Raw genomic sequence first — 144,179 nt, forward strand, 5'->3', positions numbered from 1 at the left:
CCATGTGTATGCACGCCGTGGATCTCCATCATTCTTATTTGCTGTACCCCAATAATTTCCTCAGCTACTGGAGTGCTAACTGATTTTCCAACCCCGTTTCTAATTGGTTGTTTTCCTGGCCTTTCCCAGACAGAATAAAAGTCTGTTTTGGACCTTGGTTGTCCACCTAAAATTAATTACAGGGCCCCTCCGTGACAGTAGGACAGAAAAAATAATCCCCTTCTTTTGCCTTCTTTTGCCTCTCAGTTTTCTTCTTCTTTTTTTTTTTTTTCTTTTTTTTTTTTTTTGGTTTTGTTTTTAATAATTTCCTGCTAATTTCCTGCTATGAGTATCCATAATGGTCCCTACCACATGCATCAGTCTGCCAGCCTTGGTTCTACAGCAGTAACCAGAAAATCCATTCTTTTGTTCTTTGTTTAATAACACAAATCTCTCTGAAGCTGCTTTCCATTTCCAAGCTGAAGAAAATAATACCTTCCTACCTCAGAGGAAGGAGGGAAAAATATATTAATTTTTAGGAAGTACTTAACTTCTGGAAGGGACTAAGAATATAAAAAGAACATAAAAGAAGTGAAACTGTGCTACTTGTCAGTGGACGTATACTTTTCAAATCTATTTTTCTTTAGTTTTTTCCTTTCTTTAGTTTTTTTCTAACCAGCAACCCCTACTTTTTGTTGTGAGTTATAGATTCAATTCTGCAAACATAAAGAAATTGAACTGAAAATAAGTCTTGTCCAGTTGCAGAGGAACACCACAGTTTTTCAAATTGTTAGGAATTATTTAATTACAAATGTAATAACTCTTGGAAAATGTTTCAGATTCCAGAAACTGTTCATCAGCAGGTCTTCACATCTACAATATGCTTGAGGAGAAATTTTTAAGGTATATGTGTAAGGTAAGTAGTTCCTAAACTGAGTTTGAGGATTATTTGTTAGTTTAAGGTGTAGGCTTTGCCAAGTCTTGGGAAACGGGGGAGGTGCCTGAGGACTGGAGGAAAGCAAATGTCACTCCAGTCTTCAAAAGGGACAAGAAGGAGCAACTATAGACAGGTCAGCCTCACCTCCATCCCTGGGAAACTGATGGAACAACTTATCCTTGGTGCCATCTCAAGGCATATCAGGGATAAGAGGGTCATTAGGGGCAGTCAGCATGGCTTCACCAAGGGGAAATCATGCTTGACCAACCTCATTGACTTTTATGAGGACATAACAAGATGTCTGGATGATGGCAGAGTGGTGGATGTGGTCTACCTTGACTTGAGTAAGGCATTTGAAAAAGTCTGTCACAGCATCCTTACAGGATGAGAGAGTGCAGTCTGGATGACCTGGTAGTGAGGTGCACTGGGAACTAGCTGAAGGAGAGAAGCCAGAGAGTCGTGGTCAATGGGGTGGAGTCTCGTTGGAGGCCTGTATCTAGTGGAGTGCCTCAGGGGTCAGTACTAGGGCCTATATTATTCAATATATTCATCAACGATTTGGATGAGGGAACACAGTGTACTATCAGCAAGTTTGCTGATGACACCAAACTGGGACGAGTGGCTGACACACCAGAAGGCTGTGCTGCCATCCAGTGAGACCTGCACAGGCTGGAGAGTTGGGAGGGGAAAATTTAATGAAATTTAACAAGGGCACGTGTAATGTCTTGCATCTCGGTAGGAACAACCCCAGGTTCCAGTATAAGTTGGGGAATGACCTTTTAGAGAGCAGTGTAGGGGAAAGAGACCTGGGGTCCTGGTGGACAGCAGTATGACTGAGAGCCAGCACTGTGCCCTTGTGGCCAGGAAGGCCAATGGCATCCTGGGGTGTATTAGAAGGGGGGTGGTTAATAGGTCGAGAGAGGTTCTCCTTCCCCTCTACTCTGCCCTGGGGAGACCCCATCTGGAATATTGTGTCCAGTTCTGGGCCCCCCATTTCAAGAAGGACAGGGAACTGCTGGAGAGAGTCCAGTGCAGGGCACCAAAAATGATGAAGGGAGTGGAGCATCTCCCTTATGAGGAAAGGCTGAGGGAGCTGGGTCTCTTTAGCCTGGAGAAGAGGAGACTAAGGGGTGACCTTATTAATGTTCACAAATATACAAAAGGTGTCACAAGGACGGAGACAGGCTCTTCTCGTTGACAACCAATGGTAAGACAAGGGGTAATGGGTTCAAACTGGAACACAAGAGGTTCCACTTAAATTTGAGAAGAAACTTCTTCTCAGTGAGGGTAACAGAACACTGGAATAGGCTGCCCAGGGAGGTTGTGGAGTCTCTTACTCTGGAGACATTCAAAATCCACCTGGATGCCTTCCTGTGTAACTTCACCTAGGTGTTCCTGCTCCAGCAGGGGGATTGGACTAGATGATCTTTTGAAGTCCCTTCCAATCCCTAGCATTCTGTGATTCTCTGTGATTCTGTGGAAATTCCCTGTATATTTTAGATATAAATCTGTTTTTTTCAGGAAGGGGTGAAGACTGGACTATGCACATTTTATATTACAGTTTCATTTAGGTACTTCTGTTTCATTTAGGTACTTCTGTTTCTGCACAGCAAATGCTGATGAGTCTACCTTAGAGGAGTCACACATACTGACATCTGCGACAAGTATTTGTGCAGTTCTAATAATGTGGGACCACTGAGTTGAAGAAGCAAATGCTTAACACTCAAATAAATAAAATAATCTTTAGGCATTACTCACATGGACCACTCAGCTACCTAACCCATGGATTTATATACAGCTTTCTTCAATGACTTGAACACATACCCACTACTCAGGGAATGTACTTTCCCAAGTTGTTAGATAAAGCGTAACAAAGTAATGAATACCTTTACAAGAAATTCTCTGCACCAAACTTAAGAGTCCAGAGTTTCTACATCGCCAGAACTATATTCCACAAACATAACCTGCCTGACAAAGGCTTTCCTTGTATTCTGACTACTATGTCACTTCATCTTTTTACCTATCAGACTACTTAAGTCCCATGCCTCTCCTTTTTATTCTTCCCTTTCCCCTTACATGTTTGCTCTTCATTTCAAGACCTAGCACATTCTACTTTTTTTTGTCTTCAGTGCAGTGACAATTTATCCATTCTATTTTCTAACTGCTATCCCATCTCTCTTACTCAACACCAATAGATTTATTAACCAAACCAGTAAAAGGCATTGCTACTTTTTTTTTTATTTTTTTTTTTTCCCTTCTTTAGTTCTGGTTCCCTCTAGCTTTGTGAAAAATAGCTCCAGTGAAAACAGCATATGTCAAATCACCTTTCAGGATCAGTAAGAATTTCTTCCATTTTGACAAAAACAACTCAATAGCTTTAAAAAAATTATATAACCAGCAGCAGGGGGTTGGGATGTGGTTGTGAGGTGATACACAAAACAAACTACAATAACACTGTCTGCTTGTGGCTGAAAAAAGTTGGATGGAAGTTTACTTATATTTTTCCCTTTCCTTCCAGAATTGTTTCTTAGTTAATAACATACATCCACTGGAAAATAATCAGCCACTGAGAAAAAGTAGTCAGTCCCTCATCTTGGGTATCTTCATCACTTATGCTTTCATGATACTCTTCTCACATATCTTTCTTTATACCTCTCATCTCTTTCAGTCTTCCTTCTCCATTCTGTCACTATTATACTGCAGTATAATATTGGTATTATATCATCTTACTATTATACTGGTATTTATAAAAGGGATGAGTGTAAAATACCATACCTCATTTCTTCTATACCTCTTCTTTAGGTGGCTTGGTCTAGTCTCAATGCTGAGTCTCACTATAATATTCAGCTCCCATACACTCATTATTTCTTTGTCTCCACTCTCCACACCTATACTGTCATGTTTTGACTGTTTTGTTATGGTTTATTTTATCAGTTTTAGGATACCTAAAGATGTAGTACTTTTTTATTTAGTGGTTTATGTTCAATATTAATAGAAATTTACCAAGCAACTAGCACACACTTTGAAAGAAGCATTATGTCTCAACTTTCATTATCTAGCTTTGTACGTGAAAACATGCATATATGAGAAATAGTATTTATGGGTGTAGTTGGTCTGATCAAGTCCCATGGTATAGCACAACTTCAGATGAATCCAACCACCACTCTGAATATTAAAATGAAAATCTGTGCTTAAGTTGTTATAAACAGTTCAGTAAATATAAACTTTTTTTTTTTTCCTTGAACTGATTTCCCATTTAGCAAATCTAACTCCAGCAGTCTTCGGAAGGTCCCATGTTTTGTGGAAATGGACCTAAATCACGACACTGGTTTCTTTCAGACATGAAAAGAACAATCAGAGAGAAGTATTCATTAAAAATGTGCAGAGGTGCATCAGCACCTATCACCACAAAGACTATTTGTTTTTTTTTAAGTTAGAGGAAGCTATCACATCTAAAATTGTGAGGCATATTCTGTTCTCATACATGCATATGAAGTATCTTCATTTAAAGAATGGTTTCACATGATTTTAAATCCATACATCTGTTAACATTAACATTCAGAACATTAGAATTACATCAAATTTTGAAGAGTTATTTCCTTTTCATTGGTTTTAGAGAATAATTTCCTTTTCTGTTTTTTTCTAGTGGAAAAATAATGGATCAGTTTCAGGCACTGTTAATTGTATTAGTTCCTACAAACTGGAGTAATAATCTAAGATGTAATACTGCTTCCAAACCTTGCTAATCATGCAGGCTGCAGTTAGGTAGGCATTAAGAATCAACTTTTCATAAAATGTTAGTATTGCCACTTTAGATTGCTAAACTCTTCTATGGTGATTCTAAATCCTGTCCTGTTTAATTCAAGAAACTCCATCAATATACCTACCAGCTTATTAAACAGGTATATATTTATTAGTCTTCTGCTTCCCCAGTTAGCATTACTGTTACATGCATGTTACAGATACAGATGTTACTGTTACATGCATAACACAGTCTTCAGAGTGTAAAACCTCTCTACCCACAGTATGATAAGATTTCACTGTCTTTTTTGGTGGAGGGCAGGGAGTTATTTATTTTGTGTTATGTGGTGCTTTCCTGAAAGACAAACTGAAGAATTTGGCTTGACAGCATGCCCCAGAGGAGACTCTCTATTACAACCCTGTATTAAAACTTTTCTCAGTATTAGATCTCCATGAGGATTCTGACATGGCTCGTGAGCTCAACACAGATAATTGCCTATATGCAGATGCATGCATGAAGTAATTCTGTGGGTGATTTTGTTCTGCTTTAAATAATTCCTCTGTTACATCCATTTACTCACGGACATTAATCATTATGAAATACTTATTTGGAAATCACAATACTTAACACTTGTGCTGAAAATTAACTTGATATATTTCTACCAAATAGCAGGCTGATAGTTACAGTTCAGCAAGATGCTAGGTGAAAACATGACCACATCCTTAGGTAGCGCATTGCTATGAAACATCAGAAGGGGCCAAATTAATTTCTCCAGCATGTATCTATGTATGTCATGTAAACAACACTAGCAATATTAACTTTGTGGATGTCGTGGAATAACCATCAAAATCAAAATAATAACAAAATCAGCAAGCCTGAAATCCTTGGGTTTAGAAGAGTCTAGAGGTTTGCTTACTCTATCCCTCAGCAGCTTGGAAAAAAAATTTCAAGATCTTAAAGTAGTTCTATTGCTGGACATTTTTTTTTTTAAAGGTCACAGAAGAAAGTGATAAGTAATATGGATTTGAAGTGTTCTTACCATGATTAACATATGCTTTATCATTTGATGATTTGAGAATTACAAACAAACAAATTAGGCCAACACAATTTTAAACATATCACTTTCTAGTATCATTCTTCATGCCAACTTTCCTTTTGAGCCAGCTTCCAGCCTAGACTCACAGCAATTTTTTTTAAGATCTCCTATTCTTAATGACATTCTTGGTGAGTTTTGCAAAGCATTACCCTATATTTCCCCAGCGTGTTTGGAGACTATAGTTAAAGAATATGTAGGTAGGTCTCTCCCACATTTCAGCAATTTATTTGAAGAGCCTGGAGAGATATCTAGCAACTGATAAAGCTTGCCTTTGGGGATGTTCTAACTTGTAATAGGAACTGCGCCACTTGAAGGTAAGCCTGAATAATGACAGGCATTTTTTTCTCCCTTGTCCTCAAAATTCTATTACCATTTTTCAAAGATACCATTGAAGGCAGCATGATATAATACAAGGGTACAAAGTCCCAAGTGAATATAGTATACTGCTTCTAATAAAGCAATATGAGAGGTGATAGTTCCAAGTAAACTATCATGTTATTTCAAATAATTGACCTTTAAGCAAGAACTGGAGTTATTTGATGAAGCAGAAGATAAAAATATTGCTATTTGCCTTGTGTAGGTGGAAGCTGATAACCACAAAAAAAGTTTTCATTCAGTTCTAGTTGACATTTAAAGCAATCATTACTCATTTTACTATTAACATTTTAGATTAACATAATTAGATGTTTGCTTGACTAATATCCCAGGGCCACATGCTTAAGCTGAAGAATGTAGCACTCAATTATTCTTGGTAGAAGAAGTAGGATTCATTTAACTCTGCCAGAATGAATATGTTTTCAAAGAGAAAGATGCTGAGAAATGAGCATCTTAGAGGTGTGAAGATCTACAGCCCCATAACAGAAGACCTAATCCCATTTGCCAGCTAAGCTTCAGTCTGCAGTTATTGATTTCACTGCTGTGATGCACTGTGTTGTTGCTTCAGGAATTAATCAGTCTTGTTCCAGCAATAACCTCAACTCCACCTGAGAAGGTGCTGAATAATGAAGAAGATCACAGCAAGACATTCAGCAAACCTGGAGAGAGGAAAAGGTAAACTCAATATGACTTTCTCATTTACAGGATGTTAATCTAAACAAACAATCCATTTAAAGAGGGAAGAATTTCATTACAAGGTAGTTATGTTAACATTTACTATTCAGTTATATTTTCATAGTTTCACATTATTTATTCCAAAGATAGAACTTAGCAGTGATGTTTAATGGAGTGTAAAAATGAGGAAAGAAAATTTCCTCATTCTGTGACAATTGTGAAAATTATTCTCATCTTACATTTGTGGAAGAAGTTCAAAATTTTTCCAAGTTCTCCTTGACATCAACAATAATTAATTTAGGAAAGAAACCTAAAAAGTTTCCTATGCTTTGTTTATGCTACTGAAATTAGTTTCAACAAGAAATTGCAGATAAACTACATTTTCTAAACAAGAAGTTGTTTTTATTTTTTTTTTTATGTCAAAGGGCAACATCTGCAATCATATGAAAATGCTGTTTTCCAATAAAAATATTAATTGTCAATTTTGCTCAACCCTTTGGTTTCAGCAAATGTATTTCCAAGAAAACAAAACCATATACAGGCAAGGTTTTGGTGGAGGGCAGAGAGACCTTCTGCACAATGTCTCAAATAAATCCAACTGGGAGATAATGGACAGATAAATGTTCTAAAGTTATCTAAATCATTGTGGAATAGAAACTTAGCTGCATAGCAAATTGGTTCTTCAAGACACCACGGGAATTGTGGAGGAGAACAAGTATCCTGATGGGAGTCCAATGGTGAGCAGTGCAGCTTGCACCAGCTACTGTGGAAAATAACACCCTGCATGAGTTTCCTTTTGCAAATCAGGGAAATGAAAAAGACTCTGTGATCACTGGATGGAATGGCACAATCTGTTTTCTACTCTCCTTTACAAAGTAACTTGTGAACTGTAATATAACATTCACAAGGAACCTCCTGATAACTATACCTATTTCAATGCCATTAAAAACCACCAAACAAAACCTCAGCTTTTACAATACTTCAGCACAGCATGCATTACTGTAATCATTCTGTTACAATGACACGGTGTCTGAAAGGAGTATTTTAGACCAGAAAAGTGCAAGAAAGAAACCTGGTTCTTGCCTATTCTCCCAGGACACAACAGCAAGTACAGGAGAAAGGGAAGGGCTGGGTCACTGCCTCTTTCCCTTTGGGGCATTATTCTTATTGCTGGAGAGAGCAGTTATGGGGACACAGCAGTAGGCAGGCTGACTCTGGATCCCTGGAGAGGTCCAGAGTCAGCTGCTTTGGGAAAAACAGAGCCAGTTCTCACTACTGCTAATTTGGCACTAGACTGGACTCCTAGCAATGGTTCAGCCAATGAGCTATGCGGTCATGACAATTATCAAGTGTATAAGCTGCCTTCTAGATTCCCTCCGTGTTTTTTTTTTTTTTAAATCCACATCAAAAAACATTAAAGCAGTAGGAGCTAGCATGATGAGGTGACTCTATGCAGAATTTGTCTTAAGGCAACTATCTTCAATAGCACTTCTCAGGCGGGTAAAACTGTCAGCTTGAAATTCCTAGGGTTTATGTTTACATGAATTTATGTAGTTTCATAGAAATTTATAGTTTCAACAATTACAGTGATGACAGCCTGAAGCCAAACAATGCTTTCCCTTGTGCCTCACACATCAAGTTGAATATTTCACTTATGTAGACAAAACCTGCTATGAAAACTACTGATCTGGCACTAGAAAAAACACTCCTTTACCCTCCCCCCAAAAAACAAAACAAAACAAAACAAAACATAAAAAAAATGCAAAAAAAACCCAAAGAAAAACAACAACAAACCACCTTTAATATTGTTTTATAGATAATTTATCAGGAAAGAGTTTATGGCACACCCTCATTCTGAATTATTTTTTTCTCCAGAGCAATGATAAATAGCTAGCTGGCTAGCTTCGTGGTTTGCATCATAACCAAACCAACCAAGCTAAATTCCAGATGTTACCTCTTGTTTTTAATATTGCTACCCAGGTCAATTTTTGTGTCCTATAGTCTTATTAAGGATAATGCAATAAAATGCTGTTTCTGACCAAAAACTAGGACCTTTGCACCTCAGACTCTCAGTATCTTATCTGAAGGCCGCAGCACTCAAGACAGTTTAACGAGATGATACCTTTAATTGCAAGACTAAGCAATGTAGTTACATTATTTTATGTCTACAGTAAATTGTACAGTTTACTGAGAAAAAACTAAACTGTACTATTTAGGGAAGAAAAAAGTTGTTAGCATTAGGATTACAAAATTAATTTGCAGGTAGAGCTGTGCAAATAACTGATGGTGTTGTTCTGTTTGCTGTACAAGAAACAAACAAACAAACAAACCCTCCCAAAACAATGAAAAAATATTAGTATTTAGGGCAGATGATACAAAAATAAAGAATTTCTGTTTACTTACAGAAATAGCATTCTCCCTATCTCCTCCAAACATAATTCTCAGTCAAAGTAGATATTCTTCACCAGAGCTAAAAAAGTAAAGACATTTTTTATTTATTTTCTTGTTGTTGGCTGGTTTTTGTTTTTCAATTTGACCAAATTTTGGGTTGAGACTTCATTTTGAAACAGCAAGTTGAAATCTCAAAATGAAGCATTTTGGATTTTCTCCTCAACATACACGCCTCTTGTTTTCTGCCACCTTCCCACCCCTCTTCTCCCACGCCTCACCACAGACTGTTCAATGAATGTGGTCAGCACTCAAGGAGTGACCTTTGTCTCAGACTGAGTTCTCAGGCTGTAAAGGCAAATAGAACAAATCAAGTCCACAGTCTTCATCCTTTTTTAGGCTGAGCACTGGTATGTTACTCCATAATTATTCCCATGAAAATTACCACACAAATTTGTACCACAGGTATGCAGTCAAAATAGCTCACCCTTCCTTAGTCATCCTATTGAAAGAAGTTTTCTGAAAAGTTATTAATGCATGAAATCTGCAGCCAGAAAGAGAATGAAGAAGGATGTCTATATACAGTATATATATGACAATGCAAAGCCCAAAAGACAAAGCATTCTGGAATAGAGACTGGGAAAAAAAAAAAAAAAAACAAACAAAAAACCAAAACAAAAACAGAAACAAAAACAAACAAACAAACAAAAAAAACACACACACACACAAAAAACCACAAAAACAACAACAACAAAAAAACACAACCAAAAACCAGAAAGCTAATTTGCTCATAAAATAAGAGAAGGGAAGCAACATTCTAGATGAACATTACTTTGTGAAATTGTGCCGTATGGATTCTGTCTCAAACTCAGCCAGTTTATGACCGTCTCTGTTTTCTTCCACCAGCTCTCAAACCTTTTCTTTCCCCAAGCCACATCTGAGTGTGTAACAATTTGAGTGCTCTGAATACAAGATTTTAATATAGCCATTAATGTTTGTGGAACACTAGAAATGCAACATTAAGAACTGTTGTATCATTAAAGTTTCCCTATAAAGTATATAGAGCAAAAGTAAAACATGGCTCGGAAATACGTAAACGTATTCTTATAATAGGACTAAACCAAGTATTGAGAACTGAAGGAGTGATAAGCATTATCCAGGATATTTCCTATCAAGTTATCAAAAATTGTACTTTAAAAAGTCCCTAATGTGTTTCTACTCTAGTTACAGGCCTGTGCTGAATCCTGAATCCTGTTCGCATAGTTGGCTATGACACCGAGGTTAAACGTAGATGACTACTGTTGTCTGTGCTGCAATGGAATACTCATCTTGCTGTGTCTAAGTTTAAAGCATAAGCTAAAGGGCAGTGGATAAAGCACACTCCAGCAAGAAACATACCAAAGATCTTAGCACTCCGTCTTGTAACACTTCCATCAATATTTGCAGGGATTTCATTTTCAGTGCTGACCTCTAAAGTTTCATGTAAGACTTTATATCCAGAAAGCAAGAAAGCTCAGGCTCTTCTTGTGTTTTGCGTATCACATCCACTTGGCCCTTTCAGGAAGCAGCAAAAAGTAACACCTCTGGCTCTCTGCACATCTTGTCCTTCTTTCAAACTATAGCAGATCAGTGTGAGGAAACTATGTACTTCTCTCTGCACAATAAGCAAGACAGAAATTCAGCCACAACTCTAAGTCAGGTCAAACAATACAGAGGACAAAGGAAAAGAGGTTTTTATTTCCCAACATGCCCATCTGGATTTGTTCTATTGTTCTACAGCTGTGACATTAAAGCCGCTGCTGCTTTGAATCATTAAAGGTTGTGGGGTTATTTTCTTTTTATTTATTTATTTTTCTATAAGTGTTCTCTGTCTCAAGCCTTCTGGGCACACAACATATTTGTTTTCTCTATTTAGGTTAACCAAATATACCTTCAACCATCTTTCTTTGTCCTCATCACTGCACATTACAGTGAGAGCTTATTGCCTTGTGAATCTTTTCCATAAATAAGTGAGAAGAAAATTTCCTGTCAGGATATTTATAAGTTCTTTGCAAATTTCATTTCTAAATTTTAATCAGAAACAAAAGAACTTGTTTAATTCTGCTAATAACTTTTCCAATTCTATTGGCTTTTCACAAAGCACACCTGATAAGGATCAAACTACTTCAGAAGGACAAACACTAAAACAAATCTCCGTCTTAAATCATTGGAAACTCATCTAGGAAGAAGTGAAGGAATATTGTGAGTGGAAAAAAGTGAAAAGTCCATTTAGGTGAAGTTAATCTCGTATACTTTAAGGTTAATTCTACGTTTAAGATTGTCACTGAGTTATTCAATACTGCATACTATCATCCAGTGTTACTTATGTTTGTCATCCTTTATCTCTTAGTAAAGGAGTTTTGGCATTGCCTGATAGCACAGTGCTTGGTTTGATACATCTCATGAAAACTGCAGACAGCTTTTTCTCAGAAATAGAGGTTTTGCACCTTCACATTATTCTCCATCTCACAGTATGAAAGCAGTCTAAACAGGCTGCCAGATCCAAACCATGAAAAACTTCCGTGCATTTCTAGGTACACTGTTTTGAAAAACAATGATACTCTTTGATCTTGAGAATAGGTATAATGAGTTTCATAAAGAATCTTATATTAATACTTTTGTCACTAATTCAATGCATCTTAGAAAAACAATCAAACCACAGGTGGCCACCAAAATAAACACAGCTCTCCTTTTAAGCTAAAGATATTCTTAATTCCTCATACAAATGCTTTAAAGACATTTGACTTTTTCTCTTTAGTTTTCACTTCTATACTGAGAGTTGAGAAATCTAGTTTCAGCATCTCCCATTGGATCAAGATTTGAGAATCTGATTTAAATGGATAGGCAACATCCTCAGCTTGGCCCTTCCAAACATCATGTGGATGACACGCAAGGCTAGATAGGAACTTAGAGAACACTTTAATATTGACCTGACCACCAGGTGAAATTCTCTGCTCAGATTCATTGTTTCTTTCTTCAGGTCACCAAAACCCCTTCTTTAAACTAAATTGTGTTATCTCCCAAATTGGCCTGAAAATAAGCTCTCCCAGCCTTATTTTCAATAGATGACACGATTGCACAAATAGTCCTTTCTCAGGTTGCCCAGTAATTCCAATAATATGTACCAGCAGGATACTGGGACCAGGCTCTACCTCCTCTCTGAGAAGTAACTAATGACTCTGGTGAGGCACTAAACTAATCCCTGCAGTGTAGTAGATGCTTGCAGCCATAAAGTCTTTTCTGCTCCATAAGGGGTGATGTGATTCCACACATCCCTCAGTGTACACTGTCCTGAAGTGACACTGCTTAGCCATTTGTGCACAGTGAGAAGTTTGAATCTATCTAAATGACTGTTATTAAAAGTACAATGTTGTTTCATGATGACAGTAGTTTCACTCCACATGAAAACAGCTCTCAACAACAGAAATAAAAGGAATGGGGACAAATGGGCTGAAAAATAGTCAAATCCTTTTCCTCTTAGCTATGTAAAGCAAAATTATCCTATCTTAATAAAAACATGATGATGTTTACAGGAAGCATGCAACTTTGAAATTACATCTGTAGACTAGTTTAACATCACAATTAAGACTACACAGTTTCTCCCTTCCTTTTTCCACATAATGTTAGTTTTTACTAAAAAAAAAAAAAAAAAGTCTCTTGTCTTTACAAATGACAGTTATAAATCTTTACTTTTGTTTTCACATACAAGATGCAATTTTTGATTTTACTATGCTACATAATAAATTCTCTAGTTTAGTCTTGCCAAGAGGACAATTGTTTTGCCTGGCACTGTACAGGATTTGTGTAGGCAGGAATTCACTTCTACACATCTTTCAAGTTCTGATATTTAAAAATGAACTATTAAATGTTTGCAACCTGCATTTGCTTCTTGCCAGGAACTAAATTCCCGTCTTTCTATTGTCAGTCATCACATAAACATAACCCTGCCAGCAACCAGGACTCCAAAATCTGTTGTTCTAAAATGAAGCTTCCATAAATTAACTTTATAGAACTGCACCTGGAATTTACTCTTTACCAGAAATGTATTGTCTATATTTGCTCACAAGTAAATGCAAGCAATATAGAAGGAAGATTATCTTAGCAGTGTTCTGCTGGTGGAACTAGAGACTTTGTAAGATTTATCTTGATAAAAATATATTTGTAATATGAAAAATCTTACTACTTTCAAAACTATAATACAACAAAACTAAAGTATCAAACATATATGTTCTTGTTTCTGCAGTGTACACTGTACATGTGATTCAGTGTATTTTCTGTGGCATTGGAGTCAGAATGCAGTGAGAAATATCTATAGCTTAATATTTCCCAGATTCCATTTCCCTTTACTTGTCCTTGCAGGAAAATCAATACTGTAAAAGAAAAAAATAATTGTATGACATTCCAAGGGTAGAGTTTTCAATATAGTTTCTTACTAAATAATATGGATAGTGTGTTCAAGCTTGCCACAGAAAGCAAGACTTCTGGCAGAAAACTAGAGATATTTTTGTAGTGAGATGACTTCATTTCTCTAGACAGCAGCAAATGCCCAGATATACAGTGAGCATACAAATATGCAACTATGAAGAGAAAAAAAGGTTAACATTACCAAATCTGAATAACACCAGAGGACATGACTCTACAGGAAAAAAATATAAGCAGAATTGATGATGGGAAATACCAAAGTCTGATCGATCATGTATGACTGTGGCCAAAGACTCTTTGCTAACATTGAAAAAGGTTTTACTCCACAGAATAGACTGAAGCAGACTTAGCAAATGACAGTGAAAGATTATATAGTTACAAATCTCTAATAACAAAAATCGAGTAGCACACTGTTAGAGATGGAAAAATCATCATTTTGGAATACTTTTTCTGCAGGTAGTTGTGTTAAATATTCCTGGTAGGGATTTTTTTTTTTGTCTATTTTTTGAACAACTGTGTACAGTTTTGACAGTACACATCAATGGTGTATTTTATATCATACATTCATGAAATTAATGAATACATATTTGTATGCTGTATTTACTTACACAAAATCACAGAACCATTTAGAGTGGAAGGGACTTCTCAAGACAGAATCAGAGAATGGGTTGGGTCAGAAGGGACCTTAGACCTTAAAGATCATTTAGTTCCCACCCCCCTGCCATGGGCATGGGCACTTTCCACTAGACAGGTCACTCAAAAGCCCCTCCAACATGGCCTTGAACACTCCAGAGATGAGGCATCCCCTACTTCTCTGAGAAACCTGTTGCAGTGTCTCACCACTCTCATGGTGAAGCATTTCTTCCTTATATCCAATATAAATCCACCCTCTTTCAGTTTAAAGCCATTACCACTTGTCGTATCACCACATACCCTTGTAAAAAGTCCCTCTCTAGTTTTCTTGTAGAACCTCTTTAGGTAGTTGAAAGCTGCTATAAGGTTTCCCCAGAGCCTTCTCTTCTCAGCTGAATAACCACAAATCGCTCAGCCTGTCTTCATAGGGGAGGTGCTCTAACCCTCTAATCAACTTCATAACTCACCTCTGGGCTCATTTTCCAACAGGTCTATGCCCTTCTCATGCTGAGGGCTCCAGAGCTTGATAAAGTACTCCAGGCTGGGTCACACCAGAGTGGAGTAACAAGGAGAGAATCACCTCCCTCGACCTACTGACCACACTTGTTTTGATGTAGTCCAGAATACAGTTGGCTTTCTGGGCTGCAAGTGCACATTGCGAGGTCATGTTGAACTTCTCCTCAATAAGCACCCACAGGTCTTTCTCCTCGGTGTTGCTCTCAATCAGTTCTCCACTCAGCCTGTGACTGTGTTTAGGTTTGCCCTGACACATGTGTAGGACCTTGCACTTGACCTTGTTGATCTTCATGAGGTTCATATGGGTCCCTTCTCAAACCTGTCAAGGTTCCTATGGATGGTACCTTTTCCCTCCATTGTGTTGATTGCACCACACACGTTGTTGTCAGCAAACTTGCTGAGGGTACGCTTGGTCCCACTGCTGATGTTGCTGACTAAGATATTAAACGTCAGTCCCAATACTGACCCTTGAGAAAACAATGTCATGTGGGACACTGTCAAATGTGTTGCACAAGTCCAGGTAGATGACACCAGTTCCTCTTGCCTTCTCCACCAATGCTGTAACCCCGTTGCAGAAGGCCACTGAATTTGTGAGGTGTGATTTGCCCTTAGTGAAGACATGTTGACTGTCACAAATCACCTCCATATTTTCTGTGTCCTAGTGTAGTTCCCAGGAGGATCTCTTCCTGGTAATGTAATCAAATCCTACTGCTCAAGCAGCGTCAGCTACCATAGGTTGTCTAGGTTTGTGTCTAGTCAGGTTTTGAATATCCACAGATGGAGACTCCACAATCACTCTGGGCAGAATTATTCAATGATATCTGGCACTTAGACAGATACCCAGCTATGTACATCTTGTTTTCTTGCTGCTTTTCCCAACTTGACATACCTAAAAATCTTTATTTAACTTTGTTCCACTAGCATTATACACAAAAACATAATGATTGTACCATCAATGAATTTCACTAACAGGTTGGTAGTCTACATTTTTTATATATGGTGGAAAAAATTCTCACATGGTTTGAAAGAATCTAGCTGTATCATGAACAAATTGGGACTGAAGTAAGTAAGTGCATTTTGTACAGTGTTTTCTACTGCATTATTTGTAAAAATGCACAGAAAATGTGGGATAAGGGTCGGGGTTGGGAAACCATTGCAGCTTGAATTGCACTCATACTAATTTTATATTTTTCTTAGATGTCAGGAAAAGCTTTATCCCTCACTGAAACTCTCCACATACAAACTTCCTGAAGAGAAGTTGCTTCCAAGAGCATGCAGCTTGTGAAAGCTACCCCTGAGTAGTAATTCTCTCTTTATTTAATTATCTGTATTTTTTTCTCTTCCAACCCTCTGTTTCTTCCATTAAACAGAACACTTTTTTTTTTTTTTTTTTTTTTTTTTACTTACTATGATTTATTATTGTTCATTTTTATTATTGCTGGAGATTCTGTGGAAGAACAGAACAATGATATCAAAAGAGAATTATGTACAAGTATAGTGCAGGCAGCTGTATAATTGTTATCTTTAAACAATTATAACGATTTCAAATGTCTGAGCTAGTCATTCTGAATTCTATGGTTGTTGTTCTGTCAAGTAATTGTTACAGCATTGTATAAAGGCACTCAGTGCTTTCTCATCAAGGTATTATATGTGATTTTCCATTTAGTCTGTGATTCATTTTGTTTCAATTTGAATTCTTGCCTACCGAAGACACAAGAGTAAACAGAAACAATACTGCAGAGCTTTGCCAACCTTCTGTAAATAAGAAAGGGGATAATACGCTGACTTGCAACCTAAGTCTCATGATTCCCTTCTGCCTTCTGATGAACACAAAAACAAGATTAAGAGCCAATGCTTCCAGTATTAAGAAAAGCCATTACAAACTTACCCATTCTTTGTAAGGCACAGAAGGAGGAAATTATTCAAGCAAATTTTTCAGTAATTTCATATTAAATGGATGCCTTCCAGTGCATTTATGGTCAGTGACATTCTTTTTCATTAGGTTGTCTTTTCAGAGAATGTACTTATCTTGTGCAGTGTAGGGTTATCAAATAAAGGTTTAAACCAGTGTAATGGCTATAACATTTGATGAGCTACTTTGAAAGAAAGTGCTGATGTTTCAGAGCCTTACATTAACAACTGAATTCGCCAGGTGTTCCATCCAGCCATTTTTCACACTATTTTCTCATAGCTGATGCAGCAAGGATCCTTGAATGCTCACACTTCTGCTTTCATCCATTGGCCTCTGTTTGTTTCTGAGTTTATGATTTCTCTCTCCCATCCCTTGTTCTACAAAGATGACTGGAAAGAAGGATGCTTTATGGGCTAAAGCAGGAAGACAGCTTTTATAGATTTTACTAGGTTGTCTAGGTTTTACTCAGGTTGCAAACATTGTTGATATAATAAAAAGTGTTTAAAAAGAACAAATTTTTTTTAGTTTCTCATGAATGAGTTGTGGATCGCAACAAAGGGATGTGACTCTCTAATGGGATTATTGGATGTTTCAGGAGATATTTCTGTTGGATCCTACTTGGAAATATTGATAAACCACCAGTGGAAAAAATTTTAACTAGTTAAAGCTCATTCTACCATTTAAGTACAAGGATTATGAAAATGTTGACTATTTAAAAAATAATTTACATTTATATATACTATAAATGTTAATCCACTACAGAATTCAGGTCTCTACAGCTATACCCCAACTGTGATTTCTTATTTTTCATTTTTGCCAGAATGTTGCCATGTGAAATTCACCAGAGAAATGGACATCATAGTACTCAACTGAGAAGACTCAATTTTTTGAGATGCAATTATAGGTTCCTTAAATGTGCACAGTACATTCTGAGCCAAAGGCTCTTATCAGAGCATTTTAGAAAATCTTGTCACCAAGAACACATAATAATGAAGGAATCCAGAGTCAGATACTGCTGACAGTACTGACAGAATAAATTTTAAATTTATCTGTTTAAGTAGCTGCAGCTGTTTGACATTTATACCTTCTTATTCCACAGCAGAATCTGACACTATAATATACCATAAAGCTGTCTTCTGTTTGTTTTATAATTCATTGTACTTTTCTACCAATGTTATTCATCCTGCATTTAAATCTGAACCAGCCTCGAATTCTCAGACTTACATAGAATATTTCCCTAACTTTGATGAAGCCACCATTTTCTCAGTCTGTGAAATTACTGAGTAGAAATCATTGTTGGTGCTGATTTCCTTGTAAAGATAACGAATCATAATGGAAGGCACAATTTAGAAAAATTGTTAAAAGTAATTAATTTTTTCATGCTCAATAACATGAAATAAAGTGTAAATAGTTGCAATGGATGAGGAATATAAAATACAGATATTGTTTTGTGGATGAAGAAGTCCTTGTCTGTCTCAGTCATTGTATATGGAAGCACATTGTGTGCTGCTAATTAGCTACTTCAGATTTCAAAAGCACATGAGGACAATCTGGCTATAAAACTGAATTTGTTTCCACCCTTTAACTGGTGCCATAAGGAGTTTCCTGATGAAAGAAGTATGGTATTGTCAATACAGGATTTTTTTTTTTTTTCATTATTTAGAGGAGTATAATTTCAATATATTTACAAATTCAAAGTTGAGTTCATATTCTTTTGCAAAATCACATTTTAAAGTCTTTTCAAAGTTCAGGAAAGCTTCCACTAGAAATCCTTTCTTTGGACTTTCCAAAAACTACTGTGTCTCTTCGTCCTCTCGTGCCCCCCATTTTTTTTTGACTTAAACATGGCAATTTTTAGCAACTAAGCACAGCAAATTAAGAAAGACATAACATCTTGTTTCTCAGCATAAGATTTTACTGTGCAGTTACAAAAATAATTTATTCCTACTTGTCTCAGAATTTAGGCACTAAGAGTGAAAGAAAGAAGTATCTTGGATGTGATAGATTAGTGTCCCTCTCTGGTACCACAAAGCTTCCCTCCATGAGAGACACAGGGCACAGTACAGAACTGCTTCTGCAAATCTGCAAATGCAAGTGGTAGAATTTTCCTAGCCAGAAATTCAACACAAAAAGGAAAACATTTCTCCTGTACAGACATGTGCACATACATATTAACATGCACACTACCCTTCACAAAAAAATGGATAGCAAATTGTGTTCACCACTGTTAATTACTTCACATGGCTATAAAGCTACAATATTCCTCTGTAAATATTTTATATTGCCATTGTGCTTTTCATATAGCTAAAATTCTCAAATAGAGAATTTTAGTTCCTCTGCTTCCTTAAATCATTACACTGTTCTGTTCATACCATATACATGATTCTATTTTCTTCCATAGTTTTGCAGCATCTGATAAAAGATTCTCTGATAATTCTCCAGTGTCTTCCACAACTACTTCTTCATCTTGTATTAGAAAAGAGTAAAATGAAAAGCTGACAGATGTCTAAACCTTCAGTTCTCCATTTCCACTGGTGTTCCCCAGGGCTCAGTATTGGCGCCAGTTCTGTTTAATCTCTTGATCAATGATCTGGATGAGGGGATTGAATGCACCCTTAGTAAGTTTGCAGATGACACCAAGTTGGGTGGGAGTGTTGATCTACTGGAGGTTAGGAAGGCCATACAGGGGAATCTGGACTGGCTGGATTATTGGGCTGAGTTCAATTGTATGAGGTTTAACAAGGCCAAGTGCTGGGTCCTGCACTTGGGTCACAACAACCCCAGACAGCACTACAGGCTCGGGAAGGAGTGGCTGGAAAGCTGCATGGCAGAGAGGCATCTGGGGATGCTGGTTGACAGCTGGCTGAATATGAGCCAGCAGTGTGCACAGGTGGCCAAAAAGGTCAACAGCATCCTGGCTTGTATCAGGAATACTGTGGCCAGCAGGATTAAAGAAGTGATTGTGCCACTGTACTCAGCACTGGTGAAGCCCCACCTTAAATCCTGTGTTCAGTTTTGGTCCCCTCATCATAAGAAAGACGTTGAAGTACTAGAGAGAGAGTGCAGAGGAGGGCATAGAAGCTGGTGAGGGGCCTCGAGCCCACTCTTATGAGGAGTGGTTGAGGGAGCTGGGACTGTTTAGCCTGGAGAAAAGGAGGTTGAGGGGAGACCTTATCGCTGTCTACAACTACCTGAAAGGAGGTTGTAGCATGGGGGTGTTGGTCTCTTCTCCCAAACAACAAATTATAAGACAAGAGGAAATGGCCTCAAGTTGCTCCAGGGGACGTTTAGGTTGGATATTAGGAAAAAAATCTTCACAGAAAGGGTTGTCAGGCATTGGAACAGGCTGCCCAGGGAAGTGGTGGAGTCTCCATCACTGAAGGTGTTTAAAAGGTGTTTAGACAGGGTTCTTAGGGACATGGTTTAGTCCTAGAATTAGGTGAGGTTATGGTTGGACTCAATGATCCTGAGGGTCTCTTCCAACTGAAATGATTCTATGATTCATGATTTTTGTCATTAGAACTTTCTTCTGTCATTTCCCATGAAAAAAAGCACTACAAGGACAAATAACAGAGGACTCAGGGGAAATTGTTGCTGTACTAGGAACCAACTGGTGATGTATTTGTTTTCCTTACCAGGATGGCTAAACAGCTTCCTCTAATATTTGTTAATAAACATAATTGTTGTAATTTGCACTATTCTGTTGTTTATTAGTAAGTTGATTTGTAATGATAAGATGACAAATAAGGTACGGTGATCCACAGTGGACATTAAAACTCACCAAACTCACCCCTTTTGACTTTAAGGCAAGAGGTAACTGCACTACCACTCCAAAGTGGTCTGTCAGATGATGACTGTGGCCACGGGGTGGACTGTGTGGCAGTTGCACTTTCCTGCTCTGAGAACTGCTGTGGCAGATGCACACCCCTCTCTCCTTCAATGTGGCAGTTAATGGCTCTTTTGTGGGACCTGGAGTCAGTTGACAGGGTCATTAGCAGAGGAGGGGTCCAGAGAAGCTGAGAAGCTTCTGAATGCCCACAGTCAGATCTGATCAGACTATAAAATGGAGTTCCTACCAAAGATTCCCTTTGTGTGGTCTTCTCAGAGCAGCGGGTCTGTGCCAGGGCCCTCCCCTTAGACTGAGATGCCGTCTAAAGAAACTTCCTGGGATTGAAAGTGTCTCACCTCCTCGTTTGGGTGAGTGATAATCTACTAGATATATATACTTGAATAAGTCCTTGCCAATCAGGCAAGGGTGAGTCTTTGCCGATCAGGCAAATGTAGTCCTTGCCGAACCAGGCTAGTATTTGGGTACGCAGGGCAGAGGGCTCTGGTTTTGGCATGCATGCACGCTGTAGATCCTCATTATTCTTGTTCTGCTGCACCCTAATAATCTCCTCAACTGATATCTGAACCTTTATCTTATGTTATCGGAGTGCTAACTAATTGTATAAACCCTGCTTTGGTTGGTTCATTGGCTGTACTTTTCTGGCCAGAATAAAGTCTGTTTTGGAACTTCTTGTCCACATAAAACTGACTTTGAGGTCCCTCCATGACACCCTAGATAATGATAGTGAAACAGGAAATGAAGGTAAGATTATTTTTTTAATGACCAAAAGTCCTGATGTGTCAATGTTCGTCATTTTTGGGGCTTTTTTTGTCTTAAAAAATACAAGGGAGGGTTCTGAGGCTATATCTTATAGATATAACCAAAGGTAAGGAACGCCCCGCATAAGCTTAAGGTATTCCAAGTAATCTCTTTCTTCTTATGTCTTGTTGGAGCTAACTAGGGAAGGACTGCTCTACTGCCAGAAGTACAGTACAAGATCATGGACTAATGCATTCCCTGAAGGTTCAGGCTTCTGACTTACGGAGACTGACAACTCTGTGGAATCTTAATGCTATCTCTAGTATGCTACCTATGTTCACAAAATTAGGGGAGTAGCTCCCATCAGAACCTGGTTCTTTCCAGTGACAGACAACAATACACATCCCAGAAGTGATATTTGAGGAGACCTCTGAGAGAAATCATCACAAGTGATACTTGATTCTCTGACAGAAAGAAAAGGAGGGGATAGCAAGCAAACATGAATTTCAGCTTCGTGCTGGAAAAGCAAATGTACTCCAAACAAGGTATGTGTATGCTCATCAACTGACAGACACTGTGAGGAAAAGGGATATGACACAGTAACAGCAAATCGGCCCCAAATGGCTGTGCTAGGGGCCAGCAAGAGCAGGGCTGCTCTACAAGGGAGGATAAGCAAGGCCACCACTGTCGGGGTGCAGCCCTGCAGCACTCAAGCAGGGCTGGGACAGTGACAGGAGCGGTGACAGTCCCAGGTAGAGGAAGAGGATAAATCAGAGCCAGGGCCCATCCAGGAGGAAAGAGGTCTGCAGAGAGAATTACCTACAGCATACGTTCAAGGCCTACGCAGAAGGTAGGGCTGACTCTGCTGATACTGAACTTGCTGATGCTGAACTGTACCTAGAAGAGGCTGCTGTGATCCATCTGGCACCATCCTTCATATAGGCTCCACAGCTACCAAGCCAGATCCATAATTTTGTCTGACACTGATTGGTTTTAGAGCACAAACACAAAAACATAAAAATGCACCAGAAGATAGCTTTTATGGGATGTAACTTTTTTCCAGTCTTGACAAGAAAAACGTAAATTCAGAACTGACTACTAATTTTTTTTTTTAATATCTTCACACATTTGATTTACAAGATGATGCAAAGTTCTCCCGTTGTTAAGTGTATGGCTACATAATAAGACCCTGCTATTCTTGTTGTATCCTGTTATTCTGGCTGTGGGCTTTTCAGGGCAGAGACTGGCTCACTTCATATTACTTATGCGGTAACCAGCAAAACCAAAATTTTCATTAGTCTAGCCAAGCATAACAGTTCTCTAAAAAGTAATACATGATAATAATGGATGCCAGTATAGTTAATCTCATGCGTATATGATACTTCCTCATCACATGGGGGGATGTACATAAACATGAGTTTTTAAGCTCTGCATGACATAAAATACACTGCATTTGAAATGACATCACTATATTGTCACAAAATACATACTGCCATTTCACAACTGAGAACTTTTACATTTGTGTGAATAGCTGTAAGGATAAAGTCTGTAAGAAAATGAACAAAGAATGGAGATAAATCATTATTTGATGTAACTATGTTTCAGAAAATGAGATTTTCCTCTTGTAAAAAGAAATTCTGGCTAAATATCAGATGAAATGCATGCCAAAGCCCATCTTTATTTCTATGGATGTCTGATGGAAATTAGTTTTCAAGTACCCTGTAATATTTTTTTAAAAAATAAATTTACAGAAATATATAGTATTAAATTAAAAGTAAATTTCTCAAAGGCATACAGCAGTGTTCAACCAAGCATAAAATATAAGAGTCATTTTTTTTTCCTGCTTCCTTCATGTATAATCTTGAGCAACTTGTGGAAGTCAATGGAATGCCTCCTAATTCAGAAGATATAACTACAAAACTGAATTTTCCTACAAACCATTTCAAATTCTTTAAGCTTTTTGGAGAGTAAGATGGCTTTATACTACTGCAATAACTATGGTACGTAATCTAAGTCATCATCCCTGGGGGTATTTAAAAGATGTGTAGACATGGTGCTTAGGGACATGGTTTAGCGGTGGACTTGGCAGAATTAGGTTAATGATTGAACTCAATGATCATAAAGGTCTTTCTCCAACCTAAATGATTCTATAATTCTGCAATTTGGTGTTTTCCTGAATATTTATTTTTGTATTCCGTTTTAACTTGTAGGAATGCAGTTCCTCTGAATAAAGCTATAGTAGTTCACTCTGGCTAGAAATGTGATTAATGATTAACTTTCAGAAGAAACATTTTCTGTAACAATCGACCACAAGATCTTTCTTAGTAGTAGCAACACTAAGGATATGCCAACAAAACTAACTTCTTATGAAAATCAGGGGATCCAAACCTTTTCTAATCAGTAAAGCTTCATTAACTGCTTTATATAAATTCACAGGAACACTAAGGAAGCGGAAGTATCCTCCACTATATGGCTTGCTACTGATCACAAACTGGGTATCGTCCACCTCATCATAGCATACCCATACCACATTTTAGAAAGCAAATCAATCTAGTTTGCAGTTAACCTTGCTCTGGGACTCAAAGCAGTAGTGCCATACATTTTTCAGTTTTGTGACAGGTCCAGTGAAGTAAGGGGGCACTATTAGACTTTCGGTCTTCTGGAACTCTGGAACCCAGAGCAGTAGATCCGTGCAGAACAGCATTGCACTGTTTTGTGCAGACATAACAGCCTGTCTGAAGCTAGGCTGAGCATCACAGGACCATGCAATTATGTCTTAGAACTCTGCCCATATCAGTTTATCAGTTCTCCAGCATACACTTACTGAGATATCACAAGTATATTCAGCTGCTTAGAGAAAAGCGAGTAGTTTTCACACAACAATGTATTTTTGAGCTGTTTAATTAATATCTATTTTTTAATCTTCATAACTTGGATACAATCATCTAGAAAGCAATATGAACTAATAGAATAAATTTACACACATGCCTTTGCTGAGTATTTCTAGCTCTGCAATGAAGAGTTACTAATTTGGGGGTCTCGAAATTTATCTGGCAATGTATTCTTTTCTAACTGCTAATAAGTTGAGACTGTAATTGACTTTTCCCTGCCCCACAAACCTGTAGGACTACTTCACAGTGCTTCAGCTAGATGATAAAGCTCAAAAATGAGAAAGCTGTGCCCATCTAATAACTTCTGAAAGGCTCATAAACTTTATCTAAAGGTTCCTAGAAAATATAAGTTCAATTTCTGTGGAAATGATTTTCACTTGCATTCTCCAAGGTCAGTAAATCTCTCCTCTCAGAATGCAATTGCAGAGTACGAATGTAGTACTTTGAGAAACTTTCCATCATGCTGATTTGTATTTCAAAATTTGCATTCCACCTCCCCAGAAAAAGTGACAGAAAATACCAGAGGTTAAGCATGATGTTAACTGCAAAATGTCAATTATGGCATGAATCTGATTTTTAAGGACCAAGTCGCAATTATTGTGGGCATTTCAAGTGGCAGCTAAGGCTCTAAAGTTCTTCCATGGGAACAAACCCTGTCACACCATTCTTAGAGCCTCTGATAAGTCTGTAACCTAATGTGGATGTCTTTTATACATTTAAAACTACTGCCTCTGATTTAATTTTAAAGAATATTAATATTTACAAAATTATTTAAAAAATCTTCAGAGAAAATGTCAGTATTAATGAACCTTCTTCAAATGCTGAGTGGAGTAATTCCCTTAAAAATTATAAGGATCACAAAATTCAATGAGAACATGCCTTAATTTTCCAAGTTATCGCCTTACAAGCAGAGTTCATCATTACACACATTTGGCTTTCATTCTTAAATTCATACAAATTGTAATTGAGTTGACAGATGGTGCAATACCAGAATGTGTTAAAACTCCAAACTAGATTAATCAAATTCCTCCCACTTGAAGGAAGAGAATTCCTCAGTTTCCAAGAGAAGGTGCAAGTGACTATCAGGTAAATTGGTTTCGAATTCATTAATGTAATATGAATAGGTCAGTATTTTGATATATGTGTATTTTAAAAAGTGATGAATAGTCACCAAGGATATTGGGAAGCATTTAAATCTAATTTCCCTGACTACACTTGCTTTGGCTATTCTATAAGAGGGTTCTGCTACTTGTCAGCCACGAAGTGTTGCTGCGTATGCAATAATATTGAGAGGAATGGTGCAATTTATACAGAAAATCTGTACGTCATAGAAGATACTGATGTCATGCTAATCAATACCCACCAAATAAAGACACAAGACAGAAAATGCAAACCCAAATCTAGCAGTTAACCAAGTAGTTCAGAATCCTGGACAATGAAGCATGGGATTTTCCTTTTGTACCTTAGTTGCTTTCCTTTATTCTCTCCACTACTCCATGAACTTTTTCTAACCACGTCATCATTATGAGTTTGAGGATTTATTTTCCTGTCAGGCTGTAGCCTTCCATGGATGCATTACCAAACTTAATAATTTAAATAGTACACTAGGGAAATGAACATAATATTTTTTGTAATTAAAATCAGAAAAAAAATACACTGGTGTAAAACTACAGTACAGCTCAGCACCACACTGATTATACCTTTGAAAATTCCCGTTCTCTAAGTAAGGTTAATCTAAACCTTAAAATCCTAACCATAAAATCTTCAAAAAGTAACTGACTAAAAATTGCCACTTTAGTGTCATCATGTGTTGATGTGGTTTCCCTAAGGAGAGGAAATGAATTGCTAAATAGTTACTGTCAAGCCTATGAATTATGTAAATTTTAACACTTCATCAAGTTACAATGATTTGCCCACTGAACAGAAAGTAAAAAGATATCAACAATGGGACTGCAACAGTGAGACTAGAAGTGACTTTGAAAGTTGAACAGTTGCATATCAAATTAAAGGATTAAAGGTGTTAGAGGAACTTAAATATATTTATTGTTGTGTCCAAAATTATCACCCTAGGGGTGCCCGTAAGAATCAGTTTAGCTTAAATTCCAGTGTTTTATCAACAGATGTAAAATATGACCTTTTAAAACCACTGAAACAGTTTATTTTTTTTAACTACCCAAATCAAAGGAAGCATTAGGCCTTTCCCACTTTCTATTTTCCTTCTAGCACCTCTTAACAAGGTTTTACAAAGACCAAAGTATAATGGAGTCTTAGCAGGATATTGGACTCTGTTTCTTTTTAAGAGCAATGCAATTATCCATATGTCCTTGTCTTCTGATTTCCTTTCAAAGTAAAAATATTTCAATTAGAAGAACAGTTCCTTTTTCATTTTTTTCTGTTAAGAAATTGATTAAGTGGGAAATGTATATTTAAAAATTATGGAATGAGCAGACAGATGTTGTGGTTTATTTTTGATTTATGTATGTTTTTTATATATGGAAGAACAGGCAATTGTCAACGTGTCATTACCTCTTTGAATAATGCTCAGTTTGCATTAAAATCTGTAAGCCTCTTAGATTCTAAGACACAAGAACAGACTACCAAGTCTCATACAAAGGTCTTTACAAGCGCCTCCTGAGAAAGTTGAATGCTAAAATATCTCATGTAGATTTAGTTCTTTCTCTTCAAAATACACCCCAACAGTACTACAAATAGTGGAAAAAAAAAAAAGGGACAACAGATTGCTGGCATGTTTGTTTAATGAACATTGACTTTATTAATCTAATACAAAATGGACCAACATTCCATTTCATTTCTAATTATCGGCTTTAGTTAAATAATATTTACTTATTTGACATTTCAGAGTATATCTGATATAATTTCCTTTGTGCAGTACATTTGATTTCTGACAATACATGAAGAAGGAACACAGCCAACTGTGATGCTCTATATGGTTTTATCTGTATTCTGAGAGAACAAAAAAAGGTTAGAGCATTCTCAGATCTGTTTTTTTGTTTGTTTGTTTGTTATTTTGTTTGTTTTGTCATTTTTAATTTGTTCTTTCTTTTTTCCTGAAGTGGCTTGGACACTTGAGGAAAACATCTTGGTTATAGGAAAAAAAAAATTCATGCAAAAACTCTCTGGTCAGCTAAATTCTAACAAGAGAAAGAATTTTGCAAGCTAAAAAAAATAATAATTCACAATGCCTTGATTTAGGCAAAGGATGCCTATAATTTCATTTCCATAAACACGTGCTTACATTTCTGGGTAAGTATGATTAGAAATATGCTACTTTAAGTTGGAAAATGTGGAGAGTTTTTGGAAGAAAGAGGACACGGGCAGTGTGCTGTGAACAAGTCAGAGCTTGATGTGGCTGAGGTGTAGGCCAGGACCTGCACGGTGGGTTGTCTGGAGACACCAAAGACAAAATGGAAGTAAACAGAAGCTGGTCTGTCCTCTACCCAGGCTGCAGGAGGGGCGCTGTCGTCACTGCTCATGAACAGCTCGTGGACAGTGCCCTGCAGCTAATCACCATGTGGGGGGACGACGACGCGTGACTGCAGAGAGTAACCAATTGTTGCCTGTGTTTGTTGTGTGAACATGAAGTAAAGAGTATATAAGGGCTGTTACAACATGTATTGGGGGACATTGATATTCAATGTGTTGTTAAAACATTCATTAAAGGGCATTGATGTCAAACTCATATTGAGCCAGATTCTCTGTCCTTGCTGGTCCACCCCTCGCACTCAAAGAGACTTATTGTGCCCAAGTTTTTCATTCTCCACAGGAAAACTGTGCTATTTAATTTAGAAACTTTAAAAGAAAACAAACAAACAAACAAAAAGAAACAACAACCAAAAAAAACAACTTGTGTGGGCCAGTATCTTACTGACATCGAAACAGCTGTTTCTATTATAAGAAAACGTGGACAACCTGATATCGATGACATGAAAACTCATGCTGTAAAAGACTGACAAAAAAGTAGAAGGTTCTAGCATAAACTGATGGAGACTTCATGCTCCTAGAGAGAAAAATGACCTGACAACCTCTCAAAAGTGTTAATTTTACCACTGTGCTGTCTTTGCTCCTCCTGAGTTTAATCTCCAACTGTTCACAGGTCTACTGCTCCTAGAAATGCAAGCAACACTGGTGTCAGGAAGTGGCTTCATTTACCTTATGATACTTAACATATAATACATATTTTAGGACTGTTCAATAACCAGAATTATTTCTATATTTATTTCCAAATCATGCCTCCTCAAGAGTCCTCATGACTATGAACCCATGTCTAAAAGGGCCACTGAATCATACCCAAGATGCCTGAAGTTACATCCCAGGGAACTAGTATATTCACCTAGCACAAAAGCACACAATACTGCTTTGAACCCAGAATGCAGAACATGCACATTAGCCTGGAGCAGGGCCTGAGCTAGTAATTCTATCCCAAGAGTAATCAGCTCAGGCTCAGCATCATGTAGACATGGCATCTTTGTAATGCTTTGTAAACTTTATATTTTCTCCTTTCAGCTCAGAGAAAGTAACTGTGATACCAGAAAGACTAAAGAGAACCAATTGTTCATATACCAACACCTGTATTGACCTGTTAATGCAGTGGGTTTACAAGAAAAAAGGTCTTACTAATGAAAGACCAAATATCCTGATAACTGAACAGGACCCCATAAAGTTGTGAAGTATGAGTAATGCAGAATAGGACTAGAACTCTGAAAAACACTGGTAGACTGGTATGTCTCAGAAATGAGATATTTAATAGGAGAAATACATTAAGGACTGATGTGAATCCTGACGCTTCACTGAGAACTTGAGTAGTCAGAAATACTGAGGGAAAAAACACTAAGTGACAGACAGTTGCCACTGAAATGGACCTGTGAAAAAAGGTAACTTGATCTTTAAGATATATGAATTGACACATTCACAATTCAGAAAGACGGGTGATACCATTATTTTTAAAAGATACTTGTGACACCTCATCTAAATTGCTCAGGCACTCATGGTCAGAATAAGGGTTCTAACCAGAGTAGTGGAGTGGAGAGACATTTAGATAATCTAAGTGCAGAGCCTTTACTGAGACAAGGGCACAGAAAAGCAAAATGAAGGCCAACCTAGGATATGATGTTCATGATGGAGATGGAAAGAAATATTGAAGGGCCCAGGACCAATACCAGCTATTTCTTCCACTATACCTCTGTGCTGGGTCAGGGTGAAATGGAGTTAGCTTTCTTCTTAACAGCCTGTAATGTGTCTGGGTTTGGATTTGTGACTAAATTGATGATGATAACACACCAGTGTTCTGGCTGTTGCTAAGCAGAGCTTGCAGAGCCAAGGCTTTCCCTTTTTCTAACTCTGCCCCCTAGTAAGTAGACTTGGGGTGGGAAGGAGTTTAGGAGGGGATACAACCTGGCCATACAAAGTCATGCTTAGCAATAAAAACAGAGAGAAGACATTTTTTTGGAAGGTTGCCATTGCTCAGAGACTGGCTGGATATCGGTCTACTTGTGGGAGATGGCTTGTTTTGTGGGTTTTGGTGGTGGAGGGTGTTTTTTTCTTCCCCTTTCCTTTGTTTACTCAACTGCCTTTATACTGATGCACAAGTTGTCTTGCTTTTGCTTTTCCTGTTCTCTTCCCTGTCCCAGTGAAGGGTAGGAGAAGGAGTGAGCAAGCAGCTGTGTGGTACTTAGCTGTCAACTGGGCTTAACAAAAACAACGACCATCACTTGTCTGCACCCTGACTCAACCTGCAAATAATACGTTTGCATATACCACTCTGTCTCTCTATCTTCTCTGGTTTTCAGAGGAAAGAAAAAAGTACATGGCCAAAAGAATGTCTCAATGTATCTCAGCCGTGTTCTGGATATGGATGCCTAAGGATATGGAACTGACAGATACCTGTATACTGAGTAAATATAATCCTCTGAAAACGTGAAGAGTGAACGTATACATACAATTTTCCTAATCTTTATATCGATACTTAAAATAGTCTAGCAAAAGCCATTCCTTCTTTATGGAAACCTTGCTCATTTCTTGTGTGTACATAAATGATGGGGCAAAGAGATTTAGAGGTGGCACAGGCACAAGGTGTACAAAACTTGCAGTATTCACATTTAGTTCAGAAACCCAAAGCAAGAGATTCCAAAATATTCTCCCTGTGGAATTATGGGGTGAGTACTGGGAGGGAATTTGACAGATGCAGACTGACAAATTTGTGAATTGGCATATGACTGCTTTCTGCAAGAGCAACAGACTGCATTTTACAGCTCAAAACTGGAAGGCATCTCCTATACAACACAGTGCCAAACCAGCATCTTTTCCTGTATTAAACTCAAGGGTAAACATGCATACTTTAGATAGGTCACTCAACTCACACACTTCCATCTTTGAGGAAAAGGTGTTGAATCTAAATTTCCATGAAAGCCTTTCAATACAAAGGATGGAGGAAAACCAACTTGTCACCATTTTTTTTCATAGACAACAATCAGCAAAAAGAAATAGCTGTAAAGCAATTTGAACCAATTATAGAGAAATACTTTTACTTCTCCCAAGCAAAGGAAACTCGAACTTTTTATGTTGTAATCACTACAGGTAGATAACCTCCTTTCATGAATTCACAGGATTTCATTCTTTTTACTGGATTTTAGACAAAGATCTTCACACTTCAATTACATCTGCTTCAAAAAGGAGAATGCAAAGTGTATTTTGTTCTAAATTATTGCCTGCTGTGAGCCACATACTGCTCACCAGAAGACTCTAGTCCAGTCTGGCCTCAGTTCATTTTACTTCTACTAGCCTAGAAGAGGCAGAGTGAACCTAGTAAGTTGTTAAAACTGTAATATTGATCTATTAATACTGACTGTAAGAATTTTTCTTTCTATTATAAAATCAATAACAACAATGTATTTTATCATTGCAGATATCACACATAACTTGGCTGCATTGCATCACATGGCCAAAGGCTATGCCTTATATGCTGAAGAAATAAAGGAATTTGTGCAATTTTTTTTTTTTTTTTTTTGAGCGTTAATACTTTTGGAGGTGTCTAATCACTTCAGATATTTTCTGTTCCTCATGAAACACTACATCAGTCAGATTCTACCTTTTATTAAAAAGAACTGTATTTACTGGAAGACTGTTTTACATGCACAAAATACTGAATCAACATCCTTCTCAACTAAGATACAAGGCCAGATTTTAGCCCAGTGGTAGTGTTACTATTGAACGACAATTGTAGAAAAACCCTGTAAAGATGTCTCAGCTGACACTAGGAGAATACTAGGTAGGAAAAAATAAAAAGTGAAAACACACTAGTGAAGAAAATCGTGGTACAGCCATCCATCTCCACACTGATGAAAGATACCTGCATACTACTTACTCCACAATTGTTAAAGATATTTCTGGTATAAATGAAATATGTTTGCACTGTTTGAAAGGAGAAGTACTGAGCAAATAACAGAATTCCCTTTGTACCTTACAAAAGGAGGGTAAAATTTATTACCAAATACAGGCCTGGGATTTTAGAGGTGATGTTCCTCACTCAGGAATTACAAAAATCAACATCAGAACTTCCACAGGCCTGGGATTTTAGAGGTGATGTTCCTCACTCAGGAATTACAAAAATCAACATCAGAACTTCCACAGGTTTGTAGAACCATGCACACAGAGCATGCAGAGATGTAAGCTTCATTTCCAGCTCTGCCATGGGTTTGCTTATATTATTCTTGGTAAATTATGTCTTTACCATCTCCCTGATAAAATTTATTATGTGGGAAATAATGCATTGCTGTTCACATCTCTCTTACACTTGCATGAAAAGGACAGAATAATATTGATGTTAAATAATGTATTGGTTTCTAGGATTTTGAAGCAGACAATAGGTCTAAGCATGCTCTTTATTATAAAGTTATTTTTTAATGGCAGCTTTAGAAAGTTCAAAAGGAAAAGACTTGATTTTTTTCTATGATCCTGTGATTTTTTCTATGATCATGAAAAATATTTCAATATCTGAGTACCTAAAGTTACAGTTACTGTACTTTTTCACAAAAAAGGTCAATAATATATGACAATATAATTTGCAGTATGCCATGGTTTACTGAGTTTACTAAAGCTGAGTAAAATATTGCATATTCCTGTGTATGATGGGTACTTTCTTTCATCTATGGAAGACCTTATAGTTTAATTTTGCTCTGATCAGAAATGGTGAAGCAGATCATTGATCTTTGCCCCCCCCACTTCAGATTATGTAATAGTTCATCAATTCTTATACTATCCCTGTACAGTAGCTGTAATTATGAATGTGAATATGATATGAAGATTGACTGGAATAACAGAAAGTAGAAACTTCAAGTTAGGTAACACAATGAGTAAATTAAAACTATTATTACCCTGAAAGTCATAAGGAATATTTTTACTTCAGCTCAGTCATCCAAAGTAGTTCAGCACCCTTCATAAGTCATAGATACAATAATTATTTCACGGAGTTGTCATACAGCTGATACAATCTTCTAATAAAAAATTAAACATAATAAAAACTAAAACGTAAAAAAAAATACCCAACTGAAATAATAGCAATCTAAAAGAGACCTCCTGTAATCTCTGAGAGGTTCTTTCATGTAAAGTAAAAGTATGTTATAACCCAGTAACTAACTATGTTGCACGGCAGGTATAACCAGAAGAACCTGAAGTCAACTCGAAGTATGTGTATTTAAGAACTGGTATAGCTAAAAGCTAAATTTCAAAATTACCAAAGGAGAAAACTCCCAGATATGGCTACAACTCAGATCTAATAAGCCAAAGAACACTTAATAGATTATTACTTCAGTCAGAAAATGGGTCAAATTTACTGGATAACAAACACACCCGTATATATGTAGGTATATATAAGTATATATAAAACCAGAAAGGTTATCTTTTGCCAGCTTCTTAAGTGTGTAACTGAAGAAGTCACTTAATTTGTTCACTTTTCCTCATCACTCAAAGCAGAAAAAAAGCAGAAGACAAGCAAACAAGAATACGTGTTTGACAAATGGTTAACCTGAAATCAAACTCATTATATAAGCAGAGAGTATTTTCAGTTTAAGAGTCATAATTTCAGTCATAAGAGATTTCCCATGATGTCGTAAGTTAGTAAATGTAATTACTGTTTATGAGTTAGTGAGCTAATATATCACAAATAATAACAAATATAAAGATGGGATCTGAATCTTCATTCACAACAGACATTTCTCATATGTCACCTAACTCTTTCCAGAGAATACTGTGGTATGTTGAATACATATGGTGAAACTCATCTGGAATTAAGCTGGGTTTGTGACTGAATACAATACTTTCCAGCCTTTTATTTGAATTATTATTTTTATCTAGGCTTTAATCCTGTATATAAATTAGATTTTTTTTGTATATACAGCAAAATAATTTTTAAAAAATTGAGCCCTAAATAGCTGATAACACATTTCTTCAGACTTTAAAATTTTCCCAAGAAAACAGTGAGTAAAATGTATGAAGTAGAGATATAGAGTACTGATTCCTTTACAGAACTGGTACAAAAGTGATTCACAATCTAGCTGACACTACATTCAGAGAGCTAAGCAACTCAGTCAGTGATGCTTAAGAAAAGAGCTAATAGTAGTACCTAACCAAGGATCAGCCTTCAGAAAGATAATATGTATTTTAAAGACAGACAGACTAAGTATGCGACCCACGCCAAAAATTGAAATTAGTTCATTTCCAGACTAAAAATGGAGGCAAAATATCAATTAAATATTTTCATAATGTCTGTATCACTTTAAATTATTACCAAAATAAAACAATGCTTTTTGGAACTCAACAGATGTGATGCAAAATTACATTTTTTATTGAGAACCATCTCCTATGGTTTATCAAAGTAGACATATGCAAGCTCAACCCAGCAATCAAATAACCTGACACAGACCAAAGGTTACCTTAGTTTTCATTGTTATTTGATCCAGACTTTTTTTTTTTTTTTTTTTTTTTTAATTTGAAGGAGGAAACCTACATTGAAAAATTAAAGGTTGTTCAGATTCAAAATAGTTAAAATATCAAATAATTACTATGTATGTTGTATAACATTTGTTGTTTAAACTCACCAGTCTGGCAGTTAGAAACAGCATTTATTCAGTTGAAATCTTGCAGGTCTTGGTAAGATTTTAGAATGATTTACAATAAACTGAACAGAATGAATAAATAAACAGCTGTCATTATTTCCTTTATGCAAGATATTAACTGTGGTCAAAGATCATTAGGAGCATGGTTACGAGACTATGAATGTATTAAACAGAAAGAATAGAAGTATGTGCTTTGACAGGATAATAGATATGTAATAGATGTAAAGACATATATGTGAGAAACTTAAATGATTCCTGCAAAAGCTTTTTGAAATAGATCATGTTATCCATGAGTCACACAGAGCCAGCATGTTCAGCCAGGGCTTCATTCATTCTACTATCTGCTGAAAATACATTAGGGTTGGGTACATACATCCAGGAAATATATGGAGTGTCCTGAAGATGTTTTCTTGACATATGTGATCTATAAACCAAGCACAAGAGATGCTGTTCTGGACTGGATAATCCCAAAAGAAGACCTAGTCAAACATGTGAAAGCCAGTAGCAAATTTCAACAGCAATAATGAAGAACTTGAAGCCCTGAAGGAAGTGATCAAGAAAAATATTAGAATCACATCTCTCAGAATGATCCAGCTGCAGAACTGAAGCTTTTCAGAAAATTATACTCTCAACAGTAGTTTGGGTGTTTTGGAATTTCAGGGTTTTCCTTTCCTCATCCACCCCGCATCCTCCCCCGCACCCCTCCCACTCCACATTTTCTTATTTATGTTTTAAGGACAGATATGAAATAGCTTACACCTCCTCTAAATAATGGAGATGTCAACTTACACTTGGACAAAGGTTTTTCAACTTCATGGAGAAGTATTTGTACACATTATTATACTCCGAAACTTGAACAATCTAGTAGTTAGACTGCTCATCTAAGTTATGAAAGGCACATTAATTTACATAATTGCTCTGTCACACAAAAAGCCAGGCTTTGAAATGCAAGCTCTCATGCCTACTTGAGTGTCCAACTGAAATTTCTAGTTTGCTAGCTTAGTGTCTCTCAGATGTGGTTCTACTTTGCATTAAAACCATTCACTGAATCCAACAGAGATGACAGAGGTGGCTAAAGGACCTAACGGCAAGGTAATGACACAGTACCAAAACAAGGACCAAAACAAGGACTTAAATTTGAATATTGAGTATCTGAAGTATAAGCTTCAGTACTTAACTATCACTTGACTGTTCTACGAAAGGGTTTTTTGTCTTTTGTGGTATTGCAGATGCACTCTCATCCCCCCAACCCCAGAAGCAACAGAAACTTTTAGGCTGATAGACCACTATGGTCATGCACACAGCCCTTGGTCAACAGACAGGGCCTTTGACCAGTGACATGACTCAGTTGAGAGAAGTTTCTGGACAACTACCATAAACAACCACAGCTTAGATCCAACTAGGGTATAAATGGAGCCTCCCAGAAACCCTCTTTGAGATGGTCTTCCTTGGAGCAGTGGGTATGCGGTCAAAGACTCTCCTCCTTGGACTGGCCATCTGAGGAACACCCCGTGGCTACCGAGACACCTTACTGACCTGGTAAGTGATCTGGGTACTCTTGAGAGTCCTCACTTTGACATAGAGTGGGAAGATGTGCATTTTGAATCATCACTCTAGAGTTTTGGTATCTGATCCAAATGAGTTTGAGTCAGTTGTGTAGTAATTGAACTCTTAAGGGGTATGTGAGCCTGTGCTGTATAATGTTAGCAGAGTGCTGAATAATTTTGGATACACACTGTTTGTAGCTGGTTTGTATTAAACAGTTCTGGTTAGAACAAAGTCTCTTTGGAGTTTGTTGCCTGTCTAGATTAACTTTTGGGGTTCTGATTAAATACTCTCCACTAAATCCCAGGAATCCAAACTAAATTCTGTTCGAAGCAGTACAACCATGTGAAAAGCTTTCTTTAGCCCAGTTAACTGAATTGGGTATCTAACTTCACTAGAGACTGGAGTTCACATAACTGTAAAAAAGATTCTAGGGTTTGGGATGACATTTTTTTCTGGCTGTTTCTTTTTAATTAACATGTTTAGAAAGCACCAATTTAATCCTACAAGGTGATCTCTCTATTCTTGACCCAGAATACCATTTAAAATACCAGCTTTGCTTCAGGGTTAAGGATGTTTCATGATAGTATCTATATACTTAATAAGATGCTTTTTGGTTGATCAAAATCAAAGTAGCTAAATTTCATGCTTTCAAAAGGGTGTAGAGTGGCAGCTATAAGTACTAACTGCCATGATGTGAATGTGACATTGGAGCTCTTGGTGAAATTAAGTTTTTTTCAGAGCATAGAGTAAAATTAGCATGAAGTGCCAAATGACACAGGGAAGACAAAAGATTAAGGAAAGATTGATTAAACAAAAAATACTACTATTTTAATTGAAATCATAGCCTATGTACAGCTTCAGCATAATAGCTAACTGTTTTCAGAACTTTTTAATGAATATCAGAGCAGTTTTCAGCTCATAATTTCTATTCACAGCTTAGTTAAGACAAACATATGCTTGGGTTTGGAAATAGATGTCAAGGGGAAATCTACCACCAAAAGAATGTCTCATTTCAACACGACAAAACCTCACAGTATATACATCAGCTTCCTTAGGCATTATAACAACTCAGGCTTTTACAGCACAAAGATTTCAAGGAAGTGTGGCGTTTCACATTTAACACGTTATTGTGCACAGCTATAAACTTGGCCCAACGTGAAGTACTTCTAAAGAAAGGTTTTACTTGCAAAGATACATTAGACTTTAAAATTTCCCATAAAAGAGACATATGGGCTGTTTTTTTAATGACCTATTGAGGCTTTAAAATTTTGCAATGTCTTACAATGATTTCGCCAAAACTATAAATCAGTATTTATCTTACATATATTTAAAGCCCAATAGTGTTTTGGCAAGACTCCTCTAGTTCAGTGGCTTGAATTTCAATTTCTCTGGGGAGTTAAAAATAAAGAAAATAAAATAGATGACCAACATCCTCTGAAATAAATTATACTGTGGAAAATAAGAGAAGAAATAATTTTGTAAAACATTCTTTCCCTTTTTAGTAGTCCTACCTGGAATCATTCTGCTTACCTAAAAACATTTGTTTTCTCAGGAACATTAATAGGTTCCCCATCACCAAAATCATTTAAGATAATATACTTTAACTGCTATTAAAACGAAATGGTCTTCACATTGAGAAATTCATATGCTGCTTCATGTTTTGATATGGAAAATGGATCATTCCAATTGTTTCCAAAGGACGTCAGTGTTATAGGCATTAAGGTATCACTATCTATGCTTTTACTGACTAAATAAATGTTAATTATTTATCTGGAGCTTTCATTATCTTTTAAGTATTTAATAATGAATCCCCCAAGTTGTTGTTAGAATGGATGGTTCAAATGATGTATAATATTTTCCTTTTCTAGAACACAAGATTATTAAAATAAAAAGCAGACCATATTACCAGTGTAAACTGAGTTCTTGTGGACTTACAACTTCTTATAAGTTAATAAAATAGAAGCTGTACTTAACAAAGGTGCTGTTTTAGTACTTAGATAATTTATACTTGGACAACAATGAAAAACATATTAACCAGCTATTAAAAAATAACCTAGACATTATGTTGATGTTTATTTTGTATATTGTTTATTATGGAATTCATTCTTCTAAGAGAAAGCAAATGGGGTTTCTGCATTCCAGAAGAAATATATTTGTTTAACAATACATTCTAAAATATAGAATAATTAAAATAGAAAAAAAACCCTACATTTAGATATATAAAAACATTCATTTTATGTTTCCCACTTTATTTTAAAATGGGAAAAAAACTTTCTCTTTTTTTTTATTACTTCAACTATGACATAAATGTAACTAAGGACACATTGAATTTGTTTTCAGATAGGCCACCAATAAATGATGATACCAGTTTCAGCATAGATTTAATTTGATTCATTTTGTATGGTCCTTGAACCTTAATCTAAAATGATTATAGGAAGATTCTGTCTTCCACAACACTTATTTATGCACAATGTAGAGTCAGCTAACTAACAAAATGAGTGATTTTAGGAGCTCACAGTATAGCTATGAACAAATACTCCTGTTTTGATTCTCTAAAAGACTGCACTGTATAAGACAGAACAGGATAGTTTGATTTAGAGAAAGTAAAATTAAGCCTTCTTATTGTATGAATCAGTGGTCTGCAGGAAACCATATTTCTTTTTATAAATGTCGAACAACATTTTATTTGAGCTTTAATTAGAGAGAATATGACCAAACAAGTTCTTTCTCTTTCAAGTTCATGACATGTTTGAAAAGAATGAATAGGAAGCCTTTAAAATCCTAATAATGGCAAAATATTTCAAAACAATAGTATTGATAAGGATGTCACTGAGAGAAATTATTTACCTGCATTGTACATACTGCTTAGGTTAGATACCACTAAATGTACAACTTTTGTACCTTTTCATCAATTCTGGGTTCCTTATGTCTATTCTTTAAATAATATTATGTTAACCGAGATGGTAAATGCGGGAGCATGACTTCACATTATTACTGACAGCATGGCATTTTATTTCTGCACTCTATTTCTAATATTCCAAATGCTGTGGCAAACTCTTCTACTACCACTTCTTTGAATGATAAATGGTTCATAGCCCTCAAAAGTAAGTGGAAAAAAAAAAAAAATTGTATGCCTTTTTTCCCCTAGTTTCTCCACGCCTCCCTTCTAGGAAATAAAATCAAGTGGATTTTTGTTAAAGTCTTAAGTGAGGTGGTTGTTTGTGTCACTGAATTGTACAGTACAGATATATCTGCTAAATACAAGACCAGAATTATCATTACCAGTAATATTATTGCATTATTTTGATCCACTTCTGGCTGTAAGAGACTTATAAAAGATGTCAGAATTTATGTTTTAGTAGTTTATTATGGTTTAGAAAGGAAAATGCAAGTAGATAGCAATGTTATTATTTTTTTTGTTGACTGTCCAAACTTCATCAAAAATCACTTTACTTCAAATGGGAATGTACTTGTCTCAAAATTATAAGACCACATTTGTCATAAGGGAAATATTAACAATTTTAAGATTATGAACTTAGATGAGTAGGAGCATAATTTGGGCTTACGTCTTTGTGAAAGTTGAGGAAGCAGAGCAGGGAAATAAAGTGGAATAGAGACTTGTTAATCAACAAAATATAAGGTAAAAGTAAATATCCCAAATTTCAGAATGGACTTCTCATTTGCTCAGCATCTACTTTTCCTTCTACAATGAAAAACGGTTAGGAAAAAATCCAACAACATTAAAAAAATTCTCAAAGTGACCTTTCCTATAAATATTAGTCTGTTTGTAAGCACTTTTCAAATCAATGCATTTTAAGAACCTCTTCCTCTTATCCCAGTTGTTCACGAAGCTCAGAGTAATTATTTTACATTTTCTCTCAGCTGAGCTGAGACATGCAACACAAATTCAGTTTTGCTCACCTCCCAGATATTTCCTTTCAGTATTATTAATTCAGATAAGAACAATTGAATCTATGAATACATCACAGTTGGGCCAAATGCACCATTTCAATCTCTTTAAGCTTCCTACAAACTGAGATCACATTCAGTCTGACTTTTGTGTTCAACTTTCCTGCAATAAAACTTCGTGGATGTTAAGAACTATGTTCTGATGCAACCACTGCAGCTGTTGAGTTGAGTTCAACCCCTCTCTGGCAAAGAAGGAAATTTTTTGTGAGTGATCAAACTACTGAATGATTAAAGTAAATGGGAAAGGCCCACCTGTTTTGCTTCACATTTTCATTTCAAGGAAATAACAAATGACAGATGGATAAAATATACCTTCAGCTTGAACATTTGCTTTAGATAGTTTAACTGTTCCCTATTTATGCAAATTCTAACACTAGATGCCTAAACAGATAGGCAGTACCAAATCTCAAACCAAACATGCATCATATCCCATGTCAATGAGAAAATTTCAGTGTCATGGCCCTGTCCTGCAAATCACAATCTGGATAACTGCAATACCTGGCCTTTAAAATTAGCTGTAGACCACAAGTGTCAGACTAATACAGATGAGACGCAAAACACAAAGTACAAGCTTGACAGAAAAGCCACTGGAAAATATGACAACAAAAGAAAGATGATGAGGTGAAAGTTTTCTTCTAACAGGGGACATGAACTAAAAGCTTACAAAATGCAAAATAAGCCATATAGATAGATAATACATTTAAGTAAAATGCAAATTGAAAATTGATACTAGATTTATACGTGTAAGTAAACCTTCAGTTGTTGGATTTTTTTTCAAAAAATTAGTAGTGTCTATATACCTCATTCACAGTGACTCAACAGCTATTGACAAGCAGTGATTTCAACGCCATTGTATGCATGATATTGACTCTACAACAAAAAGCTAAGTTAGCTGTTTCCGAATATATCTTACAAAACATTAATCTCTCTGTTGAACAATTTCTAAATTAAGCTAATGCTACCAACACCAAATTCTTCTAATTCATCACTAAATCTACAGGTTTGCATTGCAACACTGCATAATATGATATGGAAATACATGCAGAAATTACATCAGATATAAACAAGTAAGCTACAAGCAAAATAATGTGATTAAAAAAAAAAAAAGAGCTAAACTGTGCATATTATAATTTTGTGTATGCTTATTCAGAGCTGCTGGCACATTAAAAAAAAATAAAATTCAGTGTTTTGGAACTGCAAAGACTTTCATTACAGTGCCCTAGGTTACAGAATTTCTAGCTGTACATTTCCGTTGAACAGACTCAATTGCAAAAATAAGCTCATTTATGTCATGCAGCATCAAATTCAGATCATGCAAGGAACAGCAACAGTTCTGGACTTCATTAGGCACTATTCAGCTATTCCTAGAATAAATACACAAATCCATAGTTTAGCCTCATTAACAATCTATTACATTTAAAAGAATCATTATATCCACAAAGCTTAGTGGTAACATTTTTTAGTTGAAGGTCATCATTATGCTACACAGTATAACGTCCCTGCTAGCACACAATAAATTAGAACACATTACCAGAGACAACATAACAGAAATGCTGCACCAGACTAATTTATGTGGTCATAGAAAGAGAAAATTCATGTCACTTTTTGCTGGTCTTGTGAAGCCAGAAAGAAGGCAAGAACAGGAAATCAATAACATGTTCATAAGGTACAAAAAAAGCTAAATACTTCAGCTCTGAACCTAGGGTGAGTGATGCAAGGATGGAGTATTTAGAAAACAAAACAACCACTCCAGCATAGTATTTGTCTTTAAGACACAAACAACTGATGGAGTTTCAGGTGGCTAATGCTAGGACTCACAAACACTATCCTGAAAGCTTCATGTATAAAATAGATTAAGTACAGTATGATGGAAGTGCATTATCAGTTCCACAGCTGCAGCTGCAGTGAGGTTTTTTTTCCCAGCTACCATAGGTATTTAATCAAATAAAGTAACTTCTCAGGAGTGTTTGCTAAGAGGCAAGAATGCTTTTGGAATGTGGCTATGATAAAAAGTTAATAACTGCTAGGACAAACTATAGATCAAGAACAAGGATCACTTACTAAGAAAGTGAATTAAAGATGGAATAAGAGGTTTCATGTTCTAAATATTTCAGCAAGTAACATAGCTGTCCTTTATCCCTGCTAAAACACAACCTTCTGTATTTAATTATAAGGCCTGAAACACTTTTTTTTTTTTTATTCCTCCTTACATCTCACCAAACCCTTAAATTTATTGAATCAATCTGAGAAACAATGAGCTCTCCAATGCACGGGCTATACACTTCAAACCAATTTCAACCCTCACACAAATATCTACAAACTATGTAGAGTTTTGAATTACTGTTTCATGAGCTCTTTGCTTTTTTGAAAAAGCAGCGAGTCAATTGTGAGATATAGGTAAGCTTTAGGTGAACTAGTTTTAGGGACTGTCATCTTATGAATCTCACTGCCATCTGTCAAAGTGATTTAATATACATATCTGAAATCAAATTTTATTAATTTGATCTTGTGTGTTAGAAGACTGCTACTTACTACCTCTCCCTAAAACACAACTGCAAAAAATTAGTAGACCTATACAGGCAACCAGCCCCACTTATCCATATCAGAATATGCAGTTAACTGAACACAATATATCTGAAGAAACTACCAAGTCTAATTAAAATATACAACTAAATAGCCGTCTCACTCTGTTGCCATTCCTAACATATGGCACAGACTCAAACTTACACTGGAAAAGATCAAGTTCCACACCATGCAGATAAAACTCTAAAGCTGCCCAGTCATGCTTTTCTCCACAAAATTTTAATAGATGGGAATATTGGTGCAGAATGCCTCAGTTTTAAGAGCAAGTTTGCTCAATGCTAACTGTGCAAATTTTATCACTGCCAGAACTTGCACTGAAGAAAAAATGTTTAGAGTACAGAAAAATAAAAGTTGAAAGAAAAAGGAAAAAAAACCCACGTTTCCAACACAGATGAAAATTTCTAAAAAAAAAAAAAAAAGTAGTCAAAACAATATTTTGGTTTGAATGTTGGCAAAGAAAATTGATCAACTCTAATACAGAATCTATGTTTCATATAGATTTTTAATGTAATCACAGCAAAACACCTTTTCTGCACTAGGTTGAATTAGCAAGATGATGAAAACAAATGTCTACAGTAGATCTTGATGTAAGTTTAAAAGAACAGATATATTTAAAAGTTCAGACTCTCCATGTTGCAAGATTGCAATTATCTTCTCCCTTGTTCACAAAGCTGATAAACTTTGTTGCATCCAAAATGCAGCTTTTTGTAGCCCCAAGAAGCCAAGGTAAACAAAAATGAAGATTTCACCCCACTTAAAATATTAAGAGTTCAAATTAGACAGAAAATTAGAAGAAAAAAAAAAAGAAAAAAAGAAAAACAACAAGTACACACACATGGGCTTACCAGTCTTCGTTTGAATATTTACTCCCTGGTGGAGGATAACTGCAGCTGTTTACTAAAACCGGGTTGTTATTTAGGGCTAACATTTCAGCTTATGAGAAGGACAGCTTCAATATAGGCAGGTTCAAAGGAATTTTACTCTGAGCATGTCTGTACTCGCACGTTGACATTGATTTCTTCCACAGAACTCCTGCAACTGAGATACATCAGAATAAAAAAAAAAAACAGGCCTTGTTCATTATGAGTTTAGGAACATACTGAACATTAACTAACAATTCTACTGTTTAGAGTTTAACTGTGTGTTTAGCTTTAAATCAAATCCTTAAAGGTTATACAATACAGTTATGCAGCAGCACAGTAACAAACAACAATATAAAGATTTAGCCAGCCATCCCAGCAAAGACCCAAGAAAACGAAAAATGCTGGGGAGAAATGCTAACACCCTTTCTCCAGTCAATTGCCTATTCCCAGAGTCACTATCCATGCTATTATATTCAGTCTTTATGTAACAAAGTGTGATTTATTAAGTTAAGAAAAAGAGATTGCACTAAGTATTTATTTCCAAGTTTGTCTTCAGATTGCTCTAATTGTTATGAGAATCTTGAAGACAATAAAGTGTTAATTAATGTATACAATGAAAGTGGTAATGAAAGAACTTTAGCTGGGAATGTGAAACACTCAGCTACAGCTAAATCATTCAGCCTTTCAAAGCCTAAATAAAATTGATTAGGAAATGCAGTTTGAAACTGCAAAAAAGGATTAAAAAAATAATTTCTCTTTAAATCTTCATTAGTCATACATCTGATTACTGGAACCTGACTCACCCAGACTGCGGGTGAATTCTAAATAAATAAATTGTTTTTCCCCAAGTCAAGTCTGTTTTTGCTTGTGATGGCAATTAATTGGTGAGTGATCTCCCTGTCCTTAACCCATGAGCCTTTTGTTGTATTTTCTCTCCCCTACCCAGCTGAGGAAGGGAGTGTCAGAGCAGCTGAATGGGCACCTGCTGTCCAGTCAGGGTCAACACACCACATAAAAATGCAGAAGATAGAAAAGCTTCAATAAGCACAGATATTCCATGTCACTTTATTTCAACATATTTAAAGGATAATTAACATAATATGCTGCCTTAGAAGATACATGTGAGCTGGTTTAAGAGCTGATATCACAGGAGTCAGAAAAATTAGATATATTTTGATTGTATTTTTACATGCACTGAGTTGGTGGGGAGCTCACCTAGGGCCTTGGGAAGTACTAAAGTTCCATATCAGTGAATGATAGCAAATGTTCCTCTAGCAATATTACATCAATGATCCTCACTCTAATAATAATTTAGAAAATACAGTCACTAATTGTATTTCTTCCTCTGAGAAATTATTGTTTTTATTAACATAGACACTCTCCTAGTAATCACTTCTGTCATGGCCCAAAGCCCTTCTGCCCATATCTAAACATTGCCAATAAATTTACTAGTTAAGGGTGCTTGCCTTGCTTTTCTTCATCTTCCAATATGTCCAAAAATGAAAAGCGAAAATATCTTGAAATATGGGAGTCATTGGAATCATTAACATGTTTACTACTGTTATGAGTTCAGAAGCCCTAAAAAACGTTACATTTTTGCTTTTTCCAAGGACATATTACAATATGTAGGGTTTTTTGAGTCACTCAAGGATACTTTAAGGAATTAGTACAAAGACTTAAATAGGCACACTTTAAGCACGCGGATGTTGAAAAAAAAAACTTAATGATTGACCAACTCAGTTGTAAGTCATGGAAATAGAATTATAGCAATACTTCATTATTTATAATGATATATATTTATTTACTTACACCCCAGAAAACAGAACATTTAATTATATTCTGTAAAAGCACTAGCAGTCACTAATAAAACCTAGGCCTCTTGAAACCTAGCATAATATGTTATCGATAGGCACATACTGATTCTCATTATGTGTTGAAATGGTGCATAGCAGTTTAAGATTCTGAAAATGAAAGGAAATAAGTACTTTTCTAATGTAATGTCGATTATGACAGTCACATAGTGACATCAACCACGCTGTTATAAAGAAAAAATCATCCAAAGTAATTAAATGGCAGACAGATTCTCACTGTGTTATTTTATCACCCTTCAGACCAAGCTATGTCTCTAACAATGTTGTTGCCGAGTGCATGTTCCATTTTTATGCATAACTACAAACAGTTCAGGAGAGGAGAGGAATAGAATCTGCTATGTCCGAAATTATACCTTATTGAAGAATTAATATGTTCTTATATTTATAAGTACTCATCCCCCACATTGAAACTTGAAATATCTTTATAAATTCAGTTAAACCTAATGGTGATTTTCATCAGCTGAAATCTTAGACATCTGTATGATTTTCTAGTTACTTCCGCATGGATTCTGTGAACTCCATAGACATTAAATGATTTTTATTAGCAGTCTACTAGTCAGTAATTGTCCTGTTTACCTTTCAGATGGTAAACTAAGCACTGATTAGTTCTGAAACAGAACTAGTGGTAGTATGATTGATTTTGTGTGTGTGTGTGTATCTCACCCTTTTGATCAACATGTCAGAGACAGGACTACTGTGCATGCAGCTTTAAATTGCATATTTAAATAAATTTTGTGTAAATTATTTGCCACGTCACTTCATTGCCACTTGACATAATTTCAATTTTCTCCATATAGTCTATCTGAAGCCTTCCTTTTTGCCTTTGGTAATTCAAAGCTAACTCATTACATTAAAATCAATATTATGTTGAAATTGAATATATATAAACTATTTGCATTTCTAGGAAATCTAGTAGCTTTTTGTCTACGGTCAGATAATGGGGTTATTCAACTCAACACTACTCAGACATGAAAGATTAGCATGCAAGGTAAAAAAATGACACCTGAAATGTCTATTGAGGTGTAAAGAATATGCCTGCCTCTATGAAATGTGTGGTCATGCTCTCCTCTTTCACTTCTTGGAGGTCAGGAATGAGAGACTAAAAGGAAACTGTATGGAGAGCAAAAGCAATGCACTTGCTCTTGATTTAAGATGGAAGATAGAGTTTCATTCTTTTTCGCTTGCATATCCATCAAAAGGCTAACCATAATTTGCCCTTTGTTCACCTCTGTTCATACATAACTTCACAAACTGCAAGAATATGAAAGTTAGCTGATGTCAGAAAGAAATCCAAACTGAGTAAAGGGTTATGTTGCCAAGATGAATTTATCTTAAAATTGTGTTAAAAATGAAATCTATAAATAATTTCTACTTCTTCCCTGTCTTCTACTCTATACAGAACAGAATCACATGTTCAGCTAAGCTCTTGCACAAGTCCTTCTACTGAAAATAAAATTGTGTGACTTCTGTATGGGAATTTACAGGGCTTATATTCTGATAGCAATTGTTTTTAAACAAAAATAACTAACAATTTGGTACCTGTATAACTCAGTTTTTACCTATAGTAATATGTTCTTATCTTTCCTTCTCTTGAGCTGGCAGAAAGGTCTTGGCTCAGTCAGTTTTCCTGTTAAGCCACAGACTGACGACTCTTTCTTAATCCAAATAGTACCCTACAGTATCAGGTTCTAGTAACACTTCCTAACTGGCTTCGGGTAAAAGACATCAGTTTTAGCTTAGTGGGGTTTTTTTTGTTTTTGTTTTGTTTTGTTTTTGTTTGTTGTTGTTGGTTTTTGTTTGTTTTTGTGTTGTGTTGTGTGTGTGTGTGTTTGTTTGTTTGTTTGTTTGTTTTTGTTTTGTTTTTTTTGTTAGTATAGACCTACTGTACTACACAAACCAGAGACTACAGTTAAGGAGCTTAAGCAGAGATCTCAAACAACAGAGGAAAACCTGTAATTTGAAACTCTGTTTCAGTTTTCACTTCAACTGACCCATTCGGACTAGAGAAAAACTAGAACAGCATTGTATGAAAAGATTCTCAAGAAAGGACTGTGCCTTGGAGAGACAAAGGTTTAGGCTATATTATTGATCACTGCATCCTGTTTTCAATATTAGACAAGCATAAAATGAAACAGTTTTATTAGCTAAGTCAATCGAGCCCAACTAAATTTTGTTGCATGCAAGATTCCCATTTGCTGATTTCTAGGATGACTCACTTAGAAATATTTTACCATCTCAAAACAATAGAGAATATTTTTAGTTTAAGAAGCAAAATTTTTAAAATATATTTTACCCTACTTAAATTAAAATTATGTATGAAAGTGACAGCTGTCACCAAATAAAATATTGAAATTAAAGCAGTGTGCTGAACAGTGACAAGAACTTCTTTTGCATTAGTAAGGTATTATTAATTAATGACTGAATGGTATAAAAGGTACAGGGCAGCACCTTTGAAATGGTGAACGCTTGGAATTGGGACAAGGAGAAGTAAGCACTTGACAACTTCTTTACCTTATAACAGGAGACAGTTACAAAAGAGGGAACTGAAAATCAAAGAGGTGTTTAAAATAATCCTGACAGAATGAAACAAGATTTCTGTCATGATGTAGATGGAGCCTGGGAATGGAGTGTCAAATCAAGACTTCCAAAAAACCTCAAACATTTCTAAATACAAGAAAGGCCTGCAACTACAAACTGATACTAGAAACTCTAAATCTTCCACACTTTCCTCGTAAAATCTGATAAAGCATCACATTAGGTAAGATTTCGTAATCCGGAATCAAGAGGAGAAGATAAGCAACCAAACAGAGTTTGAGAGGTCTCACCACCACATATAAGAGGCCTGAATCAGATGGATTTAGGCAGTTAACTTTCCTCATAGCAGAAACTATGTGGTGTTGCGCTCTGCATTTGCAGCTAAAACCACACTGATAACACACCAGTGTTCAGGCTACTGCTGAGATGAGCTTTCAGAGTGTCAAGGCTTTCTCTCACTCTCCCTTACCTGCTCAAAGTGAGTAGCCTGGGGGCATACTGTAGGTTGGGAGGAACTGCTTCAGGTGCCCCTGCACAGATTCCCCTGCAGCCCCAGGAGAGACCCCGCTGGGGCAAGTGTTTCCCTGCAGCCCCTGGGAAACACCCAGGCTGGAGCAGAGAAAAGTGTGAGGAGGAAGGAGCAGTGGAGAGGGGCTGTTACGGGCTGACCACAGCCCTCCCAGTTGCCATCTATTGTGGAGGAAGCAGATAGATGACTTGGGGTGAAGGTGAGTCTGGGAAGAAGGGTGGAGAGAAGGTGTTTCAGGTTTTTTGTCTTTGTTTCTCACCACCCTGCTCTATTTTTAATGGACAATAAATCAAATTAAGTTTGCCAAAATCAAGACCGTTTTGCCTGTGAGAGTAACTGGTCAGTAATCTGTCTTTGACTTGATTCATGAATTTTTCCATCCTATTTCTTTCCCTGTTCTGTTGAGGAGGGAGAGTGAGGGAACAGTTGGATGGGCATCTGGCACCCAGTCATAGTCAACCCACCGCAAACACAAATAGCTGCAGAGTATGAAATTTGAAGAAAAAAAATAGACCTGCATATCCTGTTACATGTTCTGCTGATATATATCAAGACAGTCATGTGTGACCAGCACTTTGAGGAGAATAAAACACAGGAAAAGTGAGAATTGTGATGCTACTCCCCTGTCAAAGATAAAAGAAGCCCAATACAGAAAAAAAAAAATATTAAACATTTGAAGGTCCAGTTTATTTCTTGTGTCCTGATGGTCTTCCTTTCATTTGCACTAATGCAATTTCACTAGTTCATGTCCTATTGCACTAGTGTGACTTGCATTCTGATCTGTGCACAGTATGCTCTGAATAATATATTTGTTGATATCCTCCTTAAATCAATTCCACAAAGTATGTTATTTAGTTGCATGTATCCCTCTAATCAACTGACTTGCTTTTATGGATAACAGGAGCACATTGTTCATATACAGGATGGTATAAAGGCATCTATCCTGTATATATATGTTTTTCTTCATTCCAGTAGTAAAGACAGGAAGATAGGTACCTTAAATCAGGCTTTGTTCAAACACCATTTCCATTCAAGAAATTTCACTACAGCTGACTTACAGAATACAATATTGCTACAATAAACTACCCAAAATTCTCAAAAGTGTAATCTTCAGAGGTTGCTAATTGATCTTAAGCAGAATAAATTCATTATCTTAAGCATGCATGACTCAAATATCTATGTAAAATAGTGGTGCAGTTTTTTTTTTTTTAAAAAAAAGGGTTTTATTGTTAACATTTTCCTCATTTGTTTTAACTGAAATATCTTCTTCCTTACTATGGACTTTCTCTTATGTCATGATTCTTACAGTAATCTAACCCTAATGCAAACATATTAGCTGTAAATGTCATCACCGAAATCAACACTTTTTTACCATTAGCATGTTTACAGCATTTGATCTTAGCTTTCCTTGTAAACACAAAATCCGAGGAGATGACCCATCTCTTAATGGCTCTTCAACAGCAGGGGGAGCTTTCAGCACGTCTAGAACTCTACTGTGTTTTTAATTTGTCATTCAGGAAAGTGTAACTGAGCTATATTACATTACAGAATAGATTTTAGAAAGATTAAACGATTACTGCTTTTATTCCCAGGGCCAAAACTATACTTGAACTATAACTAAATAATAAAAAACAAAACAACAACAAAAAACACAAACAAAACACATACACAAATGACAATAATACACACACAAAAAGCCAACCTGCTTACTAACATCTTTTATCAATGGTAATTCAGTCTTCTATGAAAGAAGCAAGATTTTATGTCCTTTGACTGGCAATTCATTATGGCACCTGTCTTGCAGTTGGATGCATTCTCCGTGTCACAAAGACATTTCACCGGTCACAAAGCATTCTAACATGAACCTGAAACATGTAATACTCATTAAAATTGGGTGCATATCAGCCTGACATAGAAAGGGTCATAACTACATTAATAAGTCTGAAAAACTGGTACAAATTTATTTTTTCTAAAATAGCTGTTTCTGATTCTAAGTATAGTAATGAAGATTTTTCAGGCAGTTTCCATGGGAATCCACAAATGGAAATATACATTTGTTTTCTTTGCAAAAAGGGTATTTCTATATTTATTAATTATTCTCAACAGGCTTCTTCCAGCATCATTGCATAACAATGCACTTTTTACTACCACACATTTTTAAAATTGTTTCATTAGCTTGAAGACACAATACTGCATACACAAAAGAATAGAAAAATCTGGACACTCAACATGCATTGATTGTTTGTAATTTGCACATACAGTTGCAGTACACCATCCATGACACAAGTTAGTCAACTCACACCCAGAGAAGTTGCATTTACCTATGTTTATTCTTTTGTATCTTGGCTTGCAAGTAAAGTTGGGTATGTACAGCCGCAGTACTAGAAACTTTTGGCAAGATACAATTTTTTAAAATTCTTTACCTTTCTATTTAATTTTGTATTTAAATTACTTCTTCTAGGTAATTTCCACTTATTTCACGCAGACTTCAAGATAAAATCTTGGCTCTATCAGCTTTCAATTTACTTGTATTTAATTTTGTTTTTCAACAGCAATATTTTCATCCAGCTGTAGCCAGAATTTTTGCGGTATCTTATAATTTTAGGTTCTCGTATTTATTAATTTTTAGTACGTTGATCAATAAAATCTGAGTACATTCTTAAGAATTTCAGGAACTACATTTAAAATTAGTCAATTCAGAAAGGTCAGTTTGTTTCATTACATCCTCTGTTGATGCAACTACTCATAAACTCATGACTACAAAACAGCTAAATTAAATCTCTATGGAACAAACCTCAAAAGACTGTCCTTCCATCAGAAAAACAAAGACAGAAATTATATGTTCCTAAATTTCTCCAATTTTAGTTCCTATTGCATTTTCATACCTTGCTTATATAACCACAGCACAAAAATGCCATCCAGCATTCAAGGTCCTCTGCACAGTTAACTCAAGTTCTTTCCATACATGCATGGATTTACACCTGCTCCTGGGACCTTAAACTTCTTACCTCCTGCAACCATTATCTTCCAGATACATGTCTCAGATACGCTAAAGTATATCACAGAAACACAGAATGTTAGGGGTTGGAAGGGACCTTGAAAGATCATCTAGTCCAATCCCCCTGTCAAAGCAGGAACACCTAAATGAGGCTACACAGGAACGTGTCCAGGTGGGTTTTGAATGTCTCCAGAGAAGGAGACTCCACAACCTCCCTGGGCAGCTTGTATCACCTCTCTTTGTGTGTTGTACTTCATAACATCTATTAAAATACTTCTGCCTTGCATGTGCTTCGATCTCCACTTCATTTGTTACTAAATTCCATTTCTCCTTCAACTACGGCTTTCAATTTCGACATTTCTTCTTCTTCATCTAGCCTTTCTTCCACTTTTATTTCCAATTGTAAGTTTTAATTAAGCATATATCAGCAGTTCCCACAGAGGAAAGACTGATTTTTGCAACATATACATCTATCTTTATTATTATTGTGCTGGAATATATCACTGTTCATTAATAGCTCATGTATTACTTCAAAGATGGACAAAGTGACCCTGACAAAAAGCTGTGATCTAAACATTAGGTATTTTTTACACACTTCATGGTATTAACTTCCATGGTCACTATCACATGAAGAATTTTAGACCCTCGCTACATCGCTGATGATGTATTAAAGTAGCTGGCATAGGATGATCAGGCAGCTGGAAATACACAGTCAGGACTACCTTTGCTAACAGTTAACAGATCTTAAAATCGGTTTGCTCTGACTTAATTTTAAGTTATGTCACAATGCATATCCCAAAACTCCCTTGCCCTGCCTTTTTTAGTCTTTCACATCATCTATTCTGCCTGTAGGCTTTTCTGACGTGATTAATACTATTGTTAAAAATGTATTAAGCCAAGACCTTTGATTTCCACTGGAAGTCCTCACAGTGATTAGAGAATGTAAGTCAAGTAAGTCAAGGAAGTACTCAAAATAAGTCTTCATTACACTTTGTAGTTATAAGCAAAGTATTCAAATTCTTTGACATCCTAGACAATCGTCTCTAATAAATGAAGTTTTTTCCTCCTAAAGACTTGCAGTTGTACAAATCATAAAATATATAGGAGAAGAAAAATATACAGATGAAGATTATTAAACATAATGTGGGGCAAAGATATTCAGTACATGCAAATCAGTAATTTCACTGGATAAAATGAATTGTAATAATTTGTGAAATTATAATTATCCGTGCCTTACACTTCCTGACTTTTGCCAGGTCTTCTGAAGTGACTCACTATTGTGGTATAACCCCAGCCAGCAACTAAACCCCAAAGACCTGCTTGCTTGCCCTCCCCCAAAATAAGATGGTGGAGAGAACTGGAAAAACAGAAGTAAGAAAAGTCATGGGTTGAGACAAAGACAGTTTAGCAAGTAAAGCAAAAGGCTCACAAGCAAGCAAAGCAAAACAAGGGATTCATCCACTACTTCCCATCAACAGGCAGTTCAGCCCTCTCCTGGAAAACTGGGCTCCATCACATGTTAACAGTTACCTGGGAAGACAAATGTCATCACTACAAACATCTGCCCCTTCCTTCTTCTTCTCCCAGCTTTATATTGCTGTACATTATATCATATGGTATGGAATATCCCTTTGGCCAGATGGAGTCAGCTGCTGTAGCTGTGTTCCCTCCAGCTTCTTGTGCACCCCCAGCCTAAACACTGGTGGGGCAGTGTGTGAAGCAGAAAAGGCCTTGACTCTGTGTAAGCACTGCTCAGCAGTAACTAAAACATCCTTGTGTTATCAACACTGTTTCCAGCACCAGTTCAAAACATAGCCCCACACTAGATACTAGAAAGAAAATTAACTCTATTCCAGACAAAACCAGCACATTCACCAGAATAAAGATTTTTATTAAACTCATTCATTAAATCAGTTTGCTGACATACTTTTTCCAAGACCAGAAAAAGCACAGAGTGAGCAAATACTTGCCATTTTGAAAAAAAAAAAACAACAAAAACGCAAAACACTTTTGTTGTTGTTGTCATTGTTCTATATGAATGTCTCATCCCTTTACAAAAAGAAAGCAATAGCTTTTGCACTTACAGAAAAGTGTTTGTTCTAGGACTTTAAGCAGAACAGATTACTGCCTTTAGAGGGGAGTTAAGTACTTAACAACAAGAACAAAATAATAGGGAGAACAATGTGCAGTTGGACTTAAGCCATTTCCTGAATTAATTAATCTCTTCCTCTTGAAAGGGATAGACAGAAAATGCAGAGTATGACAAAGCTATCCCTGACATGAACACAGAGCACAGATGTGTATTAAAACCTAGTGAATGAGAAAGGTTCATTGCCCAACTGCACATTGGTCCACCTATCCTTGTAATACTGAAAGCATGGGCAGGGAAGCTAAGTTGCCTTTTCTTCTTACAGGAAGAAGAAAAAATATAAACACTTTTTTTTTTTTTTTTTTATTATATTCATAAATCCTTTGTAGACACTGCTGTAGCAAGGACCAGATAGGCAGAACATGCTTTGTGTTTTTGTGACCAGAACTTCCATGGTTAAAGCTCCAAATTGCCTTCTTATAGTCAAAATGAACAGATGTAATTTTGAATTAATAAAGAAATTGCAATAAAAAAGCAGCTAAAGCACAAGTAAGAGCAAGCAAATAGGTTGTTGACATTAAAAAAAAAATCTATTTTTTTTCTGAACAAGTTTTAGATAGCTCGTACACCTCAAGTGGCCCAACAGAAGCAGGCACCTCTCCAGGTTTCTAGCGAGTTTCCAAATGCCCTCACTTTGGAGGTACTCCACATTTTTTAAGCAGTCTGGCTTAGCACTGGTCTAGAATAAAAAGAAAGTGTCTTACAACTGCATAATCCATTTGATCCCTTGGGTTTCTCTCAATGTAAAATGTAGTTCAGTATAGCCCCATAGAAGGTTATATTCCAGCCTGACACACAGCTGATAAAAAACACTGCTTATCTTTATTGTAGCGACTGCCAGGATTTTACTCAAGGGCATATATTATTTAACAAAATCTTACTTCAGAGTGCCAGACACTTCTGCATTAAGAATGACATTATTTATTCTACTCAGAAATTAAGGCAAGGCACAGCATTTTGTAACAGGTAATGGTTACAGACTAATTTGGGAAGAGGAAGTAGTGAGGTATAGATTTTATTTATCAAAAAGCTCTGGTGAAAAAGGTATTTTCTTGATTAGTATTTAGTACCTCGTCACTTGCATAAATGGTAATCTGAAATTTGATGAATAGGCTACTAGTCTAGCTTCTTCATGGTTTTGGAAAAAAATCCTTCTTTTTTGTCATTTGAAATTCCTGAAGCAGTATTTTCAACAGATTTCGAGAGAGTCTGAATTAAAAGGAAGGAAATGTTTCAATGTACAAAACCTGAAATTATTCTTTCTAGGTCCATACATACACTAGGTAACATTATCACACACACACAAAAAAAAAAAAAAAAAAAAAAAAAAAAAAAAAAAAAAAAAGAGAAAACATCTGATTACAGCTACGGAACCCAATACTCAAGCATTCTCCCTAAGGCAAAAAACCTAATCACAAGGAAATGTTAACATGTTACAGAGTTTCAAAAGTATTGTATAACCCCAACTTGTTTCCTAGATGAGAACAAAATCTAACAGCTTAACAATTTCTGTAGGTTCTACCCCATTCTAGCACATAGATAAAAAACAAAATTTCTCAGTTTTTGAACAGCCAATATAATTAAATATAATACATTCATTCTTGGCATTTGAGTGTTATTATTCTCATATCAAATGTTAAATAAACATTTCCATTTCAAACTATATTTTAGATTAGCAATGTATGAGTAGACAACATGTAACCAAAACCTACAGGCTTTTGAAGTGTTTTCAGTGGGAACATGATTCTTTTGTCAGAATGCCACTATGACAGTACAGTATTCAATTCTCAAATTTAAATACTTGACCTTGGGGAACTTAAATGGATTTTCAAAATTAATTTATCCTTTCTCATCTCATTCTCCTGGAAAAAAACGGCTGGTCATATCTTGGCCGGGTGTGCACTTCATTAGGTAGAAAACTGGCTGGATAGCAGGGCCGAAAGAGTTGTGGTGAATGGGGTCAAATCCAGTCGGCAGCTGGTCACAAGTGGTGTTCCCCAAGGCTCAGTGTTGGGGCCAGTTCTCTCTAATATCTTGATCAACAATCTGCATAAGGGGATCAAGTGCACCCTCAGTAAGTTCGCAAACGACACCAAGCTGGGTGGGAGTGTTGATCTGCCGAAGGGTAGGAAGGCCATACAGAGGGATCTCGACCAGATGGATCATTGGGCTCAAGCCAATTGTATGAGGTTCAACAAGGCCAAGTGCCTGGTCCTGCACTTGGATCACAACAACCCCAGGCAGCGCTACAGGTTCATGGAAGAGTGGCTGGAAAGCTGCCTGGCAGAAAAGGATCTGGGAGTGCTGGTTGACAGCCAGCTGAACATGAGCCAGCAGTGTGCCCAGGTGGCCAAGAAGGCCAACAGTATCCTGGCTCGTGTCAGGAAGAGTGTGGCCATCAGGACTAGGGACGTGATTATCCCCCTGTACTGGGCACTGGTGAGGCCATACCTTGAATGTTGTGTTCAGTTTTGGGTCCCTTGTTATAAGAAAGTCATTGAAGTGCTAGAACATGCCCAAAGAAGTACAATGAAGCTGGTGAAGGGTCTGGAGCAGAAGTTTTATGAGGAGCATCTGAGAGAACAGGGGCTGTTTAGCCTGGAGAAAAGGAGGCTGAGGGGAGACCTTACTACTGTCTATGACTACCTGCAAGGAGGTTGTAGCATGGAGGGTGTTGGTCTCCCAAGTAGCAAGTGACAGGATAAAAGGAGATGGCTTCAAGTTGCACCCCAGGAGGTTTAGACTGGATATTAGGAAAATATCCTCAGCAACATAGAACACATGAAACTTTGCTTCAGCCAAAGAGCACATAGATAGGGCTAGGATCTTATGTTTGACAAGGTCAAGCTATTCAGAAGTATTTGAAAGGAATATGGCAAAATATTATACACTGTCACAGAGACACAGCAAAAATCAGGTCAGACAGTTAATGAACTCAGAGCGAGTTTATTCTAACCGAAATCATGGAGCAGAAAAACAACTAGAAACAGGGGTTTATCCAACATAATTAAACACTCTAATAACACTGTAAACCACAGGTTCGATATACCAAGGGGAATCCAATTACTACACAGCTGACTAGGGTCAGGGGGTACTCAAAATTTGGAAGGATGACTAAAAATTATTCAAAATGCAGAATGTTTTCTATAGTAACTGTGCTACAAATATTTTACTGGACATCTCTCTACCTTCTTGATTTGCCTTATAAATGCCACACATTTGCAAAGCATTTAGCCTACAGTCAACGAGATATCTAAGTGCCAGGATTTGTCACTGGCTGAGGGCCTCTATGAGGTGACAGGTCAAAGCTGCTGTTAGAGCAGTTTCCACTGGAGAAAAAATAAATAAATAAATAAATAAATAAAGGGTGAAGAGCAGTGTGGGAAGACTGGGATTGGACTGTACTGAACAGAGATCTGGTTTAATGGTTAAAACAAATAAAAAATATGGAAGATACGTGTTATAGGTAAACTAATATTAATTATATGGCAGGCTGCTTCTGTCACCCTTGAGGATAACTCTAAGCATGATTAAAAATTCCATTCAAAGGAGAGTCATAATATATATTAGACTCAGTCTGCCAGATCTTAAAACTCACCACACCAGTAAAAAAAAAATTTAATGGAACACAAAAGAAGCAAATTCCTCCCACCTATTCTAGAACTTTCATGCAGAAACATTTAAAAACAAATGTAATAATTCATCCATGCAGGCTGTACTGCTTTTCTAAATGTGAGGCTTTTGCCAGGCGTGGCATAAATTTACACAGAACAGAACTTTCATAACTTATTATACAACAAAACACTAATCTAAAACTGTGCAATAAATTACAAAAGCCACAGCCACCAGGCTAGTTATAGTACTGTTTTTTCCCTGAAGTTCTCATCAAATGAACACCTCACATCTCAATTGTCATATTCAGATCTTGCATTCTTATAAAGCGTCCCCATCCTCAGGCCAGCACCAGGGTAGGACCTTAAGCAAATCAGACCCAACTCAGTAGCTCCAACAATAACCTTAAGGGACAGTAGTTGTCCACAGTGAGATCTTGAAAAGCTACTGATATGTGGTGTTTTCCAAATAGACACAAGAAGCATGTGAGACAAGATAGAAGATAGACAGAACTTATAAGAATAGGTTGAGAGTCTTGTGTGTATATTTCCTAAGTGTGCATTCTTTACCTTTACTTCAGACACATCTGATTTATGCCCTGCCTCTGAGATGGGGAGAAACAGACTAAAGTATTTGAAATATATTTCTTGTAAGTGTAATTACCTAGTCTGTCAACATTTTTTCCAGTGATAGTGTTGCCTTACTCAACCATACCTCTTCCCTTTAGTAGACTTCTGACACATTAAATCTTTTCTGATACTCAGTTAAAGAGAGATAACTCCTCTAACCAATTCCTGACCTATTTCTATTTGAAGTTCTTAAGCTTTCCAGTCTCCTTTAATTTAATTCTGTGCATTGCTGACAACTTTAATAGAAAATTGAAGGCAGAAACAATTACTTCCCTCAAATTAATCCCAGATATTTTCCAACCTTGTCTCCAACAGCTTTTTATACTTGTCAAAGATGAACTGTTTTGTCTTGTTAGGCATAGGTAGCATTTAATAAAGTAAAAAGGAAATTAAAGTTAAATTAGGTGGTATTATGGTAGGTGGAGGAGCTACCAAAAAAATCCTAAAGTCTCAATGGTATAATAGCAAGCATTGAATTAAATTTAGAGTGAATATTGTTTCATTAGAACAGGAATAAGGAGAGACAAGTGAAAACCCCAAAGTGCCTTATATCTTTTTGAATAGAAGAAGTTACTCTCTGGTCCAAAAAAAAAAAAATATTATAAGGAGTTTTAAACTTGAATATGTTGAATGAAAAATACCAGAAGCTCAAGAGAAAGATTTTCCTGGGCCATACCTGGGGTACAATAATCTGCATCACAAATACTAAGTGGAGAAAAATACATCTGAACGGGATAGTGAGAAGGATATGTATTTTCATGTGTGTTCACTTAGATGGCCAAATACACACACTAATATATATCTCACACAGATATAAACATCCTTTAAAAAAAAAAAAAAAAGCAAAATAGTTGTTTCCTCTTCTGCCTCTCTCCCGTCCAAGGTCTCAGAAGTAAAAATAACAGTTTGATAGGAAAATGTAGATGTGGTTCCTTGCCAGGTTTGTATAAGAAGCGCTGTATAAAAACAACAACAAAAGGTGTAATCAGCTTTTTTTATAATATCAAAACACAATGTAAGGGCATGACTCCTGCAGGTTGTATACCCTGAAAAACAGTACGAATGGCAGAAGCAGAATTCTAGCAACAGTAAAGTCTCCAGTATTCCAGGCTTGAGTGGCAAATGACAGTAATTAATGTTGTAGCTGAAAGACCAAGCAGTGGGATTTCAACAGTAGCAGAAAAACAACCACAGTTTTGTGTCATGACTCTGCAGATGGTCAAAGAAACTCTAAATCAATAACCTAAAATTAATACAAAAATACGTGAAGAGAAGTTACTGACTCTGCTTTTATCGAAATACTATTATTAGTGAACATAAAGGTGGAGGACAGAGGAAAAGTGACCCAAGGCATTAATCATAGTAATTATGGATAATGAAACAGCTCAGAATTACTCTTAATTTGAATGTTGTATAGAAAATGGAACTTCTAACTACAGCCTAGTAAATCTGTGGAAAGAGACACTAGCAGTGTCAAAGGAACACTCTGAAGGTGAGAAAGAAGGAACAAACCTGGGTACTTTCAGGGACCTACTAAATTATAGAATAGGATTCTGAAAATGTTGTGTTAATGAGTATAATTATCCTACTTTTATAAACATTGTTGGAAAAATTCTAAGCAAGGAACCATGGGACAGGAGTAGCCGTGACATGAGTTGGAACTCAGCTACAAGGCAACATACATGCATACAATGACATAATATGGAAACAAGATAATGATTTTCCATGAAGATACTCTTTGTTATTTCTTGTTATTATTAAATAAGGCAGGCTCACTGGAAGAACAGAGCTTCTTCAAAGGAGAAAATAAGTGCTTGAATCTAAATACTGCAAAACAGAGCTGTTGGGAAGAACCAGAAATCAGACTGCAGAAATCAAGAAATCCGAGCAGAACCAATAAAAGACAGTGTCCTGGAAAACTACAAAACAGACAGAGGTCTATCAGCACATACATTGTTTGTTTTTTGTTTTTTTTAGTGAGAGATTTTGTATGGTTAATAAGACCACACAAATAATCACTATAAATAAAAGAGTTGAATCAGAAAAAGAAGTTGCTTCTCTATTCCTCAGAAACAACGAACGTGAATAGTGCTTTGAACATTCATGTTTTTTTTTAACATCGGAAGAAGAGGCAACACCCTTTGAAAGGTCTGGAAAGCTTAGCATATAGACATAAGCATGAGGAAGTCTCAGAAAATTATGCAGTGGGGCCTTTCCTGAGAAGTCTCACCTTTTGTGTTTTCTGGTCATGGATACCTCAATGTTCTTAAACTCCTGGCTTTTGTTGCTCCAAGAATAAAGGTTTCCCTATAGACAATTTTATAATTTCTATTTCTAGAACTTCTGTAGAGTATGAGCAAGGTACTTAGATTTACCAAGTTTCATCACACCCAAGTAAAAAGCCTGTGAGCACATGCATGAGGATCCCCTGACAGAGAAAACCTGATGTTTTTCTAGTTCCTCTCCAATTCTGTGATGATAAAGAGGGTTCTGATGCAACAAATGGGTGGGAAAAGTCATTGTCACTATGACTTCCTAATGATGAACTCACACAACTAGTCCTCCAGTTGTCCAGCTAGTGTTGAGATATGAATTGTGGGACTGATTTGCATCAGTTAGCTGTACAACTCAACAGGTAACACCTCACAAGGCTTGGCCTATTTCTTTATCAGAATGCCTGAATGTCTAGTTCCTAAATTTTACAAATTAGGGACAATTAAAAATTCCTCCAAAATTTTGGAAGATCACTAGTTCAGTGATTCAATGATTTCCTGAACTAAAACAACTTCTTTCAGAAAATGAAAAAAGTACGGGGTAGGTACCCAATGTAAGTTTATAAAGCTAGTGGCAACTTGTCACACCCTTGACTACCAGAGCTAGAACTGAAGCTGAGGCAGATGCTTCCGAAATGTTATGTTTGGTATCTTAAATTTCTTTCAATAATGCAAAGTAATTCTTCCTTCACTGATCATTTTCACATATGGGAATTTATCCTTGTCATGACTAAAAAGATTTTAGTACTTAATGCACGAGCTCGCAGCACTATTGATATAGTTTTTGCAATGAATTGTCCAAAGCCACTCATCATAAGGTGCTCTTGGATAACTATTAATATTGCACATCCTACATTGCTTATTTTCTCCAGACACATTCTGTTTGTTTCCCCCAAATAGTCCACATATACAGCCATGCACAAAAACTTCACAGAAAATTTTATCAGATCTTTAAAATATTTTATACTTTATATTTTCTCACTAAATCTTTTAAATGATTGATTTGTCTCTTGTAGATGTCACTTAAAAGTGTTAATTTTGTATTTTTTCAGGGAAATTTACTGAATAAAATTTACATCAATATCCCACGTAAGGAGTGACCTATGCAGTCCGCAAGATATCGTAGCACCATGAACAGGAAAACAGGAAAGGAAGGGATACCTCTTACTTGACTGGGAAGAAAAAAAAAAGAAAAAAAAAAAACCCAACTTATTTAATCTAGACAGTACATAGCATAACATTAGTACCCTCATTTCTTTTAAAAAAGATTATTGAGTTTACCTGCATAGGTACAACAGGTATCAGCTTTTTCTTCTAAATGCCTTATCACATGCCTATGAACATTTCTATTTACAGACAAGCCGTCTAACATCCCAAATCCTTGTGTATCACAGGAATAGACATAAATCAGACTTGTTTAGTAGACACTCATTTCTAGTAGTGGTAGAGAGTGGCTGCTGAACCCAGAGCAGTGCAGCCTGTTACTCCACCAATATTGGGACGGGCTGTAAGGGGTGATGCATTCAGCATAACGTTACAACTCTGCTGGAGTCAACTGCAACTGACCAATCAGTTGTCACACAAGGTTGAGATCAAAACCAAAGTCCCAAACATGTAGAGACTCTATGAACTATATAACCTGGATGCAGATTTCTTTTTAAATGTTTGTTGTGGAAATGTTCACTGATTTCCAGGCTTTTTGCAATTCTCCTAAATTGCAAGTAGCTTACTCTCTCAAGTACCATCCTGCACCTGAGAAATATTCCCAAGACATTGAGACAACAAAGATTTAATTTTAAAAGCATTTCTGTTTCTAAAAAAGTTACATTCAGCTCCACATGATAGTCCCGTAATGCAGAAATTTTTTAAAATCTTCGCTTTCTATAATCAGCAGTCTAAGCATTAAGCATTTTAATTATTATAAATCTCAAGAGATACATGAAAAAATGAAATCCAAATTCTTTGAACATATAATATAACCAACAGTTATCATAGGAGTAAATTTGTATATACATGTCAATATTTTAAAATGTTATTAACATCTTATAGGAACAAATACATTATGTATAGCTCCCAATAAATATGAAAGAGTATTCCACAGTAAACACTTATTAATGCTATTACAAAACTTGAAAACATACAAATATACTAAAAAATAATTCAAAAGAAGTATTGCGTTCCCAACCACTAATTCCCCAATTTTTAGAGGGGGTAAAAAATGTGGATGGGGAAGAGATACTAAGAAAATTAGTGTAAACTTTATTCCATCTTGAGGAAAATAACATTTTACTGCTGAGAAAATACTAAGGCCTAAGTCTCTCTCTCAATATTTAATTTTCAAATTACTTATTCTCTCAAGTTTATAAAACACAACACCTTCTCTATGAGATATTTACAATTTGTCATAATATTGTGCAATATTGGTTTGGAATATTTCATCTTTAAATATTGGAATTTGTTCATGAATGCTGCTTGGATTTTTAAACATAGTTGTTCATCTTTTACATTGTTGTGAAAGTATGTATATCTAACACTGTATTTAAAATACATTCATTAAAGCAAAAGCTGAACTGATGAAGGCACAAAAAATACTGAAATCATTAAACAGAATTTCATCCACAAAAATTCAGTATGAAAATACCATGTTCATCCACATACTACATAAACATGACTATGGATACTGGTCTGATCTTCTGGGAGTTAAATGATTTCTTGGTATTTATTCAATAACTAAAGGGATGTACCTATTAATTACAGATACAATAATAACATGGATTCACATTAGGAGGCATACTCAGTGTTGTTTCATTCATGCATTGAAATTGGATGAGAATCCATGTGTGTTAACTAAACAGCAAATAGCAATGAAATTAGGAAATAAAGTATACAGACTCATCACAAGGATTATACATTAAAAAAAAAAAAACAAACACGAAACAAAACAAAACAAAACAAAACAAAACAAACAACAACAACAAAAAAACAGTATATCATGTGAATGAATTCCCTGCAGGTTTACCCACCATGTGTTGTCAGTATTAACCCTTAATTTGTCTAAGAGAAATAAATGACAAACAAGACCATAGCATGGCAGGAAGGAAATACAATCATTTTAGGGGCCTGGGGGAAAAAAAATCCCCTTCTCCCCTGCAACACCAGGGGTGGTGGGGACAGTGACTGTCAATCTCACTTGCATACAACCACAGCAAACAGCACACAATTAATTACTTATATATTCCCCTGACCATTTTCAACATCCAGTTTTATACAAACACAATAAGCGTATAAGTCTGTCAGAATACTTCAGGGTGCATAATAAAGCATTTGATTATGGGACCATCTTAATACTATCAGAAGCCTTACCCCTGGGCAATAATTCTACTTCTCAGAATCCCACAGACCCTTCCCTAAAAGATTGCATTCTTTGCCATGTTTCTTCAGTTTTCTGAAAGTAAGCTTGTATAACCTTTTGTTGACGTGCCTCTAAGTTATTCTAATGTGGTGTAAAACTTAATTAACGTACACTTCTCCTCTGCTCTTCAAAACAAATGGGGAATATTCACACACAGACCTTCACAATACCGCTAGGAAGGCATTTGAATCACCTGAGGTATTTCAGACTCCATTAACTCTTTAAAGTTCAGGGTTAATTCTGTGAAAGTGATAGAATCTGTATAGAAAATTATGTTTAAATAAGTACTTTAGATTCCAAGCAGTACAAATCAAAACATTTACAAATGTAATAAAAAAAAGTGATGCTTTGTTATTGAAACTTGTTTGATTTTACCAAACTACTTTTTGTGATAGCAGTGGATAACATGTCTCCTTTAACCGTAGATCATGACAGCAATTAGAATAGCACTGTGAAAATCTGTACTATCTACTTCAGGTGCTATTAAATTCTAGTGTTTCAAGTAGGCCAAATTTTCTGTAGAAATAAAACTTGAAAAAACAACAGTGTTTTTCCCTTCCCTTATGAGATCTTTCTAGTCAGTCTTCATACTCAATATGAATACTCTGTGCTGCCAGGATATCTAAAAAAACAACACTAATATTCTAGAGTAAGAACTCAGGCTTTTTAACTTGGCTTCTGTAGTACAATACAACATCCTATTTTATATGCAAAGCTCAACCGCTGTTACTGATTTGATGCATCCAAACAACTTACAGGTTGGCTTGAATTCTCATCAGTTTCTAACACTCAAAGTGTTTTCAAGGGCAAGGCCTGCTGCAGCAAGAGTATAATGTTGATGGTTTCTCCTTTATCACTTTAACATCTGTAATTTTTAATGTTTGCTAATGTGCTTCACATTACACCCTCCCCCATCCCCCACTGGTTTGCAACTCAACATTGCACACAGATTTACTGAGGTGTGTGTTGCTTAGGTTGGATATTCCACTTTGTTCTCTTTCTTATTCCTGAAACTGATTTTGTCCAGCTTCCAAAGAAACATTCCCCTTCTGAACACCAGCTGGACAATGGCAAGTGGTTTCTAGCCCTGGGGCTATCACCCTTACCTCTATATTATACATTATAGGCCTCTGTTGTCACCCCATAGCTGTATCCCTCTGTCCCACATTCTCTTATAAGACAACATGTGGCTCATTTTACACAGAATAACAACTACTTATTATTGTCTATTAACTACAAACATATAATAGCAATTACAAGCAAGTACAAAGCTAAACAAAACCAAGAAAGTTAATAGTTACCCGGTCATTACACAGTTGCTGTTACAGCTAAGGAAGCTAAAACAAATCTCCCAGCAGGATGAGCCCAGACAAAACCTGACAGGTCCTCAGGCCTGTCCAACTAGCCTAACTGGTGCAAAACCTGTGGCTTGTTGCAAGCAATGGCAACAACATAATTCTGAGGCTGGAAGAGACTCTATGACTACACTGTGAATAAACTTGGGAAGAGGGAGAATGTCATGAAGCAGTGATTTAGGATCCTGCTTGCCACAGAACAATGGTTAGATTACTTAAAGAAAAGTGCAACTTCACAGAGTTTACAAATTACACTCCATCACTTACTGCATAGAAAAAATATGCCAAGGGGAATTGGTGAGAGTTTTTAGAGTGATTTATATGGGGACAGGAGGTGTGAGAGGGTAGAGGAAGGCCCTCCCATTGAATCATAAGGTTCAGAATAGACCCCCTTGCTTTCTAAATTCCTTCTCCTGTGCTCATACTTGTACATAAATATGCCAGTGCAACAATTCCTGAAGAAAGAGAGGGAGGGAAATAAAGAATGAGAGGGTCTGTGTGACTTTGTGCATTTCTCAGACAGACCAGTGTTTTGATAAGGCACAGAATGCTCTATGCTGATGGCCTGACATGCACATTAGTAGGATACCTTTTTCAATTAATTTATTCAGTGTATTTATCTGCTTGACTAATCTCCCCTGGAATCCTCTGTGAAAAACAGCATCACTTTTTCTACCATTCAGTCTTCTGGAACTGAAGTAGTTTCAAGGGAGAAGTTACATATATCACAGATACCAGTTCAACTATTTAATTTTCTTTCTTTTCCTTTATTTTTTTACTACTTTGTTCAAAGTGAGCACACAATCATACAAAGCTAAAATAATACAAAATCACATTAAATAAATTAAGAGTCGCTTGTTTTATTAAAAAAATGCTATTACAGATAAACAAGATAAAACATCAAGATGAGGGAAGTTCAGACAAAGCAAGCCTGTCAAGTGCTCATGCTGAAGCTCTGCAGAATTAACACAGTGACATGGATCTGTTACTACCACAGGTAATACTGTATTTATTTGGCTATAATGTTACATACATCTACTGATTTCTTATATTTCATTTTATGACTTTGTTTCATAACTTCCCCTACCAACAATTAATGTAATATAAATCTCATTAATCCCTAATAAGAATAAAAATGTGAGATGTGGACATGTTCCTCAGACTTCTTAAGTACATATGAAAGCAACAAAAGGTGCATTTAGTTTTATGCTATATCTTTACTTTCATATGCTTTTATATCCATTTGCCCTACAGATCATCTGACAAGCCTACTACTAATAAGGTATTTCAAAAAGACATAGTATTTGTTTTGTTGTCTTTCTGGTTTTGCCCTCAAAGCCACTTTTGGGCTTTTTTAATATAAAGTTTACAAATGCTTATGGTTGTTGGTACTGAATGATACACTATTAGTAATTAAACTCACCTGTTGTCAGGGAGCTATAAGAGCCAGGCTGCCCAGTAAGGGATGATGGGCATGAAACAAGGATGACCCCAGGCAAGGCAAGGCAGGGCAGGGCAGCAGTGCTCTTAATGACCAGGGGGTATCCCTCACTACTCAAGCAATGGGCTGATAGCAAGCTCCATTGATGGTCCCAGACAGTCAAGATGATAACATAGGTCCAGAACGCATCCAGGGAGTCCAGACAGAGCTGTAGAAGAAAGGGCTAGCAACAGAACTGAAAGCAAGACTACAATGCAGGTGTAAGAACCCTTCAGGAGTTAGGGCTACAAATGAGAGCAGCTACAACATAGTTCAGGCAAGAACTGAAGGTTAGGCCTGAGCTTAAATGGAGCTCCCAGTCTAATAGGCTGAGGAGGCATGCCTGGAGGGTTCCTGGTGAGAATGCTCGGGTGTGGTTGGTTAATCTTGGCTGAAGGTCAAAGTACCAGTCTCTCACTCTGCCTTCTCAACAGGACAGGGGGAAAAATCATGATGGAGAAGTTCATAGGTCAAGATAAAGACAGGGAAATTGTGGAGGGGTTTTGATAGAGAAAGATTTGTTGAATTAGTCAGGCTCAAAGGAATCTCAAGGTCACTTCCAGAAGCTGAGAACAGAATCTGCTGTGAGAAAGAGGGGCGTCTCTTTATTAACGGGGCCCCAACACGGCGTGAGTCATCGGACCTATCATCAGTGAGACTCCAGCGTGTGGACAGCCCATGATACTCATTCAGCGAATCCATGCTTGGAGTGTGAACGCGTGATTAGAGAACAGCTGCATATATAAGGAGGCATGATTCACCTTGAATCGGAATGCTGAGTCCTTTATTGTTCCAACAGGAAATTGCTTCCCAGTTACTGTCATGGACAAAATATACTCAAAATGGGTAAAATCATTTTAATTTATTGCCCAATGTAAGATCTGTGTAGTAAGAAACAAAGACCAAAAATTAAAACTCTTGCCTCTGACTCATTCCATCCTGCTTTCTCAGACTCGCCTTCACTCCTCTACCTCCTCTCCTGAGTTGTGCAGAGGGATGGGGAATGAGGGGCTGAGGTCAGTCTGTAACACCTCCTCTCTGCCACTTCTTCCTCCTCACACTTTTCCCTGCTCCAGCCTGAGGCCTTTCCATGGGCTGTAGTCCTTCAGGATAAACCTGTTCCAGCACTGGAAGGCTGCAGCTTCCCTCAGGGCATTTCCAGCTGCCATACTGGGGTCTCTCCGGGGGCCTCAAGGGAATCTTTGAGGGCGCTGGGAGCAGCTCCTGCCCTCCTCCTGCTCTCCCCTCAGGGCTGTTTCTCACACGGTTTCCCTCAGCCCTGGTTGCCGGGCAGCGTTTTGCCCTTTCTTCCCCAGGCTTTCCCTGAGGTGCTTGCCCGTGGCTGAGGGGCTCAGCTGTGCCCTGGGCTGGGGCTGCTGGAACTGCCTGTCTCCAGCATGGGGCAGTCCCTGCAGGTGCCAACACAATTCCTCAGGGCAATTAGAGCCTCGTGGTGCAGTCATGGCCCTGACACCAGCTATTTAGCAATGCCAGATGCCTCAGGTTTTGTCTTTGTCTGCCACATGCCTCAGTCTCCAATCCACTTGCAAAAATTCTACTCTTTTAGTTGCCTGCTTTTGCTTCTTTTTAACAAGCCTCTCCCCTTTTCAATACTGAGTATTGTAGATTTTGTTTTGTTTTGTTTGGCTTTTACAGTTTTTGTAAAGATGTTTAATCTTCAGCACATTATGCTGCTCTCACAATGTGTATCCCTTTAAGAGGAAAACCCCATGTGAGGTTGTTTCTCCTCTTGCGGCTTCCCCAGCCTGCTCCTCCATCATGTCAGAACATTGTGGCATGCACCTACTCCTCTCCCAGTATTATACCCATGCAGGCATGGAGCTTGCTTTAGAGACTGATGAACTCAGTCAGATGTTTTCTACTGACTTTGGTGTGCTTTGTTTACTGCTTTCCAATCTCTTGACATAAGACCTTCTTCAGGAGAAACCAGATACACAGGGATTAGGGATTTTTGCTGCTCTGCTACTATGTATTTAAAAAAGAAAGAAATATGCACAAAATATTCAAACACAAATGCTTAAATTACTGATATTTTTCTACATCATTATTTAAATTCAATTGATTTTATTCATCTTCTGACTTTTTTTTTAATTTCTACTCATGTTTTTTTAATGATTGTAAGTCCAACAATATTATGTCTTTAAGCTGAGTTTTCTTTACTGTCTCCTGGTATTGAAACATATGAAGTTTTCATTACCATTTTTCCTTCTTTTTTTCATGCTATTTGAACCATTAATAATTTAACTTTTTCAAAATATGACCTATTTTCCTAGATTAGACAAACCTATAACACTATTTATCTATGAAGAAAAATAAGTTAATTCAGTTATGCAAATATTTAGCAAATAAAATAGAGGATTGAGTTTCTCTGCAATACAACTTACATTTCTAGCCAGTTGTAAAAAAGATAAAGTATAATGGGAATATGAGGGTAATAATAAGAGGAGTCTTTATAAAGGGAAGCTTTGGCTGAGCTGTAATCAATATTATTTGGAGAAACCAGCAAGGACACAGATAAGCAGATAAACAACACTGCAATCTATCCAAAAGGCACCTCTTTTTACCAAATTTCTACAGTAGATATTTCTGTATCATTGAATCTACATGGCATTTTAAACAAACCACAAGTCATGCTGCCTCTACAGGTTATGTACCTTATAAATTTAAAACTGACCTTGAAGATTAAGGTCATTTTAGCCCACCTGCATGCCTGTGTGCCCTCCCCTTCCTCCCCCTCCCCTTCCCTTTCTAGATGTTTTTTGTGTACCAAAAGTAACTACACGAACCCTTTCATGGAAAAAAGAAAAAAAAAAAAAAGAAACAAACTAAACCAAAGACAAACACCAAACCAACCAAAGAAAAAACCCACACTTAAAACAAAACAAACAACAACAACAACAAACAAAAAAAAACCACCCACAAAAAACAAAGCAAAACAAAAACAAAACAAAAACAAAAACAGCAAAACCAAACAAACAAAGTAACCCAATCACAGTCCTGTTTTCTATACCCTTATATCAATAAAAAGCCACTAAGCCACTATTTACTCACAAATAAGAAATGGACATAGCTGTAGTGCCTCAAGAACTTGTTAATACAAAACAGATTTTTCTATTATTTTATTTTTCTCATTCAGTGCCTGGAGAGATAACACAATGAATCTAAATGTTGCATGGAGTTTCCTCTTTCCCTGTCCCATCACAAACTGCTACTGTAGTCTTATCGTTGTCTGGGAAGAAAAGATAAAAGCTCCAGGAACTAATTTATTCATCCATTTATTTGTGGTGAAATATCATCTTTGGACTTTTTAACCTTGCCTGTCTTATATTTTATAGTGGCCTGACTAAATTGTCTAACTATTTAATTTGCTAATGACACAGAAATGGTAGAGTCACCCTTACTGCAGATGACATTTATATTTATATAAAAGAGCTTAAACTGAGAGAACTGGTTTAAAGAGGCAGTTACTACAACACGGGCCACCACAGAGATGTGGTTGGGGAGGCAGAGTCAGATGGAAAGAAAGTGGCCAAGAAAGTGCCTAGTTCTCTTCACAGGTAGGAGACTTTTCTTCCTATCTTTTACACAAGTATGAATTCCTTAAAATAAGGACACTTTTGCCATTTTAACTGTGTTAATTTTTACAGTACTGAACTGCAGTTTTACCTAATTTCAGGTGTTAACTGGCACAAATGAAAATCATTATAAAGATTGTCAAAATAATTAAAGTAATCATATCCAGGTCTAATATACTAAAAGATCAACATAGAAAAATAGCAATGACTCTTACACATGTATATAAATCCATTCCTATTCAGCAAATTATTTAAACCTGTTTTTAAATCCTTGTCTAAATTGGGGCTTATCATAGTACAGCTAAAGATCAGCAGTGTGTTTTCACTGTTTTATTGTACCTCATAGCAAAAAAACCAGCTTTTTAAAATTTTTTTAAATTTACTTTCTTTTGATAAGTTGAGAAGATTAAGACAGAAAACATTTAAACCAAAGCTTCTGAAATTCAATCAAGGTAATGATGTAAGTATGGTAAAGGAAATAAAATGTAGGTTTAAAGCTCTCTAACTTTTACCACCGGTGGTTTTATTCTTTTGTTTTACATATATTCCAAGTCCTAGACACAGAACTGACATTACTCATCTTGTTATCAAAGAAAAGTTATATTCTATTAGGAAGCTGTTCAACATTTTATGGAATTAAGCCCTGTATTTATAATAGATGTCTCCAGTTATACACTTCTAATAAAACCATACTCCAAAGTTCTCTTGAAGCATGTTCCCAATAATGCATTTTTCTCCTGGAAACACTGATGAATTAAATCTGAGGCTGCAAAAAGAAATTACATTAATCCATCTTGTAGCTTACAGTAATGTAAATCTACTAACCCCCTCATTTATATTGCTACAAATGTCTCATTAATCTGTTATGCCCTGAACTTTTGTTCTTTATACTGTGTAAGAGCAGTTGAGTAGATAAACTATGTGCAGTGTATCAAGAGGAAGGAGCAAATTATAGTTTTGACACTTACTAAGTGATTTCCACATTTTCCTTCTATGTGTTTCTGCTGCAAGTTATTACTTAGGCACTAACTTCCATTAAACTTTCAAATGGGCTTTCTGTCTGTATAGAACTTGTGGAAATGAAACAGATCATCTGTTATTTTGTTCAAACTGGTTGCATCAAAGTGCTGTTCCCTGTTTTACAATAGTATTTTAAATTCTGGAATAAGGGATTTATCCAGGGTGCTTGTATTCTCCCTAACGCTGTTACCATGGGCCTGCTGCAAAAAATAAAATAATATGCACTTACAGAGATATAACTGTATAATATAAAAAATTATAAAATATTTTGCTTATGAAACCCACTAGATTGGTTATAAGACTCTGCACTACACTTTTATCATTTCATCTCTGATTAGCAAGTGTTAATATAACATAATGTAGCTGGGAGGCTATTATCACATACCTGCTGGTTTTGAAGCCTTCAGTGCTTATTTTGAAGTGGTGCTGTATCAGATATGAAACACAAATGGGTCTGTGTCCTGGTTTTGTTAAAAACAAGTTTATCTTTTAGTGAATTTGCCTGTCAGCTAAAGCCTTCATATTATCTGCATTTTCCTGGAGAACCAGATACATGTTTTGGTAAACATAGCAATGGAATGCAAACTTATTGATAAGCATGGATGCACCTCTCATGAGAGGAGCAACGAGAAAACAGATGACCAAGAAATTGACCAACGGAGTATAACATCCCATTCATGTGAATACTTCATATAAAAGTGGGAGATCATGAGGATCTCATCCCTTTTGCTTATGGCCAACATTAGGAGAGGACCTTGCCAGTCATCCCTGCGAACTGAGGCCTAGTGAGGGATTGAATCCAGCTCCAGTTTGCTGCAGAGTCCAATCCAGGACTTCGGGTGCCACCTCTGCAGTTGCTGGGACTTTCAAGATTGGTTTTGTATATTTTGTATTATTTTCTCTATTCTTACTAGTAGCATTAGTAAAACATTTTTAATTTTCCCAGCTCTCTTCTCTCTGTCCTTCTTTCCATCCCAATCACCTGTCCTTAGTAGGAAGGGGGGAGAGGGAGGGACTGAAGGGGGAAAGGGTGGGGAGAGGAGGTTAACAATACATCTGCCAGGGTTTTATTGTCACCCTGCAATCAAAACCCAAGACAGTCTGGCAATGACTATGTTCATATGAAGATGCTGTTAAAGGCATGAAGTTTTGGAGCAGACTACTGAGGGAAATGCTTAGCATTCCTTAACTACAAAGTTATGAAAAATAGGTTGGGAAAATGTGGTTTTGAAGATATTACAGTGCAGGATAACATACCTGATTTTGTTCCACCATCAAAGTTTAAAACAGATAATCACATTAGAAACAATTGCTCTACCTATTAATGTGGTACCATTTGTTAGTCATCAGTAAAACTACAATTTATATAAAAAAAATATGTAGTGGTTTATTTGTGGTGCTTCCATCAAAAGCTCTAACTATGCCGTAAGCTCCTGTTGTTGCATATAAATTTCACAACCCTCAAAGGATTCACAGATTTATATTCACTGCAGTACAGAATATGGCATAAATTAAAGTTTTCATGTTCCCATATCATATAGTTTATTTTCTGATGAAGTAATAATAACAATAATAATTATTATTATCCCTGTACACTAAAAAAAAAAAAAAAACAAACAAAAAAACAGTATGAAAGTCTCTTCCTAGGACTAGAAAAATGCACATAAATGCATAGTCTGTCTTTGGACTCTTTGGAGAAAGTTGCACATAAAACCACACAAAATATTACCATCATGACTGAGTAGCTATATGCAGAGGAAGAGAAATTTGTACTTAACAGTGAAAGGCGGCATAGGAGAGGAAATGAGATTTCATTCAGCAATGTAAAAGTAATTTATAATTGTGAAATTTGATAATTTCCTTAAGTCTTTTCAAAACATCCCTGTTGGAGACTGATGGTCTACTGGCTTTCCTCATATGCATCTAGAAGCATGACTGCAAATACCATGTGTTCATCTCAAAAAGCAAAGTGATGCAATTACTATATAACAAAGCAGAATGGAAACTTCTGAAGAATCTTTCTTCTTCCTTATTTTTTGTGGAAATAGGGTCTGATATGGGAAAGTGTGTCTTCTGTGAAATGTTTAAGAAAATAGTAAAATACCATTCAAAGTAACAATTTCCAGAATTTTTACAAGTGAATTTCAGTCATCTTTTTCCTTAAGTCTTCTGGTGAACACACTTCCTTGCTTAACGGGGCATTGCAACAGAATATATTTGGCCACTGATACTCTTTTGCTGCTATGGGAGCAGCCACACAACTATCTTACAATCAAAACTGATGTCACTCTATTTGAAAACATCATATCCAGTGAACCGGAAGGAATTAGACATCATTAAAGGAACTGTAAAAAAATGGTAAAGCCATATTCAATATGAAAAATAGGGTGCTGACAAGCACTACTCACATGATCAGATATATCACTGATCCCTAATGTGATGCTGAACATTCAATGTTCATTGACATCCACAAATCTAATTAGAGTCTAATAACAACTTCTGAAGGCTCTGATCTTTTTCAATAATTCTAGCAGAAATCAGTATACTTTGAACACAAATAATAACATTGCACTTCTATAGATGACACAAAAATAGGTCTTAAACTACAGGCATGGCAGAAACTATTCCTTTCTATAGACTGTGCTTAAGGGGTGGAAGGAATCCTCAATTCAAAAGTAACAGGCTTTGTCTTACAAAAATGTTATTGATTACAAATTATGCAACTATACTGCAAGTAGAGGAGACATACAAACTAAACTTGCAACCAAGTGTTTGGAAACATCTGAAGAACAGCTGAAGGAAATCCTCTTTAACTATTCAAAGTATCTGAACTGTTGTGTTCAGTTTCTTACTGGTTGCTAGTTCACAAGGGTGATTAATGTGTTCCAAATAACTACTGTCAGCAAGGATAAAAAAGATGGATAATCAGCTCCTACACAATTATGGGGAAAACTTCAGGAAAAACATCTGGATATGAAGACCATATATCTGGAGGAATACCTGTATTTAGCTGGTTCTAATAAAGTGTAAGATTTCCAACAAATTAAGTTTACAAATAAAACAACCAATTTATTGTAAAATAGTAATGGAATGCAGCTGTAATGATTTGAATGCTTGATGCATTTATTCAGCTATGTAAAATACTGTATCATTCCCATGGATGAGAATCAAGAAAAATGGAAAAGACTTCTGATAATGTGCTGTTACCTCTGGTAGTGCCACACTCTGCTTTCCTGTAAGACATTTATTTGTGGCTGGCTTCCTATAGTTTAAAGCCTTATAGCTCACATTCCATTTTTTTTTTTTTTCCAGAAATATTTTCACAGTCACATACTTTTATCTGCAAATAAACTGCTATTTTTCCTGAGCTCATAAGTATCCTGAATTTTCATCTCTTTCATTTCTTCCCTGATATACTCACCTGAATTTCTTACCTGATATACCCACCCTATAGTACTAGTGCTATTGTTTTTTTCATCTTTTCTCTCTGCAGTCTTTGAACATTAATAACAACAGACTCTAATCTTAGCTAATTTAACTTCCCATCTTGGAATTTCATTTCAATCCTTTCCTGACAAACTGGTCTCCACCCTTTCAGTTTTTCCTAGTCTTTTCTGAAATATCTTTAGTTCTCATTAGAAAATTCCAGATGTGCTATGGCATGAAAGGCGAAGAAATTGCTATATCCTGTCCTAGGAAATACAAGTAACATAGGACCCAATTTGCTGGTACTTGCTATGACCAGTACTCAACTATGACTCAGACTAACAAGTTGTTACCACACTGAGTATGACATGGGAATACACACCACTCTGGACTGTAAAAGAAAAAAAAAGGAAACAAACAAACAAAAACAACTAAACAAAATACACCCAGGATGACCTGACTGCAAATAAACTGCTTGCAGTTTATTTGCAAGCAATAGAATCACAGAATAGTTTTGGCTGGAAGAGCCTTCTGGATGTCATCTAGTCCATTACCAAAGTAAAGCTGACTTTAACTAAAAGTTAAATCAATGTTGCTCAGAGCCTTATTTAGTCAAGCTTTGAAAGTCTCTAAGGTGGAGGTACTAGAACCTCTCTGGGCAATTCTCAGAGTCCAATACTCTCTGACCAGGTTATGTTAGATATTCTACACATGGAGGGCATCATGTTTAATATCAGATTTACTTATTTGAAGATAGTTGATTTTACACAGGTTTTCTGATTTAGCAGAGTGATACAAAATACAGTGAAAACACAATACAAATGTAAGTTAGACTTAGAAACACGTAGCAATTGCAATACACATTTCAGTTCTGATGTGATTTCCATTACTGGTGTCTATAATATGCTCAGTGTTGCAATGTTGTACGAGACCATTTGCTAGGAAAAAATATATGGGTTGAAGCCAGCTCAAGCCTGTTGCTCTCTTTAAAATTCTTGTACTAGTTGTCTAGCTTTTATACTGTATGTTGGGATAAGTCATGTATTCACTCCTCATGATGGTCTGACTGACTCAGGGAGACATTTACACACCAGTTGATCGATTCAGCTGTCGATAGCTCTTTAACTAAAATAAAGACCACCCTCTGGTCACATTTGTGTTGAGACAAAGCCTGCTTGTTTTCATGATCCTCTGAGTTTCATGAGCACATCACCCTTGCCTGTCTCCACTGAATGTTCTTCTATTGTAGACGTTTATGCAGTGACTCACATTTCAGCTCTAGGAGTTTAATAAGTCACAGCAATCTATTCCAATGCTAGATCAGCCTGGCAGAAAGTATTGAGCATAAGGAAAAAAATACACAGTAAGTTGAAAAGTTTCGACTCAGTCAGTATGTCACAGTCTCAGAAAATAGATTAGTATCTGCAAAAGGATAAAATACTGATGAATGCTCAACTCTTCAAGACTTGCAATGATATATTCCCTACTTAATGGCTCCAGACAAGACTTTTTTCACGTTACTATTATTTTAAAGAGTAATTGTTAACATTCATTCATGGCAATTAAGATTTCTGAAAAATACACACACATACATACACAGAAGAAATAACAGAGTAATTTATAGCACAGGACAAACAAACACAAGTTATTACCTCCTTAATGAAAGTGGATGTTCTAGAAACAGCGCACACATTAAGATCTACAAATACATAAAATTGTTCAAGGTCTTCAAGTATGAATGTTGTCATCAAAATCACTGTAACTATTTGCAGTATGCAAAGTGGCCGTTGACTGGGGCAACGTACTTTCATAAACTGAAGCTTGTATCAAATACAAATGAAAAACTGGAATGAAAAACATCTGCTAATACATAGTAGCCTAATATTCATAGAATAGTTCTGTTTCTTAATTCCATGCAATAAAATTGTCGCATTCAAAGTTTGAGAGAACAAAATAAAACATTTTTTAAAATCTAAGAGACAGGAATGTCTTTGATAGAGTTTCCTTAAAAAGCTTCTTTCTTTATTTGAAAATGAAATTACTTAAGCTGCTTGCAGCTGTTGAAAGAATAATTAAAGAGACACACAAATCAGACAGCTATTTGGGAGCCTGAAATTCTCTGACTTCACATAATCTGGCAACACAGAGAAATTATTGTTTAAATTTTTCTTTTATGGGTTATGTACAACTTTTGTCAAAAATAAGCTAATTTTTCTCCATATTGCCATCCTTCAATCTAGGACAGGAAATAAGAGCTCCATTTAAACTCCTGAAAAATATTTTGAATGTACTATCTTCCTAACCGTAAAATCCAGTCCTGGTTTCATACGCTGGATGCTCCATCATCAGGTATAACAGATACAGAGAGATATTTTGAAATAATCATTGAGAGAGAGGTACATATATCCTACTAAATTTTCAGCATTTCTGACTTTGAAAATCTCATAATGATAACTGAAATTGACAACTACATTTAAAACTATCTTAATTGAAGGTAGGTTTTCTTTTTTTAAATCAACCATTTTAAATACTACATGAGATAAGTAATTGACAATATTCTCCATGATGCAAGGTCTGATTTAAATAGGTGATATATAAATTCTTGTCAAGAGCTGGATTAGTGAGAAGTCTGTGAAGTAACAGTCTAAAATTTTATTTATCTATTTATTTATCTATTTTTAAAAGAAAACAATCACTTAAAGAGAAAAAATTAAAATAAGAAAACAAAGTGAAAAGAAAAAACTTACCTGGGTTTTAAAATGCATTCATTTCATACAAATCAGGTTTCTGCAAAGCATTGTAGAACAACCCATCACATATAAGACTGATGTAGAGTCAATCCCCATCAGGCTTAAGATCTTGACATTCTCATCTCCTAGTTGGCTAACTGCACACTGCATCTTGCTTTATTTCTCACAGTGTAGTTTATTGTTGTCACAGAGGCACCCCGAGGTAAATTTAAGGGACAACAAGGTCCAAAACCAACTTATATTAGAACGGTGAGGAACAGGGTTTTAGCACTCCAAAAGTGACTTAAATAAAGGTTCGGATATCAGTTGAGGAAAATTATTTAAGGGGCAGCAACTAATACAACAGGCGGTCCACAGTGTGCATGCACGTGGCTTCACCCAAACTGTGCTGGAGTCGTCCCTGAGTCCCGGAGAAATACACACTTGCCTAAACACGGTGCAGGATTATTTTTAAAGAGATACATGCACTCTTAGTGAGTACGGGAAGTGCACACTCGCGATTCCGCGAGGGTAAATTTATAATACACCTGCAATCCTGCGAGAGTCAATTTACTTACACGTGCAAATGTGCACGGAATATTACACGTGCTTATGTGGAAGCACGGGAGGAAAGTACACTCGCGATTGTGCGAGGGGCTCTCGGCAGCCACTCGCGATTGTGCGAGGAAATAATTCATACACATGCTCATATTGGGCACGGAAAGTTACGCGTGCAAGCGTGCACAGAAGGAAAATGCACTCGCGATTGTGCGAGGAAATAATTTAAAGTACGCGTGCAAATGCGCACGGAAAGTTATACGTGTATATGTGCACGAAAAGAATAAATATACTCGCAATCCTGAGAGAAGTTTTACTTACACACGTGGCGGCAAGGCAAGCGGAGTCCCCATCCCGGGGAGGGGGGCTCTCAGAGGCAGCATCTTGCTCGTGCTCCGAGAGACCCGTGACAAAGGGCGGAGTCTCGACGAGAGTCCTGTTTTTATACTGGCTGATCAGATCTGACTGTAGGCACTCTAGAAGCTTCTCTGCACCCCCACACTGGCTGTGGGGTGCCCCTGAAGCTTCCAAACATCCCCCACACTGGCCGCGAGTGCCCAGCGGCTCACTGGTGCCTCGGCACTCCCTTCTCCTAACGGCCCTGGCCAGGGTGCTCTGGGGCCAAACAAAAGAAGCTGTTAGCCTCAAGTAGCAGAGAAAGAGGGAGATGTGCTCACTCCTTCCATACTGAAGGAGGGTGGGGGAGTGGGGGGGGAGGGTTGCATTCTGCCACAATTGTGCAGAGAGTCTTATACATAAAAACATATTCACTGAATAGCTTCTCTGCCTCAAATTACACCAGTCTCAACAACATCACTCTGATGTTTTGCTCTGCTGTTTCTCCAATAAATTCCTGTTGAATATGTTCTTATTTGTCAAGTGTAGTTTTGGAATTTGAAATACGGCTCTGATATTCTATTGTCCCCTAAAAATTCTGATTCACCAATGGAAAGCTAAAAAAAACTAACTGAAAATTATTAAAACAGAAGTATTCAACTGAAAGGATCTAATAAAGCAATAAGTATTAGCTTCCTATGTTAAATTGGGCCAATTAACTTTCATTTTAAATGTATATCTCCCAATATTTTAATTGAACTTCCTCATGACAGCAACCTTGAACTCTGAGGGAATCTTTCAGGTTCTGGATTCTTCATGCTCTGTTAAATGCTTTTGCATCCAAATGAACTGCTCAACAATCCAAATTCAGGTTTAATTTTGTTTTTAGTTACTCTGAATGCTATTATGAATAATCAGAGCCATTAACAAAAGTGATAGCCATTCCACCTTTATAAGCTCAAGATATGATAGAATAAGTACCAAATTTTGTCCTTAGGTTATTCAGTGCTTATATAAGTGGATTTTATAGCTTTATTCCCAGTATGAAATCTGTACCAGGGAAGGTCCGTTACTGGCCCCAGAACATTGGATCTTCAGCTAAAGCGGTGGGTAGGCCTTAATTATTTCTAGCACCACTGATTAAGACTGCCTGACAGGAGTTACAATTAGACATTAGGTTTCTAGAATTAAATCCTTAACATTCTAGGTCAAGTGTCTGCCTTATGCTGAATTTTTGAGATATGTAATCACTCCAACTTAGCTTTTTTTTGAGAATGGAACCAAGATAAATGACCTTGCTGCACTTATTAAATACTTTTATTGATTTTTTTTCCTGAATCCCTCTGTATTCATTTGCCCAGCAGATCAGCTGTCTGTGATCCGATGCCCACACCTGATCCATCAAGCTGCACAACCTTGGATCAGGTTTACCCCTAAACCTCTTAGGTTTTGAAAAAGATTACATATCAAAGTACTTGAGGTAGAGTCGAGTAAGAATACAATAATACAATACAATAATAATACAATAAGAAAACAAAGGCAGAGATGAGATAGTTGATATATCAACAGCTCAAGGATTCAAGAGGAAAACTACAGCTATAAAGAGCAGACAATAGCAAGAAAAAAATACAAACCAGGAAACTGAAACATAATGAAACAGCAATGCTGAGCATGGATTGACACTGAACACCAGCTTATTCCAGGCAGAAATACAGACTAATGCCTCCTAATCTAAGACCATCTAGCGGAGATTTATTATGAGTATATTAATGGGTACGTTAAATAGGCTAAGCCCTTGTAACTCATTAGTTCTATCTGCTCTATGTGTATTAGCCGATAAATAATTGCTTGCATTCTTCAGGTGTGTATATGCTGTTTACAGAATTTCTTTTACATAGTGAAGTTCTCAAATGTGAAATAACTAAAAGAGGGAAGGTTATACTGCAGTAGACTCATGCCTTGGAACAAGCTCACAAAATTGGAAAATAGAACATTTTGCCATCAGAGGTGTCTTGCTGTCTTTTCTCACTTCTAATGAAAAGTAATGGGGTATAATTTAAACATATTTTGGAAATTGCTGACTGTACAAAATAACAGAAACTTCAATAGCACTGGTTAAAGACCCACAGATGTCATAAAGGTAACCGTGCATTTGACCCATCCTCACATAGTAAGGAAACCACCTTGTACTATACTTTAAGAAATTATATATGACCAGATTGAGGTGGTGGCAGAGAATCTGAATGTGTTCTGTACACACTCTGGCTTTTAGGTGCAAAATGAGGCTTTGATCACATATTAAAGATTGTCATCAGTCTACTAATATGATAAAGTTGTCTGGAATGTGATAGTTCCAGACATGAGCATTCCGTTTTCTGATGTTTACACTGTTCTAACACTATATTTTTTTTTTTTTTTTACAAAAGCTTCCAACAATGTTTAGATTTCTCTCTATGAATGCGGGAATTTGTTTCTTCTGTACTGAAGTTTTGGGAAAGTTTGGATGAAGCAGACCACAAGAAGGAAAAAAAAAGGTGGAAAAAAAAATTGTTGTTCTGGCAGTGCTGTCCTACTCCAAATAATTGAAGCATTCATTGCACATTAACAGTTTTAAAAGGAACTCAATAATCTTGTGCACTTCTCTGACATATTATTGCAATCTACACTCTGTTTTAAGTGTAATTTTAAAAATAATTGTCCCTTATTAAAATTTCCCACATTACATTATTGCTGGTCATGCACAAAATTACTGTGCTGCAGGAAACAAAACCATCCAATATAATCACTTCTGTCAAACAGATGAAAGAAAATTAGTATAATCACACTGAAAAATCTTGGAAGGGAAGTACTTTGTTTACTAAACTGAACTGTGAATATGAAGAAGAGGACTTAGAACTTGTGACTCTCACGCACCTTTCATTAATTTCTTGAAAACAGGAAATGATCTCCCAGGTCCCTTTGGGATGGTTTCTTCAACATGATCTGAATTAAATGGAAAATAAACATTTATAAGTAACAAAATTATAAAAAGAAGAGTATGAAACACCCGATAACAGACAATTGAAGTTAGAAACTAAATTTCTGCATTTTGTAACACCCCATCAGAGGAACTTTTATATTGCCATCAGTGGGTGCCATAGGAAGCAGTAATATCACTTAAAGAAACTGAAAATGATAATACTACTATATAAAAGTTTCGTGATCTTCCCAGGCACAGAGGTAAGGCTGACAGGTCAGTAGTTCCTGTGGTCCTCCTTTCCACCCTATGTAAAAATAGATGTGATATTTTGCTTTGTCCACTAGCCAGGACTTCACCTGACCACCATGATTTCTCAAATATCATGGAGAATGGCTTGGCAGGAGCTCAGGCCAGGTCAGGGTGCCCTGGCCTGACGGACTTGAACCCAAGCATATCTCCTGGACCAACAGGCAGAGAATGCCTGGGTGAAGGCCTTAGGTGAGGCTGGTCAGGGCAATTAAGGTCTGTTGGTGCAACCTGGACCATGGTGCCACCACAGTGAGCTGAATACAATGGATGTAATAGAACTGAGAGCTCACATAGGAAGTTCTTAGAGTATGTTTTCTTTTTGGTTTATGAACCACAAGGGCATCATCTTTATCAGTGCCCTGGAAGAAGTGACAAAATTTACAGATGACACCAAATACCAGGGAGACAGTCAATGTAGTTAAGTGAAGGAATACCATTGACAGTTACCTATTTAAGCTGGAAAAACAGGCCAACAAGAAATTTATGACATTCAGCAAGGACAAATATTAAGTACTGCCCCTGGGCAAGAGGCACCAGTCCAAGGACACAAGCTGGTGTCTGTCTGGTTGGGAGCAGCTCACAAAATCTCTAAGCCTTTTTTGGGTTTGTTTCATTTTGTTATTTTGTTTTTATCCCAATAGGTTGATCTAAGGTTACATAATTGAAAATAGCACATCAGCTGCCTGCTGGTGGCTGAAAAGCTCCAATTATACTAGGTGGCTTAATGAATACGGAGTAGTCTTACCTAGTAAGAGACCGTTGACTTCAGTCAAAATTCAACACAAAAACTTGTTATCCATTGACAATACAGTGGATTTGTCAACTTTTGTAATAAACTTCACTGAAGAAAAGATAAATGCTCCTTCAGGAAGGATTTGGAAAAAAATTCAGATTTTATAGTTGCTTTATCCATAGTCTCAGCACTTTGAGTCTTTCTGTGTCCATTGCTGGTAACTAATAGAAAAACTTTTTCAGATGATGGTTTGACTGCACAGAGGTGGTATATGAGAAAAAAAGTTATCTACATACTTTGATCCACTGGCAAAGTTAATTTGCATCAAACTGCCTTTTATATACTATTGCTACTTCCAAAGATGCATACTGAAAGGGCGAGACCATTGAATAGCTTATTATGCAAAGGTAAGTTGTACTAAACCTTCTAAGATATTGAAGTATCAGACTGGTAATAAAACCTAATTATAAAGTATACTTTCAATAGATTTTGAAGAATATTCTTTCACTAAAATTTTAGGAGTTCAATAAAATATGACTGGTACCGCTCAAAAAATACTGCTCGAATTCCTGTACTACTGTATGTCACGGAGAGCACCCCGAGGTTAATTTAAGGGACAACAGGGTCCAAAACAACTTCTATTAAACCAGTGAGAAACAGGGTTTTAGCACTCCAAAAGTGACTTGAATACAGGTTTGGATATCAGTTGAGGAAAGTTATTAAGGGCAGCAACTAATACAACAGAAGGTCCACAGTGTGCATACACATATCTTCACCAAAAACAATGCTGGAGCTGTCCCTGAGTCCGGGAAGAGTACACACTTGCCTGAACACGTGTGGGATTATTTTAAAGGGATACATGTACTCATATTGAGTACAGAAAGTGTACACTCGTGATTCTGCGGGGGTAAATTTATAATACACTCACAATCCTGCGAGGAGAAATACACGTGTAAATGTACACGGAAAGTTACACGTGCTTACGTGGAAGCACTGGAGGAAAATACACCTGCGATTACGTGAGGGTTAATTTATACACATGCTTGTACTAAGCACAGAAAGTATGTGTGCAAATGTGCATGGAAAGTATAAACACAAGTGCAAATGTGCACGGAAAGTAGATACACTCACAATACTGCGAGGGTTAATTTTACTCACACACGTGGTGGCAAGGCAAGTGGAGTCTCCGTCCCAGGAGTAGCAGTGGCTCAGTTAGTAACTCCAAGAGGTCGTGCACAAGGTGTGGACCCTCGGTGACAATCCCATTTTTCATAGCCTGATCAGATCTGACTGTAGGCATTCCAGAAGCTTCTCTGCACGCCCACACTGGCTGTGGGGTTCCCCTGAAGCTTCCAAACATCTCCCACACTGGCCGCAGGTGCCCAGCGGCTCCCTGTCACCTCTCTCTTAACAACCCTGGCCAGAGGGCTTTGGGGTCAAACAAAAGAAACTGTCAGCCTCAAGCAGCAGAGAGAGGGGGAGATGTGTCTACTCCTTCCACATCAAAGGAGGGAGGGGGAGAGAGGGGGGTTTGCATTCTGCCACAGTGTATAATGGCTGAGAGGTTTTTAGTAATTTCAAAATAAATTTAATATTTGATATGAATATTTCAATGTTAAACCTGGTGCATTATTAGAGAGATGGAGACCGAATTCACTCTTCTTACTAAATGATTGCTTAGTTGATTCCAGTAGAATTTTACTTATTTGCATTGGCTCTGAAAGTAAGTGTAAATTTGTCCTGTGCTAGAGGGCTCAGCTGTCTGCAATCCAATATTTTCTTTCTAAAAGTAAGTAATAATTTCACACTATGTGTTTTCCACCACTGATTTCATCTTTATATTTGCTACTAAGGGAGAATGATTACTTACTAAAGGTTCAGTTTTCTTTTCCTGGACATTAAACATTGCTCCTTCTGATGATGATTAGCAAGTGATAGCTTATTATCACACCATGGACAGTGCAATTCTAGTATGGATATCAAGACACATAATCAACCATGCTAAAAATCGTGTTCAGAATCGCATAAGTTAATGAAAATATTTTAATTAAAAATTATATTTCTCATAAATGAGGCTCACAAACAGCAAGCATTGTTTTAATTCTCAAAACCCATTTTTTTAATATATTGAGAATTTCTAAAAAATGTATTAATATAAATTAGGATAAGAAGTGTCTCTCTAGGTAACTACTTTTCACTGACTAACTATGACTAATAAAGTTGCAATTTACATTGTATAATTTTGTGATGGAAGTTATAAAACGCTATAATTTTCAACAGAATTAATATTGATTGTACTTGGATATATAGTACATTTCTGTAATTACAGTCACTGCTCATATAGTATAGGTAATTGGTCTCTAGGATACAACTAGCTACTAGCTCTAGGTTATCCTAGCAAGAAAGAAAAAGAGCTATTTTTTTCTGAAGTATTGCTAAGCCCAGAATGCATTAAGTTGAAACAAGAGCTGGTTCTTAGCAGCAACTGAAACCCAGTTTCTATTTTTGACATGTCAAATGTTTTGAAAACGTTCCATACCAATGAGGCCAAATACCAAATCTTTAATCTTTTATGCAGATGGAAATCCTTTCACATGTCCCTTCTAAAGAAACAGAAACTTGCCAAAGGAAAATATATTACTTCAAAGATCAGACAGGTGCTATCTAAAATTGACCTTGGTCTTGTCAGTTCATGACTGGTCAGCACTGGGCAGCAGCAAGTAACCATGTACAAATCATGTTGGTTTTAGGCAGAAAAAGTCACAGGTCTGGGGAAATCCATTCTTGGAGGACACGAGACTCCTGCGTCAAAAGTTTTATCCCAAGTGGTCCTGAACACAAGTTTTCCTAGCAATGTGTAGAATATGGCAGCATGACTTCAGAAGCCTGAATCTAAATTTTCATAACTTGCCTGCCAGACTCTGTGGTAGACACTTCTATCAGATTTTCATCCAAATTATTATTTATGTATTTTATTGATTTTGAAAAGTTGTTGTCTAGTTGGGGAAGAGTATCCATTTTCTCCACTGGTTAAAACTATCTACACTATATATATATATCTATATACGCTGTATTTATTTATTTATTAAATTTTAAATACAGTTTAAGAAATCTATTTTTTTTTTTTCATCTGAGCTAGCAGAACTTGTAGACGCATTTAAAAATTTCTTATGAAGAAAAGAAACACAGGGAGGAAGTACAAAAAGGAATTCTGTGTCACTGACTGATCTAAGAACAGGTAAATCTGATATGTGCTTTTCCTGAGTCACTCCCTTAGAGAATCCTAAGAATAAGGCTCTGGAAAGCAGCTACTCCACAATTGGATTTGATCAATCTCAGAGTCTTCTTAGCTAATGCAGTTTGACAATATTGGAGAGTTTAACCAGCAGAATGTAACATTTCTGGTTCAATCTGAAATTTGTTGTAGTAAATATGTAAATAGAAATAAGAAACAAAATAAAATAGCAAGAAATGCAAACTACATATGGAGGAAAAAAAGAATGTGGTTATCATCAATATTGTACTTAAACTTTCTTTACTGCGTAGCTCAAGCCACTTCCCACATGGTCTCTCACTGGGAGGAACAAAGCATTGTGTACTAGTTTAAAAACAAATGATCAGATTTTTTTGGGGGGTGTACTTGGTGCTCATAAGAAGACCAACGGAATGCTGAAGAAAATCATGTTTAGATTTATTACTGTGGTAGTCAAGAACGACTGATAAGTTTTCCTACGTGTGTTTGAGGAGGGGTGGGTAGAACAGGCGGCTAAAACTGACCAACTGAAGTATTCCACTCCGTAATAGTCGTACCCCCTATATAAGAGGGTGATCACGAGGGTCAAGCTCTCTTCGACCATGGTCGGCATCTAGAGAGGACCCTGTCTGTCTGCCTGTGATCTACAGGCCTCAGGCCCTGCATCCCTGCAACCAGTTTCATTTTTACTGTGAAGTTTCGCCCATGACTTCTGAGGGCCCGGCCTGCACCTGCTGGAGCCACGCCAGCTTCACGCACCCAGCTCCTGCTGCTGGAGTGATGCCAACTTCACATTGAGCACTCAAGATTGGTTTTGTATATTTTGTATATATATTGTCTATTTATTAGTAGCATTAGTAAAACCCTTTAAAACTCTCCAACTTTAAGTCGCTCTTCCTTTCCCCTTTTCTTTCCTATCATCTTTCTAATCTAAAGGAAAAGGGGTGGAGGAAAGTGTGGCAGTAACAGGGAGCATCTGCCACGGTTTATTGCCACCTTGCCTTAAACCTTGACACAAATCCACCACTAAACCATAGCTCAAAACACCACATAGCTCAGTCTACATGTCTTTTCCATACCTCCAGGGACTGTGACTCAACTACTTCCCTGGGCAGCCTGTTGCAATGTCTCACAACCTTTTCAGTGAATAAACATTTCCTAACATCCAATCTAAATATCCCCTGATGAAACTTGAGGCCATTTCCTCTCATCTTATCACTTGTTACTTGAGTAGAGATCGACACTCACCTGGCTACAAGCTCGTTGCAATAAGGTCTCCTATCAGCCTTCTTTTGTCCATGCTAAACCACCCCAGTTCCCTCACACACTCCCCATAAGACTTGTGCTCAAGACACCTCACCAGATTCATTATCCTTCTCTGAACTTGCTCCAGCACCTCAGTGCCCTTCTTGTAGTGAGGGGCACAAAAGTGAACACAGGATTCAAGGTGCAGCCTCATCAGTGCTGACTACAGGGCGACAATCACTTCCCTAGTCCTGCTGGCCACACCCTTTCTGATACAAGCCAGGATGCTGTTGGCATTCTTGGCCACCTGGGCACACTGCTGGATCATATTCAGTTGTCATCCTCAGATCATTTCCTGGGAGGTAACTTTCCAGCAACTTTTCCCCAAGCCTGAAGTGTTGAATAAGGTTGTTGTGACCCAAGTGCAGGACCCGGACCTTGGCCTGCTTGAACCTCATAAAATCAACCTCAGCACAACCTATTCCAGATTCATCTATAGAGCCTTTCCACCCTCTCCCCCATGTTACACAAAATATCACTATTGCCTTATCTGTGTTCTGCCTCAGCTGACTAGTTTTCAGTTTTATTCTCATCTCTGTCAGTCACTAGAAAAAAAAATTAAAATGACATATAGACCAGTAGGTCAATGGAAATCATCAGTATTATCAGAGTTGCTGCAACTGCCAAACCATCTTTCCGTCAATAAATACCACAAAGCAGGAACTGAAAGATTCGTGTTCTTGCCTTAAGAAGGGTGCATTGGAGATGAATAAAGCTCTAATTTCATCTTCTGTTATACTTTCTCCAGAGCTAAATCACACATACTGAAAGGACAGTGTCTCAAACATTGTGGCAAAAACAGTTCTGCAATATCCAGCCACAAGAGACAGAAGCAGGAGATGGGACATCAAGATAAGATGAATTGCCATTTACATGTCAAGGACAAGCCAACTACCTGCATACAAAAAGCCAGCTGCCACAGAAGGGCATGCAGTTCCATGTTTTGATAGGCTCAGCACTGCACTAAGGAACACTGTGTCATCTTCATCCTTGGAGATTCACAAGAGCAGACCAGATGAAATTCTGAGCAACCTGCTCTAGTCTCATGGCTGACCCTGCTTTCAGCAGGAGGTCAGACCTAGGCCCTCCTGCAGTCCCTTCCCAACCAGGCTGGGATTGTGTGACATGAAGTCTCACTCAAAATCATACCACCATCTTCAGCCAGCCACAAGTCAGATAAGAGATTGCTACTCTGCCCCTTCCCTGAGTACATGACATTTTTGTATGCCCATAAACCTCTTGCTAATCCTTTCCTACACATTGTTCTGCCCCATAAGACAAAACCCCACATATTCCTATCTTACTTTTCAATGTCCTCCTTTCCTAGGAGCCCATAGGCTTTTCAGTGATGCAAACCTACAGGCCACCACTTAAGCAGGACCCTTTGAGATGCTTCAAGGTCAGCCGAGACCCTTTGGGACACTTCTACCTTTTGCAGTCACTCCCCAGTTACACCTGTGCAAAAGATCAAAGATTATGCAAGTATGTAATACAGAAGACTATAAAAAGCACACCTGTACAAACACTGACAGTGCGCTCACCATCCTGAAGACTACTCCATCCACCAGTCTTATCATGGGAACCGAGCCAGACACAGGAGGATGCAACATATTGCTGGTTCCGGAGTATAAAGCCCATCATTCTCATCCTGGGAAATGAGCTAAGCATCAGAGGACACATCGCTGGATCCAAATCCACAAAACCCCATCATACATGTAATGGGTGCCAAATGGGTGGTGAAATCTGTCTGTCTTTTATTCTTTTTCTGTCTTTTTATTATTTTCTTTTAATAAGTGATATAGTAACATAAGATTTAAAACCCCACATATGCTGCAAAACTGTTTTACATAAATATTTCTGTCACTAAATCATTTATCGATTTGGCCAAGCTGCAAATAAAAATATTTTGCTAAGTCTTAAGTATCTTGCATACCTGTTTCCAAACAAGGGGACTGATAAATCTGAGTCACCTCTCCCCGCCCTACTTCTGGGTACAACATGACAATCACTGTAAAATATCACCACAAAATATCAAGTAATTTTTATTATTGTAGCAGTTGCAAACCCCTGTATGCCCGCCTCCCTTTTCCTTCAATGTGACACATCCTCCACTTCCCCAACACATCCCGACTCTCCTGCAATGGGGCAGTTAATAGCTCCTTTTTGTTTAACCTTCTGTCGGTTAGCTAGGAGAGGGGAAGAGGTGTCGAAAGGTCTGGAAGTTTCTGGGTGCCCACAGCCAGAGTCGGGGGGGGTGCCAAGATGTGTTGGGGCACCCATAGCCGGAGTGGGGATGCAGAGAGAGACGAGAAATTTCTGGAATGCCCACAGCTAGATCTGACAAGACTATAAAAATGGGGTTCCCGCAGAGGCTTCCCTTTGTGTATGTCCTCTTGGAGCAGCGGGCCAAAATGCAGCCAAGAGCAACCCTCCCCTTAGAACGGCACGCCATCTAAGGTAACCTCCTGGAACTGGGATTCCCTCATCGCCGTGTGTGGGTGAGTGATAACTTGGTAGTTCCTCATTGGACTAGCGAGTGTACTTTCCTTAATAATTCCTTGCTGGACTAGCAAGTGTATTTTCCTTAATATAATTCCTTGCTTTAATATAAGCAAATGTTTTCCTCACTAGACAAGTGAGTGTATTTTCCTTTCATTGGTTTTCGTGAGCCGTGTGTATGCATACTGTGGATATCCATTATTCTTATTTGCTGTATCCCAATATTTTCCTCAACCAATATCCGAACCTGTATTTTATGTTACTGGAGTGCTAATTGATTATACAAACCCGGTTTCTAATCAGTTGTTTTTCCAGACTTTCCCCGACAGAATAAAAGCTTTTTTTGGACCTGGTTGTCCTTCTAAAAACTAATTTTGGGGTCTCTCCATGACATTATATAATATAAATTACATCAATGAGCTAGTATACATGTTAAAGTCTGCATAAATAGTCTTGAGTCCAAACTAGAAGCCTGATCCTGGTTACTGATGCATAATAATTGATGGAAGCAATTCAGAAGAATTTTAATTTTTCTAAAAAAGTGCCAATATTCAGTTTGTTACCACTGTGAAAACATTCCCTGAAGACTACAGTTTTAAAGGAACTCAGTATAGGAAGGTTGTTTCTTTATTAGTCATTAATTGCTTCTCTGAAATTGGATTGTCAGCTGCTACCTTTTGGACATGGAGACATATTACTTCCTCAGATTTTAGAGCCACATAGTTAAATTTATTTAAATCTTTGTGTAAATGCTCAGGTATACAAATATCCTGTCTGGATCTATGTTTACTTCAAATGTGAATTTGGTAAATTTTGAATGGAAATGCCAATGTGTAAGTTTAATCCAATTTAAGTAATTTGTTTTAATTAAATTCACATTAATTTTCCTAAATGTTCTAACTTATAAAATTGCTGAAGGAAGGACTGGGAATCTTAAGTAATGACAGGAAAGTTATTGTGCAACGTTTTAGTATTGTGTGGGTATACATCTTGCAGAAGGAAGCACTACTAGAAGTTGAGACTTTTTAAGTCTGCTTCTAAAAATAAGAACCAGATTAGAGTAAGCAACATTTCTCAAAATCTAAGTAGAATTAATTCAGCTAAGTAGAACATGTACATTTACCTGACAACTTCCAATATTACAATTTTTCACATAAAAACTCTTACGAGTTTACTTATGCGAAATAACATGTACATAGTCAATGGCTTCTGTAAAATAATTAGTCACCCACCAACTTTCTGTGAAGCAACATAATAAAAAAATAAGGGAAGAAAAATAATCTGCAGATAGTCAGTGTAAAACGAGGATGATCTCAAACTACAATATTACAAAATTTCTGCGCTTTAACAGAACAGTTGGGAAAAGGAAGGCAAAGGAATTCAAACTGATTAGTCTATGTAAAGGTTAGGTATACTGCTTAGAGTAATAATAAAATTGTTGATCTTAGGTTAGCAAATATGGGTGTCAGTGCTAATAACTGGACATTTCTTACTCTGAAAAAAAGGGAACAATAAATACTGAGCTGCCATGTTGGCAGACTTCTTGTAAGAAAATAAGCCTCTCTTAGCAATATCCACTTCTTATCACAAAACCAGGCAGTTCTAACCTTATCAAAGTTTGTATCACAACCACGAGCTCTGTTCTCAGTGTACTAGTTCTGTTCAACACACTCCTGACAGAGAAACATTTTGCAGGAGCTCACCACCCTCTATTGAGACAACACAGGGTTTCTATTGTGGAGGTATCACTGACATAACTTTAGACTAGGTATATACTGAATACCTTGATTGCAACTCTACTTCATTAACACCATCAGCCACCTGTGCTCATAATAATAAGAGAGTTTCTTATTTAATCATCTCTCAGAGGGTGAACTGAATGTTTTTAATTTGGTTATGTCAAGAAGAAGGCATCAGCTATTTAGGAATACAGAACTGAAAACAAACAAACATATAGCACACTCAAAGGTATCAATTCAGATAAGGTTTAATTCTGAAAAGTCAGTGAAATACCTATTTTACACCTTCTCCACCTACATGGCTTCATAGCATAAAAGAATAGCTTCAGACAAAATGAAGAGCCAGAAGTCAATATTATACTATGACTCAAAAAGAGCAGGAAAGCCTGGGGACATTGTCAACATCCAAAGTCATTTGCATTAGCAAGAAGTGTGTTAAATAGAACTCTCTGGTATATGAACAACAGAACATGCCTCCTGCTGCACAGGCAAAATAATGTTGCTAAACAGCAAAAGTCTCTGATAAACTGATCTGAAAAACTCTGACTGTAAAACTTGTACTATTTGCGATTCTAAACAGAATGCGCCAACAAGTCATGTGAGAAATTTCATAGCTAAAGAGAATTATTTATGCCCTGGCAATCTCAGATACCTCAGTGAAACTTCTTCCTGGCTCACTGCCTTCACAGAAGTCAAGTTTTGCAATAAGAATGAAAATATTAGAAAAAAAACAAAACAAAACAAAAAACAACAGAAGGAAATCAGGTGGGTAGAGAGCTCTCTGGGAAGCCTGACAGAAAACACAGGCTTTCAAGCAATTCTTCAAGTAGCAGAATATAAACAATGATTGACAGAGAAAAGACTGCAACATGAAATTAAACGGAATGTTACCTCCACACTTCCAGTAGGTTGTGTCATTGGTTACTAGGAAGAGGTTCTCATAAACAAAATTAATGGGATGTTAGCAACAATATCAACACTTCTCCCTTACTAGCAATATCAGCAGCAAGTTCAGTTGGGGAAAGTTTTCATTATGGCTATGCAAATGAAACGAAACCACTGTACCAGTGAAGAAAAAAACCAAACCAAACAAAACAACAACAACAACAAAACAACAACAACAACAACAACAACACAAACAAACAAAACAAAAATAAAAACAAACAAACAACAACAACAAAACAAACAAACAAACAAAAAAACACCAAACCAACCAATCAACCAACCAAACAAAACAAACAAAAAAACAAAAAAAACCCACAACCAAACAAACAAAAAACAAAAAAACAAACTCTACCTAAACTGGTTCAAGCACTTCTCTTCTTTTTAAATACTTTTCTTAGTACATGGTCTTATTTTTACTTTTGTAAAATTCAATATTATTCTAAACACAAGTAGTCTAAGTTTGCATAAGCTAATGAAAACACAACTTGACCTTCAGTTTTATACACAAAAAAAGTTAGAAAATATTTTATTTTTTTCAGAAAGGAAAAATAAGATATGCAGATATGCAGTGGCTAATTGTAGGAATCTATGTTAGGTGCAAGAATTAGGATTGTACTTAGTAAGACATGTCAAAAATATTTATTGGAATTGTTATTAAAAAGAAGTAGAATCTATATAGTTTTGGAGAAGTAACTCCGGACACAAGCATACACACAGACATATATGTACATACATATATCTAGGCCTTCCCAAAGGAATATATGTATATAATATACATACCTATATCGAGAGATTTAAAGGGAAAATAATATAACAATGCTATAGGGCATTAAAGCTGGTCTTTAAGGTCAGGTTTATGTTACTGTGTGTGCTTAGACACTAGAGAAGAGTAAAAACCAGAATCTAAACCCCAATAACAGAAATGCTTTCAGTCTACTGGACCAGATGAGAGACTTACCCTTATTGCCTGACAGACCATTACAGTTGCTAGTGAGATCTAGAAGTTGAGAAGCTTAGTCTTTAAGGCATTTCCATAAACATTCTAAATATACCGTATTTCTAGGTAAGTTAAAGGCTTGTTTTGTCTCATTCCATGCAGTAAAAGCAATGATAAATGACATAATTTCCAATAGACCGTTCAAAATTACTGACAAAAAAAAAAAAAATTCTGTACAAAAGTGGATTAAAAAAAACAAAACCAAAAAACAAACTACAAAACAAAAATCAGTCTCACTCCTGAAAGGGAAAGCATTAGATAATACATCTTTCCCCACCATTTCCATCTCCCCATTCCTAAGTGATCTACTTCATTTTAAATTGGTTAGGGTGTGGAGAATGAAGAATTTGGCACGGTAAGTCTCTTTGAGTGCGACGGGCGACCCGGGAGGCCAGAGACTCAGGCTCAATATGAGTTTAACATCAATGCCCTTTAATGAACGTTTTAACAACACGTTGAATATCAATGTCCTCCTATGTACATTCTAACAACACATATATACTCTTTACTTAGTGGTCATGCGGCAAGCACAGGCTACAATTGGTTACTCTCTGCAGTCACGCGTCCTCCCCCCATGGTGATTAGCTGCAGGGCACTGTCCACGAGCTGTTCGCACGCAGTGACAACAGCACCCCTCCTGAAGCCTGGGTTGAGGGTAGACCAGCTTCTGTTTATTTAAGCGACTTCCGTTCCGTTTTGGTGTCTCCAGACAAGCCGCCGTGCAGGTCCTGGCCTACACCTCAGCCACATCAAGCTCTGGCTTGTTCACAGCACACAGCCCATGTCCTCTTTCTTTCAAAAACTTTCCACATTAGGGTTGTAAGTGGTTCTCCTGGACAGTCTTATCAGAATAAAATACTTATTATAATAGAAACAAGGATGATTTTTTCCAAGTAAGAGAAGGGTTATTAATTCCCCAAATTTAGGAACCCTGTGTGAGACTACCACCAACCACAAATTACTTGAAATACTGAACCTATTAGTAACAAGTAACAGCTGTTTGGTTCCATGGCTGTACCTGATATAAAACCATTCTGCTTTTAGAATAGTGCTAAATTCTGTGGTTTTCTGCTCCTACTGGATAGATTAATGTCACTGTTTATTATCTGGAGTAATCCCTTTCCAAGGTACCTGACTTTTTTAGCAGAATGAAATACAATATAATCAATAACTAACAAACTAGTCCACAGTTTTTTTTCTACAAATAAGCCTTTGAACTATCATCCAAAACTCAAAAAACTTAAGCAAAATAATTAGTTTCTAAGCAGAATTTTCATATGATTTCTCTAGGTCTGTATGACCATATGTTGCCCGATCACTTGGAAGCTGTGGCACTTTGAGATCCCCTTTGTTTTTGTGTAGCTTGTGCAAACTTTAGTATTTAGGAGCAAGTATCTGATAGCTGTGTTATTTTTAGTGATTATTGACTAAGTTCAAGAAGCCTGTGATTGTCACATACAGAACAACATACACTAGATTTGGAAGTTTAATTCCACAAAGTTCAGCAGCCTCTTTTCAATTAAAAAAAAAAAAAAAAAAAAAAAAAGAGAGAGAGAGAGAGAAAAAAAAAGAAAGAAAAAAGAAAAGGACTGAGCCAAGTTTTAGATGGTACCTGTGCCTATATGCCAAAAAAACTATGGAAGAAGCCTGGGGACCTTAGGTATAATTTTATGTTTCACTCTTACCACTGACTGTACCAAGACAACATTCTTCTTGGTATAAGGACTATTTCAGATTCCTAATTAAGACAACTCTGCCTTGTGCTATACAGGGAGCAAAGGAGCCCAACTCAAATAAAAAAACTTCTCTTGTAGGCAGATACACTGCAGGTCCTCACTTACAGTTGTCAGTGACCTAAAGAACACACAGGCCTTATTGCTTTTGTTATGGAGAGCTCTGGAAACAAACTCCAGTAGCAAAAAAAAACCAGCCACAATGTTGGAGTATTTTAGAATCTTTCATCCTTCTCTAAACTATTGTCATTCTTTCGTACAATGCAAGTAAATCGTGCAGCTGTCTGTTTTGCATGTGCCAAGGAAGAAAATATCTCACTCACCTTCCTCTGCTTGTAGAACACTCACAGCTAAGCTGAGCAAAATTCTTTAGAAACCATATACTATTTAACAGAAAAAAAAAATCTTTCATGATGAAAAGCATAGGTGAAAGTGGTAAAGCATGTATTGAAAAAAATGAGAAAACACACCAGAAACAGACAAAGCTATTATACAGTTTCCTGCCTGTAAAGATGTCCATGAAACAGTTGTGACTCTTTATATTCCCCAAATAATATACACTTCCCAGTGTGTTGTTGAATGTATTACTTCTCAATTTCATCGATAACCTAAACAAACCATATGTGCTCATAATCTCACAATCTCCATGATATTGAGAATTTACTGGACAATGTTCTTCAACAGTAGAATGCTGTATTTTGACAATCAACCGGTGCAATTCACTGCTTCTTGCTACTCCATGTGGAAGAGTATTTTGAAAACATGTGGATCAATTTGCCTTCACAAACTACCCCATGTTATCATGGCTCAGAGAGAGGGGAACAAAAGATCCCTGAAAACGGTTACTGTTGCCAGAGCAATATTTTTTTTTCTTAAAATAAGTAGATTAAAAAATCCAGATTAGTAGAAAACAAAACAAAACAAAACAAAACAAAACAAAACAAAACAACAACAACAACAACAAAAACAACAAACCAAGCACACACACACACACACACAAAAAAAAAAGAAAAATCAGCATTTCTGTTTCAAAAATGGTAAAAGGGAAAAATCATTTCTCATGAAAGGAACACTGGAATTATGTGACATTGTATTTCTTCCACATAATTAAATGACCTAGCCTTGCAACAGAGTTACTCAAAGTTGCTCTTTCTCAGGAGCAAGATACACTTAAAAGCTAAACATTGTATGAAGATAACTCTTACACCAAAAGTTTGTGCAAAACAGAGAAATGTGGTTTAGGTGCAGTAATTTCTTATTAATTATAAATTTAAGAGGGCAAGTCTGCCTGTTTTCTGTGTTCAAGCAACACCTGTATTTCAACAGAAAAAAAGGAAGGGAGGAAGGAAGGAAGGGAGGAAGGAAGGAGGGAAGGAAGGAAGGAAGGAAGGAAGGAGGGAAGGAAGGAGGGAGGGAAGGAAGGAAGGAAGGAAGGAAGGAAGGAAGGAAGGAAGGAAGGAAGGAAGGAAGGAAGGAAGGAAGGAAGGAAGGAAGGAAGGAAGGAAGGGAGGGAGGGAGGGAGGGAGAAAATCTATTCTCAGTTGTTTGTTTTGAATCTATGCAGATTTCACTATAAACTGAGCTGAGAATCTTCATTACTCTGCCATTAGCAACACTATTTCTTTCATTATGATAATGATCAAAGCTACAGATGACTGTTGCAGCTTTAGTATTATAGTCAAGCTAGGAGAAAACAACCAACACTCGTATTGTTCAAATAAGCTATCTGAAATTGCTTTCGTTTTCCCACAAAATTAGATACACAACAAAATGAGGCTGAAGGTTTTTGTTTTGGTTAGGTTGGGGTTTTGTTGTTGTTGTTTTTGTTTGTTTGTTTGTTTGTTTTTTACTAAGGTGAGAACAATTTTTAAAATAACTCTGTAAAACTAAACGTGTTTAGTGTGTAAAGAGTACATAAGTGAGGCACAAGCTAAAGACAAAACCAAACCAAACCTTTTTTTTTTTTTTTTATCTAGCTTTAATCACATTAACCATAATATTGCTACTTCTTTCCATTTTTATGTGAAAGTAGGTATCTCCTTGCAGCATTTAGTTTCTTTCAGTCGCAGTAGGACATAAAAATGTAATTAGGCAATTTGATTGCAAAAGATAGCTGTGTTTAGGAAGTAAACTCACAGTATTATAATAAAAATCATCCTCTACATCAATTTAATTTAAATACTTTTCAAGAAATGGCACCACACATTTCCTGATTTTTGAATTTATTTTGTCCTTACCTCATAGCTGTCATTTAATGCTGCTATACTATTAAAATGATAATTGTGAAGCACAGTAATTCTGAAGCAAAATTGCCCTGTAAACAGAAAATCCCTTTCTTTACCTCTACTTGATCTCTTGCCTTACACAGAGAGTGACACCAGCTGCCAAGTACCAGAAAGGATCATGAGGAAAATTCAGAGAAAAAATTTGCACGCCAGCCTCTGCTCAGAACTGAATGAACACTGGCAGAAGCAAAGAAGGTTGGAAAGCATGGTGGAGTCGGCCATATTAGTAGCAGAAGCAGTTCAGATATCTATTTCATATTTCAAGAGATTTATCCTTGGATGAGCCAGGACAGGAGAAGGGGGGAGAGAAATTATTTCCTGGAAATTCCACCTGTAGTTTTCTACTACACCTTTCTACATTCAGCATTCTGAATGGCTCTATAACACACTGATGCCAGTAATAACAAAAAGCAGTGTCTTCACTGCCACATAAGTTGCTTCCAGTTCTATGGACTTAATTGTAGTTGTGGTCCAGTCCTTTTGTCACAGAAATTTGTTTCACTGAGAGGCACAGCATTAATTCCTCACAAGAATTTTACCAAGTTCAGTACTATGTCTGGACGTCAAAAAAATGATTGGATAATTTAATCACTGTTCATGTTATTAATGGAAAATAATTACATAGATGGTCTCTGTGTTGAGACTGTCAGCAAGGCATCAATACCTAGGTGGACTCTGTTTCTGATTTTTTTTTTTTTTTTTTCTGCCAGAACAGATCTGAGAGGATACTTCAGAATACCTAGAATGCACAACTCATCTTTCTTTAAACCATTAAGCTCCTGCTGGAAGCTATTCTAATCCAACAAATGGTTTCACTCAGTGTATAGCAATGTCTTTGCACCTAATATATGAGGAGAATTATTATTATTAATGAGATTACTATGCTTAACATTCTTACACAATACACTCATCATTTAATTCACTCTGAAAAGAGAAACAGTAGGCTACAGAACTGTCAAAATTGTCCTACATTTGCTGAATTAAGTACCGAATAAAGGAACCTGTCTCTGAATCTTTATCGAGTTGTATTTTCTAATAAACTGGCACTCTACATGAGATGTCAGACTCTTTTCTGTGCTGTTTCTCAGAGTCAGTTCCAGCACCACAAAATGACTATAAACATAGCATCTGCTGTTCAGGAGTGGTAACGGACTAGACCTAGAGTGGAGAAGAGAGGACAATGCCCAAGCATGTCTTTATTTTATGTCCCCTTCTCACAATCCATTATTAGATGCATGATGTGGCAAAGGAGAGCAGTTAGGGGGTTTATAATGCTGATTCACCCCACTTGGACATTTTCTTCTCTTCCTAGACAAGAAATACCAAAGAAGCACACTAAAGGGAATATCTCAATGAAGAAGTCTACTATGATGTCAATGAAGAAGTCTACCATGATTTTATGAAGCAGGGTAGCTACCTGACCAGGGGATAGGAAGTCTCACTGCAGCACAGCACAGCAAAGAAGTTAAACTCTTTCCAAAAACCTGAAGGTAAAAAACAGGATTAAGGAAGCCAGCCGGAGGAAAGGCTGCTAGAAGGACCCAGGCAGCCATAGCAGGCAAGTAAATATGCTGTCAAAGACAGCTGCTGCTAAGCCAACCAGTTCAGATTCCCTAGCTTCTGACATTCATCTGGAAATCAGAGCAAATGTAATTCCAACATTTTGTTTCATTTTACAACAACCTAACGATCTGTAAAACTGATGTGGCAGTGGAAAACATTATGATACTTAATTATCTTGAGTGCCTTGGCAAATTGCTAACTAGATTTGTTTGACTTGAAGGGAAAGCTTCAAAGAGTTTCAACAGAGCTATGAACAGAATAGGAATACATTTAAAAAGGTAGCAATAGGATGTTAAAAGGTCTATGAAAAACAACAAACCTACAAGTGGCAACCCAATCTGATTTCTGTACACTACCATGATATTATAAATTTTCATTGAAGTTCAGCAAAACTGGATGGGAGCACAAAGAAATAGCCAGTCTTGCATCAGCAAGACATATTTGTGGACCAGTGACTGATCTGCAAAATATTATGTTTACTTATGGTAAGCTACATGGTAGATAAGGAGCACTCCATTTAACGTTTGCTTTGTAGAGATGAGATTTTGAAATCTTTAAACTATGAAGGAAAAAAAAAAGAGAAAAACATGATGTAAAATGTTCCCACTCTTCCGTGTCAAATTCAGAGTAGTTCTTTTGGTTCTGTATAGTTTCAACATACAGGTCATTTTTAAACTTTAAAAACAAAAGTTTTGAAATATGTAATTTTTGTTTCAGTTTAGTTTTACTGTAACAACTGGTAATCTGTACGAATCTCTAACACTATGCTTTCTCTTCTCTATTTAGACAATTATTCTTCCTTGTAGTACCACACACAGTGTATGCTTGTATATGGTACACCAGCTTTAGCAGATCTTAGATGTACACTTGTATTGCCTTATTTTTTATTTTTGTAAAAGATAAAACCTTTCGATAGATCTTAAATTATTGTATCTATCAATTGTTCTGATTTAAAATATTTTTCCAAGCTTTCTATTTCAGTGAGAGTGCAATGAGACTGTTTTCTTTGAGAACATACACTATTTTGGCTTCTAAGCTACATTGCACAGACAGAAGTAGTCCATTCCCCAAAATAAGCAGTTGATTGACAGATGTAATCCAGTAATGAAGGACAGTAACAAAGTCTGTCTAAGAAGGACAACAAAATTCCATTGCACTGAGATAGTTAGTCTACAGACTGTTTAAAATACATTGCAAATGTAAAATACAGATTTTGTAAAATACAAATTTGGCTTAAAATACATTGCAAATTTGCTTTTATTATGTGCTCTGTTTCCTTTCTTTTTTCTTTTTTTTCCCCCTTTTTTTTTTTTTTTTTTAATCTTTTTAAAGATAATATTTAATAAGGATGCAGATTTTAAAATTAGTTTCAAATCACAAGTCTCAGCCCTGAGCTGGTCAAAGGATAATAAAATAATTAGATTATCAAGTTCTTTAAAATCCCAGAGAGCACCTAATAGCACTAGAATCTTTCTAAAATCCCAGGCAAAAGATCCTCTGGTATATCTCATCCAGCCAAACTCAAACTAATATATACTACTTTATTTCACATCGCACCATATGTTTATTAATTGTGACCTTTTGTTTTGTTAACACTTCACTTATCACTAGTGTCTTAAATATTGTATTCTTGATGTTGGCCTGTGTTACTGTAAGTGTTTAGTTTAACTGTACTTTATTGGAAAATACTTATTTCAGCTTTTTACCTGAAAATTGGTGTTACAAATATATTTAACATTTTGGTGTATGTATGTCTTTCTGCTAAAGCTATCCATAGTCTGATCTTAAAAAATTCTTTAAATACACCAACAGTCTAGGTTGATCCGTATGCCTACTTGCAGATACAATAAACTCAAGAGGTTGGAGCAGGTGAAGACTATTGGTCCAAAGTAGGATTTAAGGATAATTTCTTGGTACTTCTAAATTATAATTAAGTTCTGTAGCGTGTAACTTTGTCCCTGATGGCAGGAACCCATGGAATATTTACATTGCTGTCAGGAACTGTCAGCTCACCGCAGTCTCCTGAAAACTCCAAGAGGCCAAGTATGCATCAGTGCACTGAAAACTCAGGGCCTATATCTTATGTAACTGTCTGACATGTAAAGCAAGATCTTGGCCACGGTGTATTTCAAGATAAATTTTCCAAGTCACTAGCTCTCCAAAGCAGGAAAATACTGCCAAAATACCTCCTTAAATCTAAAAAATCCACCTTATCATTCTGAAGTAAATGTAGCTGAACAAACCACATCACTACTGCCTTCGTTAAGTGGATTTATTTTTCAAAGCCTTCCACTGGCTGTTAACCTAACAGGATCATTTTATTACTGACCTATTCTGATCTTATTAGCTGTAAGCAATTAAAGGACTAATTGAGAATCAGGTTGCTACGTCAATATTCTCACCTTAAATTTAAAGAGGTCATTTACCAAAACTGTACTCTAAGAAACAGTTATATTGACAGAATCATAACACACAAATACAGTGCCATAATCTGAATAACTGTTGCACAACAGAATTCAAGTGTTTGTGAGAAGACAAAAGAACATATTTGTACATGTGTACACACACAGAAGAGTCAGAGCACATGTAACAGTGTACCCAGTATAAGCAACTGATTCCCCAAAATAGTTTGCAAGTTGCACTCACATGGAGAAAGTTTTAAATCACTGATCCAATAAGGTCCAGATATCAGGTGTGCTTGTTTGACTGCAAATGGGTTAATTTTCTTCATGCAGTTAGAAACCTTTCTTTTTCATAGCTAGCATGCTCATTATTTGGACTTAGTTTGAGAACAAGCAGGTGACACCCCAGCCACTCTCTCTCTAGGCTTTTCTGCCTTTTTCCTCTCTTCTCTCTCTTTGGGATCAGCTACTGGGACTGGGCTGTTTCCTAGGACTTGCTGTTTAGCATGTTTGTGGGGAATTGCATTGAGTATCTTTTATTTCTATTATATATATATAAATATATATATATATATACACAGTAGTAGTCTATTAATATTTTGTTATTTTATTAAACTGTGTTTTTCTCAATCCAAGTTTCTCCCCTCCCTTTTGATACTCTCCCCTGTAAGGGTGGGTGAGGGAGTGGGTGAGCAAGTGGCTATCATGGTTGTATTGCTGGCTCAGGTTAAGCCACGACATCAGGAAATCCTGTAAGGCACAGAAGTGAGTTAGAAATTGAAACAACAATGTAACAATAAGGAACCTATACTTTACAGAAAATATTAGCTTCGTAAAAACAACACTTCTTCATTTCAGCCAGCTTGAATAAATAGAATCATTATTATTAAACCGCTACCTAATGTGTATTAAATTGAGAAAGACAAAGGGAAGAAGAATATTCCTTATCCATGACCCTTCTGATACTAGGCATTTCATTATAAATAGTTACTTGAATTTTGAGTAAAACCATTACCCATAACAAAAACAGACTATAACTGGCTGCCCTGGTTAGCAAATACTACTTCCAGAGAGTGACAGGAAATTTAGGAACTTTAAATGTCGGAAGAAAATACTGCAATACTAGAGGTTTTTCTAGTATTGCAGGGATTTTCACATTTCTCTTCAGAGTTGTCCTTTTGGCTAATTTATGGTCATCTGAATTACACATTTAGGCTGAGACTCCTGAGAGATGGAAGATGGTGCCTATATCCTGTTTGCAACCCCTTCTGTATCTCAATCACTACTGTATACCAACTGATTTTTTCTCTAATGGAAATACGTCCTGCAAGAACTCAGTATCTGGTTAACCTTGGTAGAAAGATAGCACTCTGAACATAGTCAGTATTTTCTTTTATCTACTCACAGGCTCCAGATGACATTACCTATTATTATTAGTGAATATAATTAGGCAATGCAAAAATGTGAATAAAGTTTTCTGCAAAGAACTCACACTTAGAGCACTAGACTGAAGAGAAATAAAAGTCATCGATAAAAGCAAAAAAATAAGCAGTAAGAAACAAAGATATATTTTTCTGAAATGACCTGCACTGATCTGCCACTGCTGTCTATGTGGCATATGGATTTAGAATATATTCATCTGGCAGTACATCCACCTTAAATGAGAATTTCTAAAATCTACTCTTTAGAAAATAAACCAAGCTATCATTAAGTTCAGTTGGTATTTGAATCTACATGATCTTTAATGTCTTTCTTTAGGATCTGCATTTCCCAAAGATAAATGAACACTACGTTTTGCAGTCATGGAAAAATCGCTACTGAGCTAAACACATGAAGCAAAAAGAAAGCAGTAGGTTAATACTAAATGCAACACGCTAATAAAAGCTAATATTTTAAAATCCATTTTCAGGAAAAAAATGCTGATAAGCCTTTTGAGATTCCACAAGAATTGCTGAAGTGAGGCAAATAAAAGGTATGATTTGTCAGAACCAACAGCCTCTGCTTAGAGACTGTATTAGAATATTATTTCTGGAGCAAATTCTTCCAGCTACAGCAACAGTAGTAGCATGTGTTGCATTTATACATATCTTCTGGAAAAATCTTTTTTAAAGGAATTTAAGTCCATACCAGATTAATTATTTCTGTGGATGTTAAAAAAATATCTTTGATCTACATAATACAAAAAGTCTTGTCATATATTAATTTGTATAAACTTGAAGGACCTACATAAGCTGTGAATGTCTGATTAGTTTTTACTGAAATTTCTAATTTAAAAATAAATGAATAATTACAGCTCCCAAAGCCATAAGCATGTGAAAATAATTTCTGCTTTCTGCTTTTGTATTCTGCAAATAATGTTCTCAGTGGTAGTCAAGCCGATTAGCTACTTTATCACACCTGTGGTGGCTTTTTTCTTTTTGTCAGTTCAACAAAAACAAAGTCTCATGATTTTTCTCTGAACTAAAAGCTTCTTTTAATTTACACTTGTTAAATGTCACCAAAAAAAAGAATTTAACTTGAAACACTTCGACTTTGAAAGCAAAATATCTCGGTAAAACTATGGAAAACAACCTGCAAACATGGTACAATTTTGTTTCAATGGATTTTCTGCTAGCTAGCTATGAAAAAAACTATCAAAGCCAGATGAAGTTTCAACTCATCATTTTCTTCACAAGACTAAATCATTTGATATGTTAATTCTATCAACTGTTCTTGCATCTATCTACTGTATTTATGAGCACAGGTGTTTGTATTACTTCAATTCCATGAATGTACCATTCTTGTTACTATTTTTAGTATTAGTCTAAATGCCTAATTTCCCTTTTCCTTCTGTAATGATAATTACTGATGAGCTTGTACTACTGATTTTTTTCTTATCAGAAATTTAGCAGATTCTTCATGGTTCTTTTTATGCTACATACCTTATTCCTATGTTCACAACCCTTATAGTTTGCCAAGCTAGAATTTTTATCTTCCAAATTTAAATTGTATCTAGTGCATTGTATCATTGAACTTAGAAAGGTTTGAGGTTCAAATGGCATGATTTAATAGGGATAACTACTGTAATGATTATCAAATATTTTTTGAGGTTTACTTTACAAATACATGAACATATATAGAAGCAGTATATAGAGGAACAATATAAAGTAGTATATACCTATTTTCCTAGGTAGATAGACAGGATGCGCATATAGATCTTCTTTTACATAGATAGATAGAGACAGAGACAGAGACAGAGACAGAGACAGAGACAGAGACAGAGACAGAGACAGAGACAGAGACAGAGACAGAGATAGACATAGAGATAGAGATAGAGATAGAGATAGAGATAGAGATAGAGATAGAGATAGAGATAGAGATATAAAGAAACAACAGAGAAGAGCCATATTATTCAGTTGATTAGAACTGCAGCTCCATCTACAAGATTGAAATGTCCTAAAACATCTTCACACAACACCAGTAATTTTATAAACCCTGCCCATAGAGGAAGATAATAATGAGACAGTCACTCTATTTAGGGACTAAGAGGACTAGATTCTTAGAACATAACTTAAGAATGTTATTGCCTTATGATAGAAATGAGCTCTGCGCAGCCCCTTCAGTGCTTAGTATCTCCCTTCACTTTGTGATGAGGAAAGCTGTTAGAGAAATGTCATAAAACCAGTGAGTGACAGTGATCTCACTGCAGCACATACTTCCCCACTCTTTTTCCAATAAAGAAGTGACTTTGTAGGTGCAGGCTGAGATCAGACTATAGTATGTACATACATATCTAAAAAAAATTTCAAATATTATTTTAAAAAATATGTTGAACTCCATCCTTGGCTAAATCACAATCACATCAAGGGAGAAAAAAAATCTCTTCCCTATTTCTCAGCAAAAATATAAGCAGTTGCTGCCACTTCAGGGTTATACAATTTCAGAATGCCATTATTCTTATGAAAATACACAACAGCACAGTTACCACTTTACCCTGAAGTGATGTCAGAGGAATACTGTGACAATATTTATACAAGCCTTTACTAGACAGAACAGTTCCCTTTGGTTGTTTCTTTCCCTTTTAAACATTTGAGCAACAAAATTTTACTTGCAAAAAAGGATCATGCCATGTGAAATTCAATCTTATACAACTTGTACAAGGCATCCATGGCATGGCAACAAGTTGCAGTGAGGCAGCTGCAACCACTTAAGCTTGTTTTATTCACAATTGGCTTTTGGTGAAAAGAGGTATTTCAAGCTGTTGAAGCTCCTAACATTTATATGAACTATCCTCTTTTAGGAAGAGTAGATGTAACCTTTTCAAAGTCTGTGATGTGCATGTTTCCCAAGTTTTAAGGCATTTTTTGCCATGCATTAAAAGTGTGATTTCCAAGCCAATAAGGGATATTCCATTGCTAAGGTCATGGTTTTACCCTGTGCATTTACAGCCTCCCATCTGCCAGTTGTAACTGATGTTGTCCAGGAGCTGTATCTTGGGCTCTCCCACAATCCTGCTTCTCCCGAGAGCATGGTCTCTTCCACCCGTGCCCCTCTGTCAGGGTCTCCCCAGCAAAGTCCCCCCAAACACTGAATATTGCAAAGACCTCTGAGCCCAGTGGCCCCAGGCTCCCTGAGCTTTCTTTGTTGCCACAGGCTGTCGCTCAGCCTGCCCAGCCATGCCCTGTTAGAGTGACACAGGGCAGGATGCAGAATGCCCTAAGTGGAGAATAAAGTGTTAAAACAGCTATGATCTACCACGAGACAAAAGCTAAATGGCTTTCTGTGGCTCGCTGTGTGAGCATGAGTGGGATGAGAGCTGAAAGGCAGATCAAATAGCTTCTGCTTTATCTGCTCATCCTTTTGCATTAATGCTGTTGTGTCATCAATGTGATTTATAAGCAATAACGCTTGTCAAAAGGAAATTACTGTTGTTTCTGGCCATGCATAACTTGTCAAAATTAAGCACGCACTCTGCACTAGGGATGCTGTCACCTCTGCTGCACCTCATTAGGCAAACTGAATTCATGAAATCTTAAATACTGTTGGGCCTGAGCTTTCCTCAACAACAAAATTCAAGTCACAAAATTGCTCTGATTATCCTCCCACAGTTGGGCTATGTTTTTCTGGGAGCACATTTCAGCATGGAATCTCCTCATGAATGCCTTGCTCTTTATGACCTTACTTCCAGAGTTGCCAGGTTTGTTGAATTCAAGCTAGAGCTACACAGCACATCCAGTGCCAGATCAGCTGTGAAGTGGTCTGGTGAAGGTAACAATGATACTCATGCTAAATTCTCCATGATTATGGAAACATATACATTTAAAAAAAAAAAAAAAAAAAAAAAAAACCAACACAACGGCACAACAGTAGAATTTCAATTAAAAAGCTTACTTTAGAAAAAGTTGTCTTTCACATGTCTGGACATTCGAATGTGAAACTATCAACACAAACCCAACCAAACTAAGGATATGGTTATAACATCAAAGTAACTTATAATAAGAAAACATGGAAGCATATGTGCATATATGCATGTAAAATACAGCTAGTGTGAATTCCCGCACTAAATAAGTCAAAGACATAAGTAAGATGGTCTGTGCAGTTGTTAAACAATATATTTATAATGGTCAACTTTTTCTTTCAGAAAGTAGTTCTAGTAGAAAATAAAGGTAGGGAAAATTCGCATTTCCAAAATAATGATAGTCTCCATAAAAGTATCAGTCATACCATACCATACCATACCATACCATACCATACCATACCATACCATACCAATTTCTGCACACACTAGTAATACCGTATAGTAGCATTCTGTGTCACTTTACAAGTGCACAAACCAAGACTTCTTTGAAATATCCTCTGTACTCTACTTACTGATGGTCTTGGAAGTAAACATTTGGAGACAACTACTATAACTCAACCTTAATTTGAGTAAAAACTACCATTAAAATTCTTAAACATAGTTGAGCACTCTCTTGCGTAGAAGCAGATATCTAAACAAAGGAAAATCTCTTTCTGTTAATAATGACCCAAGCAGTAGTTGTTCTGTGTATTTCTAAAATGGAGTTTTCACTGGTTGGGAGAAAGGTTCTGCCAGGTTCACATGGCTCACTTGACTACTCTTTTAATCTGTGTTAGATACAGAGATGTTAGAAGGAAGAAAGACTGTTTCTGGGTCAAAAGATATGGCTACAGTAGAGAGTGCAAGAGGTGCCAGAGCAGAGGAAGCTGAACACTGCCAGTTTTCTCAGGAAGGGATATGTTTAAAGAATTAATTTACAGTAGATATTTGTTTTAAAACTGCATGTGTATTTAGTTACATGACTAACAAAATAAAAATAAACATCACATTCCTTTCATAAACCTCATGCAGTAAATATTTTTGTTCTCAATCTTTCACAGATTGAGTAGTTACGGCGGGTCTTGTCTTGTTCTAGCATGTTAGGTTAAAGTCCATGTCCAAACATGTCTCTAAAATCAAATTACAGCAATTCACAGGACACTTGAGAGCTGACACATCTCCAGCATGTGAAAGATATTTGCCTAAAACACTGTTGTTTATAAGAAAATTTGTTTAAAACCTATGCCATGAACAGATTGCAAAATAATTATCCAAATGTGATTTATTTTGCTGCAGTGGCTGTGGGATTCTGAGAAGTGTTACAGTAATATTTCTGCAAGGGGAGCATATTTTCCTGAAACAGAGCTCAGTGTTCCATGATGAAATGTCTCTTAGCAAGTTTTATCATACACTATATGTCAAACAAAAGCTATTTAATAAAAATGTCAGAATAGACAATGACACTGTTAAAATAGCTGCCTTAATGAGCATCAGTTTCACTATTGGGTTTATTACAAGACAACGGGCACAAACTTAATTATAGGAAATTACATCTAAAAAAGGAAAATCTTTGTTAGTCTCAGAGTAATCAAACACTGGAACAGGATGCCCAGACAGGTTATGGAGTTTCTGTCCCTGGAGATACTCAACACTTGACTAGCCATGGTCAGGGGCAAGCTGTTCTAGGCTGACCCTGCTTGAGGAAAGTGACTGGACTAGATGACTTCCAAAGGTCCCTTCCAACCCACTGACTCTGTGATTATCACTAAGTGAAAGGATGAACTAGAAATTTTCAGGAGCCCAAAATGAGTTCCCAAGATACTATGATTTAGGTTTTCTGTTTTTATAAAAGATGATGCTGTTTCACCTAAGTTTTGTCTCATTTCCCTCTACTCTTATATTCTTCCTCCACTGGAAACTTGCTAATATCTGTGACAATCTTTGTAGGAGCGATAAAGGACTCAGCATTCCGATTCAATGTGAATCACGCAAAGCCATTTATTACAGAAACAAGCCTCCTTATATATGCAACTATATTCTAATCACGCATCCACGCTCCAAGCATGGATTCGCTGAATGAGTATCATGGGCTGTCCGTGTGCTGGAGTCTCAGTGATGATACGTCCGATGATTCACGCCACACCAGGACCCCGCTGATTGAGGAATGCCCCTCTTTCTCACAGCAGATTCTGTTCTCAGCTTCTCGAAGTGGCCTTGAGATTCCTTTGAGCCTGACTAATTCAGCAACAAATCTTTATCTATCAAAACCCCTCCACATTTCCCCTTTCTGTTCTTGAGTTAGTCAGGCCCCTTTAACTGCATGGTGCATCATTTTTGAAATACATCGCAACACAGAACACGTGATTAACAACATAATTACAATTACATATAATGCAGTTAAACCTTACTTAATAAGATCAAACAACTACCTGCCTATTCTTAAAACCTTAATTCTATTATGACAACCTTATTAACACACTATTTTGATAGATCCAAAATAACCAGACAAGTTAATACAATATATTCTCTTAAATTCCTAAAAGATTTATAACTGCGCAGTTTATAGGGTAACGTACTTAATACCATCAGTATATACTAATAATTGAATTAATATCTTAAAAGTTATCTTAACCTATTTAAAAGATCAATAGCTTAACCTTTATATCCCTTCTAAAACTTTATCAGTTGCTAAACTTAGATTACTATGGTAGAGATATCTCATAATTTTACCTTATCTGTGCATTGACTACCTAATCATAATATCACCCATTTGGACCTCCTGCTGATTGTTCAAATTGCCTTTCTCCACAGAAGGTACATCACCTGCTTGCTAATAGGCTTCTAGACCACCAGGTATGAGAGCATCTGCAACACTGAATTGGGATCCATGGTTTACATCTGGAACAGTCCTCACAACTTATCTCCTTCCTGTCCTTCTGCATCCTTTGAATCTTTGTTGAATCCACTTCAATCCTCGGCCTGTAATGACACAAACATAACCTTTTCCCCAGGTTATCAACTGATGTGGCCTTTTTAATTCACTAGTGATTTGACCATAACTAATGTAGGTTCTTTCTGATTTAGCATGGTTTTGGCAATTGGTTTTGTGGTGTTTCCCCTACTTCCCCCCCTTTATTAAAAAACAAACAAACAAAAAAACAAACAAACAAACAAAGTTCAGAACCAGATACGTGTGTTGGATCTTGACTACGTACTCAAAATCACAAATCAAATTTAGAGGTCCCTCCTTAAAAAGCTCTAAGTAATTTAAAGCTGTGCCAAGTTCTGCTAATTGGGTTGAACCTTCAATAATTTTTACAGAATGATGCCAATTGTTATCTTCACGCCAAACCACTACAGCTTTATGAGACTTCCCAAAACCATCAACAAAAACTTTGCAAGTATGTAGGATCAGACCAAATACAAGTATGACCTATGACCTGATGTTAAAGACTTGTAGGTTCTTCAGCAATTTACATTTAGGCATGCCAAAAGCTGTGCTGTTAAGAAAACCAGCTACTGCAATTTATAAAGACATAGATTAAAAATAAAAAAAAATCAGAATTAAATTTCACAAATGGTACATATATGACAAAAGGATCATGGCCTATTAAGACTTAAATTAATTCCCTGCATTTTCTTGATTAGAGTGACAATTGGTATATAAAAGTCGGTATATCAGTTTGCTAGCAATCTCATCATACTGTCCCACAATAGCCACAGGTTGTTTCATAGACAAATCTGCAAGTCCAATCTAATGCAGTCAGCCTGTAAGGTTGTCATAAATTTATTCCTCAAAGTTTCCAACTCCATTTTGGCTGTCATATTTATTGGATATTGTTTTCCCTTACCGGATCGAAGTCCTGTTTCAGATCTATCAGTGTAGTATTTGCTTTATCGAAACATTGGCTGTTAATACTAGTGAAAATACAGCATTCAAAATTTCCTTGGAGATTTCTCACTTGCAGCAAGCAGATCTGCACCATCCAAGCAGCTTCTTGTAGGCCATGCAACTAAACAGAATTCTCAGACAACGTTATTTGAGCTTACAATTTACTTAACAAATCTTAACTTAAGAGAGGTATAGGACTTTCTGGCAACTATAAGAATTCATGTATTAAAACTTCGTTCCAAATTTGGCATTCCATTGGTCTCAAAAAACAGCCATTCTTTCGTTCTCTCCCATGACCTCAAAAACTAGCATGGTGAATTTACTAAGAAGTCTCTTACAACTAATTACCACAGAATAAGTCTATCAACAAATTTTTGGTTTGATTTTCCAGTTTCATTAGAACTATGGGTCTGCTAAGGATGACTTTAAACTTCACCCTTGGACTGCTCCATTCAGTATTACATCGCTGCAGTGGTGGGGAGAGAGAACCCCCCTTTCACTGCTTTAAAAGCAGGCAGCCAGGTTTTTCAATTTTTTTTTTCTTTCTCTTCTTGCTGCAGTTTAGATATAACCAAGGTCACGCAGCTGGCATAATGGCTGGTACGAAGTGGGAGGCTCTGGGAAACTTCTCAGTTACAATGAGCTGCACACAGGCCTGGGATATTTTGCTCTTTTGTTTTCCCGTTTCATTCCAACCATAATACACTTTATATGCAATTTCAAGTAGCTAAGCAATAGTTACATTCCTTAGCTCCATTTACCTTTTACAATTTAGAGATGTCAAAAAAAACAGTATAAACCAGTATAATAAACATAAATCCATTATTCTATTTTCCTAGATCCAAATCAGTTAATATTCTAGCAACTTTTAAATACAACCTCTTCCAAATTCACATCTATCATAGCATTTAGGTGTGGGGTTTTTTTGTTTGTTTGTTTTTGTTTTTGTTTTTTCCGAAGCAGAGTTTAACAATTTAAATGCTTTTCTAACAATATAAGCAATTACTCTAATGTGTAAGGATGTATCCTAAAGGGGGCAAGGTGGAATTTTAGCAGTGGAAACGGTTCCCATTTTGTAATTATCTCCCCAAACAAGATTCTTTTGGTACCAAATATGAATATGCAAACTAAAATACTGAGCTCAGATATGAAAACCAAGTACCCAGTTCAAATATGCAGATGGATCACGGTCACACTAACTCAAGACAATATCTCAACTTTTTCATTGCACCTTTGGGCTGCTTACTGCTCAGCCAGGTGGAGGTACCTCTGGGTCTCCCTGACAAAATAGGTCAATGCGCGCTGGAGTCCTACTGGCACCCACCCCCCTGCTGCCGCAGAGAGCTGGACTGGGCAAGGCCTTTTTTTGTTTTTTGTTTTGTTTTGTTTTGTTTTGTTTTGTTTTTTTTAGTGTCTCATCTGGTGCGCTACAGCTGTTATTCCAAAACCAGGATTCTTTACATAGTGTGCATATGGAAAAGCCAAATCCAGCACACCAAGATGAGACACAGCCTGTCACAGAGTTGCGCAAGTCTGAATGCTGGAATAAAGGTAGCATGCTGGAGAGAAAAATAACAGCTGCTACACACAAAATTTTACGATCACATTCATACAGTAAAGAACTAAATTACTCATGATCTTCTGAATAATCACAAAATGCACATTTTGAGTCAACGGCTTCTCATGATTAAACAGACTGTGAACTTATCGTACCATATAGCAAAGACCTACCAAAACTGCAACATGCTTAAACAGATACCCACAAAGAAAACAGGTTGATAAGGAAAGCATCTTGCAGACTTTAACAAGTTTTCTGACCTGTGTGTTATCAGTTAACTCTCTCAGCTTGTTGAGGTTCAAATCGCCCCGCCTGTAAAACTGTCTGAAATTATTTAATGATTTCTTGTAGAGATTTATTTTGTCCTGCTCTTCTGGCCTCAAAAACAACATTAATCGCAACAAGATTCTGTTCTCTGGACACTTTTCCCAATCATTTAACTCATACAGCAGCCAACACTGATTTCAATATTTAACAAGATCTTCCTTCCTTATAATTCCGAGTGCTTTCCTAAGTTTTAAAACACCTCCCAACACTGATTTTTTAGGAACATAACTGAAAACAATTATTCCTGACCCCATCTTGCAAGTAAAAACCTTGAGAAGAGGGAGGGAGGAAGGGGGAAGAGGGGAGGAAGGCACAGGGCTGCTTGCAGCTTGAATGGGAAAAGCAGGGAGAAGGTTTTACGGCGCACTTAAAAACAACTAGTAAAACAATTAACTCACATTCCTGACAAGCTGCTTGATTTTCAGAGAGGCTATACACAGGAGCACATAATATGTACTGTAAAACTCGCAAATAACATGTTGATAGTAAACATTAGCATTCTCTACTGCTAATCTCAACACTAGTGCTTCCTTAGCTTCTAAGTTTTCAACCTGCTTATTGATGGCCTCTTGAAGGTGGTCAATAAATTGCATGTAATTCTCATTGGGACCCTGATTAATAGTTTCAAATGATTTGGCTGCTTTGTTCGTTTCAGGCACCTCTCTCACAGCTTGATATGCAAGATCTGTTGACTGCCTCAGGATTTCAGAAACTTATCGTGTCTGTAGTTGTGGTGTGTCAATTAGTGTCTCTTCCAGGAGTTGTGGGATACCTGTCCCTTTCAACGAATCCCCATTGTTCTGTCCTAAATGATCTATAGCTGTTACATTGCATAGGTCTAATTTTGCTTGAGTTCTTATCTGATCTAGGGGCAACTCGTACACATACTTAACTTTTCAAGAAAAATGCTTCAAACCCTCATCCTCTTCCGAGTCAACAGATAACACGGACTTGAACAGTGCTGGAGAATCATTAGTAACAGGGGGGTTCGGAACAGTGCACATTCTCGCCAATACTTTCTAGCATCATAATTATTCTTATAACCTGAGTCTCCAAGCGCATCCCCTTTCCCGTCACGATCAGCATGACCGCATTACTGACTGTTGGATTCACTCGCTAATAGCTGATCTGATCTTTCACACAGTTCTTTTGCCCAGTTCTTATCCGGTGACTCCTTCTGCTCTTTTGTAGGAGTTAGAGGGGTAGAAGGCGGTAAAGGCGGACATGAATCAGTAAAAGGACTGATACTACACTTATTTATGACTTCAGCATTCTCAGCTTTCACCAGTTCTTTTGACAAATTGTCTGATTCCAGTCCTTTGGACTTCTTGATCTCTCTAGAGTCGGGTAATGGTATAGGAGTCCATCCACTCAGTAATTTTCCTCCCTCCGCCCCAGACTGCTGTATCATCGGGGGTGCCGACGGCACAACAGGGGATGGAGCAGGGAGGGGGTCGAAAGACACAGTCCGGGTAAACTTCACAGTCATTTTTAGGTTTGTTATCAGGCTGCAACACTGGAAAAATTCCGGCAATGGCAGCCCGCTCAGCTTTAAAATCTTTTAAGGTGGAAATGATAAGCTTCCATGTAGTCTCTAATGATTTAGTTTCTTTATCATCTCCACTGCTGACCTTATTCCATAATTTATGCCCTTTATTGTCCCAAAGTTAACGTTTAAAAGCCTTCTCATTTTCTCCCAGGTAGCCGTTAATTCTACACCAAATTAATAGTCTACATATGTTACTTTCTTCCTATTTAAGTCTTCTCATAGAGAGAATATGCAGGAGGAGTTTAACTATAGCTTCTTCCTCTGAGGATATATTTTGCCCCATAACTTCACTCTTCCCTCCTCCTGCTCCCAGCCGCTCACCTTTTCTGGGGCCTTCTTCAACATAATTTATCTGCAGAATGTCTGTACGCCTCCGCCCGGTTCTCAGTCCAGCTGATTCACCTCTGGCTGGGCCGCTCCAGGCTTTTCCCCGATCTTAGTGAGACGCCTTTCGGAGTATCACGTCGGGGTCACCACTTGTAGGAGCGATAAAGGACTCAGTATTCCGATTCAATGTGAATCACGCAAAGCCATTTATTACAGAAACAAGCCTCCTTATATATGCAACTATATTCTAATCACGCGTCCACGCTCCAAGCATGGATTCACTGAATGAGTATCATGGGCTGTCCGTGTGCTGGAGTCTCACTGATGATACGTCCGATGATTCACGCCACACCAGGACCCCGCTGACTGAGGAATGCCCCTCTTTCTCACAGCAGATTCTGTTCTCAGCTTCTCGAAGTGGCCTTGAGATTCCTTTGAGCCTGACTAATTCAGCAACAAAACTTTATCTATCAAAACCCCTCCACAAATCTTCCCATGGAAATTATTTTTATTAAGAGAAAAACTTCCTAAGCTACCAGTGTCACAGTTCAAACAATGTTTCTCCTCCACTCCCTCAAATGATCAAATTTTAACATTTTAAAATGTAAGAATTGAGTCAAAACACTTAAATGTTATTTGTATTGCAAATACAAATGTTATTTGTATTGGGAATTTCATTTCCCAAGTACAATGCTAAAGGCACTGAATAGGCAAATCACTAGACTAGAATAAATTTACTGGATTGCTTTTGAGAAATTTTAATAACCAGATATGTTAATAATTAATAATTATCAATGGAAGTCAGCCAGCTCATCTTTACTAATTTCCCATGGTCATTTCCATATTCAGCAGTTGATTAATGTGGATTATTTGACCCAAAAGTAATTACCCAATCATTATCAGAAAACAAAATGAACTTTAATAATAACTACCAACCAATAAAATCACTAATGCAGTATGTTTCATGTTAATGACACAACATGCAAAGTTCAGTTTGCTTAATATCCAGGTTCAGTGGTCCTTGTCTGTGTGCTTCAGGATGGCTCATACATAAGGGGATGCTTAGATTAAATATCCATTCCTTTAAATGTCAGTATTTGTACATGACATATTAGATTTTCCCTTTTCACATTTACATCTCAAAACGTGTATTAATAAATGTTCAACAACAGAAACTAAGCAAGTACAATCCAGCAGATTTAAAATTCACTTTACATCTACATTTACCCTCAAGTTCCCTTCTGAAATGATTTTGTGCCTAGAGAGCATAACTGATAATATTTCAGACTTCATCAAATCAATAGAACTACTGATTTATGGATAAAGACAACTACCCATTTCAGACAAGATTGCTTGAACACCCTGTTTATATAAGTTGCAACACAATCACTTGTGCAAAACATTTGCTAGCTTATCACTAAGATGCTTTTTGTCTAGCTAGAGATTCTTGAATGAAGCTGAACTTTCCTCCACAATGAAATTGCTTCAAATTGAGATACAGCTAGCTTCACTTCTCTTCTATCCGATTACTCTGAAAACTGCAAATATATTCCCTCTTCACTCTAGAAAACCTTAAGCCATTTTGGCTACATGGCCTTGTGAGATTTTATATTTATAAGTTTGAAATACTGCGACTGTCCGATGGCATTTTGCTTAACAAACATGAGTGTAGTTGCTAATAAAGTTTAAAAAACCTTCGTTATCTAAAATATTTCTAACATTGTGTTTTAACTTATGTTAAAGATACATATCATCCTTTGTATATGTGTACATTATATAATGAAATTGTTGATATTGAAATTGTTTACTTACTGCCATGGAGGGACCCTGAAATTAGTTTTAGGCAGACAAACAGGTCCAAACCAGACATTTATTCTGTCTAGAGAAGTCCAGGAAAACAACCGATACAAAACAGGGGTTATACAATCAGTTAGCAGGTTCAGATATCAGCTGAGGAAAATATTGGGGTACAGCAAATAAGAGTAATGGAGGTCCACAGTGTGCATACACGTGGCTCACAAAAACCAATGCCAGAGCCGTCCCTGACTCCAGGAAAATACACTCACTTGTCTAGTAAGGAAAACACTTGTTTATATTAAAGCAAGGAATTATATTAAAGAAAATACACTCATTAGTCCAGCGAGGAATTATCACTCACCCACATGTGGTGATGAGGGAATCCCATTTCCGAGAGTTTACCTTAGATGGCATGCTGGTCTAAGGGGAGGGTTGCTCTTGACTGCATTTTGGCCTGCTGCTCCGAGAGGACACACACAAAGGGAAGCCTCAGCAGGAACCCGATTTTTATAGTCTTGTCAGATCTGACTGTGGGCATTCCAGAAGCTTCTTGGCTTCTCTGCACCCCCACTCTGGCTATGGGCATCCCAAAACTTCTCGGCACCCCCCCAGAATCTGGCTATGGGAGTCCAGAAACTTCTTGACTCTTCAGCACCTCTTCTCCTCTTGTACCTAAGCAACAGAGGTATAAACAAAGGAAGCTAATAACTGCCACATTGCAAAAGAGTGAGGATGTGTTGGGGAAGAGTAGGGGGTGTGCATGCACCTTCCACATCGAAGGAGATGGGGGGGTGGATGAGGGAGGTGTGCAACTGCAATACTTATGTATTAATTTTTTTTTTTTTAATAGCCAATATTTTCTAGTTTAAAATTTTAAGAGTAATTTTCTGTAAGGAATGGCCTTATAACAGTGTTCACTCCGACTCTGTCCAAAAAACCTCATAATTTTCCCTGGCTTCTGCAGTTTTACCTTATTTTAACTATTTGTTATCTCTATCTTAAAGTAATTCCATTCAATTAATAATTAGTGCTTCTACAAAGTACTCATATATAAAAATGAACCATCACAAGGCTGCTTAAAGGTAAAGGGGCCCAAGATAGTTGGTTAGTGTTCAGGGACTGTTTCTACAGGGCACAAGATCAGAGCATCCCGACACCTAGCAAGTCAAGGAAGGGAGCCAGGAGACCTGCATGGTTAAACAGGGAACTGCTGGGTATGCTCAAGTGGATGAGGAGAGACTATAGATCATGGAAGGAGAGTCTGGCCACTTAGAGAGAATATAAGGCTGTTGTCAGAGGGTGTAGGGAGGCAACTAGGAAAACTAAGGCCTCCTTAAAGTTAAACCCAGTGAGAGGGGTCAAGGACAACAGGAAGAGCTTTTTTCAATACGTGGCAGAAAAAATTAACACCAGAGGCAATGTAGGCCCACTGATGAACGAGGTGAGTGCCCTGGTGACAGAAGATACATAGAAGGCAGAGTTAATGAATGCCTTCTTTGTCTCTGTCTACTCTGCTGGAGGCTGTCCTGAGGAGCCCTGTGCCGCTGAGGCCCCAGAGGAAGTCAGGACAATGGAGGAGTTTGCCTTCGTTGATGAGGACTGGGTTAGGGAGCAGTTAGGCAATCTGGACATCCATAAATCCATGGGTCCAGATGGGATGCACCCGTGGGTGCTGAGGGAGCTGCCTGAGGTCATTGCTAGACCACTCTCCATCATCTTTGCCGAATTTTGGGAAACAGGAGAGGTGCCTGAGGACTGGAGGAAAGCAAAGGTCATTCCAGTCTTCAAAAAGGGCAAAAAGGAGGACTTGGGTAACTATAGACCGGTCAGCCTCACCTCCATCCCTGGGAAACTGATGGAACGACTCACCTTTGGTGCCATCTCAAGGCATATCAGGGATAAGAGGGTCATAAATGGCAGTCAACATGGCTTCATCAAAGGGAAGTCGTACTTGACCAACCTCATTGATGTTTATGAGAACATAACAAGAAGAATGGATGATGGCAGAGCAGTGGACATGGTTTACCTTGACTTGAGTAAGGCATTGGACACAGTCTCCCACAGAATCCTTACAGCTAAACTGAGGGACTGCGGTCTGGATGTGAGGTGGACAGCGAACTGGCTGAAGAAGAGAAGCCAGAGAGTTGTGGTCAATGAGGAGGAGTCTAGTTGGAGGCCTGTATCTAGTGGAGTGCCTCAGGGGTCAGTACTGGGGCCAATATTATTCAATATATTCATCAATGATTTGGACGAGGGAATAGAGTGTATTATTAGCAAGTTTGCTGATGACACCAAGCTGGGAGGAGTGGCTGACATGCCAGAAGGCTGTGCTGCCATCCAGTGAGACCTGGACAGGCTGGAGAGTTGGGTGGGAAAAAAAATAATGAAATAATATAACAAGGGCAAGTGTAGAGTCTTGCATCTGGGTAGGAACAACCCAGGTTCCAGTATAAGTTGGGGAATGACCTATTAGAGAGCAGTGTAGGGGAAAGAGACCTGGGGGTCCTGATGGACAGCAGGATGACCATGAGCCAGCACTGTGCCCTTGTGGCCAGGAAGGCCAATGGCATCCTGGGGTGTATTAGAAGCGGGCTGGTTAGTAGGTCAAGAGAGGTTCTCCTCTCCCTCTACTCTGCCATGGTGAGACCACATCTGGAATATTGTGTCCAGTTCTGGGCCCCTCAGTTCAGAAAGGACAGAGAACTGCTAGAGAGAGCCCAATGTAGGGCAACAAAGATGATTAAGAGAGTGGAGCATCTCCCTTATGAGGAAAGGCTGATGGAGCTGGGTCTCTTTAGCTTGGAGGAGACTGAGGGGTGACCTTATTAATGTTTACAAATATGTAAAGGGTGAGTGTCATGAGGACGAAGCCAGGCTCTTCTCGGTGACAACCAATGATAGGACAAGGGTCAGTGGGTTCAAACTGGAACACGAGAGGTTCCACTTAAATTTGAGAAGAAACTTCTTCTCAGTGAGGGTAATAGCACACTGGAACAGGCTGCCCAGGGTGTTTGTGGAGTGTCCTACTCTGGAGACATTCAAAACCTGTCTGGACGCCTTCTTGTGTAACCTCATCTAGGCATTCCTGCGCCAGTGGGGGGATTGGACTAGATGATCTTTCGAGGTCCCTTCCTATCCCTAACATTCTGTGATTCTGTGATTCTGTGATAATTCAAATTTAACTATTTGTTCTGTGTTACATTTGATTTAAAATCATGGCTCCTAAAACAATTATAATTGAAAATAGCATTTAAAGGAATTCTCAGTTTATATAAATAAAACTTGTTTACTTTAGACTTAATAATTTTAACAACATATTAAAAAATATCCAGCAGCATTTCTCTTTTTTCCTTAAATGTTTAGTTTAATATTACTATCCCATGATGTTACAAGGCTTCAGAACAACCATGGTCATATAAATGCTTTCAGAATGAGATAATATTTTTTTTTTAATGACAGAATTTTTGATGCTTAAGTACAGGGTATTGCAAAAGATGGACCCAATTTCTAAGCAGTGTATTTCATCATGACAACATGTTACAAGTGCACAAAATTTTAGACAAGGTTTAATGAGACATCAAGTATCAGCAATCTTTTCATAAATGCTGTATGTTCCCTCCACCTGATGTATGACCAACATTGAGATGACAGTTGAGAATATTGTGACTTCAAATTGGGTCCATCTTTTTGAAACACTCTGTATTTTAAATTTGAAAAACTTGAGAAATCATTAAGTGTTTTAATTACTCTTGCCAGGTAGAATATAAACACAAAGCAAATTAGCAACCTCTAAAAAAAAGATGTGTTTTAGAAAAAACATATATATATATAATTATTTTAAAGAGGAAGATATGAGTTTTGTACTTTTTAGAAGCTTTATCAAATTATTTCTCTATGAATTACCTGTGTTAGTTAAAATTATACATTAAATATCATGCTTTGTCTGAAATTGTTCTCTTAAATTACATTATGAATCACAGTTCAGTCAGACTTAGAAAATATATTTCAACATGAGTTAATGCAACAACATCCTTAAGGTATTTTCTATACTCTTCTAGAACTTTGCAGGCCTCATTTTTACTGTGTATTTATTGCATTTTATCTCTCAGGCTTACTTCTTGTGATAATTGTCTTCCAGATGTATATGAACAGCCATTAAATGAAAATTATTTCTAGAATTAATAATTGTCCTTTAAACAGAAGAACTGCAATTTCATATCCAAGAAACAATTAGTCACTTCAGAAGGTCTTTCTAATCTGGTAAATTTACATGCGTACTTGTTCTGCACTTTAGTGCTGTCACCAATCAGGCTGAGAATTTATCATCGCAGGTTTCTCAGATGGTCAAGGGATGTGGAAACCACCTAGATTTTACCAGTAAAGAAATATGAATAAATAAATAAATAAACATTTACCTAATATAATAATTCTACTTTAATGGTTATTTAACCCTTGTATGAGAGTTACAAACAGCTATACATTTTTTCTAGATAGAGCCTGCCTCATAATACCAAAATTTTGCAACCAATCTGTAAGCCTGGTCAAATTAGAATAATGAGATGCTGTACCAGGAATAAAGAGTCTGTTACTCAATTGCATGGTCCCGAAGATAAATTGAAATTCCAGAGCCCCGTGTTCCCTTGTAAGGTAATTGCAGAGCTGGAAGCCAGCATGACAAGAGGAGGAGGAGTAAGCGGCTGCAGGGTTACATGGGCCATGGGAAACATCTGGCACCTCAGCAGCATGTACTAGCAGTACCGCACCAGTATATCTGGTGGACCTAGGAGCACATTTGGGAAGGTTCTTTCATGCAGGGGCAAAACGGTGTTACTCTCAAACCCAGAAACTCATGCCTCATGAGAGGTGGCTCCTTCTGAGCCTCAAGTGAGCAAGGAAAAGCTCATCACCCTGAGAAGGAGGTGGCATGGCTGCAGATGCTGGATTACTAATGCCAGCTCACCTAGGACTGCACTATTGCCACAGCCAAGGCTCTGTCAGGAAATAACTTCTCAACAAAAGAGGTATGAGTTAGCAGTTCCCACATGACTGAAGAGTTAAAACCTCAGCAGTCAGCAAGGATGACAAGAAAGTGATTCAGAAACAGCTTGCAGCCAGAGGAGATGGGCACAGGGAACATGACACTTAGCTGAGCTCCCATGGGCACTCTGAAGGAAGTGCTTTGTCCCCAGGATTGGCAGAATAAGATAGGCATACAATTGATAAAGATTAGAGACAACAGAGATTTTATTGTAAGATGCTGCAATGTTGAGCAAGACCCATTATTTTTGCTTCGTTTTGTATTTGCAAAGGAAATGCTTTATTAATAACCAAGCCATTTTCATGTCTTGATGAAACATGAAATATAAAAGATACATCCTTGAACAAAAGGCTTTTCTCAATACTGATAATATGTCTTCATTTATAATCAGTACGTTTTCAAACACAAAAGAGTAAAGAGTCTCTTTTGTCAGTAAGCATCTGTAAAACCAAAATAAGAATGCTTAGGATGAGCTTACTTATAACTGGGAAGGTTATTACAGAGCTTTCTACCATTTTGAAACACAGTTTTGTTTTGTTTTTTTATCCTTTCTATTCAGAAAAGGAATTAAAGTTTTATACCACCCAAACTATTAAGCACTATTAAAGAGAAGGTGAAAGTATCTTACAAAAATATGAGATACAAATATCTTGAATGAGTAATTTAAAGTCTGGAACAGAAGTTGTACTCACGGAGTTTCTAATATATTTCTAATTATTTTTTATACAGTAAACATTACTGCAAACATCAATGTGGTATGTTAGGTAACATTGTCCTCAAAATGTCCTCAAAATCACTTGCAAATTTCCACAAAGTAACAATAGGTGCAGGATATCTTGTGGTAACATTTAAAAGTGCCCTGTTGCCTTTGGAAAGTTATGCTATTCAGGTATAGGCATGGTCCACTGTGCTGTGCCAGAATAAATGATATGGACATTCTGGAGGTAGAAATTAACTTCTCCTAGTGAAGTGCGTGGTTAACTTGTACCGATGCCCCTAATTTTCCCCACCAATAATGAGGTAAATACCTTACACCTAATCTGGATCATGCTCACTAACAGTATCACAGTATCACAGTATGTCTGGGATTAGAAGGGACCTCAAAAGATCATCTAGTGCAATCACCCTGCTGGAGCAGGAACGCCTAGGTGAGGTCGCACAGGAACATGTCCAGGCGGGTTTTGAATGTCTCCAGAGAAGGAGACTCCACAACCTCCCTGGGCAGCCTATTCCAGTGCTCTGTCACCCTCACTGAGAAGAAGTTTCTTCTCAAATTTAAGTGGAACCTCTTATGTTCCAGCTTGATCCCATTGCCCCTTGTCCTATCATTGTTTGCCACCGAGAAGAGCCTGGCTTCGTCCTTGTGGCACTCACCCTTTATATATTTATAAGTATTAATAAGGTCACCTCTCAGTCTCCTCTTCTCCAAACTAAGGAGACCTAGCTCCCTCAGCCTTTCCTCATAAGGGAGGTGCTCCACTCCCTTAATCATCTTCGTTGCCCTACGCTGGACCCTCTCCAGCAGTTCCCTGTCCTTCTTGAACTGAGGAGCCCAGAACTGGACACAATATTCCAGATGGGGACTCCCCAGGGCAGAGTAGAGGGGAAGGAGGACCTCTCTCGATCTACTAACCACCCCGCTTCCAGTACACCCCAGGATGCCATTGGCCTTCCTGGCCACAAGGGCACAGTGCTGGCTCATGGTCATCCTGTTGTCCACCAGGACCCCCAGGTCCCTTTCCCCTACACTGCTCTCTAATATGCAATTTCCCAACCTATACTGGAACCTGGGGTTGTTCTTGTCCAGATGCAGGACTCTACACTTTCCCTTGTTAAATTTCATCAGGTTATTCCCCGCCCAACTCTCCAGCCTGTCCAGATCCCGCTGGATGGCAGCACAGCCTTCTGGTGTGTCAGCCACTCCTCCCATCTTAGTGTCATCAGCAAACTTGCTGATAGTACACTCTATTCCCTCGTCTAAATCATTAATGAATATATTGAATAATATTGGCCCCAGTACTGACCCCTGAGGCACTCCACTAGATACTGGCCTCCAACTAGACTCCGCACCATTGACTACCACTCTCTGGCTTCTCTCCTTAAGCCAGTTTGCAACCCACCTCACTACTCTATTGTCTACACCACACCTCCTCAACTTAGCTGTGAGGATGCTGTGGGAGAATGTGTCAAAGGCTTTACTGAAGTCAAGGTAGACCACATCCACTGCTCTGCCGTCATCCATCCACCTTGTTACATTCTCATAAAAGGCTATGAGGTTGGTCAAGCATGACTTACTCTTGGTAAAGCCATGCTGACTGCCCCTAATAACCCTCTTATCCTTGATATGCCTTGAGATGGCACCAAGGATAAGCTGTTCCATTACTTTCCCAGGGACAGAGGTGAGACTGACCGGTCTATAACTACCTGGGTCCTCCTTCTTGCCCTCTTTGAAGACTGGAGTGACATATGCTTTCCTCCAATCCTCGGGCACCTCTCCCGTTACCCAAGATTCGGCAAAGATGATGGAGAGCGGTCCAGCAATGACCTCAGCCAGCTCCCTCAGCACCCGCGGATGCATCCCATCTGGATCCATGGATTTATGGATGTCCAGACTATTTAATTGCTCCCTAACCCAGTCCTCATCGACTAAAGCAAACTCTTCCATTGACCTGGCTTCATCCGGGATCTCAGGGGTACAGGGCTCCTCAGGACAGCCTCCAGCAGAGTAGACAGAGACAAAGAAGGCATTCAGTAATTCTGCCTTCTCTGTATCTTCTGCCACCAGGGCACCCACTGCATTCATCAGTGGGCCTACGTTGCCTCTGGTATTAGTTTTATCTGCTATGTATTTGAAAAAGTTCTTTTTACTGTCCTTGACCCCTCTCGCCAGCTGTAATTCTAAGGAGGCCTTGACTATCCTAGCTGCCTTCTTACATCCTCTAACAGCAGCCTTATATTCCTCCCATGTGGCCAGCCCCTGCTTCCATGACCTGTAAACTCTCCTCTTCTGCTTGAGCATACCCAACAGATCCCTATTCAACCACGCAGGCCTCCTGGCTCCCTCCCTTGACTTCCTTCGTGTGGGGATGCTCTGATTCTGAGCGTGGAAGAAGCAATCTCTGAATGCAATCCAGCTATCTTGGGCCCCTTTTCCTTCAAGCAGTCTTGCCCATGGGATTTCCCCCAGCAATTGCTTGAAAAGGCCAAAGTTTGCCCTGCTAAAGTCCAGGGTTGCAATTCTACTTGCTATTCTGTTCCTGACACACAAGATGCTGAACTGCACCATCTCATGGTCACTGCAACCCAGGCAGCCCTCAACCTTTACTGCTTCGACCAGACCCTCCTTGTTAGTGAGGATGAGATCCAGCAGTGCACCTCTCCTAGTCGGTTCCTCCACCATCTGCATGAGGAAGTTATCACCAATGCACTGGAGGATCCTCCTGGACTGTGGCTGGCTGGCTGAATGGTCCTCCCAGCAAACATCAGGAAAGTTAAAATCACCCACAACAACCAGGGCCTGTGACTGTGAGGCCACTCTCAGCTGCCCATAGAAGGCCTCATCAACTTCCTCAGCCTGATCTGGTGGCCTGTAATAGACGCCCACAACAGTGTCACCCCTGCCAGCCTGTCCCTTAATTCTGACCCATACACTCTCAACTCGCTCGTCATCTGCTCCTGGGCAGAATTTAGTACATTGTAGTTGCTCTTTCACATAAAGAGCAACTCCACCACCACGCCTGGCTGGTCTGTCTTTCCTGAAAAGGGCATAGCCATCCATGACCACATTCCAGTCATGTGAACTGTTCCATCATGTTTCTGTAATTGCCAGCAGATCATAATCTCCCGACCGAACACAGGATTCTAACTCCTCCTGCTTATTCCCCATGCTGCACGCACTGGTGTACAGGCATTTCAGGGACCGAGCAGAGCACACCAATTTCTCCCTAGGGGCACAGGAGGCCACCCGGTCCTCATCAGTTTTAGAATGCTGCCCCACTGGGACAAGCCCAGGTACAACCCCATCCCCCTTCGAGCCTAGTTTAAAGCTCTCCAAATGAGCCCAGCTAATTCCTGCCCCAGCATCCTTTTGCCCTTGTGAGATAAACCTTTCCTGCGTAACACTGTCCATACTGGAGTCTTATAAAACCAACCATTATAAAAAAATCCAAAGCCCTGCCTGTAGCACCAGTCCAGGAGCCAACCATTTAGAGACTGAATTTTCCTATTCCATCCCACATAGTCACTTGAAGATGGAAGGAGTGAAGGGAAGATCACTTGAGCCCCTGAGTCTTTCACCATCCTTCCCAAGACCTTGAAATGATTCTTCATTCCCCCCAGACTATGGGAAGCAGCTTCCTTCCCATCTGTCTGGAAGACCAGCAGCGGGTAGTAGTCTGTCGGGTGCACCAGTTTGGGGAGCTCTCTAGCAATATCCTTGATCCAGGCTCCAGGTAGACTACAAACTTCCCTAAGATGAGGGTCAACTCTGCATATTGGGCCCTCTGTTCCTTTCAGAAGGGAATTTCCTATTACAATCACCCTTCTTTCTTTCTTATGAGAGGCAGTCTTAAGTTGTGAAGTCAACCGACTGCTTCCTATGTGATCTTGTAGGCAGGCTTGGCACCACCTCCTCACCTACCTCTTCTTCAAGATCCAGGGCCTCAAACCTATTACGGAGGGGCACCTGGGGACGCAAAGCAGGCAGGGAGGGGGGCTGCCCGTGATGCCGAACCGGAATACGCTTCCAACCCTCGTCGTCTTTTAGGTCCCCTACCTCTGCCCGACAGTGACAAAGGTGGGGCTGTCTCAGGACTTCCGCCTCTGTCCGAGAGGGCAGGAGGTCCATCTCCTTTTGGGGGGTACCTCCCTGGGGCCTTTCCAAATGGCACTTCAGGGTGTTACTCGACCAGTCGATCTCCCTTTTGCACTCCCGGATGGTCCTCAGCATCTCAACCTCCTCCTTAAGTTTCATAACCATGTCGAGCAGATCTTGCACCTGCTCACACCTCACACAGGTGGAGTGCTGGCCTCCCTCCCCCGGCAGCAGCAGGCTCTGGCACTCCCAGCAGCCGGAGACCTGAACAGCCAACCTCAGTCTGCATTGCCACAGTCTATTTAAGACAAGCTCTCCTTCTGGAGGCGACCATCGTCGTCAGCAGTCTGGGATGCTGGCAATAGGTTAGAAGGGCTGACAAGCAACAAGTGCTCTCTGCACCCTGCTGCACAAGCTACCACACCCGCTGCTACAGCACAGTGCGGGTGGGACTCACCAACTGCACAAGCTGGTTGCTCCTCCCTGCACCTGGTGGGCAGCACTAGTCGCTGCCCTCCCAAAGGCTTTTTCAAGGCAAGGGGAGGAGGTGTGGTAGCCGTCACCATGGGAACGCCCCCCGCCATGTCAGCCGCTCTCTCGCAATGGCTGCCGGGGCTGCGGGGATCGGTACCCACCGGGAATCACGCTGTCCCTGTACATTTCCCTCTGAGCTTCCTTATCTCGGCTGAACCTCGTGGTCGGCTGAACCCCGCCAGCTCTGTCTCTCGCTGGGCTGGCTCCAATCAGCTGACTGAAACATTGTTTCTCTGTCATTACAGTTGAATTTATTCCAATTGTTCTCCCACCTCCTACTTCCAGGTTGCAGAATCCTCAAACACAACCCCCCCAAATTCCACAGTATTATTTAACAAACTTTCAACAAAAAATAAATAGCATCATTAAGACATCTGTGTACATCCAGATCAACTAGAATACAAATAACATGATTTTTGTCCCAGTTCACTAGCATATCAGTCAATTTCTTTCAAAAAATAACATTTTCTTTCAGCTCCTTGGTAATTCTATTTTGTCTCAATAGGTTTAAAAGAGCCTATATCCATTATATTTACTTCAGATCTATGTTAACTGATCACTTCCTCTCAGTCTGAAACAGAAAATAAACTGACTTTGGTACAAATGGTGAAGGACAGCACAGACAAAAATAAAAATAGACCTGTCTGCTTGAATCTGTAATTCTGGCATCAGTGTAGAGCTAAAAAGCCTGAATGCCTGTAAAAAGGCCAAGATTTGCTATCCAAATATCCATAAAATAAATTAATTTAAGGTCATGGTATTGGATTCATAATAAGGAGGCAGTAATTCAATTACTAAAGCTGCAACAGGTTTCCTGTGAGATGGTGATAAAGACATTTATTTCATAGATTTGAGAATATGTTTCTAGTTTAAGACACCAAATATTTCCTAACAATAACACTACAGTGAAGTAAATTGCTTAAAGATACACCTAAAGTACTAAAAAACTTTGCTGAATCAAGGGGTTTAAGTTACAGTTTCCTAAATATAGACAGCACCACGCTTTTTTTAGCCTTCAGGTCTCAACAGACCTGGTACCTATCATATGCCCAGTTTTATTTCAGTGAACAATCTCTATTAGTACAGATAAGTCGTTTAGCTCAATGAATCCTGATCTTATCTGAGATTTCCTGATCTTTCAGTACAAGTAATAATGGTGCATCTTTTCCATTCTTTATGATACAATATATTTGAGCTCATAAAAAAATGGCAGATACCATTACATCTTGTTAGAAGACCCTCAGAGTCTTATGAATCCTGTGAGATAGGAGGGAACCAGCGATGAGTAGTTTTGAGGATAAAGTAGTGAAAATATTATTGTCCCTGACAGAGAAGAGCCTGAATTCAACATGGGAACAGACACAAGGTGAAATTCAAGTTTATATCATCTCTTGCAGTAATAAAAATTGCTGTTGGAGGCCACTTCCTAAGATATTGCTAAAATAATTTCCTGTGATCTTTGAAGCTTGTTTCTGTACAGATATATTTGTATCTATACACAAAATAGTCTGTTATTGGAGACAGAAGTGGTAAAAGAACAAAAAAAGACTTTGAAGTTTAAATCCTATAACTAGAGTTCAAAAACACTGTTCACTTTTCTAGTGAAGAACTATCTTAAAAAAATACATACCAGAATCCCATTTTTTCTCCAGAAATATAAAATAAATAATGAAATGCACAGCTTTCTATACTCAGTAAGTAGTTCAGATGAATAAGAAATGTCATAGACCTTTAAAATGGTTTAGTTAAGCCTTTAAGATTGAAATAATCACAGTGAAATGTTGCATCTGTGGAACTATAGGCATAAAATTTATTTTAAAATTATTCTACCAGAAAAATCATTTGTATTCTCTTTTCTAGTGACTTATGGTTAAATCATCTCATGTTTCATTTTAGCATTTAAGGTAGCATGAAGGCAAGACTGCAAAAGAAATGCAAGGAGGTTTTTTCCCGTTTATTGATTGTGTTAAAATATTTACAGGTCTTTTATATCTAGGAAGGTCAAACAGAGCAGCCTTGCCTTACCACAACAATTTTTACTTCAGTTCTGTCAGAAGTGTCCAGACCAGCCAGACAATCCCATGTGTAGAAAAGATTTCAATACTTATGTCTGCTATTATTCTGCCAGGCAAATCTGGGCAGGCTGCCTGCAAATAGGTTGTTCAGATGGGTGGTAGTCAGGACCAATGCATTGGTTGTCAGTGTTCGTGGCTGCTTCTAAATTACAGTTGAGGAAGTGATAGTAGTAAAAATACAGACAAATCACATCTCCAAACACAGAGATAGTGTCATGACAGATAGTGGATGTTGTCATGACAGAAACATAGTTAGAATTAGGCTCTGCACTGCATGATTATTACTGCTATGAGCCTACTGGAGGGAAACAAGGATATCCAACAGGCCTTAAGAAAGGTTTGACACCTAATAGCGTGCCAAGTGTGATCTCTAAATATGCCCTTCAAGTGTGAAATCAAGTAAAAATCTCCCTAGTATCTTTTCCTGCACATGGAATGAAACTGCTACCATGTCTTGTAAGGCTGAGCAGCTAAGCAGTTTGTTCCTCAGCCTGATGGGATCCTCCTTCTACCTATTTCCTTCAGCCAAATTTGGTGCGTGCACCTTGCCTTACATACTCCTGACAAAACCAGAATAGCTGTGTCTCCCTTTTCTACATTTTATGTGGAGTAAAAAGAGTGGGACTGACCCATGATGGAGGAGGAGCCAGGAGCTTTGAGGTGACCCAGCTCAGGCAGTACCCTCACTGACAGGGTCCCACATAGTCCTCACTGACTGTCCCACAATACCTGGTCATGGCAAACAGAATCAGGTGTTGGTATTGGAGAATATCAGTGCTATGGCAAGCAGCAAACCAGGGCCAAGATCCAGTCAGAGGATCCAGTCAGAAACAAGATCAGATGAGGTCAGAAACAAGACAGAATCTCCAGGACAGGTCTGAGAGGTTCAATCAGAAGACAGGACTGGAGTCAAGCTACCTAAGGGTACAAAGTCACTCAAAGAAGCACAGCTATGGACAGAGGTGGAGACAGATGCATCTACAACTCAGTGAAAGAAAGAGCTGAAGCCCCAGGCTTGTACTGAAATAGGGCTCCTGGGATGATAGGCAGATCATGTGGTGAAGATCTCAGGTGAGGCTGAGTTGGGTTATTAAGGCCTATTAGTGTTCTCAGGGCCCTGGCAACAATACCAAGTGGGGTTCTACATTAAGCATCATCGCATATTTTTTCAGAATCATAGATCAGCTTTGGTTTTGTTGTTCCTGTTAAAAGCTGTGCTCTTTGCAAAAATAAAAAGCAAGCCACACTAAACAAAGAGATGTGCTAGGGTTAGAGGGAGATGAATTCTGCTTCTTAAATCCAGTTATTGCTTCAGTTAATTAGCATAAAACTCAGGTGTCTCAATCTGAACCAAAACATTGCTTGGACATCATGTAGGCTGATTACGATCCATTAAGTCTTAATCTTGCAGACTCTGAATTCATGCTCCAGTCTAGGGCATTTTGTGTCAAGGGACTCTTCCATCTGCACAAGTTCACATTCACCTGCCTGAACTCTTTAGTCCACATAGACCAAGCTTCAGACTTGAAGTACTCCCACATCTCACTCCTAGTTTTTGGATCAGTGCCCTGTCTCTGTGTAACAATCCACAAGGTGTAACCCAGTGTATAACTTACTGTCCTGTTAAACTGTTTTTATTTTAACTAACAAGTTTTACCTTCTTTTTCAATTCTCCTCCCCATCTTGCTGGGGGTGGAGGGAAATGAGAGTGTAGCTGTGAGGTACTAAGTTGCTGGCTGGGGCTAAACCATGACACACTGAGAGAGGGGGGTGAAGAAGGAGAGGGATTTCCTTCATTCCTCTGCTAATACTCAGTATCTTTTTTTTTTTTTTAATTAAGGAAAATTTAATGACAGAAATTTAAGAAAATAGAGAATGACATAATAAACTTTGCAAATCACCAGAGATTTGTTTTATGACCACAAATTTTTTAAACATTGCATTCATATGTTATTAAATGCTGCTAATTTCAACTTAATGTTTTCCATACATTTAATGTGTTAAGAAATCATGTAGAAATTGTTAATTTACCCTCTTGTCTGTCTTTAAATTACAGTTGTTTCCATTTGGATATCGGCCTGTGGTAAATTTGTTTAGTAACATAGGAGTAGCTAGAGTCTGAGTTATTCCCTTGACTTTATGATCCAAATTGTATATGCAGTAGTGAAATGTGTATAATTTTCTTGATTACATCTTTCAATTTCACACTTAATATACCAGTGCTATAAAGAGCATACATTGCACCTTCCAGAGCTCTTGTTTCGGGCTGTTTGCAAAATAGAGCACTGCATCTGCTTATATGTTGTTGGCATTTGGAAGTTTCAGCCATAGAAGAGTATATCTCTTGCTCTCTACATCTGTACGGCCTAAGAGAAAAAAAGCCTACTTTGAGTGGCGGAGGAACAAGCTGAGACCACTCAATGTGAGTGATAAAGCATAGTTCGTTTTATTAGTTTAAAGAGCGCATACTTACACAGTCTATAATAATTACGCCTACTTGTCACTCACTAATTGGCTTAAGCTCTAACGGTCACATTTGCATGGTCCTCCTACTTGTGGTTCACTAGCTATGCATGTTTCCTTAAAGTTATTTATGAAACTCTGTCCAGGTCGCAATGTCCTTGCCAGTTCTGCTGATGCAGTCAGTAGTCTCCACTGTGGCCTAGTCTTGCTACTTATGCTAAGGCTTTCAGAACAGGCTCTGCTCATAGAACTGCTCTGTAGACCCATGTCCTTTGTCCTTAAGCCATTCCCCAACAGCCTACTAATGCAGATAAAGTCTCTAGGTATCTAGGTATCCAAATGTAATAAACATCAACATTATTTATTTAAATTAAAGATTAGATTCTGTCAAACAATTCCATGGAAATAGGAGGATTTTATGACAAAACTTCAATCATAAATATACCCAAACTTGAATGTTGAGTAGCATTTTAGCAAATATTAAAAAGGCACTATAAGATTTTGTCTCTGAAATTCGAACTTCTGTGTCTATGCATAACATGTGCAGGATTAACAGTTTGCTTTGATTTCAGATGTTAGCCTGCCTTGGCTTACTAGAGTCCTATATGATTGATCACCCAGATCATCAAGAATAGCTTCTAGACCTTGACTGGATGACTTGAGCTTTTGAAGCAGGAAAGTAGTAAAGTATGACTTCTGAATGCCAGTGAAGGCATTTACAAAGTAAGTTTTTAGATGAATAATTATTTTTGACAGCAGTCAGGCAAATGTGTAAATTCAGAGTAATTTTGACAGTAAGTATGAATTTGCTTGAAAACTCATAAGCAATGAAAAAAATGTGGTTTAAAGGAACAAGAGCATGGCTACTTAATGACAGACAGAACATAACTTGGTAGCAGCCACAAGCCATGGACCATGGGCCAGTGGTTGTCTGCAGGCCAGCAGGTCCATGTTCTACCTTCTTTGCTCCAGTTGGCAGAGTCCTATCGCACCCCAGTGAACTGAGTGGGGTTGAGACCCATTTCCAGGTGACGTTGAGGAGAACAGGGTGACAGGGCAGTGGGTCAGGTCAGCCCATGGCCCATGCAGACCTGAGGCCAAGGGCTGGGGTTCTGAGGTGCTCCTGAGCATAGGGAAAGGACCCTGCTAAAGCTTCTCCTGACTCACTCTCACCAAACACCTGCCCAGTTCCTGGATGGGGGGATGTTTCTGGGCCCCGATCTCCTGGCTGCTTTGTTTCTTTCCTTCAGTTGCCCTCAGAGAAGGAGCTTTAGAGATTTTGTTTACAGCTTCTGAATCACTGTCATTCATTCAAAACACATCTATCTTCTCTTGTGACGTATCTGGTCCTCCTTAGTTTCTGTTCTGAGGATTTTGTGGTCACTGGTGTTTCTACAGATGTTCTTCCATGTGTTTACGAAACAGAGAAATCTCATGTCTCACCAGCATATCCAGCCATTGGCAATAATCACCAGAACAGAAATAGTGTTACTGTTCAGCATGCATTGCTCTCACACCTGTGATTTTGAAAGAATACACCCTTCTTTTGCATAAGGACACTCTCAAATCAGAAATACAAAAACGTATCTGCCAAAAATACCCCAAACGTCAAGATCTCCAGATTCCCTATTATCCTCATCCTTTTGTATATTTATATGGATATGTGTGCATGAGTGACAGATGTGGATAAACAATAAAACTTACATTGCTGTGTTTGTAGCTCTTACAGGAAATAGATTTGTATGAAGCTGGCACGAAACTTTGAAGCTTTTTGAGAAAAATCATGTCTGCATACCAAATTAGTATCTGCATTTTCATTGTAGTGCTTCTTTTTGACCCTTCTGCCCCTTCCACATCATGTTGTAACAAATATAAACTTTAAAATTTGGCATCAGTTATGTTCCTCAATCATTTCAGCCAAAGACAAACTCCTAATTACTTTTTCCAAGAACCCAACTAAGGGAGAACTTTTAAAAGAAAAATCATTCTGTTTTGCAAATTCAACAGAATGAAATTTCTTACAGTGGACAAATACAAAGTTGCAGGCATATTATGAAATTATGCTGCATTACACAGGTGTATATTTAGCATACAGCAGACTGGGAAAAAGGTGAAAAAAGCCCTATGATCTTTTTAAGAATGGAGTCAGGCCTACATTAAGCCTGAAGACAAAACCAGGGCAAAATTTTCCACTCTGTACAAATCTGTTACATATACTAAACACATTTCATGCTTGACATTTCCATCAGCATCAATAAAAGACTTACAGTGCAAGTACAGAATTAGCAACACAGGTCCATGCTGATGAGAGGACGGATGAGCAACAACAGCCAAAGCAAAGACTACTGTAGCAGAAGTGAAGGGTAAGTTTCAAAGTCTGCCAGGACCTTTCAATCTTTTCTTTTGAGGACTTAACTTTTACTGAATTTTCTCTAGCCTGTGCAGACTTGCTATGTGTTCATCTTTTCTCTCTTTTCATTCTTTTTTTAATTATATTTTTATTCTCTACATAGTTTTATATTTTGTGTGTATTATTTTTACTATATCTTTCTCTTTTTTTTCCCACTTAGTTGCTTACCTACCAATTAAAGTTAGGCCGAGAATACACCAAAACATTTTCTGCTGCAACATCAGTCACTTTGCGTCTTCAACAATCACATTTGGATTAAAAGCCCACTGATGCAGAGAGCACCATGTTCTGTATTTCAACAGGGCCTGTTATTACTGTAGTCCTGATTCCTTGTTTCTTTATTTTATATTGTTGTGTCATTTGATATAATGACAATATATTTAATTGGAGATTAGATAGAATATTATTCTACATTTTTCTGACTGAAACTGAAAGATTTTTAGCAAACTTCAAATTTGTGTTTCTGAAGTATTCCACACACACAGCAAGTGCATAGCCATACATACTCTACCTCTTCACAAATGTCAGTATAAAATTTCTCGTTTGGCTAAAGTAAAGATAGAACATAATGGATGAAAAGTAATGTATACAACTCTTATTTTGTACTGAGAAAGCTCATGTGCACAGTATAATCACTTACATTTATGTTGTAAGCATACTTGTTCAGTAAATCATAAGCATTCACAACCTGTTAAATGCAAAAAGCCTGTGGAAAATTGTGCCTTCAATCCATTTTACATTATGTTTTCGAGGCTTTCCTGTTTCCTCAGCCATAAATTTGCTCAAGCTATTAAAAGCCTATTAAAACCATAATCAAATAAATACCATGAAGCTGGTTACAGGTGACTCAGAATAAGAGTAGCAAAAAGGTACAGAGTAAATCAATTCTTCTGGCATAATACCTGTTTATAGTTCAAATCAATATCTTCCACTGGCCAATCAATACCACCATACTCTGTTTATCATTACTTGCAGACCTCTTCAATAATTCTAATTTTAAAGAGTCATTACTGAAATTGTATAGCCATTGATTGTGTAAAGGTTACAGATAGCATGAACAAATTGAATTTTAGATTCAATTAGAAATATTGAAGAATTACAAATCACATTTTCTTAAGAAAGTTTCATATCAGTCTTTCAGATGAAGTCAACTAGCTTAGATGTGCTACAAGTACAGTATGTTTGTTGATTTAGATCAATGGAGGATTTCATTTGTAGAGTAAAGTACCTGCAAGCTACAGAGTTGTACCCTGACCAAGCGTTGAAATGGTTGTCCCTTTTCATCTTCCCTCATCTGAGAAGAGACCATAATAGACAAACCTGGATACCATTATGTATTCTCTGTCTCTCATTTAGGATATCTTATCCAGTTGAACCACAGACTTGCTGTACCCCTCTTCCACTCCGATCAGATACAAGAGAACTTGCATCTGTGAGCTCCAGAGCTATATTAAAAGAATCTTACATGAATTTAAAAACCTACATTTCCAAGAAAACAGCTTCTGCACTTAGTGTCAGGTATGATCATGTTGCAGCCACTCATGTTCATGGTTAGATATTTTTCAGAGACAACTGACCACTTACAAGGGTGTCTCAGAAATAGAGAGACCTTTTAAGGTGTTGAGCTTTCTATTTAAAAGCTGGCCTGTACATAAGCTGTAATAGCACAGCTCAGGCTCAAAATGTCACAGGAACTGAGAATTAGATGTGAAATTGTTACTGTGTATTCTTTCAGGCCATCTAAAAGCAGTGGTTTAGCTTATCACTCTTTTTTTCTTTCTTTTTTTTTTTGATGCAAACATTTTTATGGCCAAATTATATAAATATTTACAGAATTATTATAGTTCATGTGTATCTCCAATATGTACCTACGTATATACATATATACCAACATGTGTATATATATATAAACACACTTATATATATATAGACACACTATATATATCTCAATGTATATATAAACCAATTTCAGACCTGTCTTCCTTTATCTCCTTTGTTCCCATCTCTTTTGAGAACTACAGATATTCTTTGCTGTTGATTTGTATTTATTCTCACTCAATCTTCTGCTTTGCAGATAAATTTGAGTGGAAGTGTCACCTGTTTTGATCACTGATGGTACATGCAGATGAAGATAGGTTGTAATCAACAGAAAAACTTTTGTCAGGTTTCTCAAATCAAAGGAAACAGCCCTGCTTTTACATATGCTTACAGACACACCCCTGGTAAACCCATCCACTTCAGTTTTGTTGATTATAGCTACTTTTGCAAGTCGTTTTCTACAGTGTTCTCCTAGCTTATAAGCAATAGTCCTGTTTAGCAACTTGAATAGCATGGGAATCATGAGTCATGTCCAAAATACAGACATTTCTTAAACCTCATGAGTTTTATTGATAAGCACTTTACCTGTTTGCAACTAAACTTAATAAAAATGGAATGATAGATAATGCCTACCTGCTGTGCATTATCAAGTGGTTTCCTAATACTCAAATTAGAAATGGGCCAGTCTTACGTGCAAGTGAAAGCTGGTTCTTCTACCATTTTTGTGACAATCTAGCATACACTATTTGTAAACTAATAACGTATTTTGAACTTCCTGAGTCATTCTACAGGCAGTGATGGAGTTACGAAAATCCAGCTGATCATTCTTCTCAGTGTTCTCTTAATGGTAAAATGCTGCTGCTGAGGAATGAAAGAAAAGCACAAACCCCTCTGAGAGTCATTTAATGGCTGATACATATAGACAGGAAAAACACTACCATTCCACTTGTTTGCATCAAAAGAGCTAAATGGCTCCTACTACAGTAACTCATTCTGTTTGTAAAAATTGCATTGGAGACACTGAATTATCTTCTCTGCTCTATCAACAAGTTATTTTATCTTGGCCACAGTTATTTGACACCTTTTCACTGTGCAGCGCCTTCATTGCACCTGTAAGAAGAGAATAACCTCTTATGCAAGGGGGAAAGGAGATGTGCAGAACCTGTGTTGCCAAAGACTTTAGAAGGTTTACTTTTTAGTGAATAATTTGTTTGAATTGGAACCTGAAGACATTGACATCCCCTTCTTTAAAAAACACCACAAAAACAATGTGACTTTAAAATCACAACCCTGGACCAATATCAGCCAAAACCTCATTATTTGAGTATGCACGAATTTGTGCTTCCCAGCATCTGAATTTTCTATGAGAACTCCTGCCTAAAATGTATCAGAGTTTTAGCACAGGGATATCTCAAACTACTGCAGGTCTGAAATTCAAATAAAACTAACCTAGTATGTCATTGATATATTCACTAGTATGCAAAGCTTCAGCTTTAGTTCAAGATGTTTATTAACCTTTTATGAATTTATATAAGCATTTATACATGGGAACTTGCAATGAACTCAGATGTAGAAGGAACAGCAGCTCTATAGTGAGGAAAAATACAAAAATTAAAATCACTCAAAAGGATGTAAATGTCCATATATCAATTCCATTTATGTTTAATAAAAATGTGTGCAATTTTGCATGTTGAGCGTCTTTCCCTGCATAATGTTTCCTAGAACAAATACAAGTGCCCCCTTCTGTTACATACAACAAGTTCATAATGTATGCTAGCCATGTGACTTGACAATCCTTTCTAGTGTCTCAATTCAATAAACCTGGTTTCTTGTCATTATCTATCCACTTTGAGGTTTCTGATACAAGCATGTCTCCATCTGTTTGCAGTTGTAGAATTGAGTATCGTAACTTCATAGACATTCAGTCACTGAAAAAGAAAAAAGAAGCTCATATTAATAGTAAAATACCTGGAAAATTAGTTCAGCCATCTGAATACTTTTTTCCTAACTGCTGATAGCAAAGATCCGTGCTTGTCTGTATTTCTGATAGAGCACATCTTTCTTTACCTGTTCCGTATGATATTCTTCACAGATGCTACAGTATTGTCATGGAGGCACCCCAAGGTTAGTTTAAGGGACAACAGTTGTTCCAAAACAACTTTTATTAAACCGGTGAGAAACAGGGTTTTAGCACTCCAAAAGTGACTTGAATACAGGTTCAGATATCAGTTGAGGAAAATTCTTAGGGGGCAGCAGCTAGTACAACAGGACGTCCACAGTGTATATGCATGTGGCTTCACCAAAACAATACCTGAGCGGTCCCTGAGTCTGGGAAGAGTACACACTTGCCTAAACATGGTGTAGGAGTATTTTAAAGGGATACACATACTCGTATTGAGCACAGAAGTGTACATTCACAATCCTGCAAGGGTAAATTTATAATATACTCACAATCTTGTGAGGAGAAATACACGTGTAAATGTGCATGGAATATTACATGTGCTTATGTGGACGCACAGGAGGAAAATACACTCACAATTCTGTGAGGAAATAATTAATACATGTGCTTGTATTGAGCACAGAAAGTATGCGTGCAAATGTGCATGGAAAGTAGATACACTTGCAATCTTGTGAGCTTTAATGTTACATGTGTTTGTATTGAGCACAGAAAGTTACATGTGCAAATATGCACGGAAAGTATAAATACACGTGCAAATATGCACAGAAAGTAGATACACTCACAATCCTGTGAGAGTTAATTTTACTCACACACATGGCAGCAAGGCAAGTGGAGTCTCTACCCCAGGGGGGCTCTCGGCAGCAGCATCTGGCTCATGCTCCAAGAGATCCACACAAGAGGTGGAGTCTTGACGAGAATCCCGTTTTTATAGCCTGATCAGCTATGACTGTAGGCATTCCAGAAGCTTCTCTGCACCCCCACACTGGCTGTGGGATGCCCCTGAAGCTTCCAAACATCCCCCACACTGGCCGCGAGTGCCCAGCAGCTCCCTGGTGCCCCGGCACTCCCTTCTGCTCTCTGTTAATGGCCCTGGCCAGGGGGCTCTGGGGCCAAAGAAAAGAAGCTGTTAGCCTCAAGCAGCAGAGAGAGAAGGAGATGTGTCTACTCCTTCCACATGGAAGGAGGGTGGCGTAGAGAGGGGGGTTTGCATTCTGCCACAAATATCACCAGCTTTATATTTTACTCACCTGCCATATACACATTGGAGTATTTTATTGGCATATTTTTCTTGTATAGCAAAATTATTTGTTGCTAAATAAAAGCTCAGTCTGTAACTGTACCATGAAAGAAAGATCCACTTTCATTCAACTCTGCACTTTGCTAGTCAGACATATTGGCAAGTAACAGTACCTAGTCCACAGTATTTTCATACTGCTGAATCTCTGTATATAAGGCTTAGAACCTTATATTGTTTGCAAATTAAGCTAAATATGAATAGGAAATTACTTAGTACACAGTAGATAGAGATCAATGAGTAGAATATAAGATTATAAAGCTCTGCTGTCAAGTTCCACAGTGCAAATTTAGATGCCATCCCCAGTGAGATATGTTTATGCAAATATACGTTTCATCAAGTAAAATGCCTCAAATTGAATTTGAAGATAGGGAGACATTTATTTTTGTATATAGTGAACAAAATGAAATGGAAGGAATTAGAATTATTTAGAAAACATTACTTTTCACAAGAGACTGAAATGTCCCATTAACTGCAAGCAGTGCACATAGAAAATGCACATGAAAAATGTTTAAAGACATTATAACTAAGGTGTTTTATTTTGTTTCTTTATTTTTTAATTAACTGATTCATCTAATCAGTACATCCTTGGTCAGGGGAGGGGAAGAGCATTTGGGTCATAATCAAGGTGGGCTGAGACCACAGACAGACGGAGTTTGTATTTATTAATTTATTTTTTTTTCCTGAAAAAGCTATTTACTTGTGAAGTACGTAAGTACGTACTTAATTCCAGGTATCTAAAGTACTTCAATGAATTTTCAATAAAACTACTTCCCAGGGCAACAATTTACATGAGAATCTTAGGTTTATATTGGTAGTACCTTCATACGTATAAACTGAAATGCAGTCAAATACTTTTTTTGAAAAAAAACAGTTGCCTGACATAAACTACTAGTTGACCACGAGGAGACACTGTTGCTCCATGGAGATGGAAGATGAGGTTGTGTCAATAAATTGTGGGAGGTAATACGTGTAACAGTCACTGCTATCTATCTTCCAGGTCATTCTCCACTGTTTGTAAAACTTATATTGACCCAGAGGAAGTATGGATTTTTTTCTGGGCATGAAGCAAATGCATGATCTAACACTTTTCACTGTGAGAATTTGGAAAAAAATAGGGGAAGAAATGGAATCTGGAATTCCTGGTGAAAAAGTAAAAGGGAAATGTTAATGTATTGTAATATTTAAGGAGATAAAAAAAAATTTAGAACAAAAACTTGAAATTTCAGCATACATTAACATTTTCATTTTTTGTTTAAACTTAAATCATATACACTTTGGAAAGCATAGTATTATATTTTTCTCAAAAAACATTGTAACAACTATTTTTCAGAAGTGATAACTTATTTTTTAAATTGGTAAAGCCGTATTTTCATTGCTATTTAAGTATTAAACAAAACGTGAATATATTCTACAACACTAAATATTTTTAAACCTTTCTTACATTAAAATGTAGCATATGCATAACATAAAACATAACTTAAAAATATAATATAATGTAATATAAATGTATACGTAATCTAAAACTGGAATATTGAAAAAAATGAATATTACATCATAGCTACATATTGTATATAATAATATATTCTATTAGAAATTACATTTTAATTAATTCAGTATTATTACATGTATAAAATGTAATATATGTATAAATGTATATAATGTATGTATAAACGTAATATGTATAAAATGTAATATATGTATAAAATATATACATATATACATAAAATATTAGAATGGTTTGGGTTGGAAGGAGCTTTAAAGATCAAGCCCATGCCCATGGGCAGTGAAACCTTCCACCAACCAGATTGCTCAAAGTCCTCTCCAGCCTGGCCTTGAAAATTTCTAGGGATGGGGCTTCCACAGCTTCTCTGGGCAACCTGTTCCAGTGCCTCACCACGCTCATGATGAAGAATTTTTCTTCCTAATATCTAATATAAATCTACCCTCTTTCAGTTTACAGCCATTACCCCTTGTCCTATCACTACATGACCATGCAAAATGTCCTTCTCAGCTTTCTTGTAGTCCCCCTTTAGGTACTGGAAGGCTGCTATATGGTCTCTCCAGGCTGAACAACCCCAACAGTCTCAGCCTGATTTCAGAGAAGAGGTGTTCCATCCTTTTGATCATCTTCATGGCCCTCCTCTGGGCTCACTTCAATAGGTCCATGTCTTTCTTATGTTGGGAGCTGCAGAGCTGGATACAATATTCCAGATTGGGTCTCATAAGAGTGTTAAATGCACATGTAGATATTTGTATACCTATATAGATATATAGATAGAGACATATATACATTTATACCTAATTATACAAATATATATACTTATTTATAATATATATATCTATTTTAGCATGAAATAGACAATAATAGCAAATCATACCGATAATAACCACTCACCATTTATCACTATTAAAAAAAAATTCTGATACTTTAAGGCTGAAATGAAATATATTAGCTGTTAACAAAATAATCCATTTCAATAGGAAGAAAATCAGATTTTTCAATCATATGAAAAGCAGTTATTTCAATACCCCTATTTTAGAAATTCTGATTCAAACTAATATTATATAAACTATAACATCCATGTAAGTTTTAGGCAAAATTTTCATAAGTTATGCAATATTGGCAGGAGTATGCATGCACATATGTCTAAAAGTCATATTTTCATTTAATTGACATTTTCAGATTTTTGTTCACTTTCTGTAAAAAAGACTAGCTTTTATCTGACCACTGTACATTATACTAGGTTTGTAAAATATCCACAATATCTACATAATTCTTCTTATATATGTATGAAGACTCAGTTGTAATGCTCCAGAATTGTGAAAGGTCCTAGACTCATGTGCACAGGAGGATTTTTCAGTTTAAATTGTGTCAGTACAAGGCTTAAAACTCCCACCAAGCTCTCACCTACTACTTACAAAATCAACAGAGAAACTTTCTCAGGGAGATATGGTTTCTGCTTCTCTGCATGTCTGGAAATGTTTTAGTTCGATCATCCTTGTTCAAGTTAATGTCATTTTCATGTCTTACGCTGTTCCAAGGCATACACCTTCAGGATAAAACTGCAGAGAAGACTACAGCTCGAAGATGACGAGATTTGCCTCTTTTGTTCAATAATCTCCTAATTCAAGAATCCACCCCACATCAAGGACTTGAGAGTTCAACGCTTTCTTTCTCATTAGAAAGGTTGCGTATAAAATATGTGCGTGCATGTTATATGTGCTCATGCATACTTCACATAAAATATTGGAATATTTGTTAAGAGTTTATTTGCAGTAAAAGGGGGGAACTCTGAGACGTGTTTTTCACAGCTGCCTCTGACCTTTGTCTGTCAAGTCATTCTGCATGTGGTAACTGTAAGCCATTCTCTTGACTTCAGGACTTTTCTGAGAACAAGATAAAGCCTTTAGCAGGACATAACAAAGAGAACGATCTTCCTACTTCATCAGCTAACCAAAAACAGTAATTAGTCTTTCGTAACTTTGGAGAACAGATGTATTTTATAAATCAAGTTTTTATAATAATAATGTATATGTCATTTTTTGTCTGTGTGTGGAAATAGACTCCTTTCAAGCCTTTTGCTGACTTAATTCATTATGAGTGTCCAGGGTTACTTTTGGTTATATTTCATTCCTTGCTGTTTTAAGACAGATTACATAGCTGTATCATCAAATGATAGGCATTTAATTGCCTGTGATACAGACAGTAATTTTAATTTCAGAACTGAGAACAGTAAAAATATTTAATAGTTTTGAGCTCTATAAAACAGTTCAGCTCTTTTTTTTTTTTTTTTTTATTAAAGTTCTATTTAAAATTGTAAGATTTCTACTCTTCATTACATGTGGGAAAATTCCAGCAGCTGTAGAAAAGTGAGTTTGAACATGCTTACTTTATCACTGAGAAGAAAGGCTCTAGGTCATACCATGGGCTGATGTAAATCAGTGTAGTTTGACAGAATTCCATGGAGTTATGCTTCTTTGTAATAGATAAATATCTATTCCTTTTGATCTCGGTAAGTAGACCCTGATTATTGAAATGTTATTGTCTTTGATATTGCTTAAGGCAGATTTAAAATAAATGAACTATTATTGGTATATTCAACAATGCAAATTAAAAGTACAATATACTTATTGTCACTCTGAAACCTTACTAGGGCAGCTGCCAATAGAAAAAAACCAGAAAGCAGTGTTTGTTCTTTTTAGCAGAACTGAGTACACAGAAGTGTCACAAATATTTCTTGAGACATTTATGATCAAATTTTGAAAAAAAATCCTGCCATGTTTTGGCGATTGATTTACAGCCAGTGACTGTAATATTGTTCAAAATAAGACTTTTTTCTAAAATACTGCACCAAAAAATTCTGAGGGGTAGAATTGGTCACTTCAAAAATTTGCCTCACACAAAAAAGATCTAAAGCTATCTGTTTTATCCAGCAAATATCTAAGGATAGCTTTCCATTACCTATGAGAACTTACAAATTTAAGATAAGAAAAGTTTTGAAACTTTAGCAGGCAAAATACAACAAAATACTGGATATTACTTTAGACGAGTTCAAATGAAAATAAGCGTGATTGACTAGCAGCTGGAGTAAGTTGCCATGACTATGAGGGACATTCCATCATTTAAAGTGTTTGAACCAAGATTGTCTGCTTGAATGGCACCTGTTCTTGCTCAAGCAGAGATTATAGGTCTGATGTAGGAATTTGTTAATGAAATTCTGTGGGCCATTGGATGAGATGATCACAACAATCCTATTTGGTTTCAAAATTCTGTGAGGAAAAAAACACAAGAAAAAACAAAAAACAAAAAAACAAGCAAAAACCAACAACAAGAAAAACAAGTCTAGAACAAAACAGAGACAAAAGGTTTAATCAGCTCTGCTGTTTTATTATTTTCAACCATGCACTTGAAGTGATTGTGTCTGGAGTGGAGTGGTTGCCTAACAATCTACAGCTGCCATTTCTGTTCATTTTTTATGTGAGTCATGTGGGAATAAAACAAAATTCTTTGTGATTCAGTCCACCTGAGCTTTTTTAGAAGTACATTTTCTGAGAAAATGCCATTATGAAGTGATAGTGTCTCATTCAGAGTCTTGGTTTTAAGTAAAATTGATCAAATAATAACTAAGACAAATAGTAGTAATAAGGGCATATGACATCTTAAGGTTTGGAAGATGAAGTGCTGATGCTTATTGATCTTTGCTAGTGATTGCAGACTTTTTTTTTAGGTACATTGTCATAGGCAAATTGAGCAATTTTAGAGGACAGAATAACCTTCTGCAGTCTTTGGCTAGGGCACAGAAATTGAACAGTTTTCATTAAAGCTAAAGCAAATCCTTCAAACTCACATTCAGGGTGCCTGAATGTAGCCCTTTTTATGCAGTAACAACTATTTTGAAGCCAGAAAAAAACAAAATTTTTAGTAGGTGCTGTAGTAATTTCTCAGACTGCTGCTGAAACAATGCCAGACCACCTGTTTTCTGCTTTGGCAGCTCTTTTTTATTTTTCTGCATTGACTGCGCTTGGGTAAGTAGGAGAACCTGATTCTTCTCCATCTGTAAAAGTTTGGATCCAAAAGGTCTGAGCTCCTAAATTATTGCAGAGAGTCCCTGCAGTTTCTCAGTTGTTTCAAGATTATCTCCTACATTCCTTAGTTCCCACAACTAGCCACTGTTCAAAACACTGTATAACATTATTACCTGTCTTGACTCTTGACAAAATTAATATTTTAAGTAAATAAATTTGCTTTACATGTTATTTATGCGTCTCAATCAAAAACATATCTTAGCCTTTACTCCTCATCTGTGTGCCCTCATTTTTTATTTTTTTTCCCTTTTTACTATTTTACATATTGATGCATACAGTATAAAGCCAATAAAATTATTTTGCTGATGGGAGAATTTCTATATAAGAAAAATGCAGTTTTCCTAAATGAACCTGCATAACTTTGCCACTTTGCAAAGGGCAGTTAGGGGTGAAGGGGAAAGTAAAATAATAGGATGTATCCACAATGCAAGAAGCCATACGAAAAAATGAAGAGTTTGGAGAATGTCTTACTCAAAACCAGTTAAAGGTCTGAGACTGAAGAGAGGCTATTAAGTAAAATAGTCTAGAGATGCTAGACAGGGAATATCTGTTAACTGCTAAATGAACTTCTGTGTCTCTATTTGAATTGAAACGTTGATTATAAAACTTGACAAGATTTCTAATGACATTAGGTATTAATAGAGACCTCGATAATATTCAGTGTTCAAAAGAATTTATTGATTTTGTGCTTTTGGGATAAAATGAAGCTCTAATTGTTTGATAACAGGTTTAGAAGTACATGGAAACAGATTAACAACAGTTATTCTTCTTAGTATTATTACATCTTATTTTATCCCCATTGTTTGGTATAGCCTAGTGCCCTCTGTGATTATGTTGACATAAACTACTCTGAGTCTTGTAACCTTGGGATGGCAACACCTGTGGCCTTAATAAAAGCCTTT

The 144,179-nt window shown here is 37.3% G+C and overlaps 1 long non-coding RNA gene across 1 annotated transcript; it reads right to left on the bottom strand.

The window, feature by feature from the left end:
* Nucleotides 1–3,862: 3,862 nt before the first annotated feature.
* Nucleotides 3,863–113,842, bottom strand: LOC110364433 (uncharacterized). The gene is made up of 5 exons (XR_002423195.2): nt 113,481–113,842; nt 80,708–80,776; nt 43,269–43,461; nt 9,208–9,274; nt 3,863–6,788 (listed from the first exon to the last, which is right to left on the bottom strand). It is a non-coding gene; the product is annotated as an uncharacterized LOC110364433 (long non-coding RNA).
* Nucleotides 113,843–144,179: the final 30,337 nt, after the last annotated feature.

Source organism: Columba livia, chromosome 2 (genome assembly GCF_036013475.1).
Source record: "Columba livia isolate bColLiv1 breed racing homer chromosome 2, bColLiv1.pat.W.v2, whole genome shotgun sequence".
NCBI classification, from domain to species: domain Eukaryota; kingdom Metazoa; phylum Chordata; class Aves; order Columbiformes; family Columbidae; genus Columba; species Columba livia.